The following is a 107903-nucleotide window of genomic DNA, read 5'->3' as shown; positions in this document are numbered from 1 at the left end:
CTTCCTGCGAATGCAAATGCGATGTTGGCGTCACAAATTCGCGACTTGTGCTTAACTCAACCTCAAAACCTACTTTTTCAGTCAGCCTCGTCATTGAAGGCAGTGGACACAATTGGTAATTGTCAAAGACCAGTCTTCTCACTTGGTGTATCTCAACATATACATAAAATAACCAACCTGTGCAAATTTGAGCTCAATCGGTCGTCCAATTTGCGAGATAATAATGAAAGAAAAAACACCCTTGTCACACTAAGTTGTTTGCTTTCATATGCTTGATTTCAAGACCTCAAGTTCTAAATCTGAGGTCTCGAAATCAAATTCGTGGAAAATTACTTCTTTCTCGAAAACTATGGCACTTCATAGAGGGAGCCGTTTCTCACAATGTTTTATACCATCAACCTCTCCCCATTACTCGTTACCAAGTTCGGTTTTATGCTAATAATTATTTCAAGTAATTACCAATAGTGTCCACTGCCTTTAATCCTTTGTTTTGTTTTTTCTGCATTGTTCCTGTTTAATTGTTCAGTGCTACGATCTTTGTTAAAGGCGCTATATAAACACCTATAAATATTATCAACTCCTGTGAAACATTCGCTGCGCAAGTAGCCATGTGACGACAAAATACGCTGAGCATTTGCATACACAGGAAGTATGAACCAGGCTTTACTATTACTTTTGTCAAAATTAATTTATAAAGATAGGGTAAACTAAATTTGCCAGCTGTATTGAAACGTGGTGTGGGTAGCCAAGCACCAACATTCTACTGGCAATGAGTGGCAAGTATTTGTGTTTGAAGGTATTTATTAATCTTTGAGGAAGTATTTCATTTATTCTGGTTGTGAAGCCAAGAACTGGGAAAAAAAAAAGCGAACTTAATCACGGAGAGAAGACAAGGAAGGAAATTTTAGTTTTAGATGTTGGAGGAGAATCCCAGAGAATTATTCCAGGGGAAACCCACAGAGTCAGGCAGGGACTGAAACCGGGGTCGTAGAGGTGGAAGGCGAGGAAAGATACCACTACGCCAACCTGAAGCTTAACCGTTTATGAAAAAAACTGCGAGGCACTATTGCTTAAAAGCATTGAGCTTGTTTTCATAAAGTTTTGGTGGATAATTGTTTGTTCAAAGACAACACAGATGTTTAGAATAAATGTAACTTCCTAAAAAATATTTCAACGCTTTATCAGGAAATGATGCCATCTCTCATGAAAACATTTCTTGTTTATGTCAACAGAGGGCAGTATAACCAATAGGAGGCATTAAGCCATACACCTTATCGCAAATACTGTACTAAATTGAATGAGATGCATGCTGGTCTAGCTAGCGCTCAAGTTTCCTACCTAAAAGCTGTGTGCTTTCAGATTTCAGTGAAATTGTGTGCTTTCAGATGCTTGATTTCGAGACCTCAAATTCTAAATCTGAGGTCTCAAAATCAAATCCGTGGAAAATTACTTCTTTCTCGAAAACTATGTCACTTCAGAGGGAGCTGTTTCTCACAATGTTTTATACCATCAACCCCTTCCCATTACTCAGAATCAAGAAAGGTTTTATGATAATAATTATTTTGAGTAGTTACACTGCCTTGAATAAATTTCTACTAAGCACTGATGAGCAGGATGCCAGTCACACAATGTAGTTCTGACATGGTATTTTTGCTGGTTACCTTATTCTGGTAAGCATAATTTTGTTATGCTTAGCTACTTGTTGTGCTTTAAGCAGCTCTATGAAACTGTGCCCAGTACTCAAACAGTTTGTTGGTAGTAATAGACGTTTGGTTTTCCAGTATGACGTCGGAATGGGTTGAACCACCAGAGCACCCTCCCTGGTCCGCAGACATCCCGGAAACTATCATAGGCCGATCTAGTCATGACAGTTGGTCTGAAAGAATATAAAGAAACAGATAAGTTGATGTTTATTATTATACAATATTTCTCAGGTAATGAAAGCAAGGATGCCTCAAATGTGAACTTAAAGGCAGTGGACACTATTGGTAATTAGTCAAAATAATTTTAAGCATAAAACTTTACTTGGTACTGAGTAATGGAGAGAGGTTGATAGTATAAAACATTGTAAGAAACGGCTCCCTCTGAAGTGATGTAATTTTTGAGAAAGAAGTATTTCTCCACGAATTTGATTTTGAAACCTCGTATTTAGAATTCGAGGTCTCAAAATCAAGCATCTGAAAGCACACTTCGTTTGACAAGGGTGTTTCTTCTATTACTATTATCTTGCAACTTCGACAACCAATTGAGCTGAAATTTTCACAGGGTTGTTATTTTATGTTGAGATACACCAAGTAAGAAGACTGGTCTTTGACAATTACCAATAGTGTCCAGTGTCTTTAATCACTGTAGCTCGCAAGCTGGCTGAGGAAACCTGAAACCCTAAAACTTTGTTTCATCATTCTCTTACAAATTGGATGATAAATTTAGCCCAAATTTTCACAGGTTTATTATTTTTGGCATATGTTTATAGGTACACCAAGTGAGAATACTGGTCTTTGACAATTACCAATAGTGTCCAGTGCCTTTCAGGCAAGTTTCAGGCCTGGAATTTCATCAGTTTGCAAAGGGCACTTCCATTGAAAAATCTTGAAGTCTATGAAAAATTCTTGAGAGGGCACCAAGGCAAAGACAAGGGGCAATGGAGGCCTCTTTGTATTTCCAGGGCTGTAATTTCGCCTTCTTTCAAAAGAAGATCAAACTGCTGTATCAGGATAGATCCTGGTGTTGATTTCAAAAAGATAGTCCTAACTTAGGACTCGTCCTAGGACTCTTTAGGGGTTATTACAAACTGAGGGCTAGTCCTAAAATAGAATGAGTATTATTCGCCCTATTAAAACAAAGGCCTGGCTGGTTTTGTAAATAGTAACTCACCTCTCATGCATGGGTTTATGTGCGTGTATGATGGATTCCACCGTAGATCGGTTCTGGGGAAGAAAAACAAAATTGACAAATTTGCATAAAATAATGTTAAACTTGCATTGGAGATAATAATAAACAGCATTTATAGCGCATTATGAATCACAGATTCCTCAATGCGCCTAACAATAGAAACAAAAAGCTAAAAACCTGACCAATTAAAATATAGGCCAACTACTAATGTAGATAGAGAATATTATTTGTGTTTTACTAATACATGTACACCAATGTGTGTAGTACCCACTGTGTGTAATACTAAGTACTCACCCCCTACCCCAGTCATGCGATTTACATATTACTCACAGGGGATATTAACCCACAACCTTTGCTCACCATTAAGGCCGGTTTATAGTCGGTCGAACGATGGTCGCGCGACGGAAATCTTGCGCGCAATCCTAAGACTGAGGCCTAAAAACCGTGTCTTTTTATGATCGCGCGTCAAGATTTCCGACGCCCGACCATCGCTCGACCGACTATAACTCGGCCTTAAAACCACCGAGAATACCTGTCTTAGACAACTGAGAATACCTTTCTTAGACAATTAGCGAAAGTGTATCCTGCCTTTAAACACTCCTCACCATGTTTATATCACACGTTTAAACATGGCCTCTCCTCTCGACCAAACCAGAATGGATAAACTGTCTCGAATATTTATGAATGAAAATTTTAAAATTTCACCTATAGGATAAGAGGAAACTATAAATAGATAGTAAACTTGCTGGTACAACCCTAGCTCTATGGTACAACCATGTGAAAATCTCTATTGTGGGAGTGTTGGCTCTGAAACAGCCGGTGTGGTCTCGACGTTTCGAACAGTATACTCTGCTCGTCTTCAGGAGAATGCTGGGCTACTGGTGGTCTTGAGCTTAAGTAGCTCAGCATCCTCCTGAAGACGGGCAGAGTTAACTGTTTGAAACGTCGATTTCACGAAACTCTTCCTAACTTCAGACTAATCTTAGGACTTAGGATGAGTCCCAGCCCTGCGATGTAGCATGCAGATCTTAAGATTAATTCTAAGTGAGGACGATGTACTCGCCCTAACTCGAGATAGTATTCGTCCTAGCGTTTCGTGAAATCGGCTGTAGCTCTTTTAAGAGCCAACACTCCCACAAAATATGTATTTGAAATTGTTTTACACGCAAGTTTACTATTTATATATGTATAATTTCCTCTTATTTATCCACACCACACATAGCTTCAAACAACACTCACCGAAAGGATATTTATTGTTTGCTGTAGAACTTGGCTCCCTGCCAGAGATGTTAGAGTGACGCCGAGTATGCATGACAGGTACATCAGATATCTTTGGTGACGAAATAAGAAAGATAGCTACAAGGAATAGAGGACCAAATAACAAGAATTTAAGTTTGTTTGACATAATATTAAAAATAGTGGTCATTTATAAGGCGCCATGACTGGGGAAAAGCAGAAGTGGGCCTACAATGAGTTACTTAGATGATTCAAGCATAAAGATTTAAAATGAGTTTTGAAGGTGGTGTAAGTTGTGACTTGTCAGAGATTTGAGGGAAGATGGTCTGATTATTTGAGGCCAGTTGATAGTGAGTGTGTTTGGAAAAGCCTTTGGAGCGCCACGGCAGCCCGGGGCTGTATATTTCCCAGGGAGCTGAGCAAGATTACAGGATTGAGTAATGGGCACTAATGTTAAGCGCATTGATACATTTATTGTAAAATGCGCGTTTGGTTTAACAGTTGCAACAGCTTATTATTGGCACCTATCATTTTTGCACCTTTAACACAGAAATTGCTATCTGAACATGGTATAATCCAAATTTTTATTTATGCCACATTGGGCAAATTGCTTTGAATACACAACAAATTTCAAACTCAATTGAGAAATTTGAAAATTTTATTGACGAAACAGCTCTGCATTTGTGCACAAATGCAATCATGTCTAGTTGACTTTGTCTTTACAAAATTTTACCTCCCCAACAATGGCTGTTGGAGTATACCATTCATCTTATATACCGCCCTCTAGTGACAACTTATAATGTATTAATGCCACTCATGTACTATTTTAAAGCATTACTTGGACTGAACAAGATGACCCAAAGAGTTCTAAACAAGTCAAGTAGTCATTGTCTCTTTCCTTTAAGTCGCAATCATTATGAACCCATTACAAGGGGTCGATTGAAGAGTGAACTTACTGAATCACAAGACATGCACGTTGGGAAGTAGTAGAAATGTAGAGTATCTAAGACCAGTGTGTAGAGACTGAGCAGTAATGCATAAAACACAAGTAGGAGGAATATCCACTGGTTGTCTTCACCGACGCAATTGTTTATCCTATTGAGGAAGATGAGAGGATGAAGAACAAGTACATGTTACAAAGCGAGTTGGGCAGTAGGGCTAGGTTACCAAACTTCTGAAAACATCAACCACATTCTCCTCTACATTGACAAATGGGGTATCCAAATTTGTCTCCAACACCACTTTGAAAGATACATGAACAATAAACTTTGACGTTTGGGGAGTTTGACGCCAGTACAAGGTCTTAACAGAAACGCCCCAAATCAGTGCCTCTATGCCCCTGGTATATTGCCTCCATACCCCTGGTCATTGCCATGATGCCCAATGTCAATGCCTTCATCCCTGACCATTGCCTTGATGCCCCTGGTCATTGCATTGGTACCCCTTAGCCAATGCCTTAATGCCCCAGGTCATTTCTATGATACCCCTGGTCATTGCCTTGATGCCCCTGGTCATTTCATTGATGACCCTCAGCCAATGCCTTAAAGCCCCTGGTCATTGCTATGATGCCCCTGGTCATTGCCCCATGCCCCTGGTCATTGCATTGATGACCCTAATAGCCAATGCCTCAATGCCCCTGGTCATTGCTATGATGCCCCTGATTATAAGCCATTTTGAGGTACGGTGGACACACCAGTGCTTCACTGGTTTGGGTAAATGTGTCTGTATACACCCAATCCAAACAGTGCACTCTTGTAGCGTCCACCACACCTCAAAAAGACTAATTGACTCGATGCCCCTGGCTATTGTCAGGAGACTGTATGCTAACAATTACCAAAAGCAATGATGGTCCATCCGTCGTACACATCTCTGGCATTTTCTACAGTGATGTGACTTCAGGGGTCGCTGGATGAGACAACGTTGGCAGTGCGTCCAATTTAATTTATCTAAAACCAATGTAAAAAGAGCCAACAAGTTAAATCCATGGCTATATGAATAAAAATGAAACCTTCATGACAGACATGCAGCTCAATTTCTGCAGTTTGGACTGTCTTAGCAGGGTTCTCCTCAAACATAGACATCAAGCCAACACTAAGTCGTTAATGGTCTGTCACGATGACACAGTTGAGCCGTGATGGTGGCGTAACGATTCAGGTTTCCGCGAACGAATACTGCTCTTGCGAAATCACTGCTCTCGCGTGAAGCTGCTGGATGCCGACTACTAATGCCCCATGGAGAATGAAGTCGTGTAGGTAGTCTTGCGGGGGGGCAAACAGTCTCGCGAGAATACCCCCAGTGTAGCGGGAATCGCAGAGAGAGTCGGAACGCTATCACCGCGACAGACATTTAACGACTTATCCACAAGTCTTAACCAACACAGGTGTACAAAACACCACTGATCCCACACAGTAGTTGTTTAATGTTGGGACATTTTCAATCATGTAATTTATGCTTCAATAAATATAAATAGTGAAACTTCTGTGCTTAATATGGTTTCATTTTGTTTTATTCTTACCGGCTGGGGTTGGCATGAGGTCAAAGGGCAAACGGCCTGGATCAGAGGTGACTGCCCTAAACAGGGACACAAGTGTGCAAATTGATACCATGTAGTAACCTGCAACAGTGGTGAGAAAACTGGTGTTTTAAAGCACTTTTGCGGTAAAAACCTAACCTCAAAACACTCTTCAAAATATAGAAATAAGTTGCCAAAGAAAAAAAACTTTGAACTCAGTGCCCCCACCTTATATGCCATCCCAACTTCTCGCATCCTTCTTCATTGTCTTCTCAAAACAGAGTTGTAGATAGACCAATTTAAGTGGTGGGCTCTAAATCCAATTTAGTCAACCAAGGGCAAGTGGTTCAACAAAATTATTTATGTTTAGATATGGGGCCAACATTGCTAAAGTGTAACAGCCCACAGTGTATTTAGCTCAGAGTGCTGGGCAAATTTGTTGATTCTGGGCAGGCCTGCCCAGCACAGCCAACCATGGCTACAACACTGTCTAAATACTGTATGTTAAATTCTGGTAAACTTACACAAAACAGGAAAACAGCTGATACTTCCATCTCTATACTGGGGGAGCAACACTATTTCAGGAATAAAGTAACTATTATAGGCCCATGTGAAGATAATGAAGCCGAGGTAGAAACATCCCTTGATGCTACGCACAAACTGCAGATGGCACGGCAGGAAGACTATGTTGGGTGATGACTGGATGCGTTTGGACTCCTCCCGTAGTGCCAAGGAAGCCTCTGGATCGGCACTTAGTCGTTGGAGGTCTTCAAGATTAAAGAGAGTCATGGTGTGATTTGACTTCAAGGTACCTGTGTTGTACTAGAAGAAAACAGCAAGATGCATGAGAATATGGTATACTGAACTGACATCAGTGATGAAGGACCCGAGGCCGATCTGGAGTACATTTTTTGTGGACTTGGACTCAGACGGGCCAGACATGGACTCGGACACAGATGGGAAGACTCAGACTCGTTGAAGGAGGACTCAGACTCAGTGGGGGAGGACTGGAACTCGGTGGGGAGGTCTGTGGATTGTGGATCAAGTCCATTTTTTGTGGACTGAGACTCGGAATAGAGGACTCTGACACGGAGGGGAAGACACGGAGGGGAAGACACGGAGGGGAAGACTGTGGATTGTGGACCGAGTCCATTTTGTGTGGACTCAGTCAGTGTCAGTCTTGATGGGAGGACCCGGACTCTGAGCTAGAGGGGGACTCTGATTCGATGGGGAGGTCTGTGGATTGTGGACCGAGTATATTTTTTGTGGACTGAGACTCGGACTCGAAATTGAGAACTCGGACACGGAGGGGAAGACTCGGTGGGGAAGACTGTGGATTGTGGACCGAGTCCATTTTTTTGGGACTCAGTCAGTGTCAGTCTTGATCAGTCTTGTCAGGACTCTGAGCTAGAGGGGGACTCCGACTCGATGGGGAGGTCTGTGGATTGTGGACCGAGTATATTTTTTGTGGACTGAGACTCAAACTCGGAGTAGAGAACTCGGACTCAGAGTAGACGACTCGGACACGGAGGGGAAGACTCGGTCTCAGTGGGGAAGACTGTAGATTGTAGACCGAGTAAATTTTGTATGGACTCAGTCAGACTCAGACTTGTTGGTAGGACTCCGACTCTGCGCTTGGGGAGGACTGGAACTCAGTGAGGAGGTCTGTCAATTGTGGACCGAGTCCATTTTTTGTGAACTAAACTCGGACTCAGAGTAGAGGACTCGAACAAGTAGAGGACTCGGACACGGAGGGGAAGACTCGGACTCGGTGGGGAAGACTGTGGATTGTGGACCGAGTCAAATTTTTGTGGACTGACACTCGGATTCGGAGTAGATGACTCGGATCTGGAGGGGAAGACTCGGACTCGGTGGGGAAGAATGTGGATTGTGGACCAAGTGAATTTTTTGTGGACTCAGTCAGATTCAGACTTGGTGGAAGGACCCAGACAAGAGGGGAACTCGGACTTTGTGGAGAGGACAGGATCTCAGTGGGGAGGTCTGTCGATTTTGGACCGAGTAAATTTTTATGGACTCAGTCAGACTCAGACTTGGTGGGAGGACCCAGACTCTGAGCTAGAGGGTGACTCGTTGGGGGGGTCTGTGGATTTCGGACCGGGTCAATTTTTTTTTGACTGAGACCCGGATTCGTAGTAGATGACTTGGACTCAAAATAGAGGACTCCGACACGAAGAGGAAGACTTGGATCTGGTGGGGAAGACTGTGGATTGTCACTGTGGACCGAGTAAATTTGTTGTGGACTCGGTCAGACTTAGACTTGGTGGGAGGACTCCGACTCTGCGCTTGGGGAGGACTGGAACTCAGTAAGGAGGTCTGTCAATTGTGGACCGAGTCCATTTTTTGTGGACTGAACTCGGACTCAGAGTAGAGGACTCGGACAAGTAGAGGACTCGGACACGGAGGGGAAGACTCGGACTCGGTGGAGAAGACTGTGGATTGTGGACCGAGTAAATTTTCTATGGACTCAGTCAGACTCAGACTTGGTGGGAGGACTCGGACTCTGAGATTAGTACGACTCAGACTTGGTGAGTGGGGAGGTTTGTGGATTGTGGACAGAGGATTGGGGGGGGGGCTGTCACTACTGTAGTTGCGATAACGTAACCCCCCTGCCTGGCGGCCATCAGGACAGGAGGAGGGTTTTGTTATCGCAACTATCACTACTGTGGAATGTCAGATGTGCATGCCGTGTGTGAGTGTGACAGTCACAGTGATATGAATGTCAGTGATGTGAATGTGATGACTGTTCAGTCAGTTACAATTTTTTACATTTCTGATATTCAGTTCAGTGATAACTGGTGTGAATCGTATTATTTATGGATGAGGCTTAGATTAGTTAGAAGAATTTTGGGGCCTATTTGTTACAATAAACATTATTCATTAAATAAAATGTAAAATGTCAATTAACCCAATGATCGAACAATGTCAAATGATGGGTCCTACTAAAAAAGCCGACATCAAGCCGACAACGCCGACAACAAGTCCAGAGCGCCGCCAACACGCCGCCAACAAGTTTTAAATACCTCAAAAATTGCAAATAAACCATAGATATATTAGAACTATGTGTGTTCTGTAATATAAACATAAATTTAATGGAAAAACTTCACGAAAAGTGTGAATTTTTAACCAGAAAAAAAACTTAACTTTCACGGAAAACGGTCGGACGCCATCTTGGCTTAAAGTTAAAATCATGTTTGGTAGGACCGCAAATGATATTGATACTGACAGCGATGTAAAACTTTTTGTCGTCTGCAAATCAACTCATGCAAATGTTTTCCTCTGGCCTGCTCTGCTCTGCTGCTGGCATAGCCCACCTTGTTGAGCTGTAATGGCTCCGCTTTTAACATCGGTCTCATCTCATCACTGTCACCATTACAGCCCACCTTCGATACATGTCTTAAACGCTAAGTTTTCAAAGGTCACAAAATGCGAGGTAGTTTGATTGCAAATTTCTCCCATTTAAAAAAGTCCTATATTACTCCAACATACCTCATTTTATTCCTTACATCTGTGGAATTAACACATACTAGGGCTTACTAAATGATGACTTTGTCCAGATGTGTTTGATTTGAAAATTTGTCCAAAAAAACGTGAACAAAAATGACATTTATTGTGACATGTTCTTGGGCGCCGCCATGTTTTAATGATTCACCTCTTGTTGGACGTGAGAAGTCAGGACACCAGGCAAATATTGTAAGTCATGAATATCCAAGAGGTAATGTCACGTGACGCAGTATGGCTACGCCATAGAGTTAAGAACTAGAGGGCGCAGAGTGATGCTTCGTGCACCAATTGGCTTGCGGGGGTCAGCTCCGAACTCGCCATTGCACTGGTCAAAGCGTACACAAATCGACGGGGTTTACCAACTCGGCACTCAACTCAATGGATGGTGCGCTAGTGAGTTTAGTCTTGCGTCCAGACGTTTGTGCGCATAGTCTCTTTGTCGGTTGGTGACTTGAGGGCTAAAACAACAACACGCGATTGTCCATAGTAATTTAATGAAACACAAAATATACCAAAAACAAAAAATTAAAACTTTTAGTGTCGAACATTGTTGAAATAAAAATGTGTTACCTTTGTAAGTACATTATGTATATTATTTGTTGTTTACAGTGTAAGTTTGTTTATTTGAAGTTGTAAGAAGTAGCCCCTGTGCACAACAATTCAAGTACGGCAAACTGTGAACAAACTACTGATAGCGCCCTCCTTTGAAACATTCTCCTTTAGCCCCCCCCCCCCCAAAAAAAAAAATAATAATAATAATAATAATAATAATAATAATAATAATAATAATAATAATAATAATAGTAATAATAATAATCATAATAATGCATGATGTAATCATGGAGATTTCTACCTCCTTGATGTAATAAATAAATAAATGTTCTCACTTCTGATAATACAATCACAAAACGATAGCCCTTTTTCATTCATTTTGGCCTTGTGTGTCTGCGACTTGCATAATAAATAAAATAAAATAAAAGTAAAACGTAAAAACCAAAGAAATATTGAGCAGAGCCAGAGAGTTTTTTAATTGGTATGTTGACTTGCGACATGACACAAACAAACCATTCCAATATATTGATCATTTTTGTTGATCACGTACCCCTTCACGGAAACTGCATAATAGTGTATGCACGGAACAGGACCCCACACTACGATTTAACATCCTTCTGTCAAAGCTCTACTGTTTGCCACTTGTTCCACCACGCATTCCACAGTTCCACTTTCCTCAAAAGAATCATTAAAATTCATGAACCCAAACCAGCCGAATTCAATGAGTCATTTTATTTGATCAGGGTAAACTCGTGGCGGCATATGTCTGGAAATTTGCATATTCGGGCAGTGACCAGTTCCTTGAGATTTAATTTGTATTTTTAAATTAAAATTACAAAATATATCTGCAACAAATTACTCTTTTTTTTTTTAACAAAGGGGTACATATGTTTTTTGTTTAGCTGTAAGTGTGTGTTTGTGTCCCTTGATATTATAGCATGTGTTCATATTGACACTGTTATTCAACAATGCATTCGAAAGAAGTTGTTTACTGCGTATTGAGACCCCAAAATAGTCGAAATTGCGCATTATTTGTTTATGAATAGGCGACGGCCATGTTTGTGGCTTTGCCGCTTGGTTCGGATCAGCCAATAAAGTTTTAAAGGTAGGTTTAGATTTATTTAATTAATAAATTTACGTTTTTCTTGCAAATTTGTTCAATAATATTTAACGATTTACAATAATTTGAGATAATGATTTAAAAATATTGTTTTATTTGAATTTGTTCTCTCTAAAAAAAATACTATTTTGCAAGAATAAAATAAAACTCCCCTTTTTACGAATCGACTAACCCCAACCTGTTTACGTCGTATGCATAATAGCCAGCATACAATAAGTCGCCATATTGAACAAGATCCAAGTGCCTTCCAATTTTAACTAGGAGAAAGTATAATTTTCGGGCTTAAAACTGTGGAATATGTGTACATTGAAGTTAAATAACCGGTTTCCAAGGATGAATATGAGTTCTTCCTCTAGGAGGTGATTCGTGTTTGGTTGGAGAATGACTTTAAAACTTATTTCGACGGAAAGTCAGTGAGTATTCGTCGTGTTGTTTGTCGGAGGTGAGGAGGTCTGCTTTGCAGACCGTCTGCACGGTGTAAAGAATGGCAACGCCCGGGCTGAGCAAGGCTGTGCTGCAGGGCAGCGGACCCAGTGCATGTGCCGATCATCGTTGGGCATGGCGATACAGACGAGACTGCTGCCTCTTCGTACTCTTATATCTGATATCATTAGCAACTTCTGCACCAACATACGGTGAGAATACTTAACTTTCATTCATGAGTTTTTGTTGAAATGAATGAAAATGAAAGGTAGTTTAGTTTGTTGTGTGGGCTGGCCTTTTTGCATTATGATTTTTTTATTGTTTTTATTGGATGGAGAAGTACAGTAGCCTAGCTAGACAGCCAGTGATGCATCATCATCTTGGTTCCACTTGTTCGTGTGGATGTGCCCTGTTTGACCAAAATAAGAACAACATACTAATTTTGGGTGATCATGTGAGTGGAATACAAAAGTGGAGGCAAAATTTTGCACCTTTTTCAACACTCAACTCACAACTTTCACTGTCCTTTTATTTGCCAAGAAGAAGGTCTTTAAGGACCAGTCCCACTGCAGCGATAACGAGAACGATAACGACGCAATAAGAACGCATTCCATTGGTTGAAAGAGCGTGTGCGTATTCTGCGTGGAGCAATTCAACCAATAGAAAGTGTTCTCTTTGCGTCGTGATCGTTATCTTTTTCATTATCGCTGCAGTGTGACTCTGCCTTTATACTTCTGCTGTCTTCAATTTTCATTGAAAACAAAAAAACAACATGTTCAAATTGAATATTGAGACTGTGAGAGTGTCTCTTTTTGGGGAAAATTGAAACTCGGCACTGTGTTTAAACATAGTATACATCTTAAAAGACATTCTCAGTGTGATTACTGTAATGTCAATTGATAACATTTGAATAAAACAGATTGGTGATCATTCTTGTTAGCTTAAAGGGGAAGTATCTTTATTTCTGGAACCGTTGTTTGTTTTAATCCAATATAAATGTACGTACAGTTCGTACATAAATTGGAAAAGTTTCTGTATGGCGCCACCACTTTTTCATTCGATATGAAATAATATAGTATCTAATGTACCTCAATGAGATATCCCTTTTTGTAAAAATTAGTGAAAAAAGTGGTGGGCTATACGGAAAGTTGTCCCATAAATTATACAACTTGACACTAACATGTGAAAATTTCAATCCACATGACTTATGTGCCAATAATGGTACATTTTTGCCAATAGGCCCTATGCCAAAAAACAAAATGTTTTATTCATTTAAATAAAACAAAATTCACACAAAAATATTAAGAAAAACACCATAGAATGTTTCAGATTGCATAGTAGGACTTTTTCACCGATTTACACCAAGAAGTTGAAAAATTCCGAAGACCTTGTTACAATTACTCGGCAAAACTTCCAAAAATATAATGTCCAGAATACCCCAGAGTTTTGAAAAAAAACTGGGGAAAACCGGCTTGATACTTGCATTAAGATTTGTTACCATTACGATTTTATTTTTTAAATCTTTGGACAATAAAACATCTTGACCAGGAGTAGTCCAGGGAAGTCCAAAGGTTTAAAAAATGTCATCAGAAAATGTGTCTTCCACTGAGTTACTTTGGATAATTTAACTGTTTGTCTCAAAACTTTCAGATGGTTTTATACTTGACATTTTGTAAGTTAAGTAATTTGAAACTGTTTTGAACAATACTTAGAGTCCCACAAATTCCACGATCCTTGATAGTCTTGTTCTACATCTACACCTATGCCGGTACTCGTCAACGCCTTTCTCTAATGCATTATACATGAACTATTTATGATTAATGAGAAAGCAAATAAAAGCTTTCATCATTACTTCTCATCTTGAAGCTTAAACCATCCTTTAAAAAAGTTGTTTATGGATGATTCTAATTTGTAACATTACTGTGTTCTCACTTTTTTTTACGGAAGTCAAACATTCAGATAATGCAAATTTAAAGCCATCTGAGTTATCTCTTTGTCATTATTTTTCAGTGCCTACATCAGCAACAACCTCTGAAGGCCTAGAGACGTCTTCAACTATACAAGATGCGACTAGGCAGTACACCTCAACGATAGCTTCACTCAAGGAAGTCACAGGTGAAACAAAACTGCCCTCAACTTCCTTTGCAAACACGCGTGCCTGATGTGCGCACATTGTTCGCCAACTCCTTCCAAAAAAAGATTATAATAAAAAAAATATAATAATAATCATAATAATGGCTTGATTTAAAAAAAAAAGTATAAAGACGGATTGCATAGTGGGCTGTTTAAAAGGTAAAAAAAACACTGCATTTTAAGTAAAAATCATTTTGAGGACCTTTTTTTTTATTTTGCCTCTTGAAATGGTGCCTCTTGAAATGCATTCAGTACAAACTCTGTGTGTGTGTTCACTTTTTTGAAATACCTTTTAATAGGGAAAAAATGCCTTCCCCATACAGGGCCTGCATTCTTAAAGGTTGTTTTAGAAATGTTTGCATCTTTTTTCTAAGTTGAAAATGCCCAGTATAAAAGAAAAAACATTGCCGTTAAAGAATGAATACAAAATGTAGTTTTGCAATTATTTCACTTCCATGGTACATTTACATGTGGTTTGATCTTTCCCAAATTTGGGGAAACTCCAAAATATTCAACTATTTAAATGTTCCCCTTTTTATCCGATTGACAGAACTGCCAAGGGAGCCCTCCAAAGTTCAGGTTCTACCTCCAGAACCCCAATGGACAACGCAACAACAGTATACAGGTGTGTGTTGGAATTGAATAGGCTATATGTTTGCTTTTCGGGCAATCCCTTTTGTTTTGTATTTAGATATACATGTATTCCTCTGGTTTTTTGTAAGTTTTGATTGGAATCTTTTTCTATCTGTAAATTGTATTTATTTATGTTTTTAAAACTTCCTGAATGCATTTAAGTAGGATTTGAAACTTTGTATGGTTGGAGTATAATTAGGTGAGGTTTGCGTTTGTATCACGATGTGTAAATATCTTTTGAGTAGTGTTAGTTCCGAGAAGAACTGGTGGTTGACAACTCAACGTGTGAGGGAGTGCTTTATGGCAGTCTTAAGGTCTTAAATTTTGACATGGCAGGCCTGATACTTCACAGGGGCAATGAAAGCATTTGCCTCCATGCCCCCTGGTCATTGCCTTGGTGCCCTTAAAATGTCCAGTAGAAATTTATAATTTCCTCATAGGGTGTCCTTTACTAAGGAGAAAATGCATTGGTGCCCTTGCCCGTTCTAAAACGAAGCAAACAGGCCCGAGTTCCGACTTAGTTGGATTATTACATGCATGTTTAAGAAGTACATTTTCAGTTTTCTTGAGTAACTTTCAAGTGTGAGTGACTGCTATGTGCCAGTCTTAAGGTCTTAAATTTTGACATGGCATCGTAAAATGATCAGTGAATATTTTTAACCTCCAGATCCTCCAGTGATCCAGCGGCCTCCAGAGAACTCGTCCGTCGTCGTCGAGGGGCGGGTCACGCTCCGGTGCCAGCCTACCGGTGCCGAGCCTCTGAGGGTCCGTTGGGAGAAGGACGGTGTCACACTGCCGTTGAGTGGGTCACGCTATAACGTCAAGAATAACTTCAACCTGAAGGTGTTCAACGCGAGCGTGTCTGATCGTGGGATGTACCGGTGCTGGGCTGAGAATCCAGGCGGTTCAGTGTACTCCTCCCCGGCTTATCTTGATGTCCAAGGTGAGTCATTGACCACAGACCTCTTTAACTGGGGTCCCATACTTAATTTTAGCATGGCTGTAAAATGCAGCAATGTTTGACAATATTTTGCCAGAGAACTTGGACAATAGAAGCAATTGTTGTCCTTTCTCATGAGGAACATTTTGTAATTTTTTTTACAACCATGCTACAATTTAGCAAGGAAACCTTGTGCTCTCATGTGAAAGGGTCTTAATTTACCCATGGCACCCACAGCATCTGCTGTAGTGCCCTGGGCTTTTGCTGTGGTGCCCTTTGCAAAATGTCAACACAAATTTACATGTCGCTCATAATTTTCAGAATGCACATTCAGGCATTTATAACCAAGATAAACACCATGTAGAATTCAAACATTCTGAAGATCTTGTTCCAATTCAGCTTGCTACGGCCAAACTTACCGAAGTTTGAATTTTTAGTTAAAAACCATTTTGTATTTTTGTTGATCTGTAGTACCAGCTATGATTCGTGAGGAACCTCAGGACTATAATGTAACCTACGGGACAAGGGTCAACTTGACGTGCAGTGTCACCGGGCATCCCAAGCCCAAACTCTATTGGTTAAGAAACCGAATGAGGGTAAGATATTGATGTCTTCAGGCCCTCCCCCCGTCTCAAACAAATGTTCTGTTCCTGGTTACCCAAACGACCCTAACTTGACCCCGCGACCCTAAACTTTTTATTTGGCTTGAAAACAAGAATATAAAATTATTTGATCAGGGGCATATTGTTTGACTTTTACCAACTTTAACATGTTTTGAACAAAGTTGGGCAAAGAAAATTTGACTTGATAGTAGTATAGCGCCTTCATGTTAATCGGGAGAAGTCTAGCCTGTAGTTAATTGTTCTTTGCTCAACCCTAAATTACTGTCTCAATACAATTATTCCCTGTAGATGCATCACTTACATGATTCTTTTTTCATGGAACTTGCCAAACCATGCAGATATGGTATAAAATGATGAGTCGAGTGGAGGGTTGATCGCATTTTGTCCTTGTCTCTCTTATGAAAAAAAATCTGCAAATGAAAAGTGGTAGTTAATAACTGACCCATTACATGTCATCTATTCATAAGCTCAGAGAGGCTCTCTTCACTGCCGCTTTTCACTAGATATACATGTTTCCTTCCTTGCGCCATGAGCATCACTTGTGATGGACACTAACGTACTATTAATGTTCCTATTAGTATCAATGGTTTTATTATTATTATTATTTACGTGTAGATTTTTGACAGAAGTGCCCGTAACCCTTCTTTCTGGGAAAAGGAGTACTACGTTTTTAATGCCACGTCTTCTGCAAATTACTCCTGTGTGGTGGAGAATGTCGTGACTAAATCGGACGACGAAAAAATACAAGAAATCAAGAAGAGCCGCTCCGCTGTTATCCGAGTCAACAACATACCCAAGTAAGTGGTCTTTTTGGGGATTTGGTGAGTCTTTTCACATGTGCACACCTTGCAACAGTCTGCGCTTTACGAAGCAATCCTGGAACCAGTGTTCTCCAACTTGTAAAAAAGGGTTAGTGCACCATCGCTTTTCGGTGAACAGACAAGGACTATATCACTGTAGGCCTATTTAACATGCACTTGGCTTGGCCAAGTAAGTGAGTGGTTTTGGTTGGACCTGAATATCTTTTTTTTTATTTGGTGAGCCTTTTCGCATGAGCACACCTTGCAACGTCTGCGCTTTACGAAGCAATCATGGAACCAGCACTTGGCTTGGCCCAGTTTCATGGATCTGCTGACCGTAAGAAAAGAACAGGCACTTCTGGAAGCGGGGAACTCCACGCTTACGTCAAGCTTGTTTCCTCAGTTAGCAAGGAATTCTGGCTTGTGCTTGTTTGTACTCCATGTAACTAGGCACTCTTTGCTTTCACACAGCTGGTAAGCGCATTATTCAGAGGTAAGCTAAGCAGAGCCATGTAATTGGGCCCTGGATGTATGGGCAGTTTACTACTCTCATTGAAGCACCTAGCGAAATCGACCACATGTGGCGTGAGGCTGTAGGATGTGGACACATGAGATCGGGCGCGACGGACCCCTGCTGTCTCTGCAGTTGATGATTGATCGAAGCACCTTGAACAATGGCTCTTCTTTACATGTGTGTTTCTCAAGAATGCAATTAAAGGCCCTGGACACCTTTGATAATTGTCAAACACCAGTATTCTCACTTGGTGTATCCCAACATATGCACAAAACAACAAACCTGTGAACATTTTTAATCAAGGTCATCGAAGTTGCAAGAGATAAATGAAAGAAAAAACGTCCCTTTTGCACAATTTTGTGTGCTTTCAGATGCCTTAAAAATGCTTCATTCCTGAAGACTTTTAATATTTGAGTGAGAAATCACCTCTTTCTCAAGAACTTTGTTACTTCAGAGGGAGCCGTTTTTCACAATGTTTTGTACTATCAACAGCTCTCCATTCCTCATTACCAAGTAAGTTTTTATGCTAACAATCGTTTTGAGTAATTACCAATAGTGTCCAATGCCTTTTAGGTACGGCTTGGTTTGCTCAAGAAACACAATGCAAGAATAGTCTAACATAGTCCCTTTCTCATTTTACAGTTACTGTGCCACTTACAATGGTAACCAGTGTGGGAACTATTTAAAGGGACGTCAGGTGTTCATTGATGCAGATCTGTACAATCCCATCAACAAGCAGGAGCCGTTGTTACACGACATCCTGAGTCAGATCGACTCGATCGTCAGGGAGGGAAGCTGCCGGAATGCCTTCAGGTCGCTAATGTGCCACAACATGTTGCCGGACTGTGACGTCACTAAGCCTGCACACCCTCTCCCCAAACCCATCTGCAGGTAAGCAATTCAGTCATATGTAGCTTTAAGTACCCTCATTAGTGGAGTTATTTTTCTACGCTAGGAATGTCTTTCTGACAGATATACAAATGTCCATTATTATTTCATTTTATCACAGCATGCAAAAAAAAAGATCACATTTTCCTTTGTGCCGGTAACTCCTTGAGTCGGGCTACGTCCCGTAGCCTTAGATCTCAAGGGTCTTTCTCAGGATCCTCGCTGTTATTATTACTATTATTATTATTATTATTATTATTATTATTATTATTATTATTATTATTATTATTATTATTATTATTATTATTATTATTATTACTATTATCTGATAGGGAGGACTGTGCAGTTGTGCGCAGCGAGTTGTGCCACCAGGACTGGGTCGATCTCAACCAGAGTAGAAACCAGTTCTTCCTGAAGCGCTTTAGTCAAGCGCTCGGCCAATCACAGTGTCGAGATCTCCCAAGCAAAGAGAGGTCACCGGGGTCGTGCAGTGAGGCAAACCTCATCGGTAAGACGTCCGATATGACCTTTGGGGATATTTCAGACTGATGTCATTTTGAAGGGGACTTAATTTTAAAGGAACATTACAAAATTGTGTTTTGCTATCAAAACAGTTGCTGGCAGTGAAAGCACTTTATGTTATCCACCATATACATAAACTGACAAACCTGTAGAAGTTTGAAATTGATCGGCCATCTGGGTCACAAGAAAATAGTGAAAAACCTATTACACGATCTAGTAAGGTTTGCAGTAACACCGTATGTACATGAGTGGGATTCAAACCTTTGCAAAATGGAGATGTAATCTAGTAACCAATCAGAGCATTGATTGACCTACAGTGGATCCACTGAACCCCTATAAATAAGCCCACTCTTCTCTTACCTCTTCAGTCTCCTGACGATAACTAGAGCAAGCTAGTCGAAACGTTGAGACCAATTCAGAACTGACTCCGTGGCAGTACAGTTAATTATGATCCTATAAGCTTAAGTAGTAGTCCAGTCTATTTTCTATACCATCCGCCCTGGTAATAGTTAAAAAGCAGGACAGTTCTTTTCAGAACTGAGAAGTTTCCCGAACCTCCGATTATCTACTCCGCGGCAGTAGAATAAAGCAAGACAGTTCTCTAAGAACAACTCTACCTGGCAAGTAGATACACACATGGTGTTACCGCAAACCAAGTATACATTAATCTAGTAAGGTTTGCTGTAACACCATGAACATGAGTAGAGTTTGAAACTCAGCATGGTGGAGATGCAATCTAGTAAGGTCTGGCTGACACTATGAAAAATCACTGTAGTGGTTCTGAAAAGAACAGTGATATGTTAACTCAACATTACGATCTATATGCTCTGATTGGCTTTAGAAGAAGCCATGAATATTATTAGATCATAATCATCTTTTTATTATTATTATTTTTTTTAGTAAAAAATTCCTTGTACAGATGTACGTGTTAAGTAGTATCTAGTGTGTGTTTAAAAAGATACCATGTTGATATTAATGTTTTGTTTATTTTGTTACAATTTCAGTTATGCCTAAAGACCAGATAACAAGTAAGTATGCATTTCGGTCTATTCCTAACCCATTCCTAATGGCTTCTACTCTGGGGCTTGAAGCTTTTTGCCTTTAGGTACTTGGCTTCAATGTGGCTCATAAAGAATAGACCGATCCATTAGGCTCCGCCCACGACGCACGTGTGAGCAAGAACACGTGGGGCTCTCCAATGCCTTTCTGCACAACTCTGCCGCGCGCGCCAAGCATACACGCACGCATGTCGGACCTTCGTTGTGTTGTGATTGGTCAATACGCAATGGGGTGGAGCTTAATGGGTCGGTCTATTGGGAGACAAAGCTGTGGTTGATCAGTTTCATTGATTACTTTTGAGGCATGATATTCTTCCTACTTAAGTCCGATTCTCTGATTTGTTCGTCCCTGTACAAATCTGAACAATTGTGATTAAATAGCCTCCAAGGTCTATTAGAGCCTACTGCATCATGTAGGGCAGCCCTTGTTCTCGATAAAATTGTCCATGCCTGACTAATGTTACATTGCTGCCCATGTTTTTATAATGAGATATATCGGCTAACATCACAAGGCTGGATGGCCCTTTCAGGGTGATGGCTACACTAAACTGATTTGGGCTGTCGAACCAATCCAGGACCATGTTGCCACTTACTCCTTGGGTTGAAACAAGGTTTACCCGCCTCACAGTTCATAAGGGTATAGGCATTGGTATTCACTAAGAGCCTGCCATCGATTTCACAAAACTCTTCCTAACTTAAGACTAATCTTAGGACTTAGGACGAGTACCAACCCTGCACTGTAGCATGCAGACCTTAAGAATAATCCTAAGTTTACTCCTCCTAACTCGAGATAAGACGAATCCTAACTCTTTGTGAAAGCGACCCCCTGGCTGTTAGAGTAGAATGCACTACCTTCCCAACTTATTACAAAACAATTAGGGTTAAGTGCCTTGTTCAAGTGTCATGACTGAAGATTGGGGTCACTATGTTGAATGGGTTTTCAGGCTCTACATGATTGCATCGGTTTCCCCTGACATATTCCCCAGGGGTTTTCCTCCCACGTCTAAAACTTCCTTCTTTTTTTCTCCCCATAAGAATCTTGACTCATTTAGATATCATATTTTTTGGGGAGAATCTTTGGAATAACAACCAAATAAATAAATAATTTTTTTACAGCGAATTTCAACTATTTTCTTCATTTCTTTTTTCCCCCCCAGCTGATTGCTATGAAAACCAGGGGCAGTTCTACCAGGGCAACACCAGCGTAACTAAAACAGGGCTAGAGTGTCTGCCATGGACCCACAGCGTACGTTGAAAATCCTTGTTCTTCTTCTTTTGTAAAGGGGTTTTGGTACCTTTTGTAGATCAAGTTTAGGACCATAAACCCTTGAAGTAATTTTCCACTAAAATATTTGAATTTGATTTCAAGACCTCAAAATTAGATTTTGAGGTCTCGAAATCAAGCATCTGAAAGCACACAACTTCTTGTGACAAGGGTGTTTTTTCTTCGATTATTATTATCGCAACTTCAACGACCAATTGAGCTGAAATTTTCACAGGTTTGTTATTTTATGCATATTTTGAGATACTGGTCTTTGACAACTACCAATAGGGTCCAGTGTCTTTATATTAAGTTTTCATGGGTTATTTTTATTGTAAATAATTATCTACATTACACTTACATAGGATTAAAACAATCAAAGGGATCCAAAAGCCAAAGGTATACATACCCTCCCTACAACTGTTGATTTACATGAAGTATGAACCCGGCCTTACAAAATGTTTTGTATTTGTCTATGTGTCTAGTATCCACAGAGTAGAAACATGTACTTGTCAGTGTTTCCGGAGCTCGCTAACAGCAGTAACTCTTGCCGAAACCCAGGAGGTATGAGACAGGAACCAGGCTGCTTTCCAGAGGGACCCTACCCCCAGTGGCAGCCATGCGGAGTCCCCAATTGTGGTGAGTAAGACTACTTTAAAGGCAGTGGACACTATTGGTAATTACTCAAAATATTTATCAGCATAAAACCTTGCTTGGTAACAAGTAATGGGGAGAGGTTGATTGTATAAAACATTGTGAGAAACGGCTCCCTCTGAAGTGAAGTAGTTTTCGAGAAAGAAGTAATTTTCCACGAATTTGATTTCGAGACCTCAAACTTAGAATTTGAGGTCTCAAAATCAAGAATATGAAGGCACACAACTTCGGTTGACAAGGGTGTTTTTTCTTTCATGATTATCTCGCAACTTCGATGACCAATTGAGTTCAAATTTTCACAGGTTTGTTGTTTTGTGCATATTTTGAGATACAGCAAGTGAGAAGACTGGTCTTTAACAATTACCAATAGTGTCCAGAGTCTTTAAGCCAAATTTTATATAGACTGTAAGCACAGAAATTTACTTAGCACAAGTTACCAGGCTCAACACCAAACAGTTAACATTGCTGCGACCAGTACCTCGGTCATTTCTTGATTACTGTAGTTGATTAGCCAAGAAATTTGCTAAGCAGAATGTCTGCCCAGGTCAACAAAAATAGCCCAGGTCAACAAAATTTGAGTAAATTTTGAGTGCACCCATTAAGTTGACCCGTTGTTGAGCACTTCATTGATGCATGCAGTGTCGGGTTGAGAGTTCATAAATCCATGTAGCCACAGGCCTGTTTTTTTGCATGACAACCCCTTTTAGCGAGGTCATTATTCTTTCGAGCAAGAATTCTTTCGCACTCTCAAGCCTAATGTGTTCTGGAACCATTTTTTTTTCTTCTTCTTGATTTGCAGCTGATGTGACTAGTACTACCTTGCTGCCAGAGAAGCCTACCACCAGCCTTCCTAAAAGTGAAACCTCAGTTACGACTGGTAGGAGGTACATTCACTTGACCTATCCAACTGACTATAACCATATTGGCGACCCCATCCTTAAGGAGCCCAGCAATAGCAAAGAAATTTTCATCATCTGTGGAGTTAGTCTTGCAGTCGTGTGCTTTGGAATTATCGTTGTGGTGTGCGCCGTTTATCGTCGGCAGTACAACCGCTACTCCAGGTATAAATACCCTGGCGATTTTGACATCAGCAAATTGCCGGAGAACCCCATGTATGGGAAAGACTTCAATAGGAGCTTCAATCCACACTTGAGACACTTGGAGTACCCCCGTAATAGCATCATTTATATTGTCGATATCGGAGAGGGGGCATTCGGCCGGGTGTTCAAGGCCATCGCACCCAGGCTACTTCGGGACGAGGCGTCTACGACAGTCGCGGTGAAGATGTTAAAAACGAACGCTGACCGTGACGTCCAGGAGTACTTCAACCGAGAAGCTGAAATCATCTCCAGATTCGATCACGCCAACGTGATCAAGCTTTTCGGCGTGTGCTTCGTAGGGAAGCCGTTGTGTCTGCTTCTGGAGTACATGGGGAAGGGAGACCTCCAAGAGTTCCTGCACTACCACAGCGACAAGAGCGGAGCGGCAGGACTACCCGGGCGGACGCAACTCAATTTGGCCTTCCAGGTCGCCTGCGGTATGGTGTACCTTACGGAGAAGCGGTTCGTCCACAGAGACATCGCCACCAGGAATTGCCTGGTGGGGAACAACAACGAGGTGAAGATTTCAGACTTTGGACTCGCTCGCTATCTTGGTTCCAGCGACCAGTTCCTTGGACACAAGGACGAGACAATACCGATTCGGTGGACGGCGCCGGAGGCGCTGTGGCACTATAAATTCACCACCCACTCGGACGTGTGGTCGTTCGGCGTACTACTGTGGGAAATTTACAGCTTTGCCAAGCAGCCGTACGAGAGCATGACCCACGAGGAGGTGTTCCTCAAGACGTACCAGGGCCAGAGGCTGGAGTGTCCAGAGAACACGCCACGCTGTGTGTATGAACTCATCCAGATGTGTTGCAGTCTGGACCTGAACGCCAGGCCGTCTTTCTACATGGTGCGGGACACTCTGGAAGCTATGCAGGACGGAGAGTTGGTGTGCTGATGGTAGGAGAACTAGTGTATACACTCCCAAAGTTAATTACTTTTAAGGTCTTAGGCCGAGTCCGAAAACGGTGACTTTGGCTACAGCTGCTGCTAGATGAGCGCATCTGCCAGCGAAGTCGCCGTTTCGGACTCGGCCTTACTGTTTGTGCTTCCTGTCAAGGCTCTGGCCTATAACCTGGTCAGCCATGTTGAGGCCCCTTACGTGTTATGGGTTTCAAAATGGCAAATGAAGGCTAAGCTGCAGCCAATTGGAGACTTTTGAGACGCTAACCGCAGCAGACATAACAATCGGCTCTAAGTGTGCGCTCACATGCTCAGTATTGCGCGCAAAGGTTGTTGCATGCACACTACTGATGAGAACTGTGAAAATGAACCGTGCTAAAGTCTCCCATTGGAAGAAGATTTCAAAAGAACTACATGTACATGTACAAGAATCATTATATGTCTGACTTCCTTTGTCTTGTTCCTTAACTCTTAACCATGCAATGGCAATGAATATGCAATAAATGCACACACCAACTTCAATACAAATCTCTGAACCGAAAGAAAATACAATTTCTGTGTTGATATGCAATAACAATCCAAGCTATGTAAACACCTAGTTTGTACATGTCCCCTGTAAACGTTCCCATCTTTATTTTTACAACCCCTATCATGAAGTACCTGCCCCCCCCCCCCCTTCTAATAAAGTACAGCAGGCTGTAAAATTTGATAAAAAGAGAGCCGAGAAAAAAAGCTGTTAGTTGGAGTGGTCGAATATGTATCACTCCAAGTTTGTTTTATTTTCAGTTATTTGCTTGATGAACCATAAGCAACGATTATGTCTTATATATTTATTTATTTTGCAACATGTTTGGAGTCAAAAGTTTGTTCCTCAACTTGTTGTAGACCTTTTTGAAGAAAAAAATCTGACGGAATATGAACTCTGTGACTTGTTGTATTTTGAATATTGATGATAAATTTTTTCAGTAAAACGGGCTGATTTCTGATACAATGCACTTTAGCGGAGATTCTGTTACAGAAGTACATGTAGAGAAGCAGGTCATTTTTAACTTGCCTGGATTTTCATCTTACTTTGAGGTGCAAGGCCATTTGCATTTTACAAGGGGTACCTCTACATTGTAAAAACCTGTTATGAAACTTTTAAAGTGGCACCAAAGCAAAGACAGCTGATGCCATGGTCTTTGTGTAACTCCTGCTTCAAAAACACACGCGAGTCATAGCACTAACGTTACATATAGCTCTGTGCTGCGTACACTATAGGGAATTCCTTTGTTCTGTGCACTGAAGCAATAAAAAACATATTCTTCAACACGTAAAAGAAAAAACATAGCGTTTCAAGTCCCTGAGTGTTGTATGGACTTCTTTTGTTCTTAGGTCCTTGCTTCGCATGTAAGGCTTTAAAAAAAATAGTTGTCTACTAAGTATCGCCGAAAACAACGCAACTACTGAACTTGTACACAACTGTTTCAGGCTTGTTCAAATACATCTGCAATTAATGCAATTTAAACCCATCGTTTAATGTTAAGTACTTGTAATAGCTTTTTCAACAGAGTTTCTACAGTACTGTTTGTGTTGGAAAGTTAGCCAGACGCAGTGGGCTGTTTTATGTTACGTAAGAACCACATTAACGCCCAATGACAGTGCAAGGTCCAGTTTAACCGTCTGCTGTACAGTGAAGTAACATCTATAACTGGCCACAATGAACAATTTATTGTTTTGAAAAGAGATTATGGTATTTGGATTTGGTACCAGTTGCGGACATTACAGATAACAGTACTGTATTGTGACTAAGGCTTAATTGTGACAATATATGTATGCTCAGTCTCTATATATATCAGATTTTCTAAACAACTGACTGCTTTTTAAACACAAAAAAAGTAATTAAGCAAAGTTTTGCTTACCAGAATAAGATTACCAGCCATGATGCCACATCACATGTGCCATCTTTGACTGGTATCCAGGTTATGTTTGCTTGGCAGAATCATTTTAAACAATATTCTCTGCTTACGCAAACTCAAAGTAAAAATTGTCTTTAATCAGTGACACCAGAATAATAATTACAACATATTTTAAGAGCACCAGCATGTATACCCTAGGCCAGTGATCCTCAGCATCTGGCCATTACAGTATAAAAATTACAATTTATCATCAACAAAACTTGTAAAACTAGTCATATTTTGTTGGGTCAAATTAATTATCAACATTGATAATAGAGGGAACACAAAAATTGCACTGCTGTAAAGCCAGCCTCAGGTTGACCTACGATTTTCTTGCGCCCGCAACAAACCGCCGGCAACACGCAGGCAAAATATGCTCAGGTCACAACAACTGAGAAATTGTGCGCCTGCGATTGGTTCCCGACGGGATCACATCGTACAAGTTCTACTCTTGCGACAGTTAATTTTTTCGAGCGGCGACTGTTTCAGATTGTCTTAAAATCATTGCAGTTGCGCTCAAGTCGTAAATAATTGCCGACTGAAAAGTTTGGGATGGTCTTAGCTCAGGCGCAGTGTGATCCTGAAAAGTCAGTCGCCGACTGTTTTTTGTTGACGCAAGGTCGACCTGAGGCCGGCTTAATGTGCTTTCTCTTTGCGGTGTTTCATTTCTAAACCACTCTGTAAATAATATCCACTTAACCCCTGGCTCATATCCGTGACTGGAGTAGTCAAAAAAGAACAAGGAAGCGAAACTATGAATTGTTTCATTTCATGAGTAAACCAAAGTAGTGTAGACTTCCCTAGAATTTGAGCTGGTCCTGCAATCCTGTTGAACAAAAAAGCGTGCTCTACATTTCGCAAAATATGTGATCATGTGTTAGAATGTTTATCAGTCTAAACGATGTTTCGATGAGTTTATTTTCAGTTTACATATGTCATTTATACATATTATTATATATATATTTTTTGCCAAATAATAATATTTTAAAAGCATTTAAAGTTTTGTATATATTGTATTGTATGTATAAATAAGATTAATTTCTTTCTTTTTGTACTTGATTTGTAAAAATAAGTCTTCCGATTCCAAGTTGTGCTTCAAATGGAACGAAAAAGGTAGACATGTAATTAATAAGCACATGTATAAAAAAAATGAGTAAAAAATGTATGGGGCAGTGGTTAAAATAAACTATTGAAACACCCTTGCCTCTAAGGGGAAAAATGTCTTCCTCTGAGCAGCAAAAAGGGCCGAGATAATTTAGTTTTACCATTTTATTCTTAGCAAGGAAAAGCTGCGCACTCACAGCAAAGAGATTGGTTAATAAGTTTCCAATATTTCCTCCTGAATTGCACAAAATCAAAACAAAGCCAAAACTTTCACTGGTTTGTTGTTCCATGGTTTATCAGACTGTTTTGTCAACTCTACCAATTCAAGAATTCCATATATATTCCAAACTGTTGTTGTTTTCATGGGAGAGGTTGTTTATTTTGAGAGGGGTGTGTTTTTATTGGGACTGTACAAGATCTGAAAAACACCCCCCTCTTGAGTTGGATGGACAATTGATTTGGGACCCTCCAGTGAACCACTAGACATGCCACCCATGGCTCCCAAGTCCTCTCAGCGATGTCACCAACTCCTATAAACAAACCACTTCAGGACTACTTGACTTCTAGCCTATGGAAGAAGCTTGACTTACTCAGGTTTATTAATCAATAACTCTCTGTTGGAGCTTTAATCCTGTAACACTAAAGCCCCTTTCACACGAGAGCCATTTAGCAAAGGTCCCTTGCTAAATTCTAGCAGGGTTGTATAAATTAAACAAAATGTACCTTGTTTGAAAGGACAACAATTTTGTTCTATTGTGCAAGTTCTCTTGCAAAATCTTGTCAAACATTGCTACATTTTACAACCATGCTAAAACTTAGCTAGGGACCCGTTATATTGCTGTCGTGTGAATAGCATTTTAGTTAACTGACTGGTACACTTTGTTCGGGGTTGTTGTTTCCTAAAAGCATTCAAATGTTATTGGAAGGAAAGGAGTGGAATAAGCGGATAAAGGTTTCATGCATTTCAACACCGGGTGCACAATGCAATATTGGCCAATTTCACAGAACCAACACCGCACAAACTGGGGTGTTTTATTTGACACCATTATAGATGTTCCCTATACAGGAATGTGTTTTCTTCAAAATGTACCACTACAATCATGCTACAATTTAGCAAGGGACCCTTGCTAAATTGCTCTTGTGTGAAAGGGGAGTGTGTTAATATTCATTTTGGTTTTACCCATAATTATACACTGATGTGTGTAAGCACTGTGTACTCCGTACTTTCCCAAGTTCTGTAAACAAAATCACAGGTGAGGCATATTACTCGGGTGGGATTCAAATTCTAGAGTACTTTTTTTTCATGAGTAAATTATTTTTGAAAACCTTTGCAAATTAATATGCAGGATTATGTAAAGACTTTAAAAGCACTTCAGTATTTATTCAACATGGCGCAGTGTGTGATGCAATTGCCACTGTGATGCATTGTTTTGTTTGCTTTGTATTAAGTTTTTTTTAAACAGAAATAGAAATCCAGCCTTTGTTGTAAAAATGTATTTTCATCTAATTTCGCAATGACTTGCTGTAACCTTAAGCCCTCTATCTCGTTCATCTATTCAAATATTTACATTTTGACTTTGGCAGACCTTGCCATGGTCCACATTTCATTTCCTTTACTAGATTTAAAGGCAGTGGACACTATTGGTAATTGTCAAAGACTAGCCTTCACAGTTGGTGTATCTAAACATATGCATAACATAGCAAACCTGTGAAAACTTGAGCTCAATCGGTCATCGAACTTGCGAGATAATAATGAAAGAAAACAACACCCCTGTCACACGAAACTGTATGCGTTTAGATGGTTGATTTCGAGACCTCAAGTTCTAAATCTGTGGTCCCGAAATCAAATTCGTGGAAAATCACTTCTTTCTCGAAAACTATGGCACTTCAGAGGGAGCCGTTTCTCACAATGTTTTATACCATCAACTTCTCCCCATTTTTCGTCACCAATTAAGGTTTTATGCCAATGTTTATTTTGAGTAGTTACCAATAGTGTCCACTGCCTTTAAAGTAATTCATAACTGCGTCACTCAAATGGCATGAATACAACAAGGATGAACATACAACAAGGATGTTTTGCTTTCAGTTTTGCAACTTCGATGACCAATCGAGCCCCAATTTTCATGTTGGGATACAACAAGTGAGGATATTGATCTTTGAAAATATTATTTCCAAAAGTATACACTCGGTCAACCCAACTGAACAGTGCATTTCTGATTTGAATTTATCAAACTTGCACCAGCTTTTATCTATGATACAGGTTAAAAATCTTAGAATTTGTTATTTTTGTTCATTATGTTATATAGGCTATATATATGTAAACAGAAAAATGAATACTGTTCTTGTATAAATTCATGTACTTTGGAGTAATTATTATTGACAAAATGCTAATGATATCTTTTTTTTTGTAATTAATGTAAATTTTGTACATTTATACTGCATAAACTATACAAAATCGCGTACAAATAAAGCTGTGGAAGACATTTTGGTAAAAGCAAAATAAACATTGTCTCTCTTTCCCTTTTGAGTTTGCTTGAATGACATTGGCTGCACCATTGTATAGTTCGTTTTGCTGCTGGATGGAATGCTGGCTTTTAACATCATCCGTCTCCTGACGGGGGCTAGAGCAAGCTAGTCGAAACGTTGAGACCAATATAAGAACTAACTCTGCGGCAGTACAGTTAATTACGATCCTATAAGCTAAAGTAGTAGTCCCAGCCTATTTTCTATACCATCTGCCCTGGTAATAATTAAAAAGCAGGACAGTTCTTTTCAGAACTGAGAAGTCTCCCGAACATCCGATAATCTACTCCGCGGTAGTAGATTAAAGTAAGACAGTTCTCTAAGAACAAACTCTACCTGGCAAGTAGATACACACATGGTGTTACCGCAAACCAAATATACATTGATACCTCACCATGCAATGCCTCAAACCCTATAAACATCACCGTCGTCAGGTGGTAGATACACGAACAGCAATCCTACAGTCTGTTCAGTTCAGTTCTTTAATATTTGTTTTCCATTACACACCGTGCAAATTATGTAATAATTGAACTGTTTTGTTGTCCTCCCCCCCCCCCCCCCTATTACCTCGGCCCACGGATTTTACTATGTCTGCATGAAGGTCGCAATTATGTATACCTATAATTGTCTAAGCATCTTATATCACACCCATCTCGATCTCTCATCTTTTTTTCCTGGTTTTGTTCCCACCCCCCCCCCCCCTCCACCACCTCTCAATGACCCACCGGCCCACGATTTTGTTTTGTTTGTGCATAATATGGTATACATGAAGTTTTTGCCACCATGGTGTAATATAAGCATCTTGGGTGTTTATAGCCATAATATATCACATAAATACATGTAGTAAACCTTTATCTTTTCCCAGTAACATGTCTGTTTTTCTTTTCTTGTTTCATCCACCCCGCCCCCATGACCTCGGTCCACGATTTTACGTGTTTGTGCATGGGGAGGTAGTATACATTACATTTCTACCTTGCATCTTGGGTTGATGTCATATTTAAATGCTCTTTATCTTATCCTAGCAACTTGAGTCGCGTTATCAATTTTTATGCTCGCTAAACAATCAGTCTTATCAAGATTAAAAAGAAAACCATTGTGTGTTTTATTTTCCCTATGTTACAACAAAGTTGATCTTGTGTAACCTTTGCACATTATACAGGGGGGGGGGGGGAGACGTACTTTGCCCACAAGTTATTGTTATCGAAGCAGGAAGTATACGGCAGAAAAATTGCTGCGTTGCTCAGCAGAGGGATTTCAGGCTTTCGTCTGTACCTTCCGAGAGGCCTTTTTCTTTCAGGTGACACTTCCTGGACCAAAACTGAAAACAATAATACACTTTCGACGACATCGCGTTCTTCATTATTTCGAAATTCTTTCTTCAGCAGCACATATCAGAGATACAGTGGAACAGGGTAAGTGTTCAAGGAATTCTTTTGTTCACTGAATTCACTGTTGTGTTTTTAGCGTAACGCCAAGTGTTTTGACGAGTCGACGAATAGTATGTGGCGATCATAAATATTCACAACTGGTGCATTGTCGGGTGGCTTGGTGAAATTACCGTTACTTGATCGGCAGATAAGAGCACAATTTTTGGCGTGAGGCTCCCCTATATAGGGTTTAACTAACAAGCCTATAGGAGCACTCCGGAATGTTATGTTAATCACCAAGTTTCAAACTGGCCGCCAAAATGACTACATAATATCACTAAAACATATAGGCCCTACTGTTCAAGAAGGGGCCCTATCCATCCCTATACATTTCCACAGTAAACGTCATTTTCAGTTGTTGTTTGTTTATTTATTTGCTAGTTGTCAAAGCGTTTTTTGTTTTTTGTTTTTGTTTTTTATTAAGTCATTTCATATAAATATGCTATGTTTGAAAACATTTATTTGGCACCGTATTGGATATTGGTACTTTACCCGTATACACCGATATGCGTTAAACATCATAATACGCAGTATGAGTATTATATAGCTTTGCACACATCGACGAACGGGTGAAACAAAATTCCGTATCTCCGATGGAAAAGGTATCGGGGCTCACTCAGTAACTCCGACAAAACAAATGGAGGTAGTCCCATCACCTCCATGATTCCATAGTCAAAAGACTTGTTGTGTTGGTAAGCATCCATGCGAAATCATTTTGGTATGAAATGCCATAAAATCAATACATATGCGGCAAAACAACAATGATTTTAACACTTGGTGTGTCCCAACTTCCATAAAATAAATGTGAACATTTTGACTCAATTGGTCGTAGAAAGTTACAAGAGAATGAAAGAAAAGCACCCTTGATGCACTGTGCGCTTTCAGATGAAAAGGATTCAGGTCTGAGGTATGTTATTTTGAGTGAGAAATTACCTTCTTCTCAAAAACTACGTTAAATATTTCAGAGGGAGCCGTTTCTCACAATCGTTACTCGTTGCCAAGTAAGTTTTCATGCTAAAAAAATATTTTGAGAACTTTACCAAAACGTAGTGCCTGGATAAATTAGACATTCTTGATGAAATTATCGTGACTGTTTTGTTTATTTGTTGCTGTTTTCTCAACAAGATACATAGACACATAGGCATATTCCGCTGAAAGATGGGTAACATTGGTATAATAAGAGTGATAGTTAATGTTCGCAGATTTGCACACAACTTATTGTATGATAGCCATGGGTGGGGAACTTCATTTTTACTTAAAATGCAATTGTTTTTGATAAATTTATGTAAAACAATTGCTTTTGATATCACGAGTCAAATAAATAGGATTTGAGGCATTGCATGGTGAGGTATCAATATATATTTGGTTTGCGGTAACACCATGTGTGTTTCTACTAACTACTTGCCAGGTAGAGTTTGTTCTTAGAGAACTGTCTTGCTTAATTCTACTACCGCGGAGTAGATTTATTGGATGTTCGGGTGACTTTTCAGTTCTGAAAAGAACTGTCCTGCTTTAATTAACTATTACCTGGGCGGATGGATATAGAAATAGGCTGGGACTACTACTTTAGCTTATAGGATCGTAATTAACTGTACTACCGCGGAGTCAGTACTTGGGTTGGTCTCAACGTTTCGACTATAGCTTGCTCTAGTCATCGTCAGGAGTCAAATACTCAACGGTTGAAAACAGTTGTTAAGATTTCCCCACTTTTATCCACCTCGTGACACAATTACCGATTGAGCTTATAAACTTTCAAATGGTTGTTATTTCCTGTAGTGGCCTATTATTTTATGTTTGGTAACATCATGGAGGAAGTACACATCAAAATAATGTGGAAACTGTTCTTTTACCTTTTTTGTATTACCAACGTGCTGGGCACAGTCATGTGCTATATATACTTTTATTTTATTGTATATTTCTTGTTGCCTGTACATATCATGCACATCGGTCAACTATGACCCTATTGAAACAGTATCACCTGATGGGCACAATTTTCTAATATGATTTTATAATAATCCTACTGACACAGTTCAGTGAGCACACACTCCCCACACATGACCCAGGATCCTGAGTACGATCCAGTTTTCCCATGCATCACCGAGCTCCATTTCCCGCCTTCGTGCATCACCAAGCTATTAAAAGCAGCGTGCCCAGCATCAGACCCGGTTTTCTCCAGAAGACGAGCATTTGGGCCCAATTTCATAGAGCTGCTAAGCACAAATATTTGCTTAGCATGAAATTTCTTGTTACTGGTATTCAGCTCTTGTTTGCTTATCCTGAAAATCAGGTGGAAATTTGGTTGGTAATCCTGTTTTTATCAAGGAAGAAATTTCATGTTAAGCAAATTTGTTGTGCTTAGCAGCTCTATGAAATTGGGCCCTGATCGAAACGTCGAGATGAAACCAACGGTTTTTTTCAGAACCACCCCTGCCAACTCATTTAGAGATTATCATTACATGGTGTTACCGCAAACCTTACTATATCGTATATCCACCATGGAAAGTTTCAAATCCTACATAACAATTTTATAGATTTTTTACAGGTAATTTTCGGGGGGAAAGCGGCACGAAAATTCAACGTCTATTTTGCACGAAATTAAAAGCTCTTTAAAAACAGTCACTCAATTTGTTTTTAGCAATTTGTCCTTTTGCGGCATGCCGATATGGGAGAGGATAACCTTCAAGATCTTGGTTTATGTGTATAAATGCCTCAACAACACAGCACCTGGCTATTATCCTTATTTCTCCATCGGCCTGGCCGCTCAAGTCTACGCTCAGCAAGTCTACGGCTTCAAGTCGCACATTCTCTCATTTTGCTCCACACACCTTGAATATACTCTCCACCTCAATCAGGAAATCTGACTCTTCGAACATTCAAGAAGTGTATCAAACATTATCTGTATCCAATCTAATGCGCTGCGTTCTTGACGTAGTGGCGCTATACAATTGCCTATAAAAAAATGTATGTAATAACAAAAAGAGGGATGACCAAACGCCGATGTGTAATTAGCACGTAATACTTGACTCACAGTCCATAAGAGTCCTGTGGCAAAGGTCGTGGGTTCGAGTACAACCTGATCAATGATATGCTGTGGTTTTTTTTCACAGGACTCGGGGGAACCTGCGTACAGTGCTTAAATGCAGTGGACACTATTGGCTATTACTCAAAATAATTATTATCATAAAACCTTACTTGGTAACGAGTATAATGGGGAGAGGTTGATAGTATAAAACAGTGTGAGAATTGGCTCCCTCTGAAATAACGTAGTTTTCGAGAAAGAAGTAATTGTCCACGAATTTGATTTCGTGACCTCAGATTTAGAATTTGAAATCAAGCATCTGAAAGCACACAACTTCGTGTGACAAAGGTGTTTTTTCTTTTATAATTATCTCGCCACTTTGACGATCATCAATTGAGCTCAAATTTTCACAGGTTTGTTATTTTATGCATATGTTGAGATACACCAAGTGAGAAGACTGGTCTTTGACAATTACCATTAGTGTCCAGTGTCTTTAAAGGCACCTGACACACGTTTGGTAATTTATTGTCAAAGACCAGTTATCTCACTAGGTGTATCCCAACATATGTATAAACAAAATTGTAATTACACTACCAGATAATAACATTAATAATAAACTATTTTGTTGTTGGTATATTGGTCTGCGGGCATCTTTTGTAGACCCTACTGGTTGCTATGGAAAACATAGCAACCGTCGCTATGCATTCTACAGGTCACATTCATTGGAGCCACCTCTTAAAAATATGTTTAGAATAAAATTATTTGGTTTCCGCAAACCAATTATTGATACCTCACTGTAACAAGTGTTATGGTCAACTTGTATAGCGCCCTCCTGTGACAGCTGCTTAAGCTGCATGGGTTCTAGGAACACACACAGTGACAGTGTAGACAGATTGTATACACATGTTTGATGAGTTATGACAACACGACTGAGTTATTTAGTAGTATTTAAGTGATACAAAAACTATTACACTCACCATGCAACCCAATGCCTCAATGAATGTTGAGCAATTTATTTGTTTCACCCATCGCCTAAACTATATTAGCCTTTTTCATGGCGGTCATTACAATGAGTGCGCTGTTTGATTTGGGTGTAGGGTAGGCTGATACTACAGAAAAATTCATACCCAAACCTAATATTAATAACTATAAAATCACTATCATCTCAAAGTGGCTTGAACTTTTATGAGCAATGATGTTTATGAATTCTCATAGGAATAAGTAACCCAATTGCTGTAATATCACTGTCGTTCTTCGAGGAAAATGAGCGGGACGCTGCACGATGTCCGGCCGAGGCCTGGAAGTGGAAGCCTCCCCACGGGTGCACGGTCAGCGATTCTCGGTCTACTGCTCCTCGTCGGTGTATTTTCAACAATCTCGGGTAAATAAAAAAGAAAACAGACTCATGTGTTTTGTTTTTAGATCATGTTCCTAAAAATTGGTGGATTTTGTTTGAGTAATATTGTTATGTTACTAATATTATACTAAAATGACTCGTACAATTTACACGCATCACTTTCTTTTATATTAACATAAGGCCTTACTATCGGTCCTACTAAAAGCCGACAACTCGCCGACAACGCCGACAACAAGTCCAGAGCGCCGACAACTCGGCGCCAACAAGTTTTAATTACCTCAAAAATGGCCAATAAACCATAGATGTATTAGAACTATATGTGTTCTGTAATATAAACATAAAGTTAATGGAAAAACTTCACAAAAAGTGTGAATTTTTAACCAGAAAAAAACTTCACTTGCACGAAAAGCGGTCGGACGCCATCTTGGCTTAAAAACCGTGTTTGGACCAGACCATTATGATACGGGTAGATTTAGCACTTGTCAACAACAGAGGGCGGGCTTCATGTGAAGACCTTCACTGCAGTGTGCACAGTGCATGACGCCCGCCCTCTATTGCTAAGTCTGACTCACCCGCATCATAATGGACTGGTCCGAACACGATTTTAAGCCAAGATGGCGTCCGACCGTTTTCCGTGAACGTTCAGTTTTTTTTTCTGGTTAAAAATTCACACTTTTCGTGAAGTTTTTCCATTAAATTTATGTTTATATTACAGAACACATATAGTTCTAATATATCTATGGTATATTGGCAATTTTCGAGGTAATTAAAACTTGTTGGCAGCGAGTTGTCGGCGCTCTGGACTTGTTGTCGGCGTTGTCGGCGAGTTGTCGGCTTTTAGTAGGACCCCCTTACTATAGTTGGGTCCTACTAAAAGCCGACAACGCCGACAACAAGTCCAGAGCGCCGACAACTCGCCGCCAACAAGTTTTAATTACCTCAAAAATTGCCAATATACCATAGATGTATTAGAACTATATGTGTTCTGTAATATAAACATAAATTTAATGGAAAAAATTCACAAAAAGTGTGAATTTTTAACCAGAAAAAAACTGAACGTTCACGGAAAACGGTCGGACACCATCTTGGCTTAAAATCGTGTTCGGACCGGTAATTTGGGTAGATGTTAGGCCGTGTCCGAAACGGCGACTTCGGCTACAGCTACGGCTAGATCGCGCGCGTCTGCCTATTCTTCAACACTGGTAGACGCGCTGATCTAGACGTAGCTGTAGCCGAAGTCGCCGTTTCGGACACGGCACTAGTTTCCAAACGCCAGGAGTCGATCGTTACACGTGAAAAGGATCCGAAATAACCACACTGGTAAGAACGCTTTTAGACTTGACCAAGTCCGTCCAGAATTTGTCTTGTTGCGAGTCGATCGGACCCACTGCAGGGGTACATACGTATCACTCTCCACGTTGCAAAACTTCTCAACACGAACGTACGTTATCATTCAAGTTAAGGCCAATCAAAGACTGGTCTATTCCCTTTCAGTACACAAGAGATTCATCTAGTTCTGCTGATTTTATTATATTTTTATGAAGCTGTCTGGTATTTATTTCAGATTTTTAAATATTTAAGACCGAGAGTCCCCCTAAAATTGCTTCATATACTGTGACAAGTCACTGTGCCGTGCGTACAGTTTAAGATTTCATTTTATCATAATTTGATAAAGCTCCATTGTATTTATTTTAGATTATTGAAAATTAAAGAGCACGCGAGTCCGTTTGCAGCAAAGGCTACTGTGCGTGTGTAAACAACGTACACCGCTGTGTGCACAGTTTACGATTTCATCAACGCCACGGGTCGATTTGTAAAACGGTTTATCAATACGGTATTATTCAAATTAGACCAATCAAAGACTGGCATTACCTAAACAAAGCATTCATGTAGCATTACTGATTTTATCATAATTCTAAAAAGCTCCGCTATATTTATTTCAGATTTTTGAAAATTACACACGACGAGTCCCTTTGCAGCATACTTTGCGTGTGTATACAAAACACCGCTGTGCGCACAGTTTAAGATTTCATCAACGCCACGGGTCGATTTGTAAAACAGTTTATCAACACGTTATCATTAAAACGAAGCCAATCAAAGACTGTCATTACCTAAACAAAGCATTCATGTAGCATTACTGATTTTATCATAATTTTATAAAGCTCCGTTATATTGATTTCAGATTTCTGAAAATTACACACCACGAGTCTCTTTGCAGCATACTTTGTATGTGTACTACACTGCTGTGCGCACAGTTTAAGATTTCATCAACGCCACGGGTCGATTTGTAAAACGGTTTATCAACATGTTATCATTTAAACGAAGCCAATCCAAGACGGTCATTACCTAAACAAAGCATTCATGTAGCATTACTGATTTTATCATAATTTTATAAAGCTCCGTTACATTTATTTCAGATTTTTGAAAATTACTCACCACGAGTCCCTTTGCAGCATAGTTTGCATGTGTACATCGCTGCTGTGCGTACAGTTAACGATTTCATCAACGCCACGGGTCGGTTTGTAAAACGGTTTATCAATACGTTTTTATTCAAACAAAGCCAATCAATGACTGTCATTACCTAAACAAAGCATTCATGTAGCATTACTGTTTTTATCATAATTTTATAAAGCTCCGTTATATTTATTTCAGAGTTTTGAAAATTACACACGACGAGTCCCTTTGCAGCATACTGTGCGCGTGTACTACACTGCTGTGCGCACAGTTTAAGATTTCATCAACGCCACGGGTCGATTTGTAAAACAGTTTATCAATACGGTATCATTCAAATTATGCAAAACAAAGACTGGCATTAACCAAACAAAGGATTCATGTAGCATTACTGATTTTATCATAATTTTATGCAACTCCGTCATATTTATTTCCGATTTTTGAAAATTACACACCACGAGTCCCTTTGCAGCATACTGTGCGCGTGTACTACACTAACACTGCTATGCGTACAGTTAACGATTTCATCAACGCCACGGGTCGATATGTAAATCGGTTTATCAATACGGTATCATTCAAATTAGACCAATCAAAGACTGGCATTACCTAAACAAAGCATTAATGTAGCATTACTGATTTTATCATAATTTTATAATGCTCCATTATATTTGTTTCAGTTTTTCGAAAATTACACACCACGAGTCCCTTTGCAGCATACTTTATGGTGTACATCACTGCTGTGCGTCAATTTACAATTTCATCAACGCCACGGGTCGATATGTAAATCGGTTTATCAATACGTTATCATTCAAACGAAGCCAATCAAAGACTGCCAGTACCTAAACAAAACATTCATGTAGCATTACTGATTTTATTATAATTTTATAAAGCTCCGTTATAGATATTTCGGATTTCTGAAAATTACACACCACGAGTCCCTTTGCAGCATACTGTGCGCGTGTACTGAGTACTACACTACTGTGTGCACAGTTTAAGATTTCATCAACGCCACGGGTCGATTTGTAAAACAGTTTATAAACACGTTATCATTCAAACGAAGCCAATCAAAGACTGTCATTACCTATACAAAGCATTCATATAACATTACTGATTTTATCATAATTTTATAAAGCTCCGTTATATTTATTTTAGATTTTTGAAAATTACGCACCACGAGTCCCTTTGCAGCATACTTTGTATGTGTACTACACTGCTGTGTGCACAGTTTAATATTTCATCAACGCCACGGGTCGATTTGTAAAAAAACAGTTTATCAACACGTTATTGTACAAACGAAGCCAATCAAAGACTGCCAGTACTCAAACAAAGCATTTATGTAGCATTACTGATTTTATCATAATTTTATAAAGCTCCGTTATGTTCATTTCAGAGTTTTGAAAATTACACACGACGAGTCCCTTTGCAGCATACTGTGCGCGTGTACTACACTGCTGTGCGCACAGTTTAAGATTTCATCAACGCCACGGGTCGATTTGTAAAACAGTTTATCAATACGGTATCATTCAAATTATGCAAAACAAAGACTGGCATTAACCAAACAAAGGATTCATGTAGCATTACTGATTTTATCATAATTTTATAAAGCTCCGTTATATTTATTTTCGATTTTTGAAAATTACACACCACGAGTCCCTTTGCAGCATACTGTGCGCGTGTACTACACTAACACTGCTATGCGTACAGTTAACGATTTCATCAACGCCACGGGTCGATATGTAAATCGGTTTATCAATACGGTATCATTCAAATTAGACCAATCAAAGACTGGCATTACCTAAACAAAGCATTAATGTAGCATTACTGATTTTATCATAATTTTATAATGCTCCATTATATTTGTTTCAGTTTTTCGAAAATTACACACCACGAGTCCCTTTGCAGCGTATTGTGCGTGTGTACAACACTGCTGTGCGCACAGTTTAAGATTTCACCAACGATTTATCAAAAGGACCCGCCCTTTGATGGTCGTTCGCTGATCGTCCTACAACTTACACGAATGTAGAAAACGATTGCTAGTGATGGACTGGAAGCAATGGTTTGCATGTATTCAATTCCAAATAATATGAAACAAACAACTTAACTTATATCTAAACTGAAGACACGCCGTTTTGTTTCTCTTGTGAATGGGAGTAAGACAACATTTATTGAATTTAGCAAAACGAGTATAATGAAGTTTAAGAACAATCTGTTAATATAAAACAATAAAAGCAGTGAAAAGAGTTAACAACTGTTTTAAGCATTTGCAAGTTTCGACGAGTAACAAATATAATGGCAAGTTAATCCATTAATTTTGTTATGTGCATGGTGTTTATACTCGTAAAGTTCACCACTCAAAAACTTAACAATTCATCCATTAGAGATAGCATTCAAGTTCGCTGGAGTTTCTTGAAGGGTGTGTCTTTTCATTTAAACTCATTTTTGGCCAGTCAATTTTTGGATTGTGCAATGTAAAACATAACACTTGGTTAAAAAGTTGCTTCCTTTATTATTTAGGTTTTTTGGTCAAATTCTGCAAATGAGCAGTCAATTTTATTTTCATGCGTTCGAATTCAAGCTGTTTTGCCTCTCCAGTTGTTACTGCGTTTCAAATTCAAAATTCGGCCATTCAATTTTGTTTTGAGTCGAGTCAAATTCCTGTAGCACTCTGTTCAATGCAGCGTACCGTCATTCTTGTTCGTGACACAACCGCCTCAAGAAGCGTCTGCGAATTTGAATGCTGCTTTGATGAATTTTAAATTGAATGATTATTTTGTTAAATCGAATGCAACATTACCATTAGGCCAAAAATTACAGTTGAACAACATTTGCCAAGATACCTGTCGCACAATTTTTTTTTTTAGGTAAGTCTTGGTCATTTTCCATTACATACACCTCCCCCCCCCACCAACCCCCAAAATAAATACAAAATGAATGAATAAATATAGGATGGATTCTCCATTTCAAAAGGTTGCGCTCGATCTAAAATTGAATGCAGTACCTACCGTACCTACCAGTACTCGGAAAATGAGTAAATGACGCCGTCAAATTTGCTGCATTGTCTCCACGGTTATTATTAGACCGTGGGATTCATCATAAAAAAGGGCGCTAGTTTTCGAGTTATCTGCAACTACCTAAACTTTTCCCCCAGATTTACTTATGGTAGACTTTCATAAAATGTTAAAGTTGTCAAGGGTAAAACTTGCACAGTAATGAGTTGTTTTAGTTAGAAATTAATTACAAGAAAAAAGCGCCCTCTGTGGTCGAAACTGGAGAACGGTGCTCAAACTGTATGGGCAAATCAATACGGCACAAACGAATTGGGAAGTTACCGGATAATTTATTTTAGTGTCCTTAACAGGTTAACAGCTTTTTTCGCCAGATCTCAATTTAATTATTATAATTTACGAAAATATTAAAAGGTTTGTTATTCTGTACACCATTAATTTCCCCCATAGTGTTTTTCAATTGTTTGAATTACTGTCACCCACAAACAGGCTTTAATTAAATCTAAATTAAATAGATAACTTGAAAGGAAATAGAAGGATATTGTATATACAAGAGATACACATTTTTATTTTCTTACCATTTTTTGGTGTATTTCTTTCTTCTCTTCAGATGCCACATTTGTGGTATAAAAATCATAAATAAATCTGACGGAGCGTTAAAAGAAATACATTATAAAATCAGTAATGCTACAAGATTGCTTTGTTAAGGTAATGGCAGTCTTTGATTGGCTTCGTTTGAACAAAAACTGTTTTATCTATCGACCCGTGGCGTTGATGAAATCTTAAACTGTACGCACAGCAGTGTGGTACACATACAAAGTATGCTGCAAAGGGACTCGTGGTGTGTAATTTTCAAAAATCTGAAATAAATATAACGGAGCTTTATAAAATTATGATAAAATCAGTAATGCTACATGAATGCTTTGTTTAGGTAATGACAGTCTTTGATTGGCTTCGTTTGAATGATAACGTGTTTATAAACTGTTTTACAAATCGACCCGTGGCGTTGATGAAATCTTAAACTGTACGCACAGCAGTGTAGTACACGTACAAAGTATGCTGCAAAGGGACTCGTGGTGTGTAATTTTCAAAAATCTGAAATAAATATAACGGAGCTTTATAAAATTATGATTAAATCAGTAATGCTACATGAATGCTTTGTTTGAGTACTGGCAGTCTTGGATTGGCTTCGTTTGAACAATAACATGTTGATAAACTGTTTTATAAATCGACCCGTGGCGTTGATGAAATCTTAAACTGTACGCACAGCAGTGTAGTACACGTACAAAGTATGCTGCAAAGGGACTCGTGGTGTGTAATTTTCAAAAATCGGAAATAAATATAACGGAGCTTTATAAAATTATGATTAAATCAGTATTGCTACATGAATGCTTTGTTTGAGTACTGGCAGTCTTGGATTGGCTTCGTTTGAATGATAACGTATTGATAAACCGATTTACATATCGACCCGTGGCGTTGATGAAATTGTAAATTGACGCACAGCAGTGATGTACACCATAAAGTATGCTGCAAAGGGACTCGTGGTGTGTAATTTTCGAAAAACTGAAATAAATATAACGGAGCTTTATAAAATTATGATTAAATCAGTATTGCTACATGAATGCTTTGTTTGAGTACTGGCAGTCTTGGATTGGCTTCGTTTGAACAATAACATGTTGATAAACTGTTTTATAAATCGACCCGTGGCGTTGATGAAATCTTAAACTGTACGCACAGCAGTGTAGTACACGTACAAAGTATGCTGCAAAGGGACTCGTGGTGTGTAATTTTCAAAAATCTGAAATAAATATAACGGAGCTTTATAAAATTATGATTAAATCAGTATTGCTACATGAATGCTTTGTTTGAGTACTGGCAGTCTTGGATTGGCTTCGTTTGAACAATAACATGTTGATAAACTGTTTTATAAATCGACCCGTGGCGTTGATGAAATCTTAAACTGTACGCACAGCAGTGTAGTACACGTACAAAGTATGCTGCAAAGGGACTCGTGGTGTGTAATTTTCAAAAATCTGAAATAAATATAACGGAGCTTTATAAAATTATGATAAAATCAGTAATGCTACATGAATGCTTTGTTTGAGTACTGGCAGTCTTTGATTGGCTTCGTTTGAATGATAACGTGTTTATAAACTGTTTTACAAATCGACCCGTGGCGTTGATGAAATCTTAAACTGTACGCACAGCAGTGTAGTACACGTACAAAGTATGCTGCAAAGGGACTCGTGGTGTGTAATTTTCAAAAATCGGAAATAAATATAACGGAGCTTTATAAAATTATGATTAAATCAGTATTGCTACATGAATGCTTTGTTTGAGTACTGGCAGTCTTGGATTGGCTTCGTTTGAATGATAACGTATTGATAAACCGATTTACATATCGACCCGTGGCGTTGATGAAATTGTAAATTGACGCACAGCAGTGATGTACACCATAAAGTATGCTGCAAAGGGACTCGTGGTGTGTAATTTTCGAAAAACTGAAATAAATATAACGGAGCTTTATAAAATTATGATTAAATCAGTATTGCTACATGAATGCTTTGTTTGAGTACTGGCAGTCTTGGATTGGCTTCGTTTGAACAATAACATGTTGATAAACTGTTTTATAAATCGACCCGTGGCGTTGATGAAATCTTAAACTGTACGCACAGCAGTGTAGTACACGTACAAAGTATGCTGCAAAGGGACTCGTGGTGTGTAATTTTCAAAAATCTGAAATAAATATAACGGAGCTTTATAAAATTATGATTAAATCAGTATTGCTACATGAATGCTTTGTTTGAGTACTGGCAGTCTTGGATTGGCTTCGTTTGAACAATAACATGTTGATAAACTGTTTTATAAATCGACCCGTGGCGTTGATGAAATCTTAAACTGTACGCACAGCAGTGTAGTACACGTACAAAGTATGCTGCAAAGGGACTCGTGGTGTGTAATTTTCAAAAATCTGAAATAAATATAACGGAGCTTTATAAAATTATGATTAAATCAGTATTGCTACATGAATGCTTTGTTTGAGTACTGGCAGTCTTGGATTGGCTTCGTTTGAACAATAACATGTTGATAAACTGTTTTATAAATCGACCCGTGGCGTTGATGAAATCTTAAACTGTACGCACAGCAGTGTAGTACACATACAAAGTATGCTGCAAAGGGACTCGTGGTGTGTAATTTTCAAAAATCTGAAATAAACGGAGCTTTATAAAATTATGATTAAATCAGTAGTGCTACATGAATCCTTTGTTTGGTTAATGCCGGTCTTTGTTAGGCACAATTTGAATGATACCGTATCTTGGATTGGCTTCGTTTGAACAATAACATGTTGATAAACTGTTTTATAAATCGACCCGTGGCGTTGATGAAATCTTAAACTGTGCGCACAGCGGTGTTGGATACACACGAACAGTAGCCTATGCTGCGACAGGACTCGCGTGGTCTTTAATTTTCAAAAATCTGAAATAAATATAATGGAGCTTCATAAAATTACGATAAAATCAGTAATGCTACATGAATGCTTTGTTTAGGGACTGGCAGGCTTTGATTGGTTTCGTTTGAACAATAACGTGTTGATAAACTGTTTTTACAGATCGACCCGTGGCGTTGATGAAATCGTAAACTGATGCACACGCACAGTATGCTGCAAAGGGACTCGTGGTCTTAAATTTTTAAAAATCTGAAATAAATGTAATGGAGTTTTATAAAAATACGATAAAATCAGTAATGACACAGGAATCCTTTGTATAGGTAATGGCAGTCTTTGATTAGTTTAATCTGAAGAATACCGTATTGATAAACCGTTTTTAACAAATCATACCCTTTTAGTTGATGAAGAGTTTGTATTCTGTGGATACGCATTGCTTTGTTGTATATTTAAAAATCTTGAAATATACTTTAAAAATCAGCAATATATTAATGGTTGTGAATAAAAATAAATAAACTAAATGTCTGAACTTTAGAGCGAAAATCCAAAATATCGGTGTATCTACCATACAAAAAAACACAAACAAATCTTAGGGAGAAAAAGCTCAAGGAATGGTAGCGAGTCTACGTATTGCTGCTCCGTTTGACGACTACTGATTACATCGGATCCTTTCGAGTAGCGATCGACTCCTGGCGTTTGGAAACTAACATCTACCGTTCGGACCAGTCCATTATGATGCGGGTGAGTCAGACTTAGCAATAGAGGGCGGGCGTCATGCACTGTGCACACTGCAGTGAAGGTCTTCACATGAAGCCCGCCCTCTGTTGTTGACAAGTGCTAAATCTACCCGTATCATAATGGTCTGGTCCAAACACGGTTTTTAAGCCAAGATGGCGTCCGACCGCTTTTCGTGCAAGTGAAGTTTTTTTCTGGTTAAAAATTCACACTTTTTGTGAAGTTTTTCCATTAACTTTATGTTTATATTACAGAACAAATATAGTTCTAATACATCTATGGTTTATTGGCAATTTTTGAGGTAATTAAAACTTGTTGGCGGCGAGTTGTCGGCGCTCTGGACTTGTTGTCGGCGTTGTCGGCGAGTTGTCGGCTTTTAGTAGGACCGCTATAGTTTGTCCCCTTCATTGCATCTCATGAGTATAGTTGTCGCTAACGAAAGCTCAGTCAGTGTCTTTGGATGTAGTCATTTTTTAAGTGCTACCACTGATCTATAGGGAATTATAAGGGAATTATAAGAGAATACAAGAGTAGCGACGAGTTCTTAAACTGCTCGGGCCCTTTTTGCACGGCCACGACGGCAGTTTAACAACTCGTCGCTACCCTTGTATTCCCTTATGGCAATTTGGAAGCAATCTATCGCGATCATGCATGTAACAGAATTACGTTGGTATACATGAGTAATTTTTCAAATTTCTTACGAAACCTAAGAGAAGTAATGTAAACATTTAATGTGGGGGGGGGGGGCTTGGAGTTTGTCGTAAATTGGAAGTGCGGCCTGTAGTGCCTCGTTTGTTCATATTCTTCGGCAGTGGACACTATTGGTAGTTCCTCAACATAATTATAAGCATAAAACCTTACTTGGTAACGAGTAATGGGGAGCTGTTGATAGTATAAAACATTGTGAGAAACAGCTCCATCTGAAGTGACGTAGTTTTTAGAGAAAGAAGTAATTTTCAACGAATTTGATTTCAAAACCTCAGAATTAGAATTTGATGTCTCGAAATCAAGCATCTGCTGAAAGCACACAACTTCGTATGACAAGGGTGTTTTCCCATTATTATCTCGCAACTTCGACGACTAAGAGCTCATATTTGCACATGTTTGTCATTTTTGCATAGCCTTTGAGATACACCAAGTGAGAAGACTGATCTTTGACAATTACCAAAGGTGTCCAGTGTCTTTAAAATATTACGTCGTTTAAGGGAAATTCCAAGTTATTTTTTATTAAATATTAATTGATGAGTGAATGTAATTTTTGTGTAGATTACATGTAAATATTCTGCAAATGTCGGGAACTTAACATTTTTACGTTAAAGGCAGTGGACACTATTGGTAATTGTCAAAGACTAGCCTTTACAGTTGGTGTATCTCAACATGCATAACATAACAAACCTGTGAAAATTTGAGCTCATGGTCATCGAACTTGCGAGATAATGAAAGAAAAAACACCCTTGTCACACGAAGTTGTGTGCGTTTAGATGGTTGATTTCAAGACCTCAAATTCTAAACTTGAGGTCTCGAAATCAAATTCGTGGAAAATTACCTCTTCTCGAAAACTATGGCACTTCAGAGGGAGCCGTTTCTCACAATGTTTTATACCATCAACCTGTCCCCATTACTCGCTTCCAAGTAAGGTTTTATGCTAATAATTATTTTGACAATTACCAATAACTATTACATAACTATTATGTGACTTTCTCAGAAGCCAAACAAGACTTCACTTTCTACAGCCAGAATCTGTACATAAGTGGAGCAAAAAACATCATCGGTGGCTTCAAGAGCGGGAGTGACACAGGGGCTGGGGTGTCATTTGAACGGCGGCTCGATACCGGTACTGGCGGCACTGTCTTGCCGTCCGGCGTTGGGCCAAGACCCCATACTTCTGCTTCAGCACTACTTTTCACCATGAACGCTGGACAGACCAGCAGATTCGGCGCTTACGACTGTACATTTGACCCCGTAGATGAGGATCAACCCGAGGTTAAGATAACGACTCTTATTATGGCTGATGATGGTAAGGATATAGTAACTATTGCATGACGAACATTTCATAATTATACGCAAAACGTAACCAATCGCAAAAGAGCCAAAATTAGTACTAAGACAATTTTCCCGGGCTCCAGACTATGGCTAAGTAGTAGGCCCTACCTAGATCAGTCATTTCATTAAAATTCAATTTATTTATTTCACTCACAGTTTACAAGTGAAGTGACAATTGATTTCCCTGCTGTGTGCACTAAAAACATCCAAATTAGATACTAATTAGGCCTATAAAAACAAATTCATTTCAATTTAAACAATATTCATAATTACAAACATTTATATTAATTTTGTTTTTTACCCATACAGTACACCGATGTGTGTTAGCACTGTATACTCAGTACTTTCCCCGAGTCCGAGAATACACTGCTCTAGAATTGCAAGGGTCGTGGGTTCGAATCCCACCCGAGTAACATGCCTGTGATATTTGTTCACAGGACTCGGGAAAGTACTGAGTATACAGTGCTAACACACATCGGTGTATGGGTAAAAACCAAAATTAATATTCTTTATCCCCGATGCAAATTTAACATCTATTATATCGTTGCGGTACCCGCTGCCAAAACATAGGATTGCTCTAGGATTGCAAGGGTCGTGGGTTCGAATCCCACCCGAGTAACATGCCTGTGATATTTTTTCACAGGACTCGGGAAAGTACCAAAATTAGTATTCTTAATCCCCGATGCAAATTTAACATCTCTATCGTTGCGTGTATATATATACCCGCTGCCAAAACATTGGATTCGATCTGCTTCTAGCTACTGGGCTTTCTCGGTGTATAGTTGGTAAGACACTGCTCTAGAATTGCAAGGGTCGTGGGCTCGAATCCCACCCGAGTAACATGCCTGTGATATTTTTTCATAGGACTCGGGAATATACTGAGTATACAGTGCTAACACACATCGGTGTATGGATAACAACCAAAATTAATATTCTTTATCCCTGATGCAAATTTAACATCTCTTAAACAAACATTTTAGTTTTAAAGCCATTGGACCCTTTCGGTAAACAGTATTGTCCAAGGCCCACACTTCGTGTATCACAACTTCTATATCAAAATAACAAACCTGTGAAAATTTGGGCTTAATCGGTCATCGGAGTCGGGAGAAAATAACGGGAAAACCCACCCTTGTATCCGCGCGTTTCGCCGTGTCATGGCATGTGTTTAAAATAAATCCGTAATTCTCGTTAACGAGAATTGATATTGTTTTACTGTTTTCTCAAAAAGTAAAGCATTTCATGCAATAATATTTCAAGAGAAGTATTTCACCACTACCTTCTGTAAACCCTGAGAGTTATTTGTAAATCAGTGAACTTTTTTTTTTTATGTACCGAAAGGGTCCAATGGCTTTAAACAATAAAACCTTTTTACATTGAATGTAACCAAAACCAAAGAACTTGTTTTTGATTTTCGTAAGATCCGACACGGTATTCATCCGGTGTGCAATAAAAATGGAGGTAGAAATAGACAAGAACGACAAAGTAGAAATTGTCAGGCCTACAATTTTTGTTATGCAAACTGGTAAGGACCGCACCTTTTGAGATAATATTATAAAACAACCACGAGTTATCCCAGCCGTCACGATTTTTTAAGATCGCTGAAGTTCCATGGTGACAAATAAAGTCAATATAAACCACAAGGGAAACTGACTGGGTAAATTTGTAAATGATTTTGGGGGTTGAACAAATAATCCGGAGGTCGTTGGTTCGAATCCCACTCTAGTCAATTCTTTGTTCAACCCCAAAAATCAAAATAAAGTCATCAAACTCATACTGTTGAAAGAGACGGCCAAAGAGATCTCTCCTGCCGTTACTCTGCTATTTCAAGCATCAAATTGACCAAGGCTGTGTTCCAGCCCATATTGTCCCAATCTACAAGAAGGGAAGCCGTTCCGATGCTGCCAACTGGACCTATCTCACACCAATAATCATTGTGCAAGCCTTCTGTGTGAACACATTTTTATGTGCACGCTTTGCACCAGCGACTTCAGCCGAGAAAAATAGCGTTTCAGCCATGCTTTCTTCCCTCAAAATGGCCGTCCCTGCAGGAAAGACGCAATCAGAGTCGCCGTGCCTTGATGTACAAACTTCATCAAAACCTCGTCGACATCACGAAAGAAGACCAGTACCTCACTCCTCATCATCCAGTAGAGGAATTACAGCTCTCGCTTCAGCATCCCTCTCCTCAGCTCATCAGAGTACCTCACTCCTCTTTCATAACTAGAGGTCACAGCTCTCGCTTCACGACCCCTCTAACCACCTCATCAGTGTACACAAGTCCTTCTTCCCCGCACCATCCGGGATTGGAATAATCTACAGGAGGATCCAGCCTTGTACTCGTCCCTCGACACCTTGAAGGCAGCTCTGATGGTTAACCAGCTGATCATATTTTCCACCCATCATATTTTCCCTTTTTATACCGCATTATAATTTATTTTTAATTTTTTATGCAAGTCGCCAGAACACAAGCGCATTCTGGCAGAATGCACTTGCTTTCATGTCTCGTCGTTTGCGAGTCAACGCGCATGCACGCCAATCTGTACTCACCCAGAAGAAGAAGAAGAAGAAACAGAAGAAGACGAAGAATTAAACCCTTTTTAATAGTTTTTAATAAAAGGTGTAACTTGTTGTGTTGGCCTTGTCTCATAATTGTCTTGTCCGCTTCCTTTGTCCTTTGTCCTGTCACGGTTCCGTGGTTTTATGTTTGTTTGTCCATAGGTTATGGTACAAAAGCTTTCTGCTTCACCTTACTCCTAAATAATTGTCATTCTGACGATTATTATTGATTCATTGTGCACCAAATATATTTATTATCTCATGTTACTGTGTTATTTGGGTAGTTTCAACTTAATGTGCTTTTTTGTAATGAATTGCAACATTGAAATAAATGTTACTGAATTGAATTGAATTGAAATAATTCCTCTATCCATCAAAATCTGAGAATCTAATTCGGTCGATCTACAGTGCACAGTTTATGTAAATAGCGCCCTCTCTTGATTCAGATTCTTGATTCTGGACTTTAAAACTCTACCGTGTTTTACGGTTAGTTAGGATGTTTTGTGATGATGATCAAATCATGGAGCTTATGTCTTTGCAATTTCCAATCATCATGAATATTGCTGCAGCTGGATTCAGGGGGGTGTGTGATCACCTCCATTATCAAACAAAAAACGTGAGTAGGCCTCTACATTTTAGCCCACCTTGTTGAGGCTCGGCTTTTATTAACATCGGTCTCATCACTGTCACCATTACACTGGATACACACTTACAGCCCACCTTCGATACATGTCTTAAACGCTAAGTTTTCAAAGGTCGCAAAATGCGTGGTAGTTTGATTGCAAATTTCTCCCATTTAAAAAAGTCCGGAAAAGTTTCCGTATGGCGCCACCACTTTTTCATTCGAAATTAAATAATATAGTATCTAATTTACCTGATTGATTTATCCCTTTTTGTAAAAATGAGTGAAAAAGTGGTGGCGCCATACGGAATGTTATCCAAAAGTCCTATACTACTCCAACATACCTCATTTTATTCCTTACATTTGTGGAATTACTATTACTATCTACATCTATGTGCTTTGTTGGAAACGGTAAACTCGCCCCGCCAAATATTGGCGGGGCGTTCGTTTATTTTAGGCGACGCGGCGTTTACCAGAGGAGTATAGTCGTACTTGGATCAAGACGCTGCAAAAGGTGCAGCAACGAGCTACACGACTCATCCCAGATGTGAAACATCTCGACTACGAAGACAGACTTAAGACACTTAAACTACCATCACTAGAGTACCGCAGACAAAGGGCTGATCTCCTTCAAATATACAAAATCATGCATGGATTTGAGGCTGAAGAGAAGGATGACATGTTTGAAATCATCAAAGAATCCAGAACTAGGGGACACAGGCTCAAAATAAGGAAGCCCCACTGCAGATCTAAGACGAGGCAGATGTCTTTTTCAGTGCGAAGTATTAATAATTGGAACGACCTTCCCGACAAAGCCATTAATGCCTCTTCAATAAACAAATTCAAGTGTGAGCTCGAAAACCATTGGAAGCGCCACCCGTTGAAATACCGCCCTTATCAACGTGAACCCAATGCAGTAAAGAAGGGGCACATAAGCTGTAGCTTCAAGCCTCAACACCAAAGTAAGTAAAGTAAAGACCACTCATTCTCGAAAGGTTTGAGACTGAGTGGACGGACCTGTTGCGTAGGCTTTATTCTCCCCTTTTTTATTATTTTTAAAAATAAATTAAGAGAAAGAAGGAGGGAAAATGAAAACTTAGATATGGCGACTAATATCAATGTAATTGTATTATATTTGTGTGTGTTCTAAGCTTACGTTATCCCGGAATCACCAACCAAAGTAGCAGCCATTGGAGATTCTGTGACATTGACGATGACGTCTTACTCCGGTACCCTAGATGACTTACGATGGAGGCATGATGGTGAAGTCAAAACGGAATGGAATGGGCAATTAGCCAGTACTATCAATAGCGTACAAGCCACAGATGCAGGCATCTACGAATGTTACGAAACCCCAAAACGTCCAGATCAGAAGCATGGGATCATGAAACTTATTGTAAGAGGTAGGTTGAAAACATCGGAATTAAAACAAGCAACTGTGAGTTCGATGTACAACTTTGACAAACTTTTTTTGAAAGAGATCATTGCATTAAAGACAGTGGACACTATTGGTAATTGTCAAAGACCAGTCCTCTCAGTTGGTGTCTCTCAACATATACATAAAAAAACCAACCTGTGGAAATCTGAGCTCAATCGGTCGTCAAAGTTGCAAGATAATAATGAAAGAAAAAACACCCTTGTCACCCGAAGTTGTGTGCTTTCAGATGCTTGATTTCGAGACCTATAATTCTAAACTTGAGGTCTCGAAATCAAATTCGTTGAAAATTACTTCTTTCTCGAAAACTATGGCACTTCAGAGGGAGCCGTTTCTAACAATGTTTTATACCATCAACCTCTCCCCATTACTTGTTACCAAGTTAGGTTTTATGCTAACAATTATTTTGAGTAATTACCAATAGTGTCCACTGCCTTTAACGTACAATGTATGTGACTTTGTGGTGGATGACAGTCTGGAAATATGACAGGTTAAAAAGGGGCAGGCCCACCACGGTTGTGAGGATGAATTTTAGCCAGAGGTGCGTACCGTAAACAGACATTTTCATTGTGGAAAGGGTAAGCAGGAAACAAAGATAACAGTTTTGTGTGCAAAGTATTTTTTTAATTTTTTTTATTCATTTATTTATTTGATTTTATTTTATTTTTGAGTTGATTTATTTATTTTATTTATTTATGTAGGTTGGGGTGAAACCCTTGGGTAGTGATTAGGTAGCAATTTTTTTTTTTTAGGGGGGGGGCATTAATGTACCATCCATTTAAGTGTTTTATGTCAGTCTCATTTCTCCAATTTGGTGGCAAGATCTAGTGCAACTGTGAGTGGAAGGAGGGGAGTCTCTCCCCCCCCCACCCCCTCCTTGTTGTAATTTTTTGCCTCATTCATCAAACCTAACACTTTTTTGTGTTGTTGCTGTGTACAGATTGTGGATTGTACAACTGGGATCCTCCATCTTGCAACAAAACGTGCCCAGCTTGTCATAATGGAGGCGTTTGCGACGACAAAACGGGGGAGTGCATCTGCGCACCGGGGTTCAGCGGTGACTTTTGCGAAACTCGTAAGTATAGTGTGACTTAGTGATTGGTAGTATGTCTGCCTGTCCAAGAAAGGAGTAAGTTTGGCATATGTTTTCAAACCCGGTTTGGTGGTTTCAGTCTTCCGCCGTGTTCAGTTTTCCGGGTGACGTAGTCGGTCATATCAGCACGTTGTTCGAACGGTTTTAGCTTTCCGGCGTGTTCAGTTTTCCGGGTGACTTGTCAGATACCTCCGCGAGTACCCTGGCGAGCACTGTAGTTCTCTCAGCAGTGACCCCACATTGTTTATATTACGATTCTTTTCTGTGTAGTCACATAATCTCTTGCCCCATCTTTACATGTATTCATGGGTACAACTTCAGGCAGGTCACACTCTGCTTGCGTAAAAAACAACTCATACGATCCACGCGTTTGCCGTTAGTTGTAATCGACTTGTGGACGCCGCCATGACAGCTACCGGAGGGTAACGGATGACTCAATACGGCACTAAAATTGGACTACTTTCGCTTGCTGTGCGCAGGCATCGCATGACGTAATGCTACCATATTTGGTCATTCGGAAAACTGAACACAGTGGAAAGTTGAAACCGCCACACCGGCTTTCATTGAGATAGTATCATGTTTGCTGTCAAGGCCAAGGGGATAAGTGCACTGGAATCAAGCTCTGGTGTTTCTGTTCCGCAGAGTGTGGGTTCGAGTCCCGGTCATGACACTTGTGTCCAAGACACTCAACCATGATCAACAGGTGCATTTCAAATGAAATATTTTGATGGGATGCTTACTGCCATTACCATCTGTATAACAAGTAACTTTTGGGATAGAAATTACACATTTGTTTATGGGTCATTACCAAAGTACGACCTTACCTTTAATATATTTTAGCCTTTGAGAAAGACTCTGCTTGGGTCGAAACTTCATGCCATTAACTATTTTTTGCTTTAATACAATAAACAACTTGATGGTAATCCTGAACAAAAGATTAATATTAAAGCTCACATTTTATAGTATTTTGGAAGAACAACAATGATTAAAGGAACACATTGCCTTGGATCGGTCGACTTGGTCTTTAAAAAGCGTTTGTAACCATTTCTTATAAAATGCATATGATTAGAAAGATGATTAAAAAGTAGAATACAATGACCTACACACATTTGCCTCGAAATTGCGTTGTTTTCCTTTTACTTTGCGAAATAACACGGTCGGCCGATTGACTCCCATAAATGGCCGACCGTGTTTGTCGACAAGGTAAAAGGAAAACCACGCAATTTCGAGTGCATTGTGTGGATCATTGTATTCTACTTTTAAAATATCTTTCTAATCATATGCATTTTATAACAAACGATTACATATGCTTTTCAAAGACCAACTTGACCGAACCAAGGCAACGTGTTCCTTTCACTGTTATATTGTTTTACTTCACTGAGTAATGTTAAAGGCATTGGACACTATTGGTAATTACTAAAAAAAAAACGAGTAATGGAGAGCTGTTGATAGTATAAAACATTGTGAGAAACGGCTCCCTCTGAAGTAAGGTAGTTTTTGAGAAAGAGGTCAAGTCTCACTCAAATAATAAAAGACTTCAGCTGAAGCCTTTTATTATGCATCTGAAAGCACACAAAGTAATGCAACAAGGCAGTTTATTCTTTCATTATTCTCTTGCAACTTCCATGACCAATTGAGTCCAAATTTACACAGGCTTGTTATTTTATGCATGTAAAATAAATTTTGACTCAATTGGTCATTGAAGTTGCAAGCAAATGATTGAAGAAAAAACACCCTTGTTGTACATAATAGTGTGCTTTGAGATAGGAATAAAAGGCTTCTGGCCAGAAGTCTTTTATTATTTTAGTGAAAAACTACATCTTTCTTAAAAACTATGTTACTTCAGAGGGAGTCGTTTCTCACAATGTTTTATACTTTCATTAGTATCAACAGCTCTCCGTTGCTCGTTACCAAGTAAGGTTTTATGCTAATACTATTTTGAGTAATTACCAAACGTGTACATACAGTGCCTTTAAGTTATATCTTGAATTGTTGTTTTCCCCCAGTACATGGCAAAAACTTTTTTGGTCAAGACGGTGGTATCACCTGCAGCTCAAATGCAGACGTAGCTTGTAGAAACAACTTGATGTGTCTCCCTGATCCGTTTGGATGTACCTGTGCCGCTTCTTTCACTGGTACCAACTGTGAGAATGGTATGTTTAAAATAAGTCTTGGCAACTAGTGCCACTTTAGTGTCAAAGCCGCAACTATTGATTGCTTAGTCTACTGTTTTCCAACTAGTCAGTTAATCGTGCTGCCATGCTTACTATGAAAATAATCGCGTCTGCTAATAGTCGTGAACCAATTGTGTCACTCGAGACTATTCATGACAACATAATTTACTAACGAATCACAATCAGACATCAGTGACACAATCCTTCAATCCTTTCAGCATGATTTTGACCTATATTGCGTCTGCGCCAAACAATATCCCGCAATGCAAAATTAATGACAGATCTCTTACATCAGCTGCTGAAAAATCCTTCTCTTTTGCCGCTCCTAAACTTTGGAATAGTCTCCCCCAATCTGTGTGCTCTGCTGATAATAGCTGATTCACTTCATATTTTCAAGAAGCACCTGAAACCACACCTGTTTCCATAATGACTGTTTGGTTGTTTATGATTCTAATTTGCAATTTTGTATTCATCGTTTCCATGTTTCTTTGTATCGTCACAAACCGCTGTGATCTTGATGTATATACAAATGTTTTGAATTGTATTGTATTGTAATGCATCTTCAGAATTAAAACTAGTCCCGACTAGTTTCGAAGTCGCGATTTCTTGAGGCGAGAATAGTCGAGTAGTAAATTTCACTAGTCGCCCATGCTTAATGTCAAACTTTCAGCCACTATTAACTCAACTACTTCCAATGTTGAGAGTTATACAAGCATTTGATTTCTCAGATTTGTGGCTGAATTCAGGATTTTATCGAAAAATCTCTCTGCCTTGAGCCTTCAGATTTTCTCAAAAGAAGTAAAGCAATCTCTAAAGGGAGAAAGCAGTAGTTCATATTGTATCACAATCTGTACTTTTGTCTTTGTGGTAAGCCTTCTGAATTGTAACATCTGGGAGATTTCTGGTCTAGAATCTAGGGGAATCGAACCCATTTATTTTCAGAAATATTTACATGCATCCAATCCCATCCCTGGAAGTAGCATTTGTAGACCTCCACGACCACTGTTTCTTTAGTTTCTTTTTATGAAATACATGAATGTCAAAAATATTCTTCTTTGCTTCCCCTGAAACAGGACCAGCTTCTTTTGTGCAATCATTTGATGACTTATTGACAGGTTGATGGATGAGATGTTTAATAAAAACCAAAAAGGGGTAGAAATTAAATTTGCAAAAAAAAAAAAAATCAATGGTCTTGTTTTTATTATACCTCCAAATGCAGCATAGAATTTACACACAATATACCTAAGTCCAACAAAAGCCAAAAACATTGTTATAGTCCCTGCCCACTTCCTTTTTAGAGGCCGCCTCCTCTTTTTTTTTTTTTTTAGGATACATTTGAATGATCTCCGACAGAGAAACTCATTTTTGAATAATTGCCCAGCCGGTTGTCTATATCAATGTGTCAGGCGGCCATTTTGAATAAAAAGGGCCCTCCTTCATTTTTTCAAAAAGGCAGAAAGCAAAACATGTTTGTATTTTGTATTTTGCCTAATGCCTCTCGATGGTTTTGGTACAGATTGTCCCCCTGGGTCTTTTGGTGCTGGATGTAGACAGCAATGTCATTGTGCTTCTGGTGTGTCTTGTGACTTTGGCCACGGTCGCTGCCCCGATGAATGTGAAAACAGTTATAGAGGAGAAAATTGTCAGAGTGAGTATAAAAAGTCTTATATAACACCTAAGCAGGGCCCAATTTCATTGCTCTGCTTACCGCCAAACTCTGCGCTAGCCTTGTAAGCGTAGAATGCCTAGTAATGCCTAGTAATGCGCAGAAGCCAAAATTTGCTGCTAACCCGTGAAATACGCTTGCTGTAAGCACAGAGTTCCCTGCTTCCCGTAATCGCTGATTCTGACCTTACGGTTACTGCAACGATTTCATTGATGGAAATTGGCATCGGGGATAAAGAATATTATTTTAAGCAATGAATAAATAAACAAACAAATGAGCAATTTAAAAGCATTATTCTCAATTTATTTTCTCCGAATTTGTTTTTAATTCATTAAGTTTGCGCTCAAACTTTTACTTTTTGTTTATATTTATTGAGAAGTTGGAGCAGACAAGTTTTTAAACCCCCTTAGAAGGTGCTACATAATTGGGTCTCAGAATTCATCATTGCAATAACATAATCATTATGAAAGTTTGTATACTCAGTGCCTTGAGTAGCTTGTTTGGTAGATGTGCGCTATATAAGACTTTGATATTATTATTATTATTTTTCACAAAATAAATTGCATCGTATCAAAAGACTGTATTTGCTGAAAAGTCATCACTCTGCACTATCATTAACAATATCATACTCTATGTTTTTATAATTCTCTTTACAGATAGTTGTCCTTTTGGGAAAATTGGAGTCAAATGCATTAATTGCACTGGTAAGTTTGGACCTACATGTACTGCTCCAAACCATGGTTAACATTAACCATGGCGCAATTAAAGGATTGGATTTTAAAACAAACCTGGTGCTGGCAGTGTAAGCACTTTATGTAATCCACCATATATACATAAACTGACAAACTTGTAGAAGTTTTGAGTTTCAGGCAGAAATATTTCAAGGGATGTTTTCTTCTATCATCATCGTTAGACCGTGTAGGTTTTATGTAAATCTGTGATCTTAGACGATTTCTTTTCTTACCACTGTAATGTTCCTTTAAAGACACTGGACACCTTTGGTAATTGTCAAAGACCAGTCTTTTCACTTGGTATATCTCAACATGTGCACAAAATAACAAACCTGTAATCTTGAACTAAATTGATCGTCGAAGTTGCAAGATAATACTGGAAGAAAAAACACCCTTGTCACACGAAGTTGTGTGCTTTCAGATGCTTGATTTCGGGACCTCAAAATCTAATTCTGAGGTCTTGGAATCAAATTCAAATATTTTAGTGGAAAATAACTTCTTTCGCAAAAACTATGTTACTTCAGAGAGAGCTGCTTCTCACAATGTTTTATACTATCAACAGCTTTCCATTGCTTGTTATCAAGTAAGTTTTTATGCTAACAATTATTTTGAGTAATGACCAATAGTGTCCACTGCCTTTAATGACTGATATCATTTTAACCACTTATACCGCCAAGAATTCCAACAGTTTTCTAGGCTCTTCCATGGGATAAACTTTTGGAATTTTCAAAATATTTTTGTTACAATAAAACCACTTTAACTTTAAGGGTTTGGGTACTTTTTGTACGACACAAAACACAATCGTCCACAGATTTACATTAAACTTAAATGTTTTAACGATAATCGTATTTAGTAGAAAGCTTCACATAAAAGTAATATAAGAGTTGCTTTATTTTTTGAGAAATGATTAAAACAACTTCCCGAAAATTATTTTAGCATGTACAACGGATTTACGCGACTGTGTCCTGAAAAAGTCTTTGATTTTTACTTTTGTTCATATATGAATGTAGATATATACAATATCAACTAACCTTTTTAAAAATTTCATTTCAAAAAGTGGAAGCGTTTTTTAGATATCACCGAAAATCTAGAGCCGTTTAGTACACACAGGAAGAAAGAAAAAAACCGTAATTGGTCTGGAAAAAAAAAACGATTCTGACATTAAAGTCTCTCAAATTCAAAATTTTTCTATTCAATTCAAAATCTTTTTCTATTACCACATTACTTCAAAGTTGAAGGATTCTCCAAATGCTTCTTACTATGGAAAGCCACTGTACAAACCAAGTAATTTTTTATTGACATTGACTTAGGAGTGGTAGCCTAAGAGTACCTTCCCTTCTGAATTTGTTACCGTATTTTACATGCAGTACCAGTTGAAGTGAAAAACCCCATAATCACGTCAGTAAACAGCCAGCGGGTGATTGCGTGGGAATTAGCTTCCAACATGTGCCCCGTTAGCAACTACACCGTGCAGTATGAGCTCATTAACAGGGATCAGTGTCAACAAGTTTCTGATACGTTTATGGATGTAGACACAACAGAAACATTTCAGTTTGTCTTACAGGTGCGTTATTCATAAGTACCTAGGGACAGTTTATCCATTCTGATTGTTTTAAAGAAAAGCACTGTTCAAAAAATTTGTCATAGTATTAATTTAATTCTTAAATTAAATTCTTTAAATAAAATGTTTGCATGTTCACTAGATACATATGTAAATAAGTCTTATTTCATGCGATTATTATCTGCTGTATAATTTGACAATGATTCTATATTTCAGGAGTCCGATCTTGAGTCATCGATGTTCGTCCCTTATTCAACCTACAAGATCCGAGTCAGGGCAAGAAATGAAGCCGGCCTCGGACTCTACCTGAATGACGTTATTAATGATGAGTTCATTACAGCGGAACGAGGTAAAGAATTAAAAGTGTCATGTATAACCCCCTCTACTGTCTTAAAGGAACATTACAGAATTGGTATGAAAAAAAAACTTATTGAAGATCACGGATTTACATAAAACTTACATGGTCTAACGATGATGATGATAGTAGAAAATGTCCCTTGAAATATTTCTGTCTGAAATGTCATCTTTGAGGAGAAATAAATTTCTTGTGGAAAAATAAAGTTAAAATAGTAAGCATACTAGAAGCAGTTCGCAGTTCTGGGCAAGGGTCGTGGGTTCGAATCCCACCCGAGTAACATGCCTGTGATATTTTTTCACAGGACTCGGGAAAGTACTGAGTATACAGTGCTAACACACATCGGTGTATGGGTAAAAACCGAAATTAATATTCTTTATCCCCGATGCAAATTTAACATCTATTATATCGTTGCGGTACCCGCTGCCAAAACATAGGATTCGAACTGCCTCTAGCTGCCGGGCAATCTCGGTAGTCTAGTTGGTAAGACACTGCTCTAGAATTGCAAGGGTCGTGGGTTCGAATCCCACTCGAGTAACATGCCTGTGATATTTTTTCACAGGACTCGGGAAAGTACTGAGTATACAGTGCTAACACACATCGGTGTATGGGTAAAAACCAAAATTAATAAAGTTCTGTGCTAGCTGTTCTATTGTTGTACCTCGTCTTTATTTAAAGAGAGTAAGCCTACCAGTAGTGGTAGTTTTGCCAACGCTACCTAAATGTAGGATGTCATAACTGAGTGGTTAAGACCATCAAATTCAAGTTCTGGTGGTAATTCATCGGAGTACGTGGGTTCGTGTCCCGGTTGTGACTTCTGCCCTTGAGCAAGATACTTTACTGTAATTGCTTCTCTTCACCCAGGATTTTAAATGGGTACCTGCGAGGGTCGAGGTTCATATTGTGAATGAAAAAGCTTTTGGAGCACTTAGGTTACCCAGGTTGTAGAGCTGAGAAAGATTAGAGGGATGTAATTGGCCCAATGATCAGTGCACTAATGTAAAGCGCATTTAGACGGTTATTGTGAAATGCACTATATAAGAACTTGTTACTATTCTTCTTATTATTATTAAATAATTATTTATCATTACTCTACAGCACCCTCAGCACCTCCTGCAAATGTAACCCATCTCAATGTCACAGACGTTGGCGCCATCTTCCAGTGGGATGAGGTTCCATGTGGCAGTAGAGGAGGCATCATCGAATACAGCTACGAACTCACAAAGTCAAACGAAACGTCTATGATTGAAGAAATGTCGGCAAGATCTCTTATTTTCATCAACCTACACCCCTGCAGTGATTACACATTCAGAGTGGCGGCCAGGACGAGTGTTGCTATTGGAGTATACAGTAACGAGACGTCTTTTTCCACAGAGGCTAAAGGTACTTACTGAAAGTTTTGCAATAATGCAGGGCTGGAAATTAACACTGGACCACAGGCCCGAGGCCATTGGTTTTAGCGTCAGGCCAGTAAACTCATGACTGGGCCAGTAAACTCATGACTGGGCCAGTAAACTCATGACTGGGCCAGTAAACTCATGACTGGGCCAGTAAACTCATGACTGGGCCAGTAAACTCATGACTGGGCCAGTAAACTCATGACTGGGCCAGTAAACTTATGACTGGGCCAGTAAACTCATGACTGGGCCAGTAAACTCATGACTGGGCCAGTAAACTCATGACTGGGCCAGTAAACTCATGACTGGGCCAGTAAACTCATGACTGGGCCAGTAAACTCATGACAGGGCCAGTAAACTCATGACTGGGCCAGTAAACTAACGACCACACATGTCCCGCGATCTTGTGTTTTGGAATAAAACACCCTCGCTGCCTTTGTAATTGTAACTGATAGTTACACTACTGTATAGATGGATTGCACTAAGCGTCATCAGCCGCCATATTTGATGAAATGTGCACGCGTGCAAGGCTATCATTGGCTAAGAACTGTGCGTAGCGCGTACACGTATGCACTTTTGCATTGTTTATACATCAAATATGGCGGTTGATGACGCTTAGTGCAATCCATCTATACCTTTCAACTCTATTCACTTGAAAATAGACAAATGAGAAAAATCTTCTCGTAGTGCTTGTTAAGAAACTTTGTTTTTGAGAAATTTCTCACTCAAGTAACATAAAATACTTCAGCTAAAGCCTTTTATTATGCATCTGAAAGCACTGAAAGTAATGCAATTATTTTTTTTTTTTCCCCTTTCATTATTCTCTGGCAAATTTGATGACCAATTGAGCCCAAATTTGCTCAGGTTTGCTATTTTATGCATGTTGGGATACACCAAGTGAGAATACTGGTCTTTGACAATTACCAAAGTGTCCGGTGTCTTTAACATGGTTATGGGGTAACTTCTCTAACGAAATGACAGAAATAACAAACTAAGTTGTGGTTTCTTATTTTTACATTCTCAGCTCACACTCCTGTTGAAAATCTTTCCACCAATGAAACTGAGAACACGCTGGCAGTTACATGGGACGCAACTGACGTGACTGAAAATCCCTGCAGTCTACTCTACAAAATAGAATATGAGTTGATCAACAGAGACCAGTGTGAGCCAATAAGCTCCCCTGTACGCTCTGCGGGTGTCAACCAAACCACACCTGGTATCACCTTGGATGGTTTGGATGCCTACTCTACGTACACCGTCTACGTCTGGACATGGAGCGAAGCTGGATTAAGCGAAGAGCGTTCATTGAATAGTACAACAGCTGGTAAAAGTAAGCAATTTACTTATAAAGACACCACTAACCAATTCAAGGCCAATTTCATAAAGCCTGTAAGCACAGAAACTTGCTGAGCACAGAATAGGATTCGCTAAGCAGAAACAGGTTACCATTCAAAATTCAACATTAAATTTGCGTTGTTGTGGCTCGATTAACCCCACTGAATGCCAAGCAAAGAACTTCGTCAAGCACTATTTTTTGCTCAACAGCTTTATGAAATTGGGCCCAGTCATGAGTAACTCGTGTAACTAAGTTAACAAATTGCAGGCGTCAGTAGCTATTTTAACAGTCTACCTCATTGGACATTTCTTGCAAAAAGCTTTAAACAATACACAGAGTTCAACAACCTTTGACCTTGACTTGCGGCTTAAACAGGAAGTTGAATATTACAAAAATTCATATCTCAAGAACTACTTTTAAAAATACTAAAGTCAAAATTTGTGCTTTAGCTTTAGGTCTGTTAACCATTCAAAAATTGCTGTACAAAGATAATGGCAGTTTGACTTTAATTTCTGGTCGAAATTGGACCCGCATTCAAACTGTGTATATACTGCTAACGCTGTGGCTTTTAGTTCCGCTCCAATTATAATACGGTCCAAAGTCCAGGAAGCAGTACGTCTAGTCACATCATCATGGTGGCACTAAAAACATTAATTGTCATTCAATTCATTGCTCTGTGAAAAGACCAGCCTGGAATGTACGTCATACGTCGGTAGTCCAAAGATTAGCTCAGTGCATAACATGTGCGCGTCTGTCAGACAGAACCACAATGCCAACTGTTGCGTGTGCCCATACAATGAGGCCTGATTTATTATCTCGAAAAACCATGACAAAATTCTGTCAAATTTATAATTTAAACATTCTATGTCACGTGGAGACAGCTGGAAAGTTTCATAGTAATCAAAATGACGAAAAATATCTATATCTTCAATTAATGATAATGACGTCAACGATGCAGTCTTGTGACAAGTTAAATGATGTCCTTTTTGGCTGAAGACATTTTGTAAGTTCAATTTGTTTTGTTCACTAAACAAATACTTTTAAACACAACAATGTCAATTTTCATATCTGGCTCAACCATCTTGTATTACTTTTGAAAATAAATATCTTGAGAACCACAACTATTATGATTTTCAGCTCAGCATTTTTTGTGGATGTGTGTTGTGTGGAAGTTCTTTACATTTCCCGTTAAAACCATGGAGGTAGAAGTAAAAACTATATAAATGTAGTACATTGATACTTTGTGAGTCTAGAAAGTGCGTTTGATTTCTTTGAATTTTTACAAGCTTACAATCTTTTCATCAATTCAAACACTGACCCCATTGATGTCCGAACACCTTGTGTTTGTTTTTACAAAAACTAAATTTCTAGTTATCAATTGTCATCTTTAGGTTTTGTTATTTTAATCCATTTATTGTTTTGTTTTTCTACAGTACCCTCTGCACCTCCTGGTAATGTAACGCACCTCAATTTAACTGAAATTGGCGTCAGCTTTCAGTGGGACGAGGTGCCGTGTGGCAGTCGAGGAGGGGCCATCGCAGAATACAGCTACGAATTGATGACATCATCTGGCAACGGAAATAGAAGTGAAACGACGACCGAAAGGTCGTTGAGTTTCAATGATCTTCTCCCGTGCACCGAGTACAAATTTAAAGTTGCGGCCAAGACAAGGCTTGGCACCGGAATTTACAGTCAAGAGATAGTGTTTATCACATCAACTAAAGGTATAAGAACAGGGCAATTTCAGTAACTTTTTTCCCCACTTACTTTATAACACTGCGTGAGTGAAAAAAGAAACCAGTGTTATCACCTGAAATAGCATCTACCTTACGCATGAGTTTATTGAAGTTGTCAAATAGTGTATCTGATTTAAAATGTACACACAAAACAACGTTATTATTGCATGGAGCATTTTCTTGCAAGAAAATTTTGCCAAAACGAGATGCAATGCTTTTGCACTGTTGGGATGATTTTTTTTACTCCCATCAGCCGGCATGTTTGGAACAGTTGGTCTGGTTACAGGAAACACATTTTTTGTTCTTGTTGGCCTCATTAGAAAAGGACTCGCACTTAAAAGAATAATAAGTTCAGTGTTTTTGTTATTTTTGCAGCTCATCCTGCTGTTTCAAATCTCAGCACCACTGAAAAGGATGACGCCTTGGAGGTTACATGGGACGCGACCGACGTGACTGAAAACCCCTGCAGTCTACTCTACAAAATAGAATATGAGCTGATCAACAGAGACCAGTGTGAGCCAATAAGCTCCCCTGTACGCTCTGAGGGTGTCAACCAAACCACACCTGGTATCACCTTGGATGGTTTGGATGCCTACTCTACGTACACCGTCTACGTCTGGACGTGGAGCGAAGCTGGATTAAGCGAAGAGCGTTCATTGAATAGTACAACAGCTGGTAAAAGTAAGCAATTTACTTATAAAGACATCAGTTTTGGGATATGAGCCCAATTTCATGATTCTGCTTAGCGTAAGAAAAGAGTCGGCGCTTACAGAAGCAGAGAATTCTGCGCTTATGTCAAGCGTATTTCACGTGTAAGCAGGGATTTTTGGCTTGTGCGCATGCATACTCAATGTTGCTAGGCATTCTACGCTTACAAGGCTAGCGCAGAAGTTCGGCGCTTACCTTGCAAGTGGAGAATGGTGATCGTAAGCTCAGAATTCGGCAGTTAGCAGAGCCATGAAATTGATGGGCCCAGGTTGGCTCAGTGGTGTTTTCTTTGCCTTTTACCGCTGTGGACCTTGGTTCGATTCCTACCACAAACTGTAGGTCGTGTGTGGATTGAGCCCCAAAATTTCACAATCAGGTTTGTAATTTTATGCATATCTTGGGATACACCAAGTGAGAATACCGGTCCTTGACAATTACCAAATGTTTCCAGTGCCTTTGAAGTTTTATCCAATCCATATCTTTGTGGTGTGTTTTGCAAAGAGAACTATTCAGTTCATAAAAAAAATGACTTTTCCAACAGCCCCGTCAGCGCCTCCTGCTAATATAAAACACCTCAATTTAACTGAAACGGGCGTCAGCTTTCAGTGGGACGAGGTGCCGTGTGGCAGTCGAGGAGGGGTCATTGCAGAATACAGCTACGAATTGATGACATCATCTGGAATTCCTAGAACTGCTACAACTACTGCAAGATATTTGAGTTTTAACGACCTCCTTCCTTGCACTGACTACAAGTTTAAAGTAGCGGCCACGACAAGCATTGATGTCGGAACATACACAGAAGAAATAGAGTTTACCACATTGACTAAAGGTATTCTTATAATAATGATAATAATAATGGTCTTTATAAAACGCCTTTAACAAGGATCAAAGTGCTGTACAATAACAATAACATTACAAAGAAACAAGATAAAAACAAAAATACAAAGGATTAATGACGAGGCTGACTGAAAAAGTAAGTTTCCTTTAGTAGAAATTATTTGCAGAAAGCAGGGAGAGATAGGCACTGGCGCCATCAAACCAACCTTTAAAGACAATAATAAAATGATAGGAACTTTGTCACAATTTAGAGAAAGTTGGCACTCTACAGACAACTGAATTAAGTAATTTTACTGTATGCCTGTGTATTCTATTCTAAGTGCCAAGGGGACTTTGTTACATGAAGTGAAACTGAACTTTTTGATTTTTGTTGGAAGAACTACTTTTAAGCCCACAAAGTAGCTAAGTACACACACGTGGTGATTACCTAAGTATGGTGACCAGCTTAACTACCATGTCACACATACTGGCTACCCGCTGTATTTCTGCTGTGCTGATAATTTCAAGCCAACATTTTCTGCTTAGAGATTTTCTGTGAATGTATTATTAGTGACACTGTGGCTGGGAAACTTTTTGTTCTGCTAAGCACAATTTTTTTTTCTAGTAGTGTGATCTCTGAACTGGGTGGCACGGTTGGCTTGTGCGTAAAGCGCTCGCCTCTCACCAAGGTGACCGGTTCGATTCCCGGTCGGGGCCATATGTGAGTTGAGTTGTGCGTTGGTTCTCTGCTGTGCCACAAGGGTTTTCCAGACTATCCGGTTTTCCTCCCTCAGGAAAAAATCAAACACTTTCGATCTTGGCTGTGCTCCGTGGTCAAAATGGGTTGATGTGGCTGGCAGCTGAATGCGCCCTTGCATGCCTGCTTCTCGAACATGTTGTAGCCGCTTCCTTCGCAATTCAGCTCTAGCTGCGAGTAAGGACGATTAGCCCCCCAAATTACTATTATTATTATTATTTTTATTATCTCTGAACCTGTTTTGTTTCATTGTTGTGCAGCTCATCTTCCTGTTGAAAATCTTTCCACCACTGAAACTGAGGACACGCTGGCAGTTACTTGGGACGCAACCGACGTGACTGAAAACCCCTGCAGTCTACGCTACAAAATAGAATATGAATTGATCAACCGAGACCAGTGTGAGCCAATAAGCTCCCCTGTACGCTCTGAGGGTGTCAACCAAACCACACCTGGTATCACCTTGGATGGTTTGGATGCCTACTCTACGTACACCGTCTACGTCTGGACGTGGAGCGAAGCTGGGTTAAGCGAAGAGCGATCAGAAAGTAGTACGACGTCTAGCAAAGGTCAGAAATCAGCAACAGTTATTTTGCATTAAGTGTTGGTGGGGCATCCATTTTTACCTTTGATTATCATCCAATGAGAGTTGTCATCCATTTTGGGAACCGTTCAATTGTTTTAATCCTATATACAAAAAAAACCTTTTTTTCAAGAAGTGGTTGCGTTTTTGAGATAGCGCTGAAACACTGGAGAGAATTCGTTCAATAATCCTTGAATAACACGCAATAATAAACAATTTCTCCAGAAGACGATCAGAGCATACTGAGTGAAACGTCGAGTTGAAACCAACGATTCTTTTCAGAACCACCCCAACTCATTAGATAGTCATTACATTGGTTTTTTTGCTTGTTTTTCTTGATTGTAACATTTTCAATTCTTGTCTGTTGTTTTGTTGTATTGTCACACCATTTTTGAGTAAAAGTAATTCAATTTCAATGTGCAATTTTCAATGTGTAAATTTAGGTTAGTGGCTTAACTATTTCACATATTTTTTTTTTTTTTTATTACCAATTTGCCTTCTATTTAATTTCAAATTTTAAATTTATGTAAAATTGTTGTAATTTAGCCTTTGTGCTGCGAGGACAGTTTAAAAAAAAAAACCATTTCATCTATCTATGGTGTTACTGCAAACCTTTCCAAATACGCAGTCTGTTCTTTTTCCATAACCGTAGTACTTCGAAGTGCTGGACATTTGAATTTGAACAGCTTATCGTTTTTATCAATATCATGGAATGTTCCACCAGTCTATCTAAGCTTGTTCCTCCTGTCAGGGTGTTTGAGCGAGAGACCAGGCTTTCTGCTTGTTCTCATCCTTATACTGTGGCTGTGCCGAGATGTAGAACAAAGAGCTACTCCAGTAGCTTTTTTCCCTCGTACTGCATCTCTTTGGAACTCCTTGCCTGGTGCATGTTTCCCTTCATCCTATGATCTGCCATCTTTTAGGAGGAAGAATACTTCCACCTTCAGCTCCACTGAGTTACTACATTTCTACGTTTTCTTCCTTTTAGCCCTTTACCTAGAGTGACTTTTAGCCTTGTTTTGGGCGAACTTGTAGTAAACAAATTTTTTTTTAATCATCTCTTCATTCAAATTACTTTGTGGAGGGGCTTACATAAATAAATCGTTGTTCAGGGAGTAACATTTTTGAAATAATTTACAATTGATAAAACCATCATGCCCTGTAAGAAGAATTTTTGTAAAATAACCTTTCATGTGGTCATTTATCTGTTTGTATGTGAAAATAATAAATGTTGACTGTCTGTGTACCCTGTTGTGTTGTTTGTAAAGACTTGATCTGTTATGGTATGATTTTTTTGTGTTTTTTTGTTTTGTTTTTAAGAGAAAAGTCCGAAATAGTCATGTACTGATGTTTTTAGAAATATGTCGGACGAAGGTTGAGAACCGTATTTGAGACTTGAAATAGAGATCTTTGACTGAGACTGAGATCTGAATGTTTGAGCCTGAAGTCTCAAAATGAGTCCTGAAAGTCCAAGTCACGACAGTCTTAAGAATTAAGACATGAATTACGCGGACGCAAAAAGGTCTTATAGTGTCTAAGACAAGACGGAGTGTCTAAAGGCCCGGTTACACAGGCCCCGATAACGAAAACTAAGAACGAACGATTGGTTGAATAAGCATCGGCATACTCTGCGTGGAGCAATTCACGCGCAGCGCGTATACAGTGCACTTTTCCCTTGTAATACATCAAAGATGGCGGTCGATGACGCGTATTGCAACCCAGCTATTAATATTAACGTCAGCATTAAAGGTGGCTGTCCTTGGCAACACTCGTAAGATGCAGCCGTTAAAGAGAGAGACTGGCTAGTCTCTCTGCAAAAACAACAACATTGCTGTCTAAAACTGCATGCGTAGCATGCGTTGAATGTAAAGTTGGGGAGGTAGTGATTTCCGCTCTACCAGCCGGGCTTCTGATGGATGATACCCAAGCCTACATCCGTATGGACCATAGAGTAATATATAAGAACTAGAGGGCGCACTGGCCTATATACGCGCTCCGGCATGCGCGCAGGCGGCCATTTTCTAAGTTGACAAAACTGGCATCCAACAGCGTGTGTTTGTGCAGCCATTTTGTAAGTTGAACAAAACGGCAGCACGTAGCGTTCAATAAACACAAACTCCAACTTGTGCTTCATATTCAACGCTCGTACATAATCACGCACGCGACGCGTGTCTCCTTGCGGTTCCGTGCTTTTGTGCACGAAGCACCACCCGTGGGCCCTCTAGTTCTTATATATAACTCTATGGTATGGACTGTAAAGGGGTACCTATACCCTGTTTCAGCCCCAGGAGTAGGCGGCCCCCTTGACAAATATTGCAGCCCACACTATGAAGTGGCCTTGGTGTCTGGTGACTGGTGAAAGAAATAATGCCTGAAGAGCTGTGGTGGTTGGGTGTTTCCCACTTCCATTACCCCTTGTTTCAATCAAACAGACTTTTGAATCCCACTGAACAATTCTGAATTTCCACTCATCTGCATCAACCTTGTGAATATTTCTAAATGTAATTTCTAAGACATTGTATCTAATACGTTAAAGGAACATTACAGAATTTTCTTTTTTTTCGGCTGACAAAACATTTGCTGGCAGTGTAAGCACTTTAATGTAATCCTCCATATGGTACATACATGTACATGTAAAATGACAAACCTGTAGAAGTTCGAGATGGATTGGCCATCTGGGTCCTGAACAAAAATGGTGATTGACCGATGTCATATTTTGCATGACATCGATTTAAAAAAATTATTTTTAAAGAAAACACTCGATGAGTGATAAACTCGAAACAGGAAATCAGTTTTATTTAATTTCATCAAATATGACATTTCAGATAGAAATATTTCAAGGGATGTTTCCTACTATCATCATCATTAGACCGTGTAAGTTTTGTGTAAATCGGTGATTTTGACCAGTCTTATTTTTTTTCACCAATTCTGTAATGTTCCCTTAATGATGAGGTCACATCATGTTATTTAAAAAAAAATTGTTTTCTTCTTCTCTGTTTAGCTCCAGATGAATCTCCTGCAGGATTTGAATTGGTGGACAAGACGAAAACCAGCATCGCAGTCTCCTGGACCACTGTCCCATGTGGGAACAGGAATGGAGACATCACTGGCTATTGGGTAAGGTTCGAGCATTTTATCATCACAGTTTTCAAGGTAACTTTGGACGACCGGCCAGTCGAAGGGAACATTCACACTAAGAACAAATCCAGAGCTACATGTATGTGCAAATTTTAAGACCCATTAAAGGGCACTGTACACGTTTGGTAATTACTCAAAATAAGTATTTGCATCAAAACTTACTTGGTAACAAGCAATGGCAAGCTGTTGATAACGCATTTTGAGAAGTAAAACAGTTTTGAGAAAGTGTTATTTCTCACTTAAATATTAAAAGACTTCAGCTGAAGCCTTTTATTTCTATCTGAAAGCACAAAGTTGTACAACGAGGGTGTTTTTTGCCCTTCATTCATTTTCTTGCAACTTTGATGACCAATTGAGCACAGACTATCACAGGGTTGGTATTTTATGCATGTAATGTGATACACCAAGTTAGAATACTGATCTTTTGACAATTACCAAACGTGTACATTGCCTTAAATTAGCATAGCACCAGTAATGGTTTACAAGGTGCTGTGTTTTTTTTCCTCGTCAGATGAGGTACAAAACTCTGGACAAACCCTATGACAAGTCTTTCGACCCGAGCCAGGAAAAGTACACCGAAGAAAATCTCTCAATCTTTGAGAAAAACGTGACAGGATTGGAACCATCCACACAGTATGATATTCAAGTAGCTGGCCTTGTTCTTATTGGTGGTGATGAGGTAGTCGGACCATATGCAACGATGAAGATATACACTTCTGTCGAGACAGGTAAGTTCTTCTCGTTGGTGGAGAGAGTGCCTTGCTCAAGTGTACAAATTTATTTTTTCCGGTACTTGCATTCTATAAAAAGGGCATTAGGGTAGCGACGAATTCTTAAACGGACGTTTGAGAACGAGTCACTCCTCTTTTATTCCAATTCATAAATGCCCTTTTCATTAAAGAACGTTTAAAAAATACAATTATAAACACTTTGACAATTGAAAATTCGAGGTTTGAAATATTTTTTTTAAAAACTTTGTGAAGAATCTGTTTGATGTAGTGGGTTGTGTGTACGCTAGCGCGCTTAGAAATAGATTATGCGCTGTTACTAATAGCTATGAATTGCGTTTCGCGTGATAATCTTGCGCGCTCGACACGCGGAAGCCAGCTGGTTATAAACAGCTCCAGCTGGTCATTATCAACCGTTTCAACACCCCCACGTGACGTGCTCTCCACCATGAATAGGAGTAGAGAAACTGTCTGGGGAATTTATGAATAATTGTTTACTTGTGTAATTATTTTGGATACCACTAGATATTGAGAAACCTAAAGAGCCAACTGTTGATACCTCCCTAACGACTTCTTCAACGGTCACCATTGCACTAACCCCTCCAGCTGTTTCGACCTACGTTACGTAAGTATAGCCGCTCTGCAAATAATAAGGCAAAACAAACAAATGTTTAGCGTCCCCCCCACCTCCCCACCCGCTTCCTTTTTAACTTTTGTATCAAGTAGATCTTTGACTGGAATATAAAGGAACAATCCAATCTGGGCACCACACGGGCAGTTTGTTGATGGCTGATATAAAAGTGAAAACCATTTGCTGGTCTCGCAATAAAATATTTTGGGCCATAAACCCAGCAGATAAATACGAACTTTCCAACTTATCTGCATGCATACCACACAAAAAGCAAACAAGTAAACAAACAAACAAACAAACCGCCAATCGACAGACACAGTGCAACCACTGTTTTATCATTCCGTTGTTGCCAGTTCCTTTTGAAAATCATTATTTTTGTCAAATTTCTTTTTTTTTTTTTTTTTTTTTCACAGGGACTTCCAGATTGGTGTGCTTCTCATCACACCCTCAACAGAAGGGAACAAAAAGCGCAGGGATGTGTCACCTGATCTATACGTGGCAGGAGAATTCAGTAAGGACAACCTCCCGGAAACTTTCCAAGTTGGCGATGACCAGATGTATGGAGAATATCGCAACAAGCCCCTGGAGAGTAGCGCTGTGTACGACATTTACCTTGGTGCAGTCAGCAAAACAACCAACCAGGTATAGCCCCCCTAGTTCTCTTTCCCTAGTGCTTATTCCTAGTACTTGTTACTAAAACTCTCTAGAACCCGTTCCCTAGTACTCGTTTTCAAGTGCTCATTCCCTAGTAATTGTTACATGATACTCTTTAGTACCTGTTTCCTAGTACTCTTTCCCAGGTGCTTATTCCATAGTACTCGGTACATAATATTCTTTAGTGCTCATTTCCTGGTACTCTCTGTACTCATTCCCTAGTACTTGTTTACACAATATTCTCTAGAACCTGTTCCCTAGTACTTACTCTTTTCCAATTGCTCGTCCCCTGGTACTTGTTACATAATACTCTCTAGTACTTGTTTCCTTGTACTCGCTAGTACTCATTCTCTAGGACTTTCGTGTGCTCATTTCCTAGTACTCATTTCAAGTACTCGCTACCAGTACTGTCTAGTATTCAATCTTGTACTCACTAGTACTCATTCCTAGTATACACATATTGACTGGCAACGAGGTAACTAGTATATGTCTATTCCCATGAGGGACTTTGAGTGACCAGAAGAGCGACCTATTTCCCGAGGCCGAAGGCCGAGGTTAATAGGCCCCTCTTCTGGTCACTCACAGGCCTGAGGGGGAATAGACGTACACTAGTTACTGAATTATGCCAGTAATTATGTTTTATAACACAGCTCTGTCTTAAAATGTCGAATAAAAACAGAAAAAAGAATTATGTAGTTTGTTCACTGTTCAAGTCAAGAGAGGGCGCTTTTACCGCGGGCACTATTTGCAAAGACTAGTGCCCGCTCTGGTACTATTCCCGCAAAACACGCGCGCGCGATCACTACATGTAGCTTATATTAGTTCATCCCACGTGACCGTGTTTCAGCCAACCAGAATACAGAAAAAGCAAGAGGTGTGTTATAATACTCACTATTCATTCCTAGTTCGACCTATTCATTAATACTTGTTCCCTTGTCCCTTTTTCCCCTTAGAACTTACTAGTACTAATTGTTCACAAGTACTCCGTGGTACACTTGCTCCCTAGTACTCGTTCCTTAGCAGAAATGCTGATGAGCAGGGAGAAGGGTTTACTGTTTCAGATTTTTTTAAACTCAGTCACAATGTATGTGCGATTTTCTCTCACTGTGTGATTTTGTTTTGATCTCACTCTATTTAGGAGGCTGCCATAGCCTGGGGTGATCCAAGCAGAGTGGAAGGTAAACATTCCCTACACAGTCAAAAAATATAACACTAATAATTTTGCTCCTTGTGGCACACATATCCAAGGAGCTACAACCCCGGCCATATCTCGTTGGGCTCCGGCACCACGGCCCCATGCCTCCTTACAATGTTGGCTCTCTTTGCGCGGTCTGCACTCCCATCAACATTGTGGCAGTGTCATGGCTGAGCGGTTAAGAGCAACGGATTCAAGCACTGGTGTTTGATCAGCAGGGTGTGGCTTCGGATCCCGGTTGTGACACTTGCTACATAAAATTTGGGAGGTAGTGCTTTCTGCTCTACCGGCCAGGCTTCGAATTGATGATACCCAAGCCTACATTCGTATGGACTGTGAAAGGGGTAACCCTGTTTCAGCCCTAGGAGAAGGTGGCAACGACCTCTGGAAAATATAATTGTAGCCCACACCTTGAAGTGGCCTCCAGGCCTTGTGTGTCAGGCGACTTGCAAAAAAACAACAACATTGAGCCCAATGTTCATAGTCGCGTTGCGAATGGGTGGCCCAAACATTTTGGGCCGGGTTGCAGATCAAGGCATTTGACAGTATGAGACCATTCCTGAAACTTTCTCAACTCTTCAGGAAGCTAGCAACCTCATGTTATCACTGAGGGTTCAGGTCCAATACACTACCGCCCTCGCACCCATCCACCAATAAGGTGTTCATTACGAGGATCAAAGTTTTCAAAGAACTAGAGGGTGCACTGGTGATGCTTCTTGCACAAACGCGAGGGAACCGCAAGGAGACACGCGCGCCATTCTGTAAGCGCGTTGAATATGAAGTACACGTTGGAGTTTGTGTTTATTGAACGCTATACGTGATGCTGTCTTGTCAACTTACAAAATGGCCGTACAAACACACGCTGTGCGATGCCTGTTTTGTCAACTTTGAAAATGGCCGCCTGCGCGCATGCCGGGTCTCGTATAAAGGCCAGTGCGCCCTCTAGTTGTTATATATAACTCTATGGTAAAAACACAGTGTTTTTTTTTGTGGTCCACAGTGGGTTCTGGCGATATTGATCCTGGTTCCTTCCCCGTCGCAGCTGTGATTGTTCCCATCCTGGTTATCATTGTCGTTGGTGTTGTTGCAGGGGGACTCTTTCTCAAGAGGTAAGTTTCCTATAGACCGATCCGACGCACACCGGGCGCACAAGTGTTGAGCATCGCGCGCCATTGCTGAGGTGTACATGTGCCTAGTTTTGTGCACAAAGACATGAGGAAATCATGTTTCTTTTCACTCTTTATGGGAATTAAATGTTTTCCTTAACGTATATAACACGTTTTCCTTAACAGGACATCATGATATACCACTGTAGATCACTGACCACAAATATTTGCAACAAAATAGAAGCCGGATCATCTTGAAAAAGGTGCTTGTCTTAGGCGAGTTAGGGGTCAAAGACGCGGACACTGCATAATAGTCGCTAAAATGCATTACATCGGCAAGGTATTTTGTCAGAATTTCACTATTTTACTTTCTGCTTAATTTTAAAAATTTATCAAGAATGTAGTACCTTGTTATATCAAGCAGCCACATCAAGGAAATTTCATACATGTATGTAGATTGTCCAGGAAGACATTAAAGTCCCATAAAAAGTGAAAAGTAAAATGATTTTCTCGTGTCTTTGTGCACAAAACTAGGCACAAAGACACCCCAGCAGTGGCGCGCAGCGTATGGCGGCAACCAGCACTTGCACGCCTGGATCGGTCTAAGAGTGACATACATTACGAATTCACACATTTTTCAACCATAAATTCCGTTAAGCCTTTTTCATTTTAGATTTGAATAATGTCTGGGACAATGTTTTATCACAACTCATTGACGCATTTAAACCCCCAGTAATTTTTTCCTGCAAGGGATGTTTTGCCGAGCTACATTTTTTTAAGTATAAGACCTATTTCTTTGATTGGCACCAAGTAATGGTTTACAAGGTGCTGTGCTGCAATATGCTGACAATCAAACCAGGAACACCTACTCCTTAACATAGCACCATGCAATGGTTTATAAGGTGCTGTGGCGCAATATGCTGCCATTCAAACCAGGAACACCTACTGTACTCCTTGACATAGCACCATGCAATGGTTTATAAGGTGCTGTGGTGCAATATGCTGCCAATCAAACCAGGAACATCTACTCCTTTACATAGCACCATGTAATGGTTTACAAGGTGCTGTGGCGCAATATGCTGCCAATCAAACCAGGAACACCTACTCCTTTACATAGCACCATGTAATGGTTTATAAGGTGCTGTGGCGCAATATGCTGCCAATCAAACCAGGAACACCTACTTCTTAACATAGCACCATGCAATGGTTTATAAGGTGCTGTGGCGCAATATGCTGCCAATCAAACCAGGAACACCTACTTCTTCACATAGCACCATGTAATGGTTTATAAGGTGCTGTGGCGCAATATGCTGCCAATCAAACCAGGAACACCTACTCCTTAACATAGCACCATGCAATGGTTTATAAGGTGCTGTGGCGCAATATGCTGCCAATCAAAACAGGAACACCTACTCCTTTACATAGCACCATGTAATGGTTTACAAGGTGCTGTGGCGCAATATGCTGCCAATCAAACCAGGAACACCTACTTCTTAACATAGCACCATGCAATGGTTTATAAGGTGCTGTGGCGCAATATGCTGACAATCAAACCAGGAACACACCGGAGCGAACCCTTTCTCTTTACATTAAGTGTATTGGGATCTTTTGCATGCATTAGACTACACACACGACCTACAGCTTTACGTCCCATCCAAAGGACGCAGCAATAATGGCGCCCTATATCATGTATATTAAGTTAAGTGACCCAAGTAAGTCAATATAAAACACACCCACTCTGTGAAAAGATTCTGTTCTAGCTAAACTTGGAAACTCTTTAAAGGCACTGCACACTTTGGTAATTACTCAAAACAAATATTAACTTAAAAACTGACTTGGTAACGAGCATTGGAGAGCTGTTGATAATATAAAACACTGTGGGAAACGACTCCCTCTTAAGTAACGTAGTTTTTGAGAAAGAGGTAATTTCTCACTAAAATAATAAAAGACTTCTAGCTAGAATGTCTTTCATTCTTATCTGAAACCACACAAATTCGTCCAACAAGGGTGTTTTTTCTTTCATCATTTTCTCGCAACTTCGATGACCAATTGAGCCCAAATTTTCACAGGCTTGTTATTTTAGGGTTATGATGTGAGATACACCAAGTGAGAAGACTGGTCTTTGACAATTACCAAACGTGTACACTCCCTTTAAAGGCACTGCACACTTTGGTCATTATCAGAGACCAGTATTCTCACTTTGTGTATCTCTACTTGGCATTGCTCTAGAATTGCAAGGGTCGTGGGTTCGAATCCCACTCAAGTAAAATGCCTGTGATTTTTTTTTTCACAGGACTCGGGGAAAGTACTGAGTATACAGTGCTACACACATCGGTGTATGGGTAAAAAACCAAAACTAATATTCTTTATCCCGATGCAAATTTAACATCTATTAACTATGAACTACTTGTTCATAAAATAACAAAACCTGTGAAAATTTGGGCTCAATGAGAACAATTAAAGAAAAACACCCTTGATGCACAATTGTGTGCTTTCGAGTGCCGAATAAAAGGCTTCATCAGACCTAGAGTCTTTTAATATTTGAGTGAAAAATTACCTATTTCTCAAAACTATGTTACTTTAGGGGGAGCCATTTCTCAGAATGTTTTATACTATCAACAGCTCGCCATTGCTCGTTAGCAAGTACGTTTTTATGCTAACAATTATTTTAAGTAATTAACAATAGGGTAATTGAACTTTCCTGAAATGATCATAGGATTGATAAGAAATGAATGCATATTTTTGTTGGTGTTTTGTTTGCGTTGAACAGAAGAGCCCACCAAGACAAGCAGTCAGATTCAGAGGGACTTCAAGTGGATGAAATAAAAGGTACGAGAAAAACGAAACTCATTCTCATTATTGTAAGTGATGTTTGAAGCTTTGCATGGTGTCGGGTTTCTCATGAAGACGAGCAGAGTAAACTGTTCAAACATCAAGACCAAACCGGCTCTTTTCAGCAAAATAACAATTTTTTATAGTTTATTCTAGTTCCAATATCGTCCCCACTACTTAGACTGCTTTAGGTCATCTATACCCTCAGTCACCTAGGCCCCCAATCCATTATTAATTTATTTATTTAGACTGCTTTAGGTCATCTATACCCTCAGTCACCTAGGCCCCCAATCCATTATTAATTTATTTATTTAGACTGCTTTGGGTCATCTATACCCTCAGTCACCTAGGCCCCCAATCCATTATTGATTTATTTATTTAGACTGCTTTGGGTCATCTATACCCTCAGTCACCTAGGCCCCCAATCCATTATTAATTTATTTATTTAGACTGCTTTGGGTCATCTATACCCTCAGTCACCTAGGCCCCCAATCCATTATTGACTTATTTATTTAGACTGCTTTGGGTCATCTATACCCTCAGTCACCTAGGCCCCCAATCCATTATTGACTTATTTATTTAGACTGCTTTGGGTCATCTATACCCTCAGTCACCTAGGCCCCCAATCCATTATTGACTTATTTATTTAGACTGCTTTGGGTCATCTATACCCTCAGTCACCTAGGCCCCCAATCCATTATTGACTTATTTATTTAGACTGCTTTGGGTCATCTATACCCTCAGTCACCTAGGCCCCCAATCCATTATTGACTTATTTATTTAGACTGCTTTGGGTCATCTATACCCTCAGTCACCTAGGCCCCCAATCCATTATTGACTTATTTATTTAGACTGCTTTGGGTCATCTATACCCTCAGTCACCTAGGCCCCCAATCCATTATTGACTTATTTATTTAGACTGCTTTGGGTCATCTATACCCTCAGTCACCTAGGCCCCCAATCCATTATTGACTTATTTATTTAGACTGCTTTGGGTCATCTATACCCTCAGTCACCTAGGCCCCCAATCCATTATTGACTTATTTATTTAGACTGCTTTGGGTCTTCTACATGTATACCCTCAGTCCCCAAGGCCCCAAACCCTCACTATCCCCTGTGCTTGATCCTACTGACACAGTTCAGTGAGCACACACTCCCCACACACCACCCAATGCTCCAGAGCAGGCTTCACCACGCATCACCGAGCTCCATTTCCTGCCTCTATTTCCCGCCTTCGTGCATCACCAAGCTAATCCGCCTCCACAGTACTTAAGCAGCATGCAGCATCAGATTCCAGCTTTCTACAGAAGACGATCACAGCATACGGATCGAAACGTCGAGTTGAAACCAACGGTTCTTTTCAGAACCACCCCAGCTCATTAGAGATAGTCATTACATGGTGTTACCGCAAGTCTTTCTATACTGTATTTCCACCATGCAAAGTTTCAAATCCTACTCAATCAGAGCATATGGTTCAATATGTTCCTGATAAACTGCTCACTCAAACCATCAGTTTGGTCATTGGACCGTCTTAAAAGGCGGAACGGACATATTGTCCATTGGGAATTATAAGTTTCTGTCATTAGAAAGAAATGCTTTTGAATGAGAAAATGGATAATTTTCTTGGAACCAGAAGAAATTAAAACTTTGGGTGTGCAGCTCATGTGTGGCGTAATAACTTGCCAAAGAGAGATAGTAACAATCATTACAGAGTATCCTACATGTATTTCACTACAATTTTATGGTAGGTAATGTATAGTTTATATATTTTTACTTTTTTATGAGCTAGGTCTGGGAGGGCACATCTTTTTTGATAAAATTTTTTTTTTTTACATTTTCCCTTCCCTGGATGGCCTGTGCTTGTTTTAATTGTATTGTCCGAAGAATTAAATAAAATCCTTGTCGATTGACGACATATGTTTTTAATTTAGAGGAAAAACAGAGATACACTTCCACACACAGTGCCAAAGATAACTTCGCGTCTGTAGATGAAGGTATTGCTATGATGGCAACAACATCAATTAATCATCCTCCATCACCTGCGAAACCCAAACCAAGAAAGAAGACATTCAGAGCACCCACCGCTGTATCGCTGACAGAATTTGAAGAATTCATCCAAAAGAAGAAAGCTGAGACAGTCAAGGAGGGAAATGGGTTCCTCTGGGATTTTAAGGTGAGTGAAAGGCTCATTCGAAAAAAAGAATTTGGTTCCTCTGGGATTGAAAGGAAATTAATGGAAGTTTTCCAAGGAGGGGAATGGGTTCCTCTGGGATTATAAGGTGTGTGTTAGGCTCATTCAAAGAGAATTGGGTTTCTCTGGGATTGAAAGGAAATTAATGGAAGTTTCCAAGGAGGGGGGTGGGTTCCTCTGGGGTTATAAGGTGTGTGTTAGGCTCATTCAAAGAGAATTTGGTTCCTCTGGGATTGAAAGGAAACTAATGGAAGTTTCCAAGAAGGGGGATGGGTTCCTCTGGGATTAAAAGGTGTGTGTTAGACTCATTCGAAAAGAAAATTGGGTTTCTCTGGGATTGAAAGGAAATTAATGGAAGTTTCCAAGGAGGGGGATGGGTTCCTCTGGGGTTATAAGGTGTGTGTTAGGCTCATTCGAAGAGAATTGGGTTTCTCTGGGATTGAAAGGAAATTAATGGAAGTTTCCAAGAAGGGGGATGGGTTCCTCTGGGATTATAAGGTGTGTGTTAGGCTCATTCAAAGAGAATTGGGTTTCTCTGGGATTGAAAGGAAATTAATGGAAGTTTCCAAGGAGGGGGATGGGTTCCTCTGGGGTTATAAGGTGTGTGTTAGGCTCATTCAAAGAGAATTTGGTTCCTCTGGGATTGAAAGGAAACTAATGGAAGTTTCCAAGAAGGGGGATGGGTTCCTCTGGGATTATAAGGTGTGTGTTAGACTCATTCGAAAAGAAAATTGGGTTTCTCTGGGATTGAAAGGAAATTAATGGAAGTTTCCAAGGAGGGGGATGGGTTCCTCTGGGATTAAAAGGTGTGTGTTAGACTCATTCGAAAAGAAAATTGGGTTTCTCTGGGATTGAAAGGAAATTAATGGAAGTTTCCAAGAAGGGGGATGGGTTCCTCTGGGATTATAAGGTGTGTGTTAGGCTCATTCGAAGAGAATTGGGTTTCTCTGGGATTGAAAGGAAACTAATGGAAGTTTCCAAGAAGGGGGATGGGTTCCTCTGGGATTATAAGGTGTGTGTTAGGCTCATTCGAAGAGAATTGGGTTTCTCTGGGATTGAAAGGAAACTAATGGAAGTTTCCAAGAAGGGGGATGGGTTCCTCTGGGATTTAAAGGTGTGTGTTAGACTCATTCGAAGAGAATTGGGTTTCGCTGGGATTGAAAGGAAACTAATGGAAGTTTTCAAGGAGGGGAATGGGTTCCTCTGGAATTATAAGGTGTGTGTTAGGCTCATTCAAAGAGAATTTGGTTCCTCTGGGATTGAAAGGAAATTAATGGAAGTTTCCAAGAAGGGGGATGGGTTCCTCTGGGATTAAAAGGTGTGTGTTAGACTCATTCAAAGAGAATTGGGTTTCGCTGGGATTGAAAGGAAACTAATGGAAGTTTTCAAGGAGGGGAATGGGTTCCTCTGGAATTATAAGGTGTGTGTTAGGCTCATTCAAAGAGAATTTGGTTCCTCTGGGATTGAAAGGAAATTAATGGAAGTTTCCAAGAAGGGGGATGGGTTCCTCTGGGATTAAAAGGTGTGTGTTAGACTCATTCAAAGAGAATTGGGTTTCTCTGGGATTGAAAGGAAATTAATGGAAGTTTCCAAGGAGGGGAATGGGTTCCTCTGGGATTAAAAGGTGTGTGTTAGACTCATTCGAAAAGAAAATTGGGTTTCTCTGGGATTGAAAGGAAATTAATGGAAGTTTCCAAGAAGGGGGATGGGTTCCTCTGGGATTAAAAGGTGTGTGTTAGACTCATTCGAAAAGAAAATTGGGTTTCTCTGGGATTGAAAGGAAATTAATGGAAGTTTCCAAGGAGGGGAATGGGTTCCTCTGGAATTATAAGGTGTGTGATAGGCTCATTTGAAAAGAGAGTTGGGTTCCTCTGGGATTTAAAAGGTAGCTAATGGAAGTTTCCAAGGAGGGGAATGGGTTCCTCTGGGATTATAAGGTGTGTGTTGGGCTCATTCAAAGAGAATTGGGTTCCTCTTGGGATAATGAAGGTAACTATAAATGGAAATTTCCAAGGAGGGGAATGGGTTCCTCTGGGATTAAAATATGTGTGAAAGGCTCATTTGAAAAGAGAGTTGGGTTCCTCTGGGATTTAAAAGGAGATTAATGGAAATTTCCAAGGAGGGAAATGGGTTCCTCTGGGATTATAAGGTAACTAATGGAAATTTCCAAGGAAGGGAATGGGTTCCTCTGGGATTAAGGTGTGTGTTAGGCTCATTCAAAAAGAGAATTGGTTTTTCTGGGATTAAAAGGTAACTAATGGAAATTACCATGGAGAGGAATGAGTTTTCTGATGAGAGGAATTTTTGAATGGTACAAGATGTGTTTGTGGATCAGTGGTGGGAAAATACAGTACTCTTTCTGTTCACATCTCGGAGTTTAATCTTTGACCAAGAAGAGACTCGATCTCCAGCCAGATTCATACTTCCTGCGAATGCGATACAAATTTTTACATTACAAATTCGCATCGAATAGTTCGTAACAGTGAGAACTTTGTTCAACTACTGTGAAACGTGCTGCGAAAACAGCCATGTGATGCCAAATTTCGCTTTGCATTCGCAGGAAGTATGAACCAGCCTTTATATCCACCTACAATTATATTTAAAAGTTTCAAAAATTCACAACCTTACACACATATTAGCACAGACCATTTTTAAGTATCAGTGTTCTTGAAAAGTACAGCGTTGAAGAAAAAGCAGTTTTGTTTTGTTTTTTTATTTATATTTTTAGAACTTACCTGATGAAGTCCTGTACTCTTGCTCAGTGGCGAAAGAGGAAGAGAATAAAAAGAAAAATCGCTACGCCAACATCATTCCATGTAAGTGTCATGAAATACAGATTTTCAATTTTCAGTGAATACCAAATTTCTCAGACTTTCTACGCCTTTTATGATTAGGCATCTGGAAGCACACATTTTGTGTTTTTCTTTCATTATTCTGTTGCAATTTCAATGTACAATTGAGTCAGAATTTTCTCAGATTTTGCTCGTTGGGACAATTACCAAAGGTGTTCCAGTGCCTTTGGAATGGCTTCTCGTTGCCATTGACTCTGCACAACAACACCTTGAATCAAGACTACAATTTTGCCCATGTTACTAGTGAAAAATAACAATTCCATCATGATATAGAAAGGTTTGCAGCAACACCATGTAATGACTATCTCAAATTAGTTGGGTGGTTCTGAAAAGAACCGTTGGTTTCAACTCAACGTTTCGATCAGTATGTTCTGATCGTCTTCTGGAGAAAGCTGATCGTCTTCAGCAGAAGACGATCAGAACATACTGATCGAAACGTCGAGTTGAAACCAACGGTTCTTTTCAGAACCACCCCAACTCATTTAAGATAATCATTACATGGTAATACCGCAAACCTTTCTATATCGTATTTCCACCATGCAAGTTTCAAATCCTACTTAATTCCACCATGTTTTACATTTGATACTCTTTCAGATGATGACTCTCGAGTTATTCTTGAAAAACTTGCCAACGATCCTACCTCGTCGGATTATGTCAACGCTTCTTATATTGATGTAAGTAAATAAAGAAGTTGCTCCAACCCCTCCATTAGTCCCTTCTTTCACTTTCACCTGCCAAATCTTACGATTAGTTCCCTGGCCAGGTCTTAGTATTCTTGGATCTTTTCTACCTCCTTCGGAGCTACCCTTTTATGTCACCTTGCACATATTATCCTCGTATCACTCTACCAGGGGTACTCGACCGAGACCTCAAGACAGTAGGCAAGCGTCTACTCAGCACAGCTGGGTTGGACTACCTAAGACTTCTTCTGTTCAAGGAGGGACGGACAGAGCTGACTGGAAGAATAGTAAAAAACGTCAGAAACGGAACTGACAATGTCAGCTACGCGATAACTGCTACACACACACTCACACACCCATATTATTATAGTAGTTATTATTATTTCTCGGGTGTTTCGCGATCCACGGATACCACCTCTCAAGATTTTAATTTTTCCAAATTATTGATATTTTACATCCAATCAAACGATTTTCTATGCTATAGGCCTAACACATGAAATTTGTAATGGTCTGATCTAAGATACTACAGTCGCAAACAGCACAACCAATACATCAAATCAAAGCATATGCCCTAACTTAGAACATCAACACGACATTTTATCTGCCAGTACGCGCTAATCCACCAATCAGATGCTCGAACTACTAGGGGGATAAAAACATACTACTTCATCTGTTTTTATTACACAGTGCATATGGTGAGTGTCATTGGTCACGCTCCGTATACGGACAGTGCAAAAATTACATTCTAAACTTTGTGTGCGTGCATGCTGTTCGTCGTGAAATAACTTCTGAAATTTTTAACTTTACACGTCGCACGTTAAACTGCAAGATAAATTCGCTATAACACTCGCGCTCAAGGAATACGAACAAATATACCGCCTCTGCGTCGGGACGCAGAAGCGCTATATTTTTCCATATTCCACTCGCGCTTGTGTAAGTAACTTATAATGATTGCGTCGCATTTACCTGTACTGGAGGCGTTTCAAATCTGTTGCAATCAGCAACTTTGTCACTTTCAACGGTGAACTTGTTTAGGGCACTCTTGTGATAATATTTGGCCAACCTAATTAATATTGTTTATTTATACATTGATCAACCAAAAGATTGAGGCAGCTGAAGAGTTTTAATTTTATAATTGGTAATTGTCAAAGACCAATCTTCTCACTTGGTGTATCTCATCATATGCATAAAATAAAAAAACCTGTGAAATTTTGAGCTCAATTGGTCGTGAAAGTTGCGAGATAATAAGAAAAGGAAAAAACACTCTTGTCACACGAAGCTGTGTGCTTTCAGATGCTTGATTTTGAGACTTCAAAATCTAAATCTTAGGTCTCGAAACCAATTTCAAATGATTTAGTGGAAAATTACTTCTTTCTCGAAAACTATGTTACTTCAGAGGGAGCCGTTTCTCACAATGATTTATATTATCAACAGCTCTCCATTTTTCGCTACCAAGTGAGGTTTTATGCTAATAATTATTTTGAGTTATTACCAAAAGTGTCCACTGCCTTTAAGTTTATCTAGGTAACAAAACAATAGATGCTTCAATGAGAATAACCGAGCGCTGTTTGTATATTTTTTGTTTCTACTTTTCAGGGATTCGACGCCCCCAAGCAATACATAGCCACTCAAGGTACAGTAAAACTCTTTTATCCAGTTGAATTTCTCAGTGGTACTGCATATGCTTTCAGCAGCAGAGTGTGGGTTCAAATCCTGGTCATGACACTTGTGCCCTTGAGAAAGGCACTTAACCATAATTGATATCTTTTCAGAAGGGCTGCAGGCCTGGAAATATACCAGACTCATGGTCGCTTTTAATGCTTTAATTTCTTGGTCTTGCAGCCCAATCAATGCATACATTCGAGACACTCCTGAAAGGAGGTGTATCATTAATAACGCTTCTCCTGTTTGTGCTCGTACATTCATGAGCGCCTTAGAGCAAACTTTGGATTTTGGCGCTTTATAAATTTCTTTTGATTGATTGATTGATTGAGTCAAAAGTTTCCCATAAACTTTAAGATGACCCAGCGTAAGTCCCCTTTGTGAAATAAAAATGGCTTTGCCCTCTCAAAGAAGAAATTCCAGGCCCGTTATTTTAAACTTAGATGATAGCCCTCTTTTGAAATCTGCACTCCAACAACAGCTGATGTTTTCAAGTACATCTATAAAATGTTAATTATACCTTTTTTTTGTTTCGACTCAAAGGTAAATCGATTTCACCCAATACTGTTCTAAATATTTTCTCTGTCTGTGTTTTGGAACCTGATATCCCGGTGACATTATAGGTCCCAACACTGCCTCTGTTCCTGACATGTGGCGGCTGATTTGGCAGGAGAACTGTACCAAGATAGTCATGCTCACCAACCTAGTGGAAGGTGTTAAGGTAGTTTTTTTTTTTTTTTTTTAATGTTTTTTTTAATGCAAGTTGCCAGACACACAAGGCCTGAAGGCCACTTCAAGGTGTGGGCTACATTTTTTTTTCCAGAGGCCCTAGCCACCTACTCCTAGGGCTGAAACAGGTTACCCTTTTTACAGTCCATACGGATGTAGGCTTGGGTATCATCAGTCCGAAGCTAGAAGTACAACAATGACGAAACAATCAAGACGCACAGATTTGTACGCCCGGTGCACAGGTTTGGCAAATGAACGTCCGGTATTTTACCTCTAGGTGAGGGCGCCCTACTGGTACGACATCATGGGCATAAGGTTTATAGTAATACACTTTGTATTGTATCAGCAGAGTGTGGGTTCGAATCCCCAGCCGTGACACTTGTGTCCTTAAGCAAGACACTTCACCAATGCTTCGTCCTTCGGATGGGATGTAAAGCCATTGGTCCCATGTGTTGTGTAACGCATGTAAAAGAACCCAGTGCACTTATCGAAAAGAGAAGGAGCGCGCCCCGGTGTTTCCTGGCTGTGGCTGCTGTATGTGCCAGCACCCTGTATACCCATATAAGGTGCTAAATAATTGGGGCTCAGAATTCATATCTGCAAAAACCAATCTTTCTGAAAGTTTGTATATACTCAGCGCCTTGAGTACCTTGTTTGGTAGATAAGTGCGCTATATAAGACTTTGATATTATATTATTATTATTGGGATTGTTGCTTTTAACTTGCAGGGGAAATGTGACCAGTACTGGCCGGACACAACACTTAGCTATGGAAAGATAACCGTCTCGCTTGTCAAGGAGGTTAAGCGCGTTGATTACATCATCCGAGACTTCATTCTCAGCCATGAAGCAGAGGTACATGTAGTGTTCGCATCTCTCAGGGATGTGATTTTGTCTGTTTTTAATCGGAAATCCGTTTTTTTTTTTTACCGGTTCCCCATCCCCCCAAAAAGAACATTTTAAAAAACTTGTATTTTCTTTTCTTCTTTATATTTAATAACTTAGATCAAATTCATAAGAAAACAAAAACAAAACTGTATGAACACCCCCAGATTGCCGAGTAGGGCTTTCCAAACCAAAGATAAATGTATGGAAGCATGATTTAAACCCTATCACATCCCTGTTCTCTGCACCTTTAAAGGAACACGTTGCCTTGGATCGGACGAGTTGGTCTATAAACAGCGTCTGTATAACCCTTTTAAAACAAATGCATACGGTTGGAAAGATGTTTTAAAAGTAGAATACAATGACCCACACAAGTTTGCCTCGAAATTGCGTGGTTTTCCTTTTACTGTGCGAACTAACACGGTCGGCCATTTGTGGGAGTCAAAAATTTGACTCCCATAATGGCCGACCGTGTTTGTCAACGAGGTAAAAGGAAAACCGTGCAATTTCGAGGCATGTTTGTGTGGATCATTGCATTCTACTTTTACAACATCTTTCTACCCATATGCATTTTATAAAAAAAAAACGGTTAAAAACGCTTTTCAAAGACCAACTCGACCGATCCAAGGCAACGCGTTCCTTTAAATGCAGTGGTTGCTTCAATGCATGACAGCACTCAACACCTTGAATCAAGACTACAGTTTTACCTATGTTACATACTTGTGCTCTTGTTTTTTAAAAGCATACATTGTATCACGTTTTGTGTTAGATTCCTTTTAGATGATGACTCTTGGTTGTTCTTAAAGTATTTCCCGATTGGGTTTGGTCAATCTAACGATGTAATTTGTAGCAAATATTGCCATGCTCAGGTTTTAAGGTTTGGTCATTATTTTTTAATAATGAAAAGTGCAGTGTAATAAAATGGTCACACGTCCATGACCCTTAACAAAAAAATAATCAAATTTTCTGGATGATTTCTTCTTGGTTTGAAAAACTAGAATCAACAATCGCGGAAGGTTCGCCAGTTTCACTACACGACCTGGCCGGATATGGGCTTACCTCAGGACCCCAGCAAGGTGGTAGATCTGGTGAAAATTGTGAAGGAATACAGTCCAAACAGCTGCGAACCCATGGTGGTCCATTGCAGGCAAGTCACATGTATAAGAAAATATGCATTTTGGAACCATATGCCACTTACTGGATATGATATCACTAAAGCTGTGTTAGACTTTTTATTTAAAGCCATTGGACACTTTCGGTAAACAGTAGTGTCCAAGTCCCACACTTCGTGTATCACAACTTATATATAAAATAGCAAACCTGTGAAAATTTATGCTCAATTGGTCATCGGAGTCGGGAGAAACTAACGGGAAAACCCACCCTTGGTTTCCGCACAATTCGCCGTGTCATGACATGCGTTTAAAATAAATCCGTAATTCTCGCTATCGAGAATTGATATTGTTTTAATGTTTTCTCAAAAAGTAAAGCGTTTCATGGAATAATAGTTCAAGAGAAGTCTTTCACCATTACCTTCTGTAAATCCTGTAAATTATTTGTAAATCTGTGAACTTTTTTTTTTTTTTTCTGTACCGAAGTGTCCAATGGCTTTAAGTACCGCAACTTTTCTGTAGAATGCAAAATTAAATCCTATAGGAATGCATGGTGAACTGACCTCTCTTTCAACTTACCGCGACTGTGATGTAAACCTAACTGGCCAAAAGAGGTCGCTGAAGACTTCCGCGCAGCTATGGTAACTTAACAGGGCCGCTAAAAAGTCCTATGGAAACGGCTCCGTGCTGTAAACCTTCCAGGACCACGCTGTAATATGCTATACAAATGTCGCGGAATATAAGTCCAAGTGGAAACGCATGGTAGAATTACACAAAAGCCAGTCACGGTTAACTTTCTGCTTGACCACGGAAGAAAAAGTCAAATGGGAACACAGCTTTAAAGCCATTGGACCCTTTTGGTACAGAAACAAAATAAAAGTTCACAGATTTACAAATAACTTACAGGGTTAACAGAAGGTAATGGTGAAAGACTTCTCTTGAAATATTATTCCATGAAATGCTTTACTTTTTGAGAAAACATTAAAACAATATCAATTCTCGTTGTCGAGAATTACAGATTTATTTTAAACTTATGTCATGACATGGCGAAACGTGCGGATACAAGGGTGGGTTTTCCCGTTATTTTCTCCCGACGTCCGATTGAGCCTAAATTTTCAAAGGTTTGTTATTTTATATATAAGTTGTGATACACGAAGTGTGGGCCTTGGACAACTGTTTACCAAAAGGGTCCAATGGCTTTAAAGTAGGAGTGCGTTTTGGCGACCCCAACCAAAAAATGTTTCGGTTGTTGGTCGTTGGTTCTGCTGTTCAGACTGAACGATAACTGAGTTGTGAGCTCGGTTACCGTTTTGGTTATGACGTCAGAAACAGTTTTTGGTTGGGGTCGCCAAAACGCACTCCTGGATTTGAAACTGTTCATGGTGGGGGTATAATCAGGTGAGGTTTGCGGTAGCACCGTGTGTAAAATCTCTTTAGAGTAGTGTTGGTTCTGAAGACGTTTTTAATGAATTCTTTATTATACAGTGCTGGGGTTGGCCGGACCGGTACCTTCATTATCTTGGACGCCATGTTGGATCAGGCTAAGGCAGAGGGCAAGGTGGACGTCTGGAACTTTGCCCGTGGGATGAGAGACAGACGTATGAAGATGATTCAGACCTCGGTAAAGATGGACTTCTTAAAATAATTTCTTCAATGTTTTCATGGGAATCAGTGCACTTAAACCCTGCGACAAGACAGGGTTTTCGAACAAGCCCAGGGCCCAAATTTAGGGGGGAAAAGTCACAAGACTGCATAGGCCAAATTTTATAAAGCTGCTTAGCAGAAAATACTGCCTGACAAAGTTATTTGCTAAGCAAAAATTGAGCGGGGCACCAGTCATAAAAATGCAAACTTAATGTAATTTTGGCTGTTAACCTGTTTCTGTTTAGCAATACTTGTTTTGCTTAGCAAGTTTTTGTGCTTACAGTTAGGGTTATGAAATTGGGCCCACCAGGACTTGTTGCTCAGAATTGTTACTGCACCGGGATTTATTTTACAAGACCACGCAGGATCAAAATTGAAAGAGACTATAGAGTCAAAATGAGAACTTGGTTTTTGAATCATCTAAACTGTGTCATTTGAACAAAACAATATGAACAGATTTACCTCTTCTGTTTTATGGTTGATACTCAGCATGGTTGAAAATATTTGGACATCATTCGTTTAAAGGGTCTATGTACTTTTTGTAGGACAACAAATACAATGTCCACAGATTTACATTAAACTTTCACAGTTTGAAGATAATGGTAGTAGAAAGCTTCTTTCCTGAAAATATTACTTGCTGAGGCGCTGTAGTTTTTGAGAAATGAATAAAAAAATGTCATGAAAATCATTTTCTTCTTGGTGATCATGAGACGAAAATTATTTTAGCATGTAAAAACGTATTTTCATGTCATTGTTTTACTAATTTCTCAAAAACTACAGCACCTCAGCAACTAATATTGTAAGGTACGCTTTCTACTATCATTATCTTCAAGTTTAATGTAAATCTGATGACATTGTGTTTTGTGTTACAAAAAGTACCCAAATCCGTTAAGACAAAGATGTTGAATTAAAAACCAAAAACAGTACAACCAAAATGTACTGCAAAATTCAAGTCTCTTCTCAAAACTTATCTTATGTCACAGGTTTTCAATGACTAATTTTGTTGTGTCTGTTTTTCTTTTGTGTTGTGTTTTGTTTTTGTTTTGTGTTTGGTTTTACTGCGCCTTGAACACCCAGCAGGGTGGATATGTGCGCATTACAAGTCTTATTATTATTATTATTATTAACCAGACTTGTCCTGTCCTGAGCTTACTGGCCCAACACTGAAATCAGTGGCCTCGAGCCGATAGTCCAGTGTAAAATTCAAGACTAGAGGTTTATCATGATTCTTTGAAGATTGCTGGCAGCAATCGTATTGACAAGTCCACACACACAGACTGAGCTGACTTGTACAAAAAGTAGCTAAGCACAGCAAAATACGCTTACCAGGATAAGGCTACCAGGCAAAATACTATGGTTATCATGATTCTTTGAAATGTGCTGGCAGCAATTGGATTGACAAGTCCACACACACAAAAACATTTACTGCAGTAAACAAATGTATATTGCTCAGATTCAGAGTTGGGTTTAAATTTCTCTCTCGCTGATAATAACCGTCCGATCTTTACCTTCGCATCACCCTCACATAGGCCCAGTACGAGTTCATCTTTGATGCCTTATTGGATGAATTCCAGTGCGGGGACAAAACCATTAAGTCGGAGGAGTTACGCTCCAAACTATCTGCTCTAAAGAAGATCCAAGCGAAGAGCCATAAGACTGGGATCCAACTGGAGTTTGAGGTGAGGTACCACAGTTCAATTCAGTTCAATAAAACATTTATTTCAGTATTGCCCTAACATGATAAAATACATAATTGCTGTTTCATATAATCAACAGCGGCAATTCTAAACAGTAGCCAACATTATTGACAAATCAGAAGGGCATCCTAACTTTTGACCGATTAACACTGAATACAGAAATCCTTGTTTTTTTTGGGTTTTTTTTTCATGGCTGCTTTACAATAGAGCTTAAAGATTCCTTAAAGGCACTGGACACTATTGGTAATTACTCAAAATAATTGTTAGCATAAAAACTTACTTGGTAAGGCGCAATGGAGAGCTGTTGAGAGTATAATAAATTGTGAGAAACAGCTCCCTCTGAAGTAATTTTGGTTTTTGAGAAAGAGGTAATTTCTCAATCAAATACTAAAAGACATCAGGCCTGATGCCTTTTTTAGGCATTTGAAAGCACACAAATTTGTGCAGCAAGGGTGTGTTTCTCTCATTGTTCTCTTGCAAACTTCGATGACCATTTGAGTCCAAATTTTCACAGATTTGTTATGTTATGCATATGTTGGAATACACCAATGTGAGAGTGCTCACGGTTTCCAGTGCCTTTAAGCACTTTAAGAGACTTAAGGGCTGGAATAGTGTGGTACTTAATCCCACAAGACCCCATGGTATGGGGCTCACAATTTTTACTGAACCAGGAATTCTTTTGCAAGATCAAAATGTGAAAACAACTATCTACACATCTACAACATGTCTTGCACTCTTCAGTCTCCTGATGATGACTAGAGTTAACCACCAGAACTTGAATTTGATGCTTTAATCCACTCGGCCATGACAAATGCCTATTATTATTATTATTATTTCATCAGAGCCTTGACAAGTTGGCCAGCCATACTTCAACCTCATCAGACCAGTACAGAGGAGGTCAGGACCCAGACAACGTTGATAAAAACCGCTTTCCAGAAATAGTGCCTGGTATGTATTTGGAGTGTGAACATTTCAAAATTGAATAAAAAATAATAGTAACAAAGACATTTTAAACACGCAAAGACATATCCACCCAAGGGGTGCTTATCAAGGCGCTAACAAAAAGAAAAATTATTTGAAACGGCATGTCATAAGGGGTGTTTTCAATTTAGTCTTGAATCTTTCTACAGGTTCACATGAGTTGGGAATCATAAGGGGTGTTTTCAATTTAGTCTTGAATCTTTCTACAGGTTCACATGAGTTGGGAAGTTTGGGGCCACAAGCGAGGGGAATATAAAAATATGCTGCTACTTTTTTGGTAGTTTTGGTACAATACGTTCGTTGTTCATTATCACTCAACTATTGGGGTTCCCGACTACGCACCCAACACAGTACTATCGAACAATAGGGGGCGCTGTGGGGGAAACTTCCAGGTCAACCACCACGTCGCACAAAACAATGGGTTCACTGCTTCCAGATAACGCCCTCTATCGATGGAATAGTCGCGACATGTGAAGTGTTGAGTGTATGCCCAATGGTTTTATGATTTAACTTCCTCGGGAAAATAGAATTAGCTGCTTACTAACCAATAGGACCCATGGTAGGAACCCTAACACAAATAATGGTCTGACTGTCCAACCATAGCAAAAACTTTATTAACAAGAGCGTCTAGTATCTAGACTGTTTGGGCAGAAGGTGCTTGTCCTGCGGTCACTTTTTAGTTTGATTTTTTTTTTTTTTTTTTTTTTTTTTTTTTTTTTTCTCCTACTATTAGTGGACCGCTTAAGACCACGTTTGATGACTGCTGGTGGAGCTGGAACTACGGACTACATCAACGCTTCTTTCCTAAATGTAAGAATAATAATATAATAATTTGTATTTATATAGCGCATTAAATGAATTAACATCACAGCATTTTGTAAGTCACAGCATTATATTAAGAACTCCTCACCAGGCCCAGTTGGCAGACTTCCTCCATACATCTCCGCTCATCATTCACAGCACACCTGTAACTAGCTCCATACTCCATACGGGTCGGCATTGTGGTATTTTGCCTTGCCTTGCACTTCTGGGACCCGGTTCAATTCCCACGGGGGGTACTATGTGGATTGGGTTTTCAGTCCCAACCTGATGAAGTGGGTTTTTCCTGGAATAATTCTACTATGAGACAGTGACCTGGGCCCGTTTTCATAGAGTTGCTTTAACAGAAAATATTGCTTAAACCCCTTGAAGGCGGAAGGCGGCTATGGCCGCTTATCTAGTCCGGTATGTGGTAAGCCATGGAATGCAGTCTGTGGCCGGTACAACTGTGGGGAAACAAAGGCTGCTATGCAGTCATGCGTGTAAGCCGGGCATTGAGGCCTGATAATACCGGCATTATATAAGGGGTTAACACTTGTTTGCTAAGCAAAAATGAGCAGTATCATGAAATATAGCACGTGCGCACTAACGTTTTGGTTAAAAAAATTAGGGAAAATCGCGCTGTTTTGTACACGCGATTGCGCGTCTGCTTAGTGCACAACTCTATGGCGTTTGCCAACCAACAGGGTCTGTACGCATGCGTGAATGTAATTAGCATATTTCATGGGAAGGGTCCATTGGGCCTGGGAAAGTTGAAGTCAGCCACGGCATTTGTTTCTTGGGGGAAAATCACTGAGCGACCGTTTTATTCTTTTGACTGCAGAGTTACAGCGCTAAGAGTGGATACATAACAACCCAGATGCCATTGCCTCAAACGGTCGGTGATTTATGGAGAATGGCTTATGACTACAACGCAACTTTTATCGTCATGCTCAACAGCATGGATGACAAGGTAGGTGGGACTTAAAGGATTTGGGTACATTTTGTAATACAAAACACAGATTTACATTAAATTTACAGAGTTTAAAGATAATGATAGTAGAAAGCTTACCTTTAAATATTTCTTTGCTGAGGTTCTGTACTTTTTGGGAAATGAGTAAAACAATGTCACGAAAATATGTTTTACATGCCAGAATAATTTTCGTCTCCTGAGAAAATAATTATTTTCGTGACTTGTTTTACCCATTTCTCAAAATCTACAGCACCTCAGCAAGTAATATTTTAAGGGAAGCTTTCTACTGTCATTATCTTCAAACTGTGTGAGTTTGATGTAAATCTGTGAACGGTTAAATATTAACAAAATATCATGGTTCCCACAACAACTTTGTACGCAGCCCTAGGTACGTCACTAAACAACCAGTTAACCAGTTGTTGCGCAAATGTGACCTATTAATGATGCAATTATTTGTGCAAGTCAACGACGTATTTTCACCAAAAATATCTCCAATGCAGGTTCTTGAAGATATTTAATAAAAGTAATTTAAGCTACCGTTTAATCAAATTTTAATAACTTTTTTTATCTAGACATTTGCCGACTATTTGCCAACCAAGGATGAGCCCAGTACAGTTGGTCCTCTGAGTGTCACCTTAGAATCTACCGACCAATTGGAGAGCGGCATCACAATGCGCAAGTTGAAACTGACCAACCAAAAGATGAAGGTAGAGATTCAAATTATTTTGCAGAGGCAGGGTATTCATTTGTAATGGACGACATATGAATGATCATCTAACAAAACAATCATTGAAGATTCCTATATTTCATTCTTCATCGGGCTAGTTATGGCCATGCAGTGAGCACTGAACAAAATATCATGGTTCCCACAAAAACTTTGTACGCAGCCCTAGGTACGTCACTAAACAACCAGTTAACCAGTCGTTGCGCAAATGTGACCTATTAATGATGCAATTATTTGTGCAAGTCAACGACGTATTTTTACCAAAAATATCTCCAATGCAGGTTCTTGAAGATATGAAGCTCTGGTGTTTCTGTTTAGCAGATTTTGGGTTCGATTTCCAAATATGTCATTTGTGTCCTTGACTAAGACACTTTTAAAACTATTGTTGCTGCGTCCTCCAGATGGGACGTAAAGCTGTTGGTCCAGTGTGTTGTGTAATGCACATAAAAGAACCCATTGCATTTGAGATGGTTTTTGCCCTGGTGTTCCTGGTTTGATTGGCTGCAGATTCGAACCCGGGCGATCTAGTGGTAATACATCTGTTGCAAATGTAAATGTTGTTGGTTAGAATTCCACCCGAGTGAATTGCCTGTGGATTTTTTTCACAGAACTCGGGGAATGAACTGAGTATACAATGCTATAAATCGGTGTAAGGGTAAAAACAAATTATATTCTCTGCCTCCGATGCAAAACACTAACATCTATTAATAATAATAATTCTTATTATTATTAACATCTATTGTTCTCGCTTCTTTGTACAAATTGAAAACCACTTCAAGGAGTGCCGTAAGATTTGTCATCTGCAGCTCTCTGATTGGCCTGATGTGAGTGGGGTACCAGCCTCTCCCATATCAACACTACAAGCAGTGACCGCAGTGCACCAGTGGCAGAAGGACCATGGAAATGAAGACCGGATTGCCATTCATTGCATGTATGTGGATATCATGGGATGAGCTCAGGCTGTACCATTGCGGTTAGGGGGGAGGGGGAAATTGGAGTATTTTTTTTTTCTTTTTGAAGGAAAATAATTAATGGAAAAGAAACCTTGATATTTTCATTCTGAATCTTGCACGTGAGATACACCTCTAAAGGCACTGGACACGTTCGCTAATTATTCAAAATATATATTGGCATAAAAAGTAACTTGTTAACAAGTAATGGGGAGCCTTTGATAGTATAAAACATTGAGAGAAACGGCTCCCTCTGAAGTAGCGTAGTTATGAGGTAATATGTCACCATACTATTTGAATCTGAGAAAGAATTCAGGCCTGAAGCCTTTCTCAGGCGTCTGAATGCACATGTTTTGATTTCAATATTTTCAAGCAAGTTTGATGACCGATTGAGCCCAAATTTCCACAGATTTGTTATTTTATGCATTTGTGGGATATACCAAGTGAGACATTTACCAACGTGTCCAGTGCCCTTAAGATCTCCAAGAGCTTTGATATTTTCTTGGTTTACATTCACCTTTCAAATGTTTTTGTTTGCGATCTGGCAGTGATGGAGTTCGAGCCAGCGGTACTTTCTGCGCTCTGCTGAACATCATGGCTAAGCTGAAGGACGGAAACGTTGTGGACGTCTACAGAGCCGTCATGAAAGTTAAAGGCACCCGAGCTGGGATGGTACCCACACTGGTAAGTCTTTTACTGTGCTATTTAATATCGACTGCTTTTTATACTATGTTATTTAATACAGTTGAATGATCTATTAATTACTGCGCATTTAAATACGGTTGACTGCTCTTAATTAACACGGTTGACTGCCCTTTTTACTGTGCTATTTAATATCGACTGCTTTTTATACTATGTTATTTAATACAGTTGAATGATCTATTAATTACTGCGCATTTAAATACGGTTGACTGCTCTTAATGAACACGGTTGACTGCCCTTTTTACTGTGCTATTTATAATGGTTGACTTTTTATACTGTGCTATTTAATACAGTTGAATGATCTATTAATTACTGTGCTTTTAAATACGGTTGACTGCTCTTAATTAACACGGTTGACTGCCCTTTTTACTGTGCTATTTATAATGGTTGACTTCTTTTTATACTGTGCTATTTAATGCGGCTGACTGATATATTAATTACTGTGCTATTAAATAGATTTGACTGCTCTTAACATACACGGTTGGCTGCTCTTTTTACTGTGGTATTTATTATGTTTGACTGCTCTTTTAACTCCGCTATTTAACACAATTGACTGTTCTTTTTACTGTGCTTTTTAATACGGTTGACTGTTCGTTTTACTGCGCTATTTAGTACATCGACTGCTTGTTTTTCCAACAGCTTGTTCATTTTAATATGTTTGAATGCTCCTTATACTGTGCCATTTAATACGATTGACGGCTAATACAGTTGCCTGCTCTTTTTACTGTGCTATTTTATACGGGGACTGTTCTTTTTTACTGTGCTGTACATGGACTGCTCTTTATTCCAACAGCTTGTTCTTTTTATTAAATATTTTAACTATTTTCATATATATTGCATTTGATGTTGCATGGCCTACTTGTAAATATTAAGTGCCATTCTAAGTTAGTTCCATATTTTTGACTTATAACTTTGTGTAATCTAGTTTTTAATTTCTTGTTAAGCCTGTTAGCGTTTATGATTTTGAAGCAATATGAGTGTTAATACTATATATTACGCTATACAAGTACTGGTTATTATTATTATTATTATTATTATTATTATTATTATTATTATTATTATTATTGTTATTGTCTTCATTATTATTGTTATTGACTTCTTCTTTATTTCAGGAGCACTACAGCTTTCTGTATGGAGCAGTGCAGAACCACTTGGATACCAACATCGTGTATGAAAACCTGTAAGGTTTGTCAAGTCAAGTGGGATATCAGTAATATTCAGGGTTGTAGCGCGACTAATTTTAGTGGTGGGCAATGAATCAAATTTGTTTAAGTCCACCGAGGGTGAGCGAATCAACAAAATTATTAATGTTTTTATGGGGTCATTATTGCTAAAGTTCAGACATGATGCCAGGTTTCCAAACTGTTTGTGTTGGGGGCCCTGCAATGACTTGAATGGCCTTTTGATTGCGTTCTTTCTCTGTGATATTTGGTACTCCTTTTCATGAGCATTGCTCAGATCAATGCACAATGGTCAATATTGTTAAATATTTCGTTGGGGGCGGCACAATGCTTTTTGCTAGGCAAAAATTGTAAGGCCCACTGTGGCTACAACACTGTACAGACATGGAGAAGTGTTTTTAGGAATACTATGCAAAATTAAATCAAATTATTTTGTGTGTTCATTTTATTTTTGTTTTTTTGTGGGTTCGTACCCCCGTTCTGAGATCATTTGACGTATTGCCATTTATTTACAACTCATCAGCGATTTCTTATCTTTACGATAAGTCGTTTACTAGTTTCTGTTTAAGAATGGAATGGAAGGTATGCCATGCCAAAGGTGTTGTCTGACTTCACAACTTTTTAAGTAAGTAGCAGATATCCTCTCCTGTTTATGTGTGCTCCAAGGTTTGTCAAGTTTACTAGGGATGTGTGTTTGGACCTGGAAAAAATAGTTATTACTCGTTAGCAATTTTTTAATACCGGCTCTTTATCATAACATTGTTGATAATAATATTGATGATAATAAAAAATACTGCAGATTAATAACACTGATTATTTAATAATTCTGATACTTAGCACCGGCATCTGCTAATTGTGACACTCATTGTGCGTGAAAAATATATATAACACTGGTTAGGGCAACTTTTTTCATTCCCTAAGAAATCTCGGCTGTCTGTGGAGTATACACAGCCTGTGCTGCCAAGTATGTAGTGCGCCAAGCTAAGTCAACCACAAAAACCATATCTGCCCTATTACCCCCTGAATGAAGAGAATCGTGCCGTGGCTGAGCGGTCTAGTTTTCTGGACCAAAGCTCTGGTGTTGCTAGCAGTAGAGTGTGGTTTCAATACCCGGTCAAGACATTTATGCCCTTGAGCAAGCACGTGGCCATAAATGCTTCATTAAAAGTTGGGAAGTTTGTGCATTCTGCTTTACCAGCCAGGCTTGCTAACCACACAAATGGTCTCTGGATGTTCTTCCAAACAGCATCAAAGACTGTCCTACACTAGAACAGTTCAGAGCACAACTTCAGGCAAATTCTGGTGCACCCTCCAGAAGCGCATACATTGTACAGGTTTTTGGTAATGATTTTAAAGGATTTGGGTACTTTTTGTAACACAAAACACAATGTCCACAGATTTACATTAAACTCACACCATTTGATGATAATGATAGCAGACAACGTACCTTAAAATATTAGTTGCTGAAGTGCTGTAGTTTTTTAGAAATTAGTAAAACAATGTCATGAAAATCCGTTTTAACATGCTAAAATAATTTGTTTTACTCATTTCTCCAAAATTCGAGCACCTCAGCAAGTGATATTTTCAGGGAAGCTTTATACCATCATTTTCTTCAAACTGTGTAAGTTTAGTGTAAATCTGTGGACATTGTGTTTTATGTCCTACAAAAAGTACCCAGACCCTTTAAGCGCTAAGCAAGAGCTGTTGATACTGATAGCCATTTACGGTTTGAAGAAGAAAGATATCCTTACAAGTAGTACAAGAAAAATAAAGGGGTAACGCCTTCAAATCTTTCAAAAGTTTGCCGTGTTTTTTTAAAATAAATATGTCACTCAGTAATAACTCAAAATTTTAATAATGATTCCATATTATGACATTTTTAGTTATGTGGCATCAGAATTTTAGTGTAATTCTTTTTTGTATGTTTACTCAGGGTATTTAAAAAAAGATGTCTCCGTTTTACATTTTTTAACAAAAATATAGACTAAAACCACCTTGTAAGTACAATTGCCAATGAAGTAATCAAACCTCAAAGAAAGCCATTGGACACTTTCGGAACAGTTTAAGTTCACAGATTTACAAGTAACTTACAGGGTTTACAGAAGGTAATGGTGAAAGACTTCTCTTGAAATATTATTCCATGAAATGCTTTGCTTTTTGAGAAAACATTAAAACAATATCAATTATCGATATCGAGAATTACGGTTTTGTTTTTAACACATGTCATGACACGGCGAAACGTGCGGAAACAAGGTTTGGTTTTCCCGTTATTTTCTCCCGACTCCGATGACCAATTGAGTCTAAATTTTCACAGGTTTGTTATTTTATATAATAAGTTGTGATACACAATTGTGGACCTTGGACCACAATACTGTTTACCGAAAGTGTCCAATGGATTTAAGCGTGCACAAAATGATTACAGAGCTATTCAGTTTTAAATTTACAATTTTCATAGCCAAAGATATAATTATGCCTGCTGAGATTTTATGATTTTTTTGAAAACTTAAGACATTTGCTGATTGTATAGAGAGAGAGAGTACTTAATTTTGTTATATGCGATATTTTAATTAATATATTTGAACCTCATCATAGATGTGATCATCCATATGAATAAAAAATTGTGGCCCTTAAGGGCTAGAACATTAATTCAATTGTGTTTTCATTGACTTGTTATGGCTTTAGACGACTTGTAATACCACTTCACAATATAGGGCGCCACCAATAGTTTGTACCGGAGAGGACATTTGTTCCACTCCTAAGAGCAGGACAGCAAACCCACAAATAATGACTCCGTAAATGTCACATTTGCACAGTTAACCCTCGGGTTTTATGTGGAAATTATGACTCAAAATGTCAACTTTCACATGGGACCAGTGTAGTACAGTGCCTGCCAGAATACTTATAGAATGTACTAGGTCACACTTATTGTAAACAAAGGTCACATGGTCTAAAGACAACTCATTAAAAAAATTGCGTTGCACCTTTGTTTGTTGTTTGCCATTATTGCAGCCAGTAAGTAATATTGATTGAAGCCTCGCATGGTGTTGATAAATATTGAAAGAAACTATACATGAATACATTTGTAGTAAACTTGCGTGTACCCGCAAATTTAGAATAGAATTTATATTTCCTTCCTAGTTATAGCCAGTGTTTTTTCTTTGTTTGTTTACGCGCCGTTGTGATGTTCCACGTCAGTGATTTGACGTCTGGTTAGGCTACGTACTCGAGCGTAATTTTATAATACTCCACGTACGTTTCTTTTGTTCCACAAACATTGGACACCATTTTGTATGGAAGGCATTGAGTAGCAAAACATGTTAAAACTGGCTAGGCAATAGTTTGCCCTTTTTATTAAAACATTAAACGTGTTTTTATGAAGTAGGCCCTATAAACTAACTTTTTGTTTTGGATTTAAAGGATATACAAAGGGGATTAGTCTATTGTGAACTCTTGTAGTTAAAAGACTGCAAAAAAACGCGGTGGTGACGTCACAAAAGAATGGTCGATACAAATTATGTACCAGTAATGGAAGGAATACTGGTGGTGGTCTAAACGGCAGATTGTGCATTATCCAGAAAGTATCATAGGTCTTTGTGGGACAAATAATTATAAACCAAATTTTTTGTTTGTGCATTGGAACTTGCCGTACAATTTGAACTTCAATGCAATCATAGCAATCATTCCTTGGAGAAGGCCCTCTCTGGGGCGAAGTGTCCTTGGCGCACCGAATATTGCACAACTCTTTGGAAATTGTGACAAAAGCAGCGACTTGACACAGTCTCCTTATGTCACCTCCCCTCCCGCTCCAACTTAAATACCGCATAAATACCACTAAGTGTACAATTGTTATAACAAAAACAAATCCAATAGTTAATTACAGGGTTGTTTCATATTTTTTTTTCTTCTTTCCATTCATACTTTCATACCATACAGATAAGTGATTAATGATCAATACAAAATGTATCATACTTTATAGGGTCTGGGTACTTTTTGTATAGGAAACAAAACACAATGTGCACAGCTCGCCAAGTTTGAAAATAATGATGATATAAAAGCTTCCCTTAAAATATTACATGCCTAGGTGCTGTAGTTTTTGAGAAATCAAGTCATGAAAATAATGTTCGTCTCTAAAGACGAAACTTATCTTAGCTTGTAAAACGTATTTTCGTGCCATTGTTTCACTCATTTCTCAAAAATGCAGCACCTCAGCTATTAATATTTTAAAGTAAGTTTTCTACTGTCATTATCTTCTACAAATTTGTGGAAATTGTGTTTTGTGTTATAAAAGTATACCCAAATCCTTGTTAGAACAAAACAATACAGTATGAATGGTGTTGACATCCGGAGAAAAACTGGCCTTCTGTAATGAAGCACCCGAGACAACGGTCAGAGTAAACACTTTTGAAAATACGAGCACTCTTTCTACATCCCTTGTTCATTATTGACAATGGATACACCGCGTAGCATACACGCATTGTGGAGATGGAAATCGCCAAAAGAATTGTTTTTGCGCGATTAGTGGTTCGTAATGAGCTGCGAACATTGTCACCTGTTATTTATTTGATTAGCGGCAGATTATAACTTTAATATAGCAGAATTAAAAAAAAAACTCGAGTAATATAGCGTTTTAAATCGACCATGGTGAAAACCTGTTTATATTCCCAAATTAGTGATATCCATTTGCGGTCAACTGTTTGTGTACTTCATGTCCAGGAAGATATGTGATTATCCTATTATCAGCTTTTTAACGACGCTAAAAAGACAAAATTACAATAATCCGTTTGGAGATAAGAGTATTACAAAAGAAGCTTTTATGTAAGCACAACAAAGTTGCTAAGCACAAAAATAGAACTGCTTAGCAGAACCAGGTTACCAGAGCCCAAATTACGTTAATGCATTGTTGTGGCTGGTGCCCAACTCACTTTTTGCTAACATAGCAAAGATACATTTGTTAAGCTGAGTATGTTCTGCTGTACAGCTTTATGAAATTGGGCACAGCTCAGTGTTCTTTGAGGCACAGCGTTAGAGTGTTCGTAGATATTGGTGTTGCTCCAGCTAGCCTGCGTGAAAAAAATGGAAGGTTTTGGCAAACTGTGCCTGTTGGCTCTCGTCGTCTGCACAGGTAAGAAAATGAGTTTGTCAAAATGGAGTTTTTTGGGGGCGTCTAAGACTTTTTACAGGGATAAGGAGTTTTCAGTATGTTGTCCAAATTCAGACATAACTATTCACTATGTCCATTTAGTACTCGATTAGTAAGAAAATAATAGTATCTTACAACAGGAGACTGGGAGTCGTTGTTTGGGCGTCCGACACTAAAATGGGGATGAGAAGTTTCGGAAATTTGTTTCAGAACTCGATCATGTACGTGTACTTGGGCAGAGGCCTATCCCTAATGTATCTTCAGTGCTCAGAATTCTTCAGAGGATTTTTTAGCGGATAGGTCTGCCCTTTGCCCAATGTCGAGCGTAGTATATTGCTGGTGAAAACAAATAGCTGTTATTTTCTTCAGATAAAACAAAAAAAATTGCTTTGATCTACAACAGGAAATGCCCTTGTATACCTAGTGTGGATACTTGGTACCGGATATTTTGTGGTGAAATGGCTCTTGACAATGATAAAACTGCATTGAGAAACATACTCATCCACCCCAAAAAGCCACAGTTATTGACACGCAGAACGAAATTTCTGGTTCATTCGATCATGATCAAGATGCCGTGCTAAGTGTTGACCCCAATACGGCTCATGTTGATCTGCATAGGTATTGGGATACTGCAACAATTGGGCAGTGGGCACTCAAAGTTCTATCGGTGAATGGTTAGCAGAAGACGATGATAAAAACAACTCAATGTTCCGGAACAATTATGTTAGTTTGCCTTTGCCCCTATATACCCTGTGGCATGCCACGACGGCATGTTATGGCAGTTGCGCCATGGTTTCAGGTAGTTGAAAACTGGATCCCCTGCTCTCAGATATAAAGGAGATCAGTCGATGAACAAATTACGTTTATAGTCCGTTGTTGGTTTCACATTGTGTCGTGGTACTTTTCCTCACAATTTTTTTCCCACTTTACAGTGGCACTTCCTAAGCCACGTAGTGTTATCCAGTTTGGTGACATGATTCGATGCCTTACCGACCGGAACATTATCAACTCGTGGTTGGACTACGATGGGTATGGATGCTATTGCGGGTTCGGTGGAACTGGGATTCCGCTTGATGGAACCGACAGGTAAAAGAGACTTTCATGTTACCATTACAATTTTACAACAATAAAACGTATTTCAACCAATTTAAAGACAATGGACAATATTGGTAATTGTCAAAGACTAGTCTTCACACTTGGTGTATCTCAACATATGCATAAAATGACAAACCTGGGAAAATTTGAGCTCAATCGGTCATCGAAGTTGCGAGATAATAATTACATTAAAAAAAAACCTTGTCACACGAAGTTGTGTGCGTTCAGATGCTTGATTTCGAGACCTCAAGTTCTAAACTTGAGGTCTCGAAATTAAATTCGTGGGAAATTACTTCGTTCTCGAAAACTATGTCACTTCAGAGGGAACCGTTTCTCACAATGTTTTACACCATCAATCTCTCTCCATTACTCGTTACCATAAGGTTGTATGATGATAATTATTTTGAGTAATTACCAATAGTGTCCACTGCCTTTAAAGGCACTGGACATTTTGTAGGCTTGGGCTCTGTATGCCCCATCAAGACCAAGTGGTTTCCAAATAGGCCATAGTCAATCCGCAGATTTCAATGTAATGCAACGAACAGTAAAGTATGGTTTATGTTGGCCGTGTTCCCAAAATAGATCAACTAAAAGAGGTTGTGTTTTATCCATAGGTGCTGCGTAACTCATGACAACTGCTATGGCACTGTGATGAACAGCGGGTTATGTCCCTACGAAAGCCACGTGTATATTATTAACTACGACGCAACCATAACCAATTGCAGAGCATCAAATGCCGCTGTGACCTGCAGTAAGTTTATATGCGTTACTGTACAAATAAAAGGTGTTGTAATCTTAATCTGTCCCCATCGCCCACTTTAGAAGACTCATTAAAAAGTGCGCCACCAAGAGGTTGTCATGGATAGGTCATGCTTATAGAAAGCAGTCAGATAGTTAGAGTGGTCTTATGTCTTTATCCGCAAAAGATAAATACAGACTTGCTTTTCAGAACCAGTGATTTCATTGGATATATAAATCATTTCATTGGATAAAACGTAAGCTTCTTTATCTGCATTTTCATTGGTCCGGGGTGACGTTTGAGCTGCACTTGCGGTCGTCTGTATGTATCTAGGTGGGGTAAGATGGATGGGATTAACCTAGACTGCTAGAGGCCACTCTCTGGCTTTAACCATAAGCCTCGAAGTGTGACGTCAGATGTTCAGGCTATCAGGGAGTTAGCCTGAACATAATATGACGTCACACTTCGAGGCTCGTGAATAACGCCAGAGAGTGGCCTTTAGCTAAGGTCAATCCCCGACTATAATCACCTTTCACCTACATTCATTTTGCATCGAGATATATACACAGTCAAATTAAACACCAATAATAATTACATGCAAGATAAGTGCATTTACATGGTTAGGCCTACTGCACATAATACATGTGGAAACTGCATGCAGACGACCGAAAGTAAACTTTTCATATCTACGTTTTGATTGGTCGGAGGTGATGTTTGTCAGCTGCACCCACATCACCTCTGACCAATCAAAACACAGCTGTGAAAATCATATGTTACTGCATATTTATCCAATGAAATCACTGGTTCTACATAAAAAGCAAGTATTTTCTTGTACCTGTTTGTCTTGTCTCTTTTTTGTAGGCTTATTCTTTTGCTTTATGTTGAATGATGAATCTTGAGAACATGAAGTAAATGTTGAATTGAATTGAATTGAAATTAATTATATTGAATTGAATTTAACGTCGTTGTATCTCTTCATACTATTTCAGAGAAGGCCGAGGACTATCACCTACTCGACAGTCCATGGAATGAATGCGCTGCAGCCATGTGTGAATGCGACCGAGCTGGGGCAGAGTGCTTCGCCGCAAATTACTACGACCAGTCCCTTAAAAACTGGCCTCAGGATAGGTGCTAAAAAATGTAGCACCCGTTGGCCCAGCTGGCTGTCAATCAAAAACAATGAAACTGACTCATAAGGGAATGGGAGACTTTAGAACGCTAGGTGGCAGTAGACTTACCAGGAAATTGTTCATTGCTTACGTGGCTCCGGGTGAGCGCACGATTACAGAGAACGATGTATTTACCTGGTAAGTATTCTGCCACCTAGCGTCCCAAAAGTCCCCCAAAATACAGCGACTGGTACTGATAAATGAATTTAGACGTATACTAATTATAAAATGTAATACTAATGATTTTAAAGTTTTAAGATCGCATACAAGTTCTGCAGAAGGTAGTGACTGACGTTGTCATAACTGGTCTACAAATAAAGATTGTGGAAATAAAAACTTGTATAATAAGCAAAGTTTGTTTTACTTTGCCTCCGTGTCTGAAACTTACCATGAAGACTCATATTTGCTTGTAGATCCGTATTTGACTTTGTGCACGGTTGCCAGCTGGTTGACCAAAGCCTTGTCTATTCTTAGATATTCGTATTGACTTATGAGTGTAAGTTCACTTTAATACCGTAGGTTGACCATACTGCCTCATGTGTGCTTTTAGATACGTATTCAATGTGAATGGTTGACTGATAGTCCGTGAATGATCTAAAGAAGCTTCTCGTATTGACCCATGGTTGATCTTAAAGGAACACGTTGCCTTGGATCGGTCGAGTTGGTCTTTGAAAAGCGTTTGAAACTGTTTTTTATAAAATGCATATAGGTAGAAAGATGTTGTAAAAGTATAATACAATGATTCACACAAACATGCCTCGAAATTGCACGGTTTTCCTTAAACCTCGTCGACTAACACGGTCGGCCATTTATGGGAGTCAAATGTGTTACTCACATAAATGGCCGACCGTGTTAGTTCGCACAGTAAAGGGAAAATCACGCAATTTCGATGCAAACTTGTGTGGATCATTGTATTCTATACTTTTAAAACATCTTTCCAACCATATGCATTTTATAAAAAATATTTAAAAAAACGGTTACAAAGGCTTTTTATAGACCAACTCGTCCGATCCAAGGCAACGTGTTCCTTTAACGCCTCATGTATATGCTTGTATAGTCCGTATGAAATCTCACGTATTTTGTTGCCCATCAGAGCCTCATGCAATCTTATACATTCGCATATGACAACGTCAGTTCTGAAGCCTCACGTATGATAATAGCCCATGAAGAATCACGTATAATTTGACACATGGTCGACCATAAAGCATCATGGATGCTTGTAGATTCAGTGACTGTGAAGCGCGTTTAGTATATGTCTTTAAACGCAGTGGACACTATTGGTAATTACTCAAAATAATTATCACCATAAAAACTTTCATGATTAAGAGTAATGAGGAGAGGTTGATAGTGTAAAACATTGTGAGAAACAGCTCCCTCTGAAGTATCGTAGTTTTCGAGAAAGAAGTAACTTTCAACGAATTATTATCTCGCAACTTCGACGACCGATTGAGCTCAAATTTTGACAGGTTTGTTATTTTATGCATATGTTGAGATACACCAACTGTGAAGGCTAGTCTTTGACAATTACCAATAGTGTCCACTGCCTTTAAGGCCTCTAAGGTTGAGGCGGCCACCACTACACCCGTTGTGGTGGTGACCCGGACTGCATCATCAGCCTTATTTCTCACCTGTGCAGAAAATGCGCAATATTGCAACTACTTTGTTCGTTTGGCGCCTTAATTTGTTCTCGACGGGAGTCACAATTTTAGGAGATGAATCTCGAACCGCTTAGAGGTACCCATGAGCCGATTTCACAAAGAGCTGGCATTGATCTTAACTGCAAATCAATCGTAGTTAATAAGTTAAGTGTGATGTCGCAATGCAAATCACTACGGTAATACTGACAATTTGTCTTGCAGTGCAAACAATAGTGCAAACACAGATTGGTGTATAATGGGTAAAAGATTATTTATAACCGAAGCAAATTTCCATCTATTAAATTCGTCTTTGATAAATTGTAGTGCTTTGTGAAATCGCAATGACGCACCTATTTGATTGCTGCCTATATGGGGATATGAGGGTCATTTGGGCCTGGAGTAATTTGTGCCGGTACAGTTTAACCGTTAACGAAGTACAAGGTTATTCACTCACTTCCTGCATTGACGCAATGTGAGGGTTGAAATTTAAGCGCTGGTCTCCGACAAAGGAATATTTTATTGGGTTTGTTCTAGATTCTAAGCGAGAGAGTATAAAAGGTTATGTAAAATTACCTGAGACCAATATTCACTGCTGACTCTTAACACTCGACGGTTATACGTGATTTTAGATCTGATTGCATCTCCATAGCCAGCGTGAAAATGACAGCTTTTAAAAAGTTGTGCCTGTTTGCCACTACGGTGACCTACGCAGGTTAGTACAAATCAATTGACCCTTCATCATTAATGTTTAATAGATGTTGAATTAAATTGTCATCGGGGATGTCATTCCCCATGTACCCATTTCGTTTTTTTTTGTTTTGTTTTTCACGCTCTTAACCGCTAAACGTTCTTTATCGACAATTTTAGACGATTTGATTTGTTCTTACCAATTCTTTAACGTTCCTTTAAACTCCAATATTTGTTTGTGATTTCCTTGCAAAGTGCTTCTGAAAATGTCCTCACAAACCACACAAAATTGCAGGCACTGACAATAACATATATTTACAAATGTATATAGCACAAAAATGGTGCTCTTAACATGAATACAGGAGGAAACATTAAAGGCACCGGACACCTTTGTATAGAATTACAAAACTGTGGGAATTTTGACTCCATTTGTTCTGGAGTTTGCAAGAGGATGGTGAAAGAAAAAAACACCATTGTTGCACAAAGATTCTTTCATATAGATAATAAAAGCCTCCAGGCCTGAAGTGTTTATTA

The 107903-nt window shown here is 39.3% G+C and overlaps 5 protein-coding genes across 5 annotated transcripts in view; 4 read left to right on the top strand and 1 right to left on the bottom strand.

The window, feature by feature from the left end:
- Positions 1-1504: 1504 nt before the first annotated feature.
- Positions 1505-10264, bottom strand: LOC117297866 (probable palmitoyltransferase ZDHHC21). The gene is made up of 8 exons (XM_033781035.1): positions 10148-10264; positions 7165-7462; positions 6644-6742; positions 5963-6074; positions 5085-5223; positions 4132-4248; positions 2875-2927; positions 1505-1876 (listed from the first exon to the last, which is right to left on the bottom strand). The coding sequence occupies exons 2-8, from the start codon at positions 7427-7429 to the stop codon at positions 1741-1743; spliced, it is 921 nt and encodes a 306-aa protein (XP_033636926.1). The 5' UTR covers positions 7430-7462; positions 10148-10264; the 3' UTR covers positions 1505-1740.
- A 1800-nt stretch (positions 10265-12064) lies between these two features.
- On the top strand, positions 12065-27227 carry LOC117297507 (muscle, skeletal receptor tyrosine protein kinase-like). The gene is made up of 12 exons (XM_033780582.1): positions 12065-12469; positions 14268-14372; positions 14941-15015; positions 15691-15966; positions 16435-16559; positions 17202-17383; positions 18543-18791; positions 19121-19296; positions 20315-20338; positions 21526-21614; positions 22115-22268; positions 23083-27227. The coding sequence occupies exons 1-12, from the start codon at positions 12319-12321 to the stop codon at positions 24285-24287; spliced, it is 2811 nt and encodes a 936-aa protein (XP_033636473.1). The 5' UTR covers positions 12065-12318; the 3' UTR covers positions 24288-27227.
- An 8385-nt stretch (positions 27228-35612) lies between these two features.
- On the top strand, positions 35613-57629 carry LOC117297789 (multiple epidermal growth factor-like domains protein 10). The gene is made up of 7 exons (XM_033780936.1): positions 35613-35683; positions 47001-47312; positions 51668-51919; positions 52892-53026; positions 55051-55197; positions 56735-56866; positions 57541-57629. Exons 2-7 carry the CDS (start codon positions 47204-47206, stop codon positions 57627-57629), a joined length of 864 nt encoding a protein of 287 aa, XP_033636827.1. The 5' UTR covers positions 35613-35683; positions 47001-47203.
- Positions 57630-59012: 1383 nt separating this feature from the next.
- LOC117297517 (receptor-type tyrosine-protein phosphatase T-like) lies at positions 59013-98302 on the top strand. The gene is made up of 29 exons (XM_033780601.1): positions 59013-59179; positions 59393-59525; positions 60630-60914; positions 61953-62258; positions 63698-63988; positions 64376-64681; positions 69863-69978; positions 70511-70727; positions 71253-71352; positions 71772-72000; positions 73151-73190; positions 74208-74316; positions 77084-77142; positions 79077-79318; positions 82065-82152; positions 82783-82862; positions 84465-84501; positions 85154-85251; positions 85988-86113; positions 87142-87290; positions 88738-88873; positions 90426-90575; positions 91436-91541; positions 92308-92384; positions 93217-93345; positions 93918-94052; positions 94849-95000; positions 95568-95703; positions 96834-98302. The coding sequence occupies exons 1-29, from the start codon at positions 59060-59062 to the stop codon at positions 96903-96905; spliced, it is 4224 nt and encodes a 1407-aa protein (XP_033636492.1). The 5' UTR covers positions 59013-59059; the 3' UTR covers positions 96906-98302.
- A 3673-nt stretch (positions 98303-101975) lies between these two features.
- Positions 101976-107903, top strand: part of LOC117297787 — a 7976-nt gene continuing 2048 nt past the window's right edge. Inside the window, exons 1-5 of the mRNA XM_033780934.1 lie at positions 101976-102024; positions 102975-103128; positions 103752-103888; positions 104866-105004; positions 107285-107394. Coding sequence (XP_033636825.1) covers positions 101976-102024; positions 102975-103128; positions 103752-103888; positions 104866-105004; positions 107285-107394 — 589 coding nt within the window. The remainder of the gene's footprint in view (positions 102025-102974; positions 103129-103751; positions 103889-104865; positions 105005-107284; positions 107395-107903) is intronic.

The sequence above is a fragment of the Asterias rubens genome, chromosome 12, assembly GCF_902459465.1.
Source record: "Asterias rubens chromosome 12, eAstRub1.3, whole genome shotgun sequence".
Classification (NCBI taxonomy): domain Eukaryota; kingdom Metazoa; phylum Echinodermata; class Asteroidea; order Forcipulatida; family Asteriidae; genus Asterias; species Asterias rubens.
This window is presented reverse-complemented; position numbering and strand designations above follow the sequence as displayed.

Coding starts and splice junctions, on each gene's coding strand:
- LOC117297507 (XM_033780582.1), top strand. CDS start 12,319: ATGGCAACGCCCGGGCTGAGCAAGGCTGTGCTGCAGGGCAGCGGACCC. Junction 12,470..14,267: donor AACTTCTGCACCAACATACG/GTGAGAATACTT, acceptor ATTATTTTTCAG/TGCCTACATCAGCAACAACC. Junction 19,297..20,314: donor CAGTGAGGCAAACCTCATCG/GTAAGACGTCCG, acceptor TTACAATTTCAG/TTATGCCTAAAGACCAGATA.
- LOC117297789 (XM_033780936.1), top strand. CDS start 47,204: ATGAACGCTGGACAGACCAGCAGATTCGGCGCTTACGACTGTACATTT. Junction 53,027..55,050: donor CGGTGACTTTTGCGAAACTC/GTAAGTATAGTG, acceptor GTTTTCCCCCAG/TACATGGCAAAAACTTTTTT. Junction 56,867..57,540: donor TAGAGGAGAAAATTGTCAGA/GTGAGTATAAAA, acceptor TTCTCTTTACAG/ATAGTTGTCCTTTTGGGAAA.
- LOC117297866 (XM_033781035.1), bottom strand. CDS start 7,429: ATGACTCTCTTTAATCTTGAAGACCTCCAACGACTAAGTGCCGATCCA. Junction 6,743..7,164: donor CAGCTGTTTTCCTGTTTTGT/GTAAGTTTACCA, acceptor CCACTGTTGCAG/GTTACTACATGGTATCAATT. Junction 4,249..5,084: donor CGTGCATGTCTTGTGATTCA/GTAAGTTCACTC, acceptor TATTCCTTGTAG/CTATCTTTCTTATTTCGTCA.
- LOC117297517 (XM_033780601.1), top strand. CDS start 59,060: ATGTGCCCCGTTAGCAACTACACCGTGCAGTATGAGCTCATTAACAGG. Junction 79,319..82,064: donor GGTTCCTCTGGGATTTTAAG/GTGAGTGAAAGG, acceptor TTATATTTTTAG/AACTTACCTGATGAAGTCCT. Junction 84,502..85,153: donor GCAATACATAGCCACTCAAG/GTACAGTAAAAC, acceptor GTGACATTATAG/GTCCCAACACTGCCTCTGTT.